Raw genomic sequence first — 122,537 nt, forward strand, 5'->3', positions numbered from 1 at the left:
TTCCCCTCACAAAGCTTCCTCGGCGGGAGACGGAGGGGGTCCCCGGGACAAGGGGACCCTGCTTCCCCTCACAAAGCTTCCTCGGCGGGGAGCAAAGGGGGTCCCGGGGACAAGGGGACCCTGCTTCCCCTCACAAAGCTTCCTCGGCGGGGGGCAAAGGGGGTCCCGGGGACAAGGGGACCCTGCTTCCTCTCACAAAGCTTCCTCGGCGGGAGATGGAGGGGGTCCCCGGGACAAGGGTAGCGCGCTTCCCCTCACAAAGCTCCCTGCCTTGAGTGAGCCCGCTCGGCCCGCGTGGTCGCCAGCAGGGGCCGCTTTCTCTCTGCCAAAGCAGCTTTTCTTGAGGGCGGGGATGGGTCGTTTCCTTACCCCATAGTTTCTGGGGTCATATCCACAAAGTTATGGGAGGGGGCGGGGGGAGGCAGAGGCCCTCACACTACTCTTTCCCCTCTGGCTGCTCCTGCATGCCAGCCAAGGTGCGGGGCCCCTTTGTCCCTCTCCTCCCACCGCTCTTGTACGGAGACTCAGTGGAACCCTGGGGGCCCAGGGTGGGAAGGAGGCTGCTCCCTGAAGCCCTCAGGGATTGGCTAGCCTGGGACGGCCCTCCTTCCCCCTCCCCCCTCCCTTCCACGCCTGCTTGGAGAGTTTGAGGAGCAGCCCCCAGCATGTGGAGGTGTGGGGACGGCTCATGACTCTCACACTGAAGCTGGGCCCCCACCAACGCGTTGGGCTTTACTAGCGAGAGCGCGGTGGGCCCGAGGCAGCCTTTACATTGAGTGCCAGGGAGGGGGGGGCCGCCCCGAGCCCCCGCTGCCCGGCGCCCCTCGCACCTTCCTTCCCTTCCTGGGCATCTGCTTGGCCCATCTCTGGGTCACGCCGTTTGTTGCCTCTGGCGGGGGGTGCAGCCCCCAAAGCCGGAGGAAACCTTCCCGAGCCCTCGGGGCTGGCCGCAGGCAGGGTCCGGAGCGGTTCCAGCCCTGGCCCCTCCGCCCAGTCACCATCCCAGCAGCTTGCCCGAGACTCCTCAGCCTGGGGAGGAGGGGCCGGAGCTCGCCTCCGGTTGGGAGCCGCCCAAGGCTTGGCCCTAGGCACTGGCACCCCTGCCAGGCCCGCAGCCTGCGAGGGAGGCTTGCTTCTTCAGCGTTTGTCGGGCAGTCGAAGTGTCCCCTTGTGCCTAGCAGTGTGCTAAGTACTGGGACGGGGAAGCAAATGTCCCCGCTCCTGTGGCTTCCAGGCCAGCAGTCATTTCCAGATGGGCAAAGGCTTCCGGGGAGGGGCCAGGAGTGGGAGGCCAGGCCCGAGGAGGCTGGGAAGAGGATGTGGGGCCCAGGATGGGAGACCCGGAGCAGGGGGACCGAGGGAGGAGAGTGCTGTCCATGACGTCAGGGAGGGGATGCGTGACATGAGAGTGAATTGCATTTCAGGGAGGGCTGGGTGAGGTCAGCTGCCTCAGTTTCTCCTCCAGAGGCATCTGGGTCCAATGGGCAGGAAGCCCATAATTAGAGGGCCCTGGCCTAGAGAAGGGTCCCCCAGAGAGCCAGAAAGGGTAACAGGGTCAGGGCCGGGAGGGGGGTTGGCCCAATGACAATTTTACAAACAGCTAGAACAAATCATGGGCACCCCCAGTGGCCCCTGTCATCACACCCCCGGCAGGAACCTTCCGGAAACAGGCCCAGAAAGGGAAGCGACTTGTCCGGTCTCACATGATGAAGCGCCCGGGCCAAGGCTACCAAATAGCTCTCGGGGTTGGGCAGAGGTCCCTGGGAGCCGTTGCTTCCTTCTGGGCCCCGTCCTAAGGCCGAGGGAGGCTCCTCTGTGTTCTGGGGTCAGCCAGGAATTGTGCAGGAAGGATAAACAGCAGCTAAATGAGGAGAGAAGGGAAAGAAGTGGGAGTGACGGGTCCCAGAGCCGGCTCTTGCTGGGCTCAGCTGCCCCACTCCGGACCCCGACCCCTTCTCGGCCATTCCCAGCATCCTCCAGCAGATCCCCAAAGGCCCCGAAGCCGGAGGCCACAGAAAGCACCCGAGTGATTGGCCCGGCCCCGTCGGCATCGCTGGGCCAAGGAGGAAGGGGTGGAGGCGGGGGCTTTGGGGCCGGACGGCAGGGAGGGTCCCCGGTGCTGAGCTCTGGCTAGGGAGCGGGGAGGTGAGCGGGAAGGCTGGGCCCTCTGCCCACCTCTTAGCCCACTTGGCCGGCCGAGCCAACGGCATGTCGGGAAGGGCTGGGGAAGATGGGGAGTCGTCACGGGAGAGTCGTGGGGATGGTCTGGATGGGGCGGGAGGCAGTGGCAGAGACGTGGAATGGCTAGGGGTCCTTTCTGCATTTGGTGGCCACCTATCCCCCCTGAAATGTTCTAACAACCCAACCTCCCCCTCCCCCCCAAAAAAAGGTCTAAAACTTCAGAATGAAGGTGGGCTTTGGTGAAAGGCAGTCCTTGTGTCAGTTAAACATTTAACAAACTATTAGTAAGTTCACACCAAGCCCTGTGCCAGGCCCTGGGGATGGGGTGGGGGAGGGGGGCAGGGAAGAGACAAAAACTGAAAAAACTTTTAAATGGCAAAAATGGAAGTTTATTGTTCGATAGGAAGCTAGTTTTGCTAAGAGATTGAGTTCTTTAGTGGCAAAGTCCTATTAGGGAAATGGAGGCTGGCACTGAGAGGAAAACATCTTCTCAGTGGGCAGGGTCCTGGTCACTATGCCAAAGAGGCAGAGCAAGCTGCTGTGGACCTTCTGCAAAGAATGACTTCAGAAATTACCCTTTAAAAAGCAATCTTGAGGCCCGGGTTTCAGGTTGAAAAGAAGGCCAAAATCCCCGGCCCAGATGCTTATCAATATCCGGCCCAGATCTCCGACTGGAATTTCCTGGAAGGCTCTGGCATCCCCAAAAGACCAATGGGGTGCTTTTTGACTAAGATTTCTAATTGAATAACAACACAACTTGTATGGGGAGATATGCTTTCCCAGGAGGGCCTGAGACCCCCAAGATCAAAAGGGAACATAGTTTCAGAGTGATTACAGTTCACTCATGTCAATTTCTCCACTGCAACATTTGTCATTTCACTTATTATCTCTGATCGATTTCACCACTGCAACATTTCCCATCATTTCACTTATTATCTCTGATCGATTTCACCACTGCAACATTTCCCATTATTTCACTTATTTTCTCTGATCGATTTCACCACTGCAACATTTGTCATTTCACTTATTTTCTCTGATCGATTTCACCACTGCAACATTTCCCATCATTTCACTTATTATCTCTGATCGATTTCACCACTGCAACATTTCCCATCATTTCACTTATTATCTCTGATCGATTTCACCACTGCAACATTTCCCATCATTTCACTTATTATCTCTGATCGATTTCACCACTGCAACATTTCCCATCATTTCACTTATTATCTCTGATCGATTTCACCACTGCAACATTTCCCATTATTTCACTTATTATCTCTGATCGATTTCACCACTGCAACATTTCCCATCATTTCACTTATTATCTCTGATCGATTTCACCACTGCAACATTTCCCATCATTTCACTTATTATCTCTGATCGATTTCACCACTGCAACATTTCCCATCATTTCACCTCTGCAGCGTCTCTGAAAAAGCCCTCTCTCCTCTGACACTGCCACCTCCTGAGGTCGACCCTCCCACACCCGGACAAGGGCAAAGCTGCTGAGGGCAGTGGGGTCAGGCTAACCCTCCATTCAGTGACCAAGTGATTTTCCTAAAGCGATCGTGTCATTCCCCTCTCAATAAGCTCCAGTGGCTCCCTATGGCCTCCTGCAGCAGATACAAAAGGCTCTGTCGTTCAGAGCCCTTCATCACCCGCCCTCCCCGCTTTCCTGCTTTCTTACACCCTGATTCCTTAGCCCATTCCCTTCCATCCAAAGACCCTGGCCTCCTGGCGGTTTCACCCTTCGTCTCACTGTGTGGAGCATTTTCCTGGCCCGGCTCCTGTCCAGAACACTGCTTTTTCCACTCCAGTTATGACCTCCCAGGCTTTTTCTAAATACTACCTAAAATCTCCCCTTCTGCAGGAAGCGTTTCCCAACCCCTCCTAATTCCAGGCCCTTCCCTTGTGCTACATTTGAAAATTCAACTGAGAGACACAGCCCAGTGCCCCAGCCCTAAAGGTCTTTGACTTGGGAAGGGCCCTAGGAAGCGCCTAGAACTTCTGTTCCTTGATTTATATAGGAGGGCTCAAAGCAGGGTGTGGGGAGGCTGTGATCCCTCCAAGAGCTAGGCCTGGGTCTCAAACCTGGGGTCTGCAGGGGATGCCCTGCGGAGCCTGGGCCTGAGGCCTCCCCAGCTGGGGACTGGCCCAGCAGCTGGCAGCTGTTAAGTCTCCTGTGGCACAGACCTCGCTTGCTGGGTGGCAGCCCGGGGCCCGCCTCTAGGCCCACAGACATGTGAGAACACTCGGTTCCCGGTAAAACTTGGGCGCTTTCCCTTTTTCGACATTCCTCTGGCTGTCTCAGGACGGCAAACAGCTGGGCCAGGGACTGGAAGGCAGCTGTCCTCAGTGCTGGGGCTGGGAGGGCACAGCCCTTGGAACCCCAAGGCCAGGGTCTCCTCCTGGGCTGTAGACACCCAAGCCTGGCCCACTGCAGCATCAGTTCTGTTAGGAAGGGAGGGGGCCTCAGGCTCAGTCCCCAGGAAGGCCTTAACTCCATAACTTCGGGGTCCACGGGGCCTTTGACCAGGGCACAGGGCAAGTCATTTTAGTCAACATCCTACTTTCTGGGGGCTGGGAGACAGGTGAGGAAGGAGCTGCCCAGATGGAAGAGGAGCCTGGGACCCTGGAGAGTCACCGTGATGAAAACCCCAATGAGGGTCAGGGGAATGAGGGCATAATGACAGCATCAGGAGCACCTGGTTTTTAGGAAGAGCGCTATTATCCGGAGGCTGGGGGACGGGAGACCTTAATAACCCTAATTATGAGGAGGAGAGGAAGGAGAGGACCTCCGGTGAAGATGAAATGGAGGCAGCGGCCGCTGGAGGAGGAGCTGAGCTGCCAGGGGTGACAGCAGGAGGCAGGAGAGGGGCCCGCCTAAGTAGGAGAGGGCCGTAAAAGAACTGGAGAACCGGCCCTCGGCACAACGACTAGTCAGGATTAAGACGGAGGAGGAGGATGTATTTAACGTGGATAGGACTGCCTGCCATCTGGGGGAGGGGGTGGAGGGAGGGAGGGGAAAGGTCGGAACAGAAGCGAGTGCAAGGGGATAATGTAAAAGAATTACCCAGGCATGGGCTCATATAAATAAGTCACTTAAATAAAATTTAAATAAAAAGTTATTTTAAAAAATGGAGGAGGTTGGGCATGGGGACGAGTAGAGGGAATGAGGACCGAATCATGGGCCAGGGATCAGATTGGGGATGAAGGGGGGAAGGGAACGGGGGATAAAGGAGGAAACGGGGGGAGGAGAAGGGGGGGGAGAGGTCAACGCCCCGCCCAGCCAATGTCCACAGAAATTCCGGTCATTAGTTTCGCCCTAGCTTGGCTCCGAGGCATGCGCACCAGGTGGGAGCCTAGGCGCTGGCGAGCAGAAGGAACGACTCCCTCGCGAAGGCCCTGAGGCGCGCATGCGCTGCGACTACACGTATACCAACGGGTCGGAGTTTGGGAGAAGCCGGGTTGCTGCGCAGTCGCAGCGGCGGCCCCTTGCGTCACGTCGCGCATGCGCCCCGACTACGCCCTCAGTGGCCGGCCGACGCTTGGGAGAAGCCGGGGCGGCGGCGCGACCGTGCGTCGGTGGCAGCCCCCGCACGTCAGTTTGCGCATGCGCGCTGGCCTATCAAACGAGGCGCGTCCCCGCGGGCCCCGCGCCTGCGCCCCGGCGTCCTCGCGGGCCCGGCGCGCGCCCCTCGCCTCGCGCCCTCGGTCACCGCGGGGTCCGGTCCGGTCCGGGTCCGAGGTGAGACCTCGGCCCAAGCCGCGCCCCGTGGCCGTCTCCGCGCCCTCGGCGACACTCTGGAGGAGGAGGAGGAGGAGCAGGAGGAGGCCCGAGGTGAGGGAGGGGGAGGGGCTGCCGCGCCTTTGCCCCCCGCGCCCTCCTCGCCAAACCTTCCAGCCGTGGAGGGGGAGGGGTACAGGAGGGAGCCCCTACCCCGTGCGCAGGCTCTTCTGGCTTTGGCGTTCAGTGCTCTCGGACCCCCTCCCCCCGCCCGAGGTGTGGCCCCGCCCCCCACCTCAGTTTCTCCATCTGTAGAGTGGGAGCGCCCCTGGGGAGGGCGGTCAGCTGGCGGTCCCCTGGGTCCTGGGGTTGGCCCAGGAAGGGAACAGTCCCAATGGGAGATGGCCCTTCGGGTCCCTCAGAAATGGTCACTTTCCCCCGAGGGCACGAGGGGTTAGCGGTGACATTGGCCCTGGCGGCCTTGGAGGACACCGTGACCTGCCTTGGCTGCTGTGGGTGGGGGAGGGGGCGTCCCCTTGGGCTCTTTTTGGGGGTGAGCCCCAGGGAGAGCAGAATTTCTTCTGTGCATGGGCGTGGGCTGCCCCCCTCCCACCAGCCCTGGGGCACTCCGGGGCTCAGCCCCCCAGGGCTTTTTGGCAGGGGGTTCTCTCCCAACTGGTCCCTGCTCTGAACTGCTTGGTGTGTGCTGGCCCAGCCCCCAGGGCCCGTGGTTTCTGCCTCTCTCCCCTTCTGCCCTGGCCCTGTGGTCAGTCAAGGGTCTGGGGTCAGTTCAGAGTCTGTGGTCAGTTCAGAGTCTGTGGTCAGTCGAGGATCGGTAATTAGTTGAGGGCCTGTGGTCAGTCGAGGGCCCCGTGGTCAGTCGAAGGTCTGTTGTCAGTCAAGGATTGGTAATTAGTTGAGGGTCTGTGGTCAGTTGAGGGTCTGTGGTCACTTGAGGGCCTGTGGTCAGTCAAAGGTCTGTGGTCAGTCAAAGATCAGTAATTAGTTGAGGGCCTGTGGTCAGTCAAGGATCGGTAATTAGTTGAGGGTCTGTGGTCAGTCGAGGGCCCCGTGGTCAGTCGAGGGCCCCGTGGTCAGTCGAAGGTCTGTGGTCAGTCAAGGATCGGTAATTAGTTGAGGGTCTGTGGTCAGTTGAAGGTCTGTGGTCAGTCGAGGGCCCTGTGGTCAGTCAAATGTCTGTGGTCAGTCAAGGATCAGTAATTAGTTGAGGGCCTGTGGTCAGTTGAAGGTCTGTGGTCAGTTGAGGGCCCCGTGGTCAGTCGAAGGTCTGTGGTCAGTCAAGGATCGGTAATTAGTTGAGGGCCTGTGGTCAGTTGAAGGTCTGTGGTCAGTCAAGGGCCCCGTGGTCAGTCATTGGGCTTCAGGTGTGGGAGAGGCGGCTGACCAGAAGGGGATTCTCGGTTCCCGCCAAGGGGCCTCCCCTCCGTTCCCTCGTTTTCTGTCCGAGGTCTCGGCGGCTTCCTACTTGTCCCTCCTTTTGGGCAGAGCGCCCCGGGAGCGGCTGAGGGGGGCTGGGGAGCCACAGACAGAGCATTGGCTCATTTGACCAGAAGGAGGGATGGGAACGACGTTTCACCCAGAAGACGGGGGACACTCCCACCCCGAGGCCTTGCTTTGGTGGTGGTCCTAGGGAGGGGGCAGGGCCTTGGTGCCTGTTTTGAGGCAGCGACTGCGGTCCGCCTGTGCTTAGGAAGAAAGGGCCTACTGTGTGCCCGCGTAGATGGTCTGGAGTCAGTCAGCTGGGCCGCGAGACGGCTCGGGTCCCGTCGGTTCTGCTCAGCCCCAGCCGGCCCCCTCAGCGGACCCTCCCCAGCCCGCGGAGCTCCCCGCGCCCGCTGCTCCTTCCTCGCCGGGCTCGGCCGGCCACGGGGCTGGCGATTCTTCGGCCGCCGGCCCATCTGGCTCTTTGGCAGGAAGAAGCAACGACCGGCGGCCGCTCGGCCTGGGGAACCTTGGCCCGGGGCCCTGGGAGATTTCTGTTGGCAGCCTCAGGTCTGAGAGCCGGGAGGGAGCCCGAGCTGAGTCTGCCCCCCAGGGTCTGCAGTGGGGCACCCGAGGGCCCGGGCGAGGAGGCCCAAGGGAGATGACCGACGGGCATCGGGAGAGGGAAGGCCCCGTGAGACCTCGGACTGGCCCTGGCAGGGTGCCAGCGCCTCATGCCCGGCCACAGGAGCACAGAGGGCCCCAAGGGGAGACCCAGGCCGTCTTCTCCAGGCGGTGTGGGCCGGGCCCCGGGGAAAGGGGAAAGATGGGCCCTGCTTTCCGCCGGAGGAGGTCAGGGGCCCCTCGCCCGGTGACCCCGCTTCTCCCCCCAGAGTCTCCCGTCCATGCATCACCGCGAGGCAGCCCAGGATGAAGAAGGCGAGCAGGACCGCCACCTTAGCGCCCAAGCCGCCGGGGACAGCTAAGAGCAAGCTGGACGGCCCCACGGGGGCCAAGCTCCCCAAGTCCGGCTCGAGCTCGCTGACCAAGGTGTGGGGGAGCAGGGGGGCGGAGGGGCGCTGACCAAAGTGGGGGGAGCGGGGGGCGCTGACCAGTTAGGCCTTGGACTCTCCTGGGGCGGCTGCCACTGTTTTCTTGGGGCTTGAGGCCGAGCAGCGGGCCGGTCATGGGCTCTGGGCCCCAGAGTCCAGCCCTCTCTGGCCCTCCGAACAGGCTGCCGGAGCTAAGCGCCTCCTCCCCCCAGAAAAGTAATGATCAAAGTAATTGCTGATCTCTGGGCGGGGCAGAGGGAAGGGACCAGAGAGGAAAGAGTGTGTGTGAGTGTGTTTGGGGGGTGTATGAGCCGCCACGTGACGGGAGTGGGTCGGGGGAGAGGCCAGTTGTAGAGTCCTAAAGAGGGTCATTAAATCATGGGGAGAGGCGGGGCTGGGAGGAGCAGCCTGAGGGAGGGAGACAGAGAGAGAGACAGCGAGAGAGAGACAGCGAGAGAGAGACAGCGAGAGAGAGACAGCGAGAGAGAGAGAGAGAGAGGAGAGAGAGAGAGAGAGAGAGAGAGAGAGAGAGAGAGAGAGAGAGAGAGAGAGACAGAGACAGCGAGAGACAGAGAGAGAGAGAGAGAGACAGAGAGAGAGAGACAGCGAGAGAGACAGAGAGAGAGAGACAGAGAGAGAGAGACAGAGACAGAGAGAGAGAGAGAGACAGAGAGAGAGAGACAGCGAGAGAGACAGAGAGAGAGAGACAGAGAGAGAGAGACAGAGACAGAGAGAGACAGAGAGAGAGAGAGAGACAGAGAGAGAGAGACAGCGAGAGAGACAGAGAGAGAGAGACAGAGAGAGAGAGACAGAGACAGAGAGAGAGAGAGAGAGAGAGAGAGAGACAGAGAGAGAGAGACAGCGAGAGAGACAGAGAGAGAGAGACAGAGAGAGAGAGACAGAGACAGAGAGAGACAGAGAGAGAGAGAGAGAGACAGAGAGAGAGAGACAGCGAGAGAGACAGAGAGAGAGAGACAGAGAGAGAGAGACAGAGAGAGAGAGAGGAGAGAGAGACAGAGAGAGAGAGAGACAGCGAGAGAGAGAGAGACAGCGAGAGAGAGAGAGAGGAGAGAGAGAGAGACAGAGACAGCGAGAGAGACAGAGAGAGAGAGAGACAGAGAGAGAGAGACAGCGAGAGAGACAGAGAGAGAGAGAGAGAGAGACAGAGAGAGAGAGAGAGAGAGGAGAGAGAGAGAGGAGAGAGAGAGAGACAGAGAGAGAGAGAGAGAGGAGAGAGACAGAGAGAGAGAGAGAGAGAGAGAGAGAGAGCGAGAGAGAGAGAGCGAGAGACAGCGAGAGAGAGAGAGAGAGAGAGAGAGAGGAGAGAGAGAGAGAGGAGAGAGAGAGAGAGAGAGACAGAGAGAGGGAGGGAGGGAGGGAGAGAGACAGAGAGAGACACAGAGAGCGAGAGAGACAGAGACAGAGAGAGAGACAGAGAGAGGGAGGGAGAAACACAGGGAAAAAGAGGCACAGAGACAGTGAGTGTTCGAGATAAGTCAGCCACAGAGAAGGAGTCTGAGAGGCAGAGGGTATCGGAGTTCCCGAGGCCGAGGAGTGTCGGGAGAAGAGGCTGCCGGGTCAGGGACCCCCGGGTCAGCCGCCGGGGTTAAGAGGAGGGGGGAGGAGGGAGCCCCTGGGCCGGCTGCTCTCCCTGCCCGACCCCCCTTTTCTGGGCCTTGGTCCCCGCTGTCTCTGGGGCCTCCTCCTCGCGCCCCGGGGCTGCCACGGTTTCCCTCTCCCGCAGGCCAAAAGCAACGATGACCTCCTGGCTGGCGTGGCTGGAGGAGCCCCAGGGACGAGCAGCATGAGAGGGAAGAAGCCCTGCCCGGCGGCGACCCCCGCCCCCAGCGTCCTCACCGCGAGCGCCGCCGAGGGCAAGCCCAAGCCCGGTGCAGGTCCTGGCGCCCCCCCCCCTCGCGGCCCGGCGGTTGGGGGGCTCACTTTGGCCTCGGTCTGGGGGGGCTGGTTTGGGGGCCGAGGGCGGCCGGCCCCGCCTCCCTCGGGCCTGAGGCTGGGGGGCTTCCTGGGCCTGCGGGGCAGACACAGCTCCCACTCCCAGGGTCCTTGGCCCCAGCCTCGGTCTTCCCCCTGAGGGAGCGTCTGGTCGGCAGGGAATTCCCTCCCCCGCTCCCCGGGGCCCAGTTTTGCGCCCCCTATTGGAGGCCTTGGCGCCCAGAGCCCTCGGGTCCCCCCTGGGAGCTCACCCCGACTTCTCAGAGGAGGAAGCTGAAGAAGCTGGGGGGGGGCGTCCGGCCTCCCCTGCCCAGCCTGGCCCAGAGCCTCGCCCTTGATCCCCCCGAAAGGCCCCCCGAGGGCCCGCTCTGGGAAGCTGGCGACCGCAGAGCCTCTTCGCCCTCTGGGGCTTCCTGAGTTTCCCCCGTTGTCCGGTCGGGGGCAGTCACCCCGAGGAGCCGCGGGCACTGGGGAGCCCGGGCCGTGGGGTGAGAGCCCGGTTTTCTCGTCCGCACAGGGCCCAGCTCCAAAAGAAACCCGTCCGCGGGGAGCAAAGAGCCCGGCTCGGCCCGGGAGCGGCTGCGGGAGCGCTCGCGTCTGAGCCTGAGCAAGCGGGCGCCCGGGCCGGGCCAGGGCCCCGGCGACCCCACGCTGGCCCCGACCAAGCGCTCCCGCAGCCGCGGCGGCGCCGAGACCGACGTGCGCATGAGCAAGTCCAAGTCGGACAACCAGATCAGCGACAAGGCGGCCCTGGAGGCCAAGGTGCAGGACCTGCTGGGGCTGGCCAAGGCCAAGGACCTGGAGATCGTCCACCTGCAGAACGAGCTGCGGGCCATGCGGGGGCAGCTGGGGCTGCGCGAGGAGCCCCCCGAGGGCGCCGCCCACGCCGAGGCCACCCTGCTGCAGCTGCAGGACCAGAACGCCAGCGTCCACCAGAAGCTCAACCAGCTGAAGAACGAGAACCGCATGCTGAAGGACCGGCTGAACGCCCTGGGCTTCTCGCTGGAGCAGGGGCTCGAGCAGCCCGAGAAGCTGTTCGACTGCCAGTCCCCGAGCCCCGAGGCGGCGGCGGCGGCGAGCGGCAGCCCCGGGGACGCGGGCATGCTGGCCTCCTCTGCCGAGGGCTCGGCCCGGGGCTCCCTGGAGGACCTGCTGACCTCGGACGAGCCGGCTCCCATGGGCCGCCCTCAGAGCGCGTCCCTGGACAACCTGGACAGCGAGTGCAGCGAGGTCTACCAGCCGCTGACCTCGAGCGACGACGCCTTGGACGCCCGGGGCTCCTCCCGCTCCCCCTCGGCGTCGTCCTCGTGCTCGGAGGCCGAGGGGCCGCGGGGCCGCGGGCGGCAGCGGCGGGGGGCGCGGGAGCAGGGCGAGGCGGCCTCGGTGGCCTGCCTGACGGAGCGCCTGCAGCAGATGGAGGAGAACCAGCACAGCACGTCGGAGGAGCTGCAGGCCACGCTGCAGGAGCTGGCCGACCTGCAGCAGATCTCGCAGGAGCTGGGGGGCGAGAACGAGCGCCTGGGCGAGGAGCGGCTGCTGCTGCTGCAGTCCCTGTGCCAGCAGAGCGAGCGCCTGGAGCTCCTGGGCCGCCAGCTCGAGTACCTGCGCTCGCTGCTCGACGAGCACCACGTGGCCTACGTGCTCGACGAGGACGTCAAGAGCGGTCGCTACCTGGAGCTGGAGCAGCGCTTCCTCGAGATGATGGAGAACGCGCGCTTCGAGCGCGAGCAGCTGCTGGGCGTGCAGCAGCACCTCAGCGCCGCCCTGCAGATGGCCGAGCAGGACAACAAAGATGCCCAGGAGCTCATCGGCGCCCTCAAGGAGCGCAACCTCCACATGGAGCGCGCCCTGGAGGCCGAGCAGAAGAACAGCGCCTCCCTGACCGCCGCTCTCGAGCAACACCAGGCCACCGTGGCCGGAGACCAGCTGGAGCTGGGCCGCCTGCGCGCCCAGCTGGAGAGCGAGAAGCAGCGCGTGGCCGAGCTCTACTCTCTGCACAGCTCGGGGGACAAGTCCGACATCCAGGACCTCTTAGACGGCGTGCGCCTGGAAAAGGACAAGGCCGAGGCCCTGGCCGGCGGCCTGCAAGAGGATCTGAACCACGCCCGGGCCGACGTCGCCCGTCTCCAGGACGCCGTCGCTAAGGTAGGGGCGACCCGAAGGGGGGGCGGGGGCGGGCCCCGAATGGAGAGGGAGCGGCGATCCCAGAAAGGGCGGCCACCTGCTGCGTGCCAGGCCCCGGGCTGGGCTCTGGGGACACGAAAAAAGTCACCGTCCGACGGGAGAGGCGACGCGCAGACGAGCAGATAGGGAGCAAGCTCTGGGGGGGTAGAGAAGAAACGAGGGAGGGAAGGCCGGCGTTACGAGCCCTCGGGGAAGCCTTGGAGAATGTGAGGTTTTAATTGGTGCTTGAAGCCAGGGTGGTCAGCCAGCAGTCAGAGCCGAGGAGGGGGGGTTTCGGGGAGGGAACAGCTGACGGCGGGTACGGTGGGGGGGGTGGAGCGCCCTGAGATCGGAAAAAGTAGGAGGTGCCAGGGCAGGAAGGACCTTAAACGTCAAATAGCATTTTCTCTTTGATGCTGGAGACAGAGAACTCCTGGCTGGCTGAGAGGCGACACGCTCAGAGCTGTGTTTTAGGAGGATTGCTTGGGAGGCCGAGCGGAGGAGGGGCTGGAGCGGGGAGAAGCGGGAGCCAGGAGCTGGTCTCGGAGTGAGAGAGGGGCTGAGTCAGAGGAGGGAAGGAGGGACTGAAGCGGCCCAGCCCAGGTGGCCTGGAAATGGACAAGACATAGTGTGGGGGTGAAATGGACAAGACATAGTGTGGGGGTGAAATGGACAAGAGGTGGTGAAATGGACGAGATGTAGCAGGGGTGAAATGGACAAGACATAGTGTGGGGGTGAAATGGACAAGAGGGGGTGAAATGGACAAGAGGGGGTGAAATGGACAAGAGGGGGTGCCAGTGTCCAGTGAGCAGCTCTCACAGCTGATTGGTTGTAGGGAGGGTGAGAGTGAAGACTAGAATGACTCCTGTGTTGAAGGATGGGGGAGGGGATGTTGCCCTTGACAGCCAGGGGGAAGGTGGGACGGAAGGGGTGGGGCCCCGGGCCCCTCCTCTGGCAGGGAGTCATTGGGGTGCAGTGACAGAAATGGCCCGTGTGGGTGTTAGACCCGCTCGGGCAGGTTGTCTGTGATAACGAAAGGCCTTCTCTCGGGCCCGGGCCCCGATTCCCCTCCCTTTTCTGCTCCTCTGGCACCTCTCTCCCATTAGCCCGTGGCCTCCGGCCCCCGGGGTGGCGCGGGACTTTTTCAAGAGCCGTAACCCAGAAAGAACCCCCCCCCCATTCCTCCAGCTCCCTCCACCTGTTCCATAGACGGGGGGAGGCTCAGGGGGCCGCCTCTTCCTCCCGGGTTCTTGGCTTTAGGTGCAGGAGGAGTATGGAGGCTTCCAAGAAGAGGCCCAGAAGAAGATGGCAGAGCTGAACCTGGAGCTAGAGAAGCTGCGCTCGGAGCTGGAGGAGAAGGAGACCGAGCGGGGGGACATGAAGGAGACCATCTTTGAGCTGGAGGACGAGGTGGAGCAGCATCGAGCCGTGAAGCTCCACGACAACCTTGTCATCTCCGACTTGGAGAGTGAGCGGCTGCGGGGCCGGGGAGAGGGACTTGCAGCTGCCGAGGCCCGCCTCCCCCGGGGCAGCTGTGCCTGGGCCCGAGGCTTCCGGCCTCTTCGCAGCTGGAGAAAGCCCTCGTTAGGCAGACCTCGGGAGGGGCGCCCGCAGCTCTGAGCAGCCCCCGCCCTCTGGGCTGTCCGGCACCCCCTTGTGGCCGTGGGAAGGAACTGCTCTCCCCTGGCTTGACCTGCTTCTGCCTGGGGAAGGTCCGAGGTCCCAGGGAGGCAGCCTGCGCCCGGGGGCTTCTGGGAGGACAGGCTTGGGAGCCCCCAGGGCCATGGCCCTGGCGCCCGATTCCCCCTTGACTCAAGCGGCCCCTCCTTGTTCTCACAGACACGGTCAAGAAGCTGCAGGACCAGAAGCACGACATGGACAGGGAGGTCAAGACGCTGCACCGGAGGCTGCGGGTAGGAGGGGCCGGGCGCTGGGGGCCCGGGCATTGGGGGGCCTGGATGTCGGGGGATCCGGGCGTTGGGGGGCCTGGATGTTGGGGACCCGGGCGCTGGGGGCCCGGGCGTTGGGGGGCCTGGATGTTGGGGGATCCGGGCGCTGGGGGGCCGGGCGTTGGGGGGCCTGGATGTCGGGGGATGCCCGCAGGGGTGGGGTCTCACGGGATCGCGCCCCTCCCCTCCAGGAGGAGTCGGCCGAGTGGCGGCAGTTCCAGGCCGACCTGCAGACGGCCGTGGTCATCGCCAACGACATCAAGTCGGAGGCCCAGGAGGAGGTGGGGGACCTGAAGCGGCGGCTCCAGGAGACCCAGGAGAAGAACGAGAAGCTCTCCAAGGAGCTGGAGGAGCTCAAGTCCAGAAAGTAGGGGGGGGCACGGCCGGGGACCCCCCCACGCTCCCCGGAGCCTCCTCGTGGCAGAGGGCGGGGGGCGGGAAAAGGCAGGAGAGGTTTGGAGAGGGGGACACTTCCTGTGGGGAACCCGGGGACCCAGGCCCAGTGCAACGGGGGAGGGGCTGGGCACGGCACCGGCCGGGGTCCACAGTCCAGAAAAATGAGACCGTGCCAAGGAGGGGCAGCCAGGAATCGGGGGGGGCCTGAGGAGGCGCCATGGAGGGGTGAGGGGCGTGGAAGCTGAGGCCTTTAGAGTCTCGCTCCGCCCAGACCGGGGGCCAGGGCCTGGGTGAGGGACGCCCCCCGGGAGCTCTCCCGGGGCCGGTGTGGACGCCCCTCGGTCGTTGGCAGGCAGGAGGAGGAGCGGGGCCGCGTGTACAATTACATGAACACGGTGGAGAGGGACCTGGCCGCCCTGCGCCAGGGCATGGGGCTGAGCAGGCGGTCGTCGGCGTCCTCTGAGCCCACGCCCACCGTGAAGACCCTCATCAAGTCGTTCGACAGCGCGTCCCAAGGTGACGGCTGCGTGCTGGGGGGCGTGGAGGGGGACTGGCTGGGAGAAGCGGGGGAGGGGGGGCCCGGAGGCCGGGGGGGCGGGGTCAGAGGCCGGGCTGGGGGCTTTGGCCCCTCCTGGGGGGGGGGGACGACCTGTGCTCGCGGGCCCTGCCACCTTCTTACTCCTGACAGGACCAAGCCCCACCCCCGCCACTGCCATGCCTCGAACCCCCCTGAGCCCGAGTCCCCTGAAGACGCCTCCGGCAGCCGCCGTGTCCCCCATGCAGGTGAGGGCGGGGCCTCTGGGTGGGGCGTCCTCGCGGACTCGGCCTGAGCGTGCCCCGGTGTTTGGGGGGCGCCTCGGGGGTGACGGGCCACATGCGTTGGTCATTTCAGAGACACTCGGTGGGCGGCTCCCTGCCCACCGCCAAGGCCCTGCCCGCCCTGTCGGACAAGAGGCCCAACTACGGAGATCTCCCCTGCCAAGGTGAGCTTCCTCGGGCCCTTGTGCTGGGGTCTGCACTCCGGGGGGCTGTGCCTGCCTCAGTTGCCTCATCTGTTGGGGGGTTCCCAGCCCCTCCCCCCACACTGAGTGAGGCTCTGAGCCCTCCGCCCCAGGCCGGACCTCCGCCCGGCTCTCTGGGGGCATTGGGGGGAGGGTGACGGGGATGGGGAACCCGAGTTCTGGGGGCGAGGGCTGAGCCACGCAGGGAGCAGGGGGCGGTGGGCCCCCTCCCCCGCAGCCCGCCCCCTCATCCCCGCCCCTCGTGCAGAGCGCCTGTTACGCACCGGCTCGGTCAGCAGGCCGGCCCCGTTGCTGAGGGTCCCCGCCATGGAGGGCGCCAAGTCCATCTCAGGTACGGGAGGGGCTGGACGTGGGCACGGTGCCCGCTGGCCGGGAGAAGCGGGGGGGGGGGGCGGGGGCAGGGCCCAACATCTTCCTCCCTCTCGGCCAGCGTCTTCCCGCCGAAGCAGTGAGGAGATCAAGCCGGACGGCCCGTCCGCGGCCTCCCTGATGGCCATGGGCCCCACGTCCCCCCAGCTGTCTCACCCCTCCCCCACGGCCTCCGTCACGCCCACGGCCCGCAGCCGCATCAGGTAGGGCCCCTCCCCCCAGGGCCGGGTCCCCCGCCCCCGGCTGCGCCCCCACAAGTGACCCGCCCTCCCCGTCCCACCAGGGAGGAGAGGAAGGACCCGCTGTCGGCCCTGGCCCGGGAGTATGGCGGCTCCAAGAGGAACGCGCTGCTGAAATGGTGCCAGAAGAAGACCGAAGGGTACCAGGTAAGCGTAGGGGCCTCTCCTGGCACTGCCCGGCTCGGTGCCAGCTCCTGACTGGGCACAGCCCCTCGAGGGCATCCCCAGCACGGACAAGGAAGGCGCTTTCGGCTGCTTTCTGGGGCCGTGCTGCCCCGTGGGTAGCGTGTGTTCGAATCCTCCACACTCCCCAGCCGGGGAGGCCTCGGGTCCCCAGGCCTCGGTCCGCCTCCGTTCCGCTTCCTCATCTGGGAAACGGGGGCCGTGAGAGCCCCTCCCTCCCGTGAGCGGGCCGTGGTCAGTCTGGTCCTCGGGGGTCCGGGCAGCCAGCGACGGTGTGGGCCGTGAGCGCCCCCGCCCCAAGAGGCACCGTTTGACAAATGAGGAAACAGAGGCAGACACAAGTGGGTCACGTGGCCGGGGAACATTCTGAGTCTGAGTCCTGCGCGGCCTCTTCTGTGGGACGGCCCCCTGGGGGAGAGTGGGGGGGAGCGACATCAAAACAAAAAGGAGCCAGAGCCAGGTCCCGAGGGTGAGCCCCGGGGGTGGGAGCGCCCCATGGAGCAGGGACGAGCGAGCCGGCCTACCGGGCTCGGCAAGCACGGGGCGGGCCGGAGCCTGCCACCCATGAGGAGCCACCAGGCTTGGAGTTGGGTCCGAGGTTCCCCTGTTGTTGGGGAGGAGCCTGGGAGGCTGGACCTTAGGAACAGGGAACTGCTGAGGGCCGGGGGCTTCTCTCGGGGGACCTCATGCTGCCCTCCTCAGTTTGGGTCAGAAGCTCTGTCCGTCCATCTGTTCGCCGGGTCCAGCCTGAGACGGGCAGTCTCAGACCTTCCCCCCTTTACCGCTGCCATGGTCCGAGGCTCTTGGCTGTGTCCCAGGGAGCTCTGATTGGACCAAGTGAGTGGATTTCTTGCTTTGCCGCGGGGAGGAAGGAGATTACTGTCTCCTGGATTAGATGAGGGCCAGCTTCCTCCCAATTAGGGCTGGTTGGCCTCCTGGGCGCTTCATTTGCTGTGAGGACAATGGGCTCCCAGCTGGGAATGGGCCGGGGAGCCCTGAGGGAGGGCCGGAGCAGCCACCCTTCTCGGGCAGGACGTCGGCCGGCCGCTGGGAGCCCCTGCTCGGGCTTCTCACGGGGGTCCTGGGCTTGGAGCAGTCGGGGCCTCCAGTGGAGGCCCCGAGCCGCTGCTCCCTTTCAGACCCTGCTAACGTCTTTTCTCCCATGCCCTGATTGCCTCATGCTGATAAGAATCCATTGATCTGTCTTCATCTTTTTTTTATCATTATAGTTACAAAGCTCTTTCCAGAACATAATTACAGATAATTTTCAGCGTTCATCATGGCAAAACTTGGTGTTCCAAGGGTTTCTCCCCCTCCCCCAGATAGGTTAAACAGGTGTAATTCTTCTATACTTATTTCCATAATTCAAAAAATCAGACCAAAAAAGAAAAAACAAGGGAAAAAAAGCAAACAGTAACAAGGAGTGGAAATGCTATGTTGTGGTCCACACTCAGTTCCCACAGTCCTCTCTGGGTGTGATGGCTCTTCATCACTGAACAACTGGAACTGGTCGTGAATCAGCTCATTGCTGAGGAGGGCCACGTCCGTCAGAATCGATCATCGTACAGTGTCGTTGTTCAAGTGTATAATGATCTCCTGGCCCTGCTCCCTTCCCTCAGCATCAGTTCATGTGAGTCTCGCCAGTCCTTTCTGTATTCATCCTGCTGGTCATTCCTTACAGAACAATAATATTCCATAACATTTATATACCACAATTTACCCAACCATTCTCCCATTGATGGGCATCCATTCATTTTCCAGTTTCTAGCCACTACAAACAGGGCTGCTACAAACATTTTGGAACATACAGGTCCCTTTCCCTTCTTTAGTATTTCTTTGGGGTATAAGCCCAGTAGAAACACTGCTGGATCAAAGGGTATGCACAGTTTGATAACTTTTTGGGCATAGTTCCCATTGCTCTCCAGAATGGTTGGATTCGTTCACAACTCCACCAACAATGCATCAGTGTCCCAGTTTTCCCACATCCCCTCCAACATTCATCATTATTTTTTCCTGTCATCTTAGCCAGTCTGACAGGTGTGTAGTGGTATCTCAGAGTTGTCTTAATTTGCTTTTCTCTGATTAATGGTGATTTGGAGCTAGAAATAGTTTCAATTTCTTCGCCTGAGAATTGTCTGTTCACGCCCTTTGACCATTTGCCAGTCGGAGAATAGAGATCGAAAATCTGAGTCAGTTTCCTGTCTGTGTCAGAACCGAGGCCTTTATCGGGACCCTTGGACCCTGTTTCACCTGCTCCGCTTCCCTTCTGTCTCCGCTTCGGTGCTTTTGTCTGCGCAAACACCGATGACCTCAGGGAGGAGAGGGGCCGCACCTTGGCCGCTGTCAGAACGGGGGTCGGGGGTCGGGGCTGTCCTTGTGTCGCCCCCTGGGCCCCAGAGAGTCCGGACACTCTGCATTCTCTCCCCGTTTGAGCAGCCACAGGGAGGGGCGGGTTTCTTCTATTCCCCCCCAGTGTCTCTTGCCTGATTGATCCAGAACCTGGTTCCTCCGATCCTGATCCTCCACGAATCACCCGGGAGTTGGCTTGTGTTTTCTTAAGAAAAACAAGAACGACAAACTTTCCTTTGTTAAATAACCCCCCTCCCCCCCATCACTGGGGAGAACTAGCGTCTGCCGGCCCATCCTGCGCTCGGCCCCTCCCTCTTCCCCGCCCCCTGAGAAGGTGAGGGGCAGGAGGGCGGCTCCCCCGGGCGGGCACCAAGACAGGATGCGAGAGGGAGAGCCCTCGGCCGGCGCCGCCTCCTCCCCCGCCGGCAGTTCTCGTCAAGGAGAGGGCGCCCCCTGGCGCCGACACCGGGAGGCGGCCTTGGGGTCCGCAGGGGCTGGGGGGGGGGGGGGAGACACGGCTCTCTTGGTCCGTCTCTGGAGCCCCCGTTCTCCAAGCCCCGGCTCAGCGCCCGCCTCTCCCCCCAGAACATCGACATCACCAACTTCAGCAGCAGCTGGAACGACGGCCTGGCCTTCTGCGCCCTCCTGCACACCTACCTGCCCGCCCACATCCCCTACCAGGAGCTCACGGGCCAGGACAAGGTAGGCACAGGGCAGGGGGTGGGGGGCGGGGGGCTCCGGGGGCGCCTGGCTCACAACGCTCGCTTCCCCACAGAGGAGGAACTTCTCCCTGGCCTTCCAGGCAGCGGAGAGCGTCGGCATCAAGTCCACGCTGGTGAGTGCGGGGGCCCGGCCCACCCCTCCCCCTTTCTGGGGGTCTCCAGGCCCATCCCCCACACGCATGCTCTCTGTGAAGTGGGAGCCCTTCTGGGAAGGAGCTGCCCCCACCAGCCTTGGCCATCCTGTGACCCCAGGACCCGCAGCCCCTGCCCTTGCCAGCCTGTGACCCCAGGACCCGCAGCCCCTGCCCTTGCCAGCCTTGACCCCCGAGCTCCATCCTGCAGCTCTGTCGGCCCTTTCCTTCCTGGGCTGGTCCTGGAGCAGCAGGAAGCCCCTTTCCCCCGTTCTTGGCTCCTGCTGCCCACGTGGGCGCGCTTCACGGGGCCATTGTGCACAGGAGTGGGGGGGAGCTCTTCTGTCCCTCCCTTCCTCCTCCCCCTTTTTTCCCCTCCCTCTCCCCGCTCTGGGTACCGCCCGTTGGTGGGGGGGCCGTGCCCGTGACCTGCCCGTCTCTCCCGGCAGAACATCTGCGAGATGGTGCGGACCGAGCGCCCGGACTGGCAGAGCGTCATGCAGTACGTGACGGCCATTTACAAGTACTTTGAGACCTGAGGCCCCGGCCTGGAGCCCTGGCGGGACGCCCGACCGCCCCCTCCCCCTCGCCGGACACCCGCGTGCCTTTGAGCCGATCCCGCCGCAGACCCGCCCCGAGGGAGGGGGTGCCGGCTCACGCCCCGCCCACCAAGCTCGGAGACGCCCAGAAGCCTCGCGCCCCACTCCCCCTTAGCTCGGAGATGAGCGCCCGCGGGGCCGAATGGGGAACATTTCCTGCTTCCTGCCGCGGGGTCTGAGCCTCGGGATGGCCCCTCTGGGGGCCCGGCTCGTCCTCCTCCCAAATTGCAGCAGCGCCGGGAGCCCCGGGTCAGGAGGATGCGAGGGGAGAAAAGGGAAAACCCTCCAGGAGCTCGGGGCCGTTTTCCCCGCCACCCGGCCTGAGCTCGAGAAAGTGCCTTTGCTCCCCCCCGGAGGCCGGGCCCCCGCTCGCTGCCGCCCCCCGAGGGCGCCCTCGTCCCCGAGTCGTGGCGAGCTTTGTGTCTTCCATCCTCCTCCAGCCCCTGGGAGTCCTTGGTCACGGCCACCGCGGCCCGCCCAGGCCCCCCCCCTTATGCTGTGGACTCCCTCGGAGCCCTGGCCGGCCCCGCGAACGACCCCCGGCCGCCGCGTCTGGCGTCCGGCAGGGGAAGGGAGGAGGGAGACTGTGCTTGTGTGACAGAGGCTGCGGGCTCCGGGCCCCGGGCCCAGGTCAGGCTTCCCCGCCTCCCCAGATGAGAAGCAGGAGGCCCGGCCCCGGCTCCGGCTCCAGCTCCAGCTTGTGCTCCAGCTCAGACTCTGCCACCAGTTTTAGCTCCAGCTTTAGCTCCTTCTCTGGCTCCGGCTCCGGCTCCATTCCAGCTTGAGCCCTAGCTCCGGTTCCTGCTCTGGTTCCGGCTCCAACCTGGCTCGGGCTCCAGCCCTGCTCACCTTGGACAAGTAGAGCCGTGATCCACCCAAAGGAGTGTTCGTCCCCTGGGGCCGGGCCACAAGAAACGGGATTTCCGCGTCGGAAATGACCAGACCCTTCCCTTGGGCCTCTGCAGTGGGCCGCCCCTCCCCCTCGCCCACGGGGACCACCGTTCCTGGACCACGGGAGAAGCTTCTCTCTTTTCCTTTGTTCTTTTCTCTCTGAATGTATTAAACGGTTAGACGCTGCCTTTTCCCTGCTGCGCTCCCTCCCTTTGGGCTGCCTGAGGAGGCGGGGGTGGGGGGCCTCCCTCCAGGCCAGCCTTTCCCTCCCTCCGTCCCTGCTCCCATTCCGGGACTTGCGCTTTTGGGTCATGCTCCCCCTTTCCCAGCATGCTCTTGCAGGTGAGCTCCTGTCACCCCTCCCCCCAGCAGCATCCCCGCATATGGAACAGGAGTCTGGCCCCCCACGACCACAGGGATAGGGTTCGGTTGGCTAGCGGCTGCCTCCCTGGAGGACCTGTGAGGAAACCGAGGCTCTCACGGGGATTAGGACCGGATTTGCCCCAGGGAGATGTCGTGAGAGACCCGGCGGGGAGGGGCTGTTGGGCGGGGGCTGCCCATGGGGACTGGGGAGGGGCCCCCACACCTGGGCCTGGTCCGCGGCTCCCTCCCCGGGGTCACCTCTCTGACTGAGTGGGCCCCCAGCCCCTCACTTTTTGCCTCCTGCCTGTGGTTGGTGTCCAGCGGGGCCCTTTGTCTCCCCAGCCCGGCTTCCCTGTCCGCATCTCCTCCCAGTCTCCAGCTGGGCGTCCCCCACCTCAGCCCAGATGCTTCCAAGGCTCCCGGGGTGCCTTCCTGCGGAAATCAGGGCAGGGGTCACGCCACTGAGGCGCTACTGCTCTGCAAACCCCCAGGGTTCCCCCCCATGGCCCTCTGGGGCACAGGCTCTGTCATGAAGGTCCTGCCCCCTCTCCCCTCCCCCCCACATCGGCTTCTCCTAGCTGTCCCCCCCCCCAAGCTGCTTCCTCCACTCGGATTGCTGCCCTCCCAGGCTTGTGCCCCCCAAGCCCCCTCCCCAGCACCGCCTGCTGGAGGGCAGGGTCTGCGCCTGGCGCACAGTAGGTCCCTAGCAGGTGGGGCTGACTTTTGGGGAGATCCGAAGGCTCACGTTCAGCCTCGGCCCAGCACCTTTCGGGCCGGGATTTGCGGTCGAGAATCAAACACAAGTTTTCACACAGAAGGCCTCGGGCAGGGACCCCGGAGCTCCCCGGGCGGGGGAGGAAGTGGCGCTGGCAGCTTGGCCAGGCCCGGATGAATTAGACCTCAGGGGGCGGGTCGCTGGAGGGGGGGGTTGGGTCTCCAGGCCAGGCAGCTTCCCGGGGCACTGGGAGCTGGCTGTAAAAACGTAAAGATGGGCGATGGCTCACCTTGCCCCCCCCCCATTAAGGTGGTTAGTGTAGGGGGCCCGGGGTGTAGGGCAGGGAGGCGCCCGAGGGGCCTTCCGGTGTGGCCTTGGACATCCGCTAGCTGGGAGACGGTGGGCCAGTCACTTTGCCCTGCTTGCCTCAACTTCTTCCTCTGTAAAATGGGCAGAAGGAAGAAAGGGCCAGGCCCTCCAGCATCTTTGCCTGGAAGATCCTATGGGGGATCAGGAGGCACACGTGACCGGGGTGGGGGGCGGGCAATCCCGGGGAGGCTGAGCTGCAGTCCCCGGCCCCGAGGATCCTTCCTGAGGTTCCCCAGCGCCCGTCGGGCAGCCGGGCCTCGGACGCTGGGGACCCCCACCGGTTCCCCGCCGAGTCCCACTTTCGGGGGCCACTTGCCCAGGGAAGGCCAGGCCCGGGGAGAGCCCCCTCCCTCCCCATGATCACGTGGGCCATTGGGGTCGGAGCAGCCCACCCACCCCACCCCGCGAGGGCCCCGGCGAGCAGAGCCGGGAACGGGGGAGGGGTGGCGCGGGAGTGGGGAGCTTTGCCGAGCTCCCCGTCCGGCTCCCGAGCTGAGCTGACTGTGAGAAGGGGTGAGCTCGGACCTCGGCGAGGGGGGGTCCCCGGGGCAGAGAGCACTTCGCGGCAGAACGATGGGAGCCCCCCCTCTCCCCGCACGTCGGAGTCCCAGGGGCGGCGCTGTTCTCGGAGGCGGGAGTGAGCGGAGCGGGGGAGGCAGAAGGCCATGCCCGGGGGAACGACGGGAAGCTCCCACATCCGGGAGCTGTGGGGATGGACCGGGGCCGTGGCAGCAGGGTCGCCGCTCATGGGTCCGCATAGAGAAGGCCGCGGGCCCCCGCAAGCACCCAGGGCAGTCTGTCCTCGGCCACGCGCACTGCGCGAGTCCGCTCACCGGGGCAGGGGGCGCTCCCGGCCCAGACACTGATGAGACGGAAGGGGGAGGCGCCGCCCGCCGGAGCGCTGCTTTGCCGGCTTGCCGGGGTGCGTTAACCCCGAAATCTGCCTCGATATGCCGGACTCTTCTCGGCTCGTCCCTCGGTCTGAGCTCGCCTGTCAGCCCCTCCCCAAAGGGGCCTGTGCCCCCTTCTCTCCTCCGGCACAAACACAGAAGGCTCTGTTTGGCCTTCAAAGCCTTTAACCCTGCTACCCCCCCCCCCCCCTCTGACCGAGTGACCCAGCCTCCAGGCCGCCCCAGGAGCCAGACCTCAGTCTCCGGGCTCTGGGCCCTTTCTCTGGCCGTCCCCATTTCTAGACCACGCTCCTTCCTCCACTGACCACTGAGCCCCCCGGCCCCTTCTGCAGGAAGCCTTCCCCGATGCCCCCTGACTCCAGGCCGCCCTCAGTCCCCGCCTCCTCCTCCTCCTCCGGTGCGGAGCTTGTTTGGTCCGCACTTATTGGCCTGTTTCCCCCCATCCACACCCCCCAGCCCGGGCTCCTCGAGGGCAGGGGGGGGGGGGCCCGACCGCAGAAACGGTCCGGGAGGGGGGGGGGGTAAAATCGGGGGATGGGTTACTGTGTGCAAGGAGATCAATCCATGAGAGCCGATGCGGGCCGAGGAGGATCATGGGGAAGGGAGAGCTCCCGGGGGATCCAGCGGGACATATGGGGGGAGGAGAAAGCGGGACAGCGCTGGGCGCCCCCTTCCGCCGACTACCAGGCAGGGAGGGCAGGTCCGGGCAGCGAGGCCCTCCCTCCCTTCCGAGCCTGCCTCCGCTCTCCGCCCGGCTCCCGCCGAGCTGCGGCCCACAATCCCTGCTGTGCTGCCCAGGGTCGCCGAATGACTTGCTCTCTGCCCCGCTCCTTCTCCAGGACTACACCGAGCTCCAGTTTGTCGCTCGTGCTCCCCCCGCACATGCGCGGGGAAGGGGGGGTTCTGGCCCTCCCACGCACTCAGTCCTCGTGCCGCGCGCCCCGGGGACGGCGCTCCCGCCCCGCTTTCTCTGGGGCTCGCCCTCCCGGCCTCCTCGGGGGCTTTCCCCGCTTGTTTTTCCCTCGGGTTTGGGGGGCGGCTTCGCCCTTCGGCCCCGCCCGCCACTTTCCCCGCTGAGCTCCGCGGCCCTCGGCGCACGTGCGTTCCCGCGGCCAGCGCTCAGGCGCCGTGCGTTGGGCGAAACGCCCTCCCCCCTCCTCTCATTGGGCAGCTCGGCTTCTGCTTCGCCCCTTAGTTATTTTTCCGCTGTTGTTACTTGTCACAGATCGCGGCCGAGGCCCTTCCAGCCCTTGCTGGCTCTCCGCCCCTCCCTCACACACACCGCTGTCCGGGCCGCTCCCACGTTCGGGGCAGGGGCGAGCTTCCCCCGCCCATACTCGCCGTCATTCCCGCCATTTCCCTCCTTCCATCTCTGCTTATCCTGCTTTCCTTCCTCCCCTTTTCTTCCCTCTGCTTCCCCCTCCCTCCGCCCCTTCCCCTCTTCCTTCCCCCACCTTGCTCAAAAAGCAACTCGATTCCGCCCCCACCCCCATCTCTCCCGCTGTAACCCTAACCCCCACCCCCATCTCCCCCTCTGTAACCCTAACCCCCACCCCCATTTCCCCCGCTGTAACCTAACCCCCACCCCCATCTCCCCGCTGTACCAGTTCTCCCTCTTGAGCCCCGTTCTCCCTCCCCCTCCTCCCCTCCTTTCGTTCTATCTTTTGCTGCTGTCCCAACAAAACCAGTCCCCCCCCCCCCCTCCGCCCCGGGCCCTGGGTCTAGCCAGACTCTAACACGGGGAGGTTGGCGGGAGTTCCGAGCAGCCCTTGGGCTGGGAGTGTGCGCCCCGGCCCTTCCTGGGCCTCCTACGGCCTCTCTCCCGACCACCTTTTCCTGCTTGGCGGAGCCTCTGGCGAGAGGCGGCTTCTCCGCCGGCTCTGAAAAAAAAAGGCCTTTCATTCACGGACCGTCCACTTTTTCTCCCGAAAGATCCCGTTCCGTTTGGGGGGAGGAGCTTCTTGGTGGGAATCCCTGCTCCTTTGCGCCCTGGAAGATCAGGTCCCCAGCCCTCTGGTCCCTGAATGCCGCGTCCTCGTGTCCCTTCTGTCCCGGCCGCCTCTTCCGACCTTTCGGGGTGTTGTTGGCAGGCGCGCTGGAGTCCTGTGCCAGATCCTTCTGCTGCTTGTTTTCCAGATGAGGAAACAGAGGCAAGCGGGAGACGTGCTAGAGCTGGGTCTGAGCGCAGTTTGCTCACCGGTGCCCCATGCGCCGCGCCCCCTTGTGGCCTGCTTTCATGCAGAAGGTGTTAAATCTTATCTTGACTGGTTCCAAAATATTTGATTTGGGGGACAGGGGTTGGCTGCTTGTAATATTTCCTTCTCGACCCGGCGGCCATTTGGCGATGACATTCCCGTTTTGGGATCTCTTTCAGGAGGTGATCAGTGGGTTCTTTCCATTTCTCTTTTCCCGTCTAGTTCTAAAATATCAGGGAGTTGGGAATTTCTTAAACGATGATGTCTAAGTCTTTTTAATCATGATTTTCACGTTGCCCAATGATTCTTAAGTTATTTGCCCTCTATTTTCCAGGTCGGTTGTTTTTCCAATGACCCATCTTGCATTTTCTTCTATTTTTCTCAGTCTTTCATTTTCGTTTTATGGTTTCTTAATATCTCCTGAAGTCATTAGATTCCATTTGCCCAATTTAAATTTTAATTGTTTTCTTCAAGGAGCTTTTATCCATCTTTCTTTTCATTTAACCAATTCTACCTTTTTATAATACTTTTATTTATCTATCTATTTATTTTTGCTGAGGCAATTGGGATAAATGACTTGCCCAAGGTCACACAGCCAGGAAGTGTTAAGTTAAGGTCAAATTTGAACTCAGGTCCTCCCGACTTCAGGGCTGGTACTCTATCCACTGCGCCACCTAGCTGCCCACCAATTCTAATTTATCTTCGGTAGATTTTTGTATCTCTTTTGCCATTTGGTTGATTTTATTTTTAAGATGTTATCTTTAGTGTTTCTGTCCCTCTTTCACCAAGCTGTTGACTTTCTTTTCCTGATTTTCTTGTATTACTTTCTAAGCCCAGTAGTGACACTGCTGGGTCAAAGGGGATGCACGAGTTGATGACTTTTTGAGGACAGTTCCAGATTGCTCTCCAGAATGATTGGATCCATTCACAACTCCACCAACAATGCATCGGTATCCCAGTTTCCCCCCATCCTCTCCAACATTTGTCATTATCTTTTCTTGTCACTTTAGCCCATCTGAGAGGTGTGAGGTGGTACCTCAGAGGTGAGACACATCTTTTTTGCTGACTTTCTAAGATGTCTCCCCCTGTCTTTTTCAGTTCTGCCATGATCAAATTCATTTTGAGACATTTGGAGAGGAATTTGGGAGACTTCAGATGAGCCCCTCCCTTTACTCCCCCATCTTGGCTCCCAGTGAAAGAACATACCAAAATTTATGGAATGCAGGCAAAGGAGTACTTATAGGAAATTTTGTAGCTCTAAATTATATTAACCAGATAGACAGCGAGAGACAGAGAAAAAACAGAGGAGAGACAAGAGAGAGACACAGAGAAAGAGATCTCAATGAAATGAGCCTGAAATTTAAAATGGTTGGTTAGCTGCTGTCCTTTATTCTTGAAGAGGACCAAAATGATCTCATTATATTGGGGTGAAGGTTCAGTGTGTGTGCCTGTGATGATCAGATCACCGAGAGCTCAGAAAGCTCTTTCACCGGTTGGGTAGAAATGCTAAACGAACTGTTGGAGTGGAGACATCTCTACATTTGTGCATCTCCCGTTTCTCTTGACTACTGCAATTCTGTTTTACTCATAGAACCCAACAACTTCTTTGATCCTGTGCCAGTGGATCCCGTTTCTCACAACTGAAACTGAACTATAAACATATCATAAATTAAACCTATGATATGTAAACTATAAATGTATAAGCAAAACTAATTCTTCTTCAGAGACTTTGAGAGTGTCCCTGTGTCATTTCTTGTGACCACCTTGTGTGTTCAATAGTCTTTTGGGCGAGCGTGCATTTGGCATTTGATCAACGTCACGGCCCATTGGAGTCGTTTTCTCTGGGTAGAGTTAGAACGCTGGGCAGTTTAATTCGAGAAAGGACCTCGGTGTCTGGAATCTCACCCCGCCAGGGGATCTTCGAAATCTTCCTAAGACAAATGAGAACAACTCAGTTTCTTGGCCTTGCGCTGGCAGATCTTCCAGGTTTCACGGGCACACAATAATAACATCAGCCAATGAGTCTGCAGACTTTCGGTTGGTAGTCAACCTTCGGAGCCTCCCAACACTCCCAGTCACTGAGCTAGCTCTGGCAATGTATATATCACCATTGATGTGGACATCCCCGAAAAGGGTCTGGCCACGGTCAGTAAATACACGGAGTCAGTAATTCTCAATTTTCTGTACAAGTGCTTCCCGTGTGGAGGGTTGGTGCTGGTGGAGAACCCGTGTTTTCTTGGTGTTAATTGTTTGGCAAAATGAGCACAAGCAGCAGAGTTGCCTTTCAGCTTCAGCAGCTGCACTGAGCACACAATCATCTGTAAGCAAAAAGTCCTGCACCAATTCTCCCCTCAGCTTTAGCTTGTAGCCTTTTCAAGAAATAATTTGTCATTAGGGTAATAGTTGACCTTGATGTCATTCTCTTCCAAATTAATCTATTAATAGATGCTCTTGACGTCTGGCCATCCAGATTGTACTAAAACCAGTAGGAGACGCTCTGTCAAAAGTCGTTCTAAAGGCTACATAAATTGTGTACACATGGCTCCTCCCCATCCGTGCTATCCCTCCCTAGTTGAGCAATTCTTCCAGTCTAAAAGGTACTCGAATTACATATAAATTTAAATATGGATATTTTTATAAATATATAAATATAAATTATAAATTTCCCAGATTAGCAGAGAAAATAGTATATTTAAATTCTCAATATATAATTTCTATAATTTTGTATCTTACATATTTTCTACTATGTAACATTCTAGAAGTAATACATAATTTTATTTTATAAATGAGTAATACTTCATTTTAGTTAATAATTTTAAAATATTTAATTTAGGGAGCCATAAATGAGTTCCCTGAGAAAAAAATTCCCAGATGGATTTATAGGAAAATTATCAAACAATTAAAAAAAAAAAGCTCAATTAATTCCAATACTATAGGAACTATTTGAAGAAAAAAAAGAGAGTAAGGGAGTCCTGCCAAATTACTTTAAGACACAATATGATATTCATACGTTCTCCATGAAGAGCCAAAACACAGAAAACTATAGCTCAATTTCTCTAATGAATAGTGATGCAAAAATTTAAATAAAATGCTAGCAAAGAGATAACAGCAATATATCACAAGGACCATACATTATGAGCAGGTGGGATTTATGCCAGAATTGCAAATCTGGTTCAATATGATCAGAATAGACTATATCAATAACAAAGTCAACAGAAATCATATGATAATCTCAATAGATGCAGAAAAAGCCTTGGACAGAATGCAACACCGAGAATAAAAGGAACATTCCTCAAAATGATAAACAATGTTATCTAAAACCATCAGCAAGCATTATCTGTAATGGGGAAAAACTAATAATCTTCCCAGTACCATCAGAGGTGAAGCAGGGATGCCCATTATCACCAATATTATTCAGTATTATCTTAGAAATATGAGCCACATGAATGTTTGTGGCAGCCCTCTTTGTAGTGGCCAGAAACTGGAAACTGAATAGATGCCCATCAATTGAAGAATGGCTGAATAAATTGTGGTATACGAATATTATGGAATATTATTGTTCGGTAAGAAATGACCCACAGGACGATTTCAGAAAGGCCTGGAGAGACTGACAGGAACTGATGCTGAATGAAACAAGCAGGGCCAGGAGATCCTTATATACTTCAACAACAATACTCTATGATGATCAATTCTGATGGACCTGGCCCTCTTCAGCAATGGGATGAACCAAATCAGTTCCAGTGGAGCAGTAATGAACTGAACCAGCTACACCCAGCGAAAGAACTCTGGGAGATGACTAGGAACCTCTACATAGAATTCCTATTTGCTATATTTTTGTCTGCCTGCATTTTGGATTTCCTTCACAGGCTAATTGTACAATATTTCAGAGTCCGATTCTTTTTTTTGTACAGCAAAATAACGGTTTGGTCATATATACTTATTGTGTATCTAATTTATACTTTAATATATTTAACATCTACTGCTCATCCTGCCATCTAGGGGAGGGGGTGGGGGGAAGGAGGGGAAAAATTGGAACAAAAGGTTTGGCAATTGTCAATGCTGTAAAATTATCCATCCATATAACTTGTAAATAAAAAGCTATTAAAATTTAAAAAAAAAAAGAAATATGAGCCACAGCAATAAGATAAGAGAAATTGAAGGAATTAAAATAGGGAACAAGGAAACAAAACTTTCGCTCTTTGCTGATTATATGATAGTTTGTTTGGAGAATCCTAAAGAGTCAACCAAAAACCTAATTAAAACAAAAGCTATGCACAGTTTGATGGCCCTTTGGCTCTCCAGAATGGTTTCCTTTCTTCCAGGAAAGAGGGAAGAAATTTTTTTACAGCAATTTTTTTCTCTGATAGATGCCTTATTTCTCAAATAAATACATAAGTTAGATTTATAAGAGCCATTCTCCAGTTGATAAATGGTCAAAAGATAGGAACAGGTTCCAGGCAGTTTTCAGAAGAGATCAAAGCTATTAATAATCATATTAAAAAATGCTCTGTGAGGCAACTCTGAGATATCACATTATACACATAGATTGGCTAAGATGACAGGAAAAGATAATGGTAAATATTTAAAGGGATGTGGAGAAACTGGGACATTAATATATTGTTAGTGGAATTGTAAACTGATTCAACCATTCTGGAGAGCCAAAGGGCCATCAAACGGTGCATACCCTTTGATCCAGTGGTGTCTCTACTGGCTCTGTATCCCAGAGCGAGCTTAAACAGGGAAGAAGTCCCACATGTTTGTGGCAGCCCTTTTTGTAGTGGTGAGGAACTGGAAGGGAAGAAACTGGGTGAGTGGATGCCCATCAGTTGGAGAATGGTTGAATAAGTTATAGTGTATGAATGTTATGGAATATTACTGTTCTGTAAGAAACGATTGGCAGGATGATTTCAGAGAGGATGGAGAGACTTATGTGAACTGATGCTGAGTGAAATGAGCAGAACCAGGAGGTCATTATACACTGCAACAAGATTATGTGATGATCCCCTTGATAGACTTGGATCTTTTCAACATGAGGTGACTCAAAATAGTTCCAATTGACTTGTGATAGAAAAAGCCATCTGCATCTAAAGAACTGTGGAGAATGAATGTGGACAAAAGCAGAGGATTTTCACTTTGTCGTCATTATTGTTTGAGTTTTTCTTTCTTGTGGTTTTTTTTTTCACCTTTTCATTTGATTTTTCTCACACAGTATGACAAAGGTGGAAATGTTTATCAGAATTGCACATGTTTAACCTATATTAACCTATATATATCACTTGCTGCCTAAAGGAGGAGAGAGAAATAAAAATTTGGGGCACAAAATTTTGCAAGGTCTGAATGTTGAAAGAGATGATTAATAATAGCCACATTGGGTCTGTATCCCAAAGATATTAAAGAGACTAGAGAAGGACCATTGTGCAAAAAAATATTTATAGCAGCTCTTTTTGTGATGACAAAGAATTGGAAACCAAGGGAGTAGCCACCAATTGGAAATGCCTGAATAACTTGTGGAATGTGATTGTGTTGGAATATTATTGTGAGGTAAGGAGTGGTGAGCAGGCTGTGCTCAGAAAAACCTGGGAATACTTACCTGAACTGATGCAAAGTGAAATGAGTAGAACCAGGAGATCATTATGTGCTAATTGACTGTGAATGACTTAGCTACTCTGATCAAGATAATGATCCAAGACAATCCTAAGGGACACATTGTGAAAAATTCTATCTACCTCTAGAGAGCAGTGGCAATCCAGAGAGAAAACTCTGAATGCAGATTGAAGCATTCTTTTAACTTTATTTTTCTTGATTTATTTTTTTGTCTTGAGTTTTTTTTTTCTGCAACATAGCTATATGGAAACGTGTTTTACATGATTTCACATGTATAAATGATATATTGCTTGCCTTCTCAAAAGAGTGAAGGAGGAGGTGGAGGGAAGGAAAGAATTTGGAACTCAGAATTTATTTTTAAAAAGAATGCTAAAAATAAATAAGTGATCTTTTTAAAAAAGAATTGAAAACTTCTAACAATCACATGAAAAATGCTCCCACTCACAATTTGACAAGGATGACAAAGGATGGGCTTAACCAATGTTGATGGGTTGCAGAAAAGCAGGCACATTAATACATTGTTGGTGGATCAACCCTTTTGAAAAGCAATTTGAAATGATGTAAATAAAGTAATTAAAATGTCCCTATTCTTTGAATTTGAAAATTTAAGGCTGAGCTTATAATCCAAGGAAGCCTTTGGTAAGAAGAATGTTCCCATATATATTCAAATATTTCCAGCAGCACCTTTTTATGACAGGAAAGAATTGGAAACAAAAGCAATACCTCTCAATGGGGGAATGGCGAAATAAATTATGGAGTATGAATTGAGTGGAACATGACCACACATAAGAATTGATGTGTGTGATTGACCCAGAGAAGCAAGGAAAGGTCTTTATGAATTGATGCAACATGAAATCGGCAGAGCCAGGAAACCAACACACATCAAGACCAAGCCAATGTCAATGGAACTTTCTATGCCCGCCCAACATCACAACTAACCGACCAATAGAAGTGAAGTTCGCAAAATTCACAGAAGACTTGTCGAGGCTATCTCCCCATACCTCCCTGCACAGGTAGGAGCTCCATGAGTGGGAAACATTGGAAATATTTCCTTTTATCTATTTGTTTGTTTTTTGCTGAGACAATTGGGCTTAAGCGACTTGCCCAGGGTCACACAGCTAGGAAGTGTTGAGTGTCTGAGGACAAATTTGAACTCAGATCCTCCTGACTTCAGGGCTGGTGCTCCATCCACTGCGCCACTTAGCTGCCCCCATTGGAAGTATTTTCAAACTTTGTGTATGCATTGATTGGTTTCATGGTCCTGCATGAGATTCTGAGTCTGTAGACAACAAGTCTAGGTAGGGCAGGGCAGAAAACAGGCAACGTGGAGCTGCACTAACCCGGCAAGACCCCCTTAATCTGCCTTGCAACCCCAAGGTCCCGCCAAGGGAAGGATCCACAAGGCAGTGCCTCCAGGATCCTGGGCTTTTCCAGGGCTCACTTCATCCATGGTTTAAAGCTTGCTCTAATTATGATGTGGTGCAAGACTCGACCTCCTCCTAATGTTCTAGGGCCACCCTTGAAGAGTAGTAGTAGAGAGTGAGTCCTCGCCAGGGAGCTCCTTCCCTCACCCCTAGAATTAGCGTTTGGGGACTATTTTAAGTAGCTTTCAGAAAGGGTATTTACTAAGGTGTTGCAATAAGAACACTTTGTACCAAATAATCCTCCCCTAAGTAGCTTGGGAGCACATGAGGAAAAGGGATAACTCCCAGCTCATGGTTCTCAGAAAACCATTTCTCCCCTTTGTGGGGGCTCGAGACATTTCCTTTCGACATGGAAAAACTTCCCGGCCGGAATACTCATCTCTGTCCAGTGTGTACTTGACCTCCAGTGCTAAGGACACCATCAGCTGCTCCAAGAATGCTCTTAGAATTCCTGTGGGGAGAGTCAGTCCCAGCAGGGTCCTCCCCTCCAATCTGTGCTCAGAGATTTTACAGGTACCACCCCAAGATCTGACATCGGCAAGACTCCAATCTAGCTTCATCCTCTAGAGGTGACCCCTGGGTCCCCGAGAACGTGGCCAGCTTTTCTTGTCTCTCCAAAAATCCCTCCAGTTCCAAAGATTTTTCCCCCTGAAAGCCTTTGAAAAATGGAGCTGGAACTGGAGATGTGGAGAGCATCTCCCCCCTTAATTTTCCGGGTTACGCCCTTCTTTACTATAAACAGGACGGTTGTGACCAGCACTGAACTATGGGCAGAATTCTGAGGCTTCATCCCTATCTTGGGTCTGTCTCGGCTCTGTAAGATTCTTCCTCAGTTTCTTTTCTGAAAGGAGAGAGAAATACCATCATACGTGGAGACCACTAGAGGGCGCCACAGTGGATGGAACACTGGGCCTGGAGCCCGAGGGCAGAATCTGTTTCGGACACTTTTTTTTGCCAGTTTTCTGTGAATCCACTTGATGTGTCTCTACCTCACTTTCCATATCTGTAAAATATGGGATAGTAACAGCGCCTCCCTCCCATATAAGGATATAAGGACCGAATGAGGTCATGAGAAAGCACTCTGCAAATGCCGGGAATTCTTGTCTCCATTTTATAAATGACTCCGAGACTCCCAATTTCTCTCCTAATAAATGCAGATTCATTGAAAATCTGACATGCAAAGTTTTAAGACCGGATACACATTTCCCAGCCTGCCTCTGGATTTCCAAGTGCAAAAAGCTGACCAGCTTCTGCCGAGCTGGAGGGGCCAGCCTGTCCCTTCAGACTCAGAGCTGTCCAGCTGGGGAATGGCTTGTTCCAGTCTGGTGAGGTAGTGAGTTCCCTGTTAGTGCCCAAGCAGAGACTGCCCTGAATAGGACTGGGTCATCTCTAAACCCTTTCTGGCAGCAAGTTTCCCCCGTTTTGGAAACCTGGTCCCCAAAGGAGGACTGACCCCTGTTCTCCAGTTTCTTTCTCCATGGGTCAAAGGGGAGCAGACTGAGGAAGATTTTTGTCCTCAGTAACGACCCCTTCTCCCATCCTTTTTGGTGATGCTCATGTCTACCCCAATGTAGAAGCTGGGGAAGCCAGATTCCAGTCAGGTTTGGGAGAGGGACCCCATCCCCAATATTGTTTCTAATGATTTTAAGTTATTATGGACCTCCCTGAGCCAAACAAAATAAGCATAATTTAAAATAAGATTTTTTTCTTTTCTTCCTCTTCCTTCCTTCCTTCCCCCCCCCCTCTCGTAAATGGGCATTCTTGTAGAAAAAACTGAACAGAAAACCCAAGGTGTTCCCTGAAACTCTCTGATGGACAGTTGCCTTTTCCTTTCTAGACCATCAGAAATTCCACAGATGCAGCAACCCCGCTCTGCTGGACTGGGCTTCCTTCTGGCTTTCCCTTAATTCTCATTTAAAAAAAGGCTGCAATGACCTTTTGTTTGTCTTTCTACTTTTTTCTTTTTCTCCTCCCTCCCTTCCTTCCTTCTTTCCTTCTCTCCTTCCTTCCTTCCTTCCTTCCTTCTCTCCTTCCTCCCTCCTTTTCTCCTTCCTTCTTTCCTTCTCTTCCTTCCTTATCTGAGTCTTAGCAGAAGCAGCCAGGAGTCTGAGGTGAGGAGGAGGAGCTCTCCAGAGATGGGGCTCCCACAGTACAAAGTCAATGGAGTGTCCAGGAGTGAGCCCGGTCCCCACCCACCAGAACTCAGAGACCTCGGGGTGAGGGACTCGGAGCTGACGGGGACCCCCTCATGCCGCAAGGAAGGGGACGAGCTGACAGAAGTCAGTGGTGGGGAGCTGAGAGGCCGGCTCCATGTTGGGTGTGACCCTCTAGGAAGCAGGCTGGGATCCTGAGGGTTCCCCTGTCTGATGCTTACTATTGTACCCACGTGACCGGGACCCAGGAAGTGCTTCCTCCCTTGCCAGTTGTCCCAGGAGGTGGGCCTCCCTTCCTTGGAGACCTGGGAGGGGAGCTGGAGGGAGTGGCCGGTCTTCCTCTGCCCTCTGGCCAGCTTTGGGGGTGAGAGAGAGAGATGGGCTCTCCCCACTGGGGGAGCATTTCCAGCCTTAGGGGAAGACTCGGCCCCTTGGTCCCGTGAGGTGGGCAGGAGATGGGGGGGAGACGGCTGCCAACAAGCATTTATGAAGTGCCTTCCTTATCTGTTCCAGGCACACTGCCAAGCCCGGGAATACAAAGAAAGGTAAAAGACAGTCCTTGGGCAGGAACTTTCAGTCTAATGAGGGAGACGCGTGCAGCCACTGTACAAACAAGGCAGAGCAGGATAAACTGGGGATGATTCATAGCGGGAAAGCGCTAGCGCTGAGGGAGATGGGACAAGGCTTCCTGGAGAAGGTGGGATTGAAGCTGGTCCTTGAAGGAACCAAGAGAGGGAGCAGAGCCTCCAGATCACAGAATACACGGGCAGTGGTATGCAAACATGGCAGCCCACGGAGGTCGGAGACCCGGAGACCAGGGATCCGGAGGCCAAGCAGGAGGCCAGCCTACTCATCCAGGCAGTGATACCGGTGGCTGTTTGCTCAGGGTGACCCTTTGGCTGGGATACAAGGGCAGTGAAGGAACCTGGACAGAAGTGGGGAGGTCGTTCTGGGGGGCTGGAGAGAGAAGGTACTCAGCCTAATGTTGGACACAAAGAACTTGAGCAGCTTGGGGGTGGACCCAGGGAGGGAGATGTCAGCAGGAGAGAGGTTAGGGCTGGATATGAGCCAGATTTGGAAGAAGAGCAGGAGGTGGCTGGAGAGAGGTAGCTGGTCACACGGAAGCTGAGTGGATCAGACTTGGTCTGGGGGACACCTTGTCAGTCAGGGTGTGACCAGGGTTTCTCCAAGGTGGGGAGACTTTCTGGCTGGTATTGGAGGGGCACCGTCAAAAAAGGTTCTGTTGTCCTGGCTTGGACTTTTGTCTCCTGTGGAAGAGAATTCAAAGGAAGTCTGGGGGTGGCCCTGACCTCTGCTGACTGCGGAAGGAGGCTTACCGGGGCTGGTCATTTCCCATCTCTGTCTTCAGTCTCTTCATCTTAAAAATGGGGTCAGTGCCCTGTCCTCCCCATCTCCAACTGCCTTCAGACATCGCCCCGGATGTCCAACATACATCTTAAACTCAAGGCATCCAATAATGAACTTATCTCCCCCTCCTACATTCCTATGACTTTTGAGGGCAGCCCATCCTCCTAATCCCTCAGGTTCTCAACCTAGGAATTATCCTGGACTCCTCACTATTTCTCACCCCCAAATTCAGTATGGTGATAAGGCCTGTCCATTTCACCTCTACAAATCTCTGGTTTATTTCACCTTAGCTGCATCTCTAATCTATTTCACCTGTGCAGCATCTCTGGCCCATGTCACCTTTGCACCATCTCTGGTCCATTTCATCTCTGCATCATACCTCTGGTCCACGTCACTTTTGCAGCACTCGGCTCCATCTCTGGTCCATTTCACCTGTGTCACACCTCTGCTCTGTTTCACTTCTGCTCCATCTCTGGCCCATGTCACTTCCGGTCCATGTCACCTCTGTTTCATCTCTGGTCCATTTCACCTCTGTGCAACCTCTGGTCCATTTCACCTCCACACCATCTGTGGTCCATTTTGCCTCTGCTGCATCTCTGGTCCATTTCACCTGTGGCCCATGTTACATTTGCAGCATCTCTGGCGTATGTCACCTCTGCAACATTTCTCTAATCTGTCCCTTTCTCTCCTCTATTCCTTTCCCAACCCTGGTGCAAACTCTTATCTCCTCATGCCTTGACTTTTGCAGTAGCTGCTCAAAGGTCTGTCTGCCCCAGGTCTCTCCCACCTCCTGTCCATCCTCCAAGCAGCCACCAAAGTAATTTTTCCAAATCACAGGATCAACCACATCATTCTCCTCCTCAAACTCCAGGACTAAATAGAAAACCAGCCAGTGTCTGAAAGGCTCTCCCTCCTCATTTTCACCTGAGAAGCCCTTGCTGCCTTCAAAGCTTGGCTGGAGAACGTGAAGCCAAGCGGCCCCGCCAGAATCCTTCTCCCCATCCCTGCAACCCTCCCCAGCCTCTCCTGACTCTCCAGCTGGTGGTGCCTCCCTCCCCAATCGGATTTATCTGAGTTCAGATCTGGCCTCAGATACTTCTTAGCCAGGTGATCCTGGGCACATTACTTTACCTTGCTTGTCAGTTTCCTCCTTTGTAAAATGAACTGGAGAAGTTAATGGTAAACCACCTCAGCACCTTTGCCAAGAAAGCCCAAAATGGGGCTATAGAGAGTCCCATGTGACTGAAGAGCAGCGCGAGGCACACGTGGTTTCCAGGGAGAGAATGGCAGCTACCTGGAGGTAGACCTGTTTCCTTTTGTCGTGGCATTCTCCAAATACTCGAGAACATATTTGGTGATTCATGGATGGAGGAAAAAATGCATGGACGGAGGTTGGGTATAAGGAGGGGAGATCCTCCAAAGGAAGGAAGGGGTGAATGTCTTTCTGCTTGGATGGATGGGTGGATAGAGACATGGATTCATGGACTGATGGACAGATGCTCTATGTATGGTTGGATGGCTATATGATGGATGAAGGGAGGGAGGAAATGATGAAAGCTTAGAGAGATGGAGAGAGGAATGGGAGGGCGCTGAGTGAGTGGCTGGATGGCTGGAAATATGCCTAGAGAGAGTGAGAGAGTGTTAGTTAATAGGCTGTTAATAGGAGCTTTTGTAAAGTAGACCCTGAGTCAGAAGAATTAGACACTTCCTAACTGCGGAAGTCACTCAATCTCTCCCTCATTTTTCTCATCTGTAAAATGGGAATAAAGAGCAGAGTTGTGAGAATGAATACGTGTGAATCGCTTTGCAAACTATAAAGCGCCAGTAAGGGTGAGTTACTGATATTGTTCCGATGCCTGGGCATCCCAGTACTGAGCGATCCTCCAGGACACGGTCCCAGCGCCGCCTCAGAGCTCCAGGACCCTTGTGGGTCTCGAGGCAATTACGTCAGTGCTTGAGAACAGCCCTCCCCCTAGCTCTCGCGCTTCCCCCCCACCCCTCCCGCCCCCCGGCCGCACACGCAGGATTCCCGTCGGTCACTCTGGTCCCTTCCAGTCCTGGCTGGGGGGGTGGAGAGGGGGGATCTAAGAAGGAAGGCACCGGCCGGGGCCGCCCCCTCTGCTCCGTCTCGGTTCGGGGTAGCCCTCCTCGCTCAGAGCCCAGGGAAGGGGAACAGCAGACCCTCGGTATGGCCGGTCCCTAATTCCAGGAAGCGCCCGCCAGGATCCGTCCCTGCGGCCTTCCCAGGCGCTCCCTAATGTTTGTCCCGTAGAGGAGGCGAGTGAACGAACGAGTGAACGAATGAATGAGCAAATGAGGCGGTTCGGCCCCTCCCTGGCGTGGCCCTGCTGTGGGGTGGGGAATCAAGCGCCCAGGATCCCCCGAAGTCCAGCGCATCTCCAGCCCTCTGTGCCTCAGTTTCCCTCTCGGTTCAGAGAGATGGCGAATCTCCTCTGGTCGGCTCGACTGTCAAGTTCCGGGTGCTGGGCAGGGGGAAGGGGCGCTAGGGGAGTCGGAGAGAGAGGGAGACCCAGCCCTGGAGGAAGATCCCCTAGCTGGCCCAGACTTCGCCGCCCCGCCCTCCGACACGCCCGGATGGGGAGCCGGGAGCCCGGAGCCGGGGCGGGATAAGGGCTGGGGGGTTCTGGGGCGGGGCCCTGGGCGGGGCGAGGTGTAGCTCGGACCGGGGTCTGCAGGGGGCGCCCGAGGGCAGCGCGGGCTCCGCTCCGGGCGCGGCAGCTGCGGCCAGGGCTGCCGGGGACTCCGAGGAGGAAGCGGGCACCGGCGGAGGCGGCTGCGGGGGCGGAGGAGGACGCCTCCGGCTCAGGAGGCCCCCGGCTCAGGTCAGTGCACGCAGGAGCCGCGGCCGGGGACGGGCCGCCCGGTCAGAGCGTCCCGGTCCCGTCCCCCATGTCCCGCCCGGTCCAGCAGCGTTGGGAACGGCTGACGGCCAGACGGGGCGGACTGTTGGACGGGGCGGGAGATGGGATCGGGGTAGGGAAGGGGAGGGGGCAGGGGTGGGCGCCCCGTCCTATTTCGCGCCCCCCGCCCTGCCCCTCGTTCTGGAGTGGGGAGCCAGCCGCAGGCGGGCCGTCGGGGGTGGGGGGACACAGTGGGGGCGCTCCGGGCTGTGGAGACGGCGGCCGCCCTGGGACGCGCTCCGTGACCCGGGGCTGGAGGACGTCCCCGACGTCTTAGGGGCAGGGTCCGGCCCCGGCTGCCGCGGCCCCGATCTCCCCCGCCTTGCCGGGGATGGGAGGCGGGGGCAGGTGCGCCGCGGAGGGTGCGGGCGTCAGCCGGGAGCCAGCCGACGGGGGCTCCTGGAACCGGGCAGCGCCGTTCCTGCCGGGGCATCTCTGGGCTCCTGCGCCCTCCTCCTCCCCCCATGCTTCCCTTCTTACTCCTCCTGGGGGGTGCGCCCGGAGGAGGCTTTCTTCCCGCTCCCACAGCTGGGCTCCAAGCTGCAGGGGCGGCTGGGGGGGGGCACGCAGTGGGAATGTGGAGGCTTGGAGCCTCTGGAGAGAGGAGGGGCTCATCCTGAGCCCCGATACTGGCGGCCCAGAGATGGAGAAGGGCAGGCGGGCGTCCTGACCTTTCCAACACCCTCCGCTCCAAATCTCATGGGATCTGATTGGTCCACCTCATCCCCTTCTTCCTAAGAAGGAAACTGAGTCCACTATGGATATGAGGGGATCACGGGGGAGGTAAACCCACCCCTAGGAGCTCTGGGTGTTCATGTGCAGAGAGGGAAGGTTTTAGGGTCTCTGGGAAATCCTGGCACTCACTGGGCCCCAGGACTCTTGCCTCTGGGTCCCAAGGCAGTCTGGGACCAGCTGGGAGACGCAAGGGTCAGGAAGGAGGGAGACCGAGCCACGACCCTCTTCCTTGGATCCTCTCCGAGCCCTTCCCAGTTCCCCAGCCCCTCTGGACCCCGTGCAATTCTGCCCAGCAAAAGCGGCAGGTATTTTAGGAGGGAGGGAGAAGGGAAGGAGCAGAGGTTGGAGCTGATCTCCTTCCCTTATCCCCTCCCCCACTTGGACTTCATGTTTGGGAGGCTCACTCCCATCTCCAGCCTGAGCCTCAGTTTCCTGCCTCTTTAGGCTGGCCCCCAAGTCTCTTCTGACTGGGCAGCCCAGACCTTGGGGGGCCCTTTCCTCATTAACTCGCTCAATGCAAACGTGGGGGCAGCCGAGCTTCCCCCCTCCCAGCTGGGCTGGGAGTGATCAAGGGGGCTTAGCTTAGCCACTCAGGCTTTCTCCCCCCTCCCCCTCCCGCTTCCCTAATTCATTCCCAGATGATAGCCTGGAATAAGCTGGCCTGGACCTGGGCCTCTGGCCCCCCCCTCCCCCACCCCTTCCGTCCCGGTCAGCCCCTTCCAAATGCTCCCTGGGGCCCAGAGCCCTTCTGTGCAGCGTCTAAAAGGGAAGTTAGGCTCCGGAGGTGGACAGATAGATGAATGAGCAGGACAGACAGACTGAGCCAGTCAGTGCCCTTGGGAAAATGGGACCTTTTCTCCCAGCTTCGGGAGCAGGAAATTGGCTTCTAAGGGAGCCAGGATAGGAATCCGACAGAAGAGGGAGGTGGGTGGTCAGTATCCAGCGAGTTTTCCTTCATCAGAGTCCAGCCCCAGCCCCTGATAGCAATCCGTGAGCAACCAGTGAAGCCCTGGGAAGGATTCAGGACCACTTGGTCCAGGGGAAGCTCAGGGTGAAGTGGCAAGAACGCAGCAAGTGAGAAGAGTGAGGGGGAATTATAGGAAGCAGCGGGAACAAAGGCTGGAAAAGAGGAAGAGGCCATGTCGGAATCAGCCAACCCAGGAGGAGCGCGCAGAAGATGGAGAGTCTGGGGAGGGAGCTCAGAGGAGAAGGGGAAGGCAAGCGGCTTCAGCCGGACCGGTATCCATCCATGCAGCAGGGCACGGGCTGGCAAGGGCTTCAGCCGGCAGTTAGTAGTCTGGGCCTGGAGCTCAGGAGAAGGAGGCTTGTTGGGAGTGAGGGAAGAGGAGGGGCTGAGGACAGAAGCTCAGGAGATGACAGCACCAGGGATAAGGAAGAGGATGTGGGGCCCGTTAAGGAGATGGGAAAGCCGGCAGACAGAAAGGAGGGGAGGGAGCACCGAAGCAGAGAGAGGGGAGTATCAAGTAAACGGGTGGCCAGTGGTGATCCGGACACGGGGGAAGAGGCCAGCAGACCTCCGGAGAGCTGTGGAGGGCTTCTCCTAGGGGCGAGCAGAGTGAAGCTAAGCCTGCCTCCTCAGCACAGTCCTTCGGTACCCAGCAAAGCCGTTATGATTCTCCCCCACCCACACACTCTTCCCTTCAGTTCTCTCCATCTAAACATCCTTTAAATGCATTCTCACATGTCACAGACTCCAGACCCTTCACTACTCTAATTGCCAGACCTTCTGACCCCTTCGTGAGCCTGTAAACTGTTCCTCCCCATTTTGCTTGAGACTGCATTGAGTTTCTGGTAGCCATATCACATTATACTATCTCCTAGTGAGCTTGTGATCCCTTCAAATCCCCGAGTCTTGTGCAGGGAAGCTGCTGTCTGACTAGACCTCTCCCATCCTAGACATGGGAAGTGGGTTTTCTCAAATCCAAATGTAAGCCTTTCCACTGCGCCTTATGGCATTTTATCTTACTAAACTTGGTCTAATGCTTGAGCCCGCTGACATCTTTTGGGATCCTGAGTCTATCACCCAATATTTTAGCAGTCCCTCTCAGTTTCATGACATCTATGCACTGGTGAGCCTGTCATTCATGCCTTGCTCCATAGATCCCCAGGCCTTGCACACTAACATGGAAGCAAGAAAAATTCTAAGTCTTGACTGCTCAGACACTTTCAAGTGCATTCATCCAGCTGTGCTACCTGTGGGAAGTGTGGGGGATTGGAGAGATCCATACCTTTCCTCCACTTTCCCAAAGGCTGTCAATCCCTGCTAGTTAGTCCCTGTTGCCAAATCAGGCTGTGCCTTTGTTAAACTCAGACTGTTTTCTGGGGCCTCCTCTGAGTCTGGGGGCACAAAGAAAAATAAGAAACACATGGCTCCTGACCTTGAGGAGCTCACGAGTCCACAGAAAGCCATATCCACGGTATACACAAGGTAGCCAGCAGGGATCCTTTGAGGAAAGGGAGAACCATATTGTGAAAGGTTTGATTATGGAAGTAAAAGAATAGAGGCATATCTATTTGGTCCTGGAGGCCATTGGGGAGCGTGGAAGTGTTAAGCAGGGGAGTGACATGATCAGACCTGTGTTTTAGGGAGATCACTTTGGAGGCTGAATGATGTTCTGAAGTAGGGAGAAACTAAAGGAGGCAGCCCAAGTAGCTATTGATGGGAGGTGATGAGGAGCTACATCAAGGTGAGGAGAGAATTAGAGGAGCCTATTTCAGAGAGATACTGCAAACAAGAGATGTTGCAGAAGTGAAATGGACAAGAAATGTTGCAGAGGTGAAATGGACAAGAAATGTTGCAGAGGTGAAATGGACAAGAAATGTTGCAGAGGTGAAATGGACAAGCCTTGGCACTTTATTGGATCTAAGGGGTGAGAGGGAAAGAAGGTGAAAGTGGGTGAGTTAGGAGTCTGGGATAACTCCTCAGAAGCTCCATTTTTGGAGTCTCCCATAGTTCCCTGAAGGCTCACCCAGTCCCTTCTTTCCTATTGAGATTATTTGCTTTTGCTCAAAGAGATAACATTTTAAAAGCACTTAGCACTGTGCCTGGCACATAGTAAGTCCTCTCGCTCAATCTTCTCAGTGTATTTCCTGCCTTTCTATAGATGTTAGGAACTTTTCAAATGTTGTGTGGAGAAAGGGAGGGATTGTTTTGTAGTGGAATTGTATTGTAGTAGAGCTGGGGGCGGGGCGGGGGAAGATGGCTGAGGATGAGGGCAGCTCAGGAAAGTTATTTTAGGACTGAAAATAGGTATGTTTTGAAGAGGAGGTCGTGGCAGGGACCAAAGAGATGGATGCGTGAGTATGAAAGTAGGGTGGTTTGCTGGGCAGAGAGGGAAGGGGAAGGGTTAGGGGGCTTAATCCCCTAGAATCTGAAACTTTGATCCTTTGCAGTCAGGTGAAAGGGACAATGTGAAAGGGTGACTGATGTCTAGGGAAGGGAACTGAAAACAGTTCTGCCATGGTCTCAGTCAGGGAAAAGCAGCAGTGCACATTTAGGGCAGGGGCCTCCCATTCTATGATGACCTCCCAATCACCTGGGACTGTGCCCAGGAGATCCTCCAGTTCATCCCCTTAGCTTCTCATCCATCATGTGGGAGGGGGCTGTCTGCCATGGCTCCATTATTATGCTCCTTTAAGAGGACCACTATATTTATGGTCCCCCTTTGAGAGTTAAGGAAATTGAGGTTCAGAGACAGCAGGTTTGTGTCCTAGAGTCACAGAGCTTATGAATGTCAAAAGTGGACTGGGATCCTGGGCCCTTTAGCATCCTTCACTAGGACACGGTTGCTTCTTTGGTGAAATGGAGATTTTCATGACTCCTGAGGATCCTCCTGGGATTACTGGAAGGTGTGGAAAGGGCCCCAGCCAAGGCCTTGGGCAGACCAAGTTCCAGGATGAGAACCAGCTTTGAGGCTAAATTGGGGGACAGAGGCTGGGAGGGATAATTAAGCTGGAAGATATTTTCCCTCCTCACCTGTGGGGAAACCCCCCAGGAGAAGTACAGAACTCCATCCCTGGGCCCCCAGGAGGACAGCCTGTCAGTGAGACCTTGATGGGGGGCTCAGGCTTCCATAGTCCCAGCTCCTGCCTAGAGAGCATTTACAAGCCTTTGGACTTGTGGGCCGCAACCTGACCCACCTTTCCAGAACAGGCCGGAAGTCTCCAGGGCCAGACAGGCCTGCTGTTGTCCCCTGTGTCTGTTTCCCACCCTCCTCCTACATCCTGCCCCTGGGTCAGGGCCCCCACCATTTGGCTTCCCATCGCATCCTTTGTGTCCTCAGCTAGATTGAGGGCCATCCCAGGAACAGTGGGAGAAACACAGCAGAGCCTTAGTTCCCTCCTTTGCCGGCCCCACACCATCCCAGACTGGGAAGGAAGCAGGGGCATTCAGTGGCCAGGCTGGCCTTCCAAAGGGCACCAAGAGCCCAGATTTAGGCAGGGCCCAAGCCTGGCTAATGCTGACCTTCGGGGTGCCTTTTCAGGCTCAGACCCAAGGTCACCATGGCATCTGGAAGGAGGCATTGAGTCTCAGGTTCCTTTTCTTGAGCCATTGGGGAGATCCCGCGGGATCCCAGAGGCTGCTGTTTTCTCCCGGGATGCTGAGAGGTGTCAAGCTGCCGGAAAGGGGCAGGAGAGAGTGCTGTCCCAGAGCATCGCCATTACAGGCTCTGGAACCACTTCCTTTGACTCGGGCTACATGTTTATAGGCCTGTGACTGTTCCCCCTCCTCAAGCCCTTCCCTAGCATCAGCCAGGGCTGCTCACCTGGGAAATGGCCCCTTGTTCAGACTCAACTTCCTTTCCTAAGCAGCTGCACGTGATTCAGGGATTCATTCCTCAGGGAAAACTGAGCAAGGACTGCCCTCCACCCCAGACTTCCCTCCCTAGGTCACGGGCAAAAAGCACTGGGGGCATGATAGGCTTGTCTGGTGCTCCTTCCCACATTCTACTCTCACTTCCAGAGGCCAGGGCGGGTAACTCCATAAATCTGGACCAAGGTCAAGGCTTTGGCCCGGGCCAGGGGCTGAGGTTCCTGCTGGGGCTTCTAAGAAGCAAGAGTTCATAGGTCTGATTTTCCCCCTGTTGCAGCCCCTCTTGCCATGGGCACCATGGCCAACTCCCAGGAGTGCTCAGGACAGACAGGCTGGCAGCTGGTGGCTGAGAACTTGTCTTGGGCTGGACTCCTCGGGGTGCTGGGAAGGAGTGCTCCCAATGGGCTTTGGGCCCAGATACGAAGCATTAGGATATGAGATACCCAAGGCAGGAGGCTGCAGAAAAGTGAAGGAGAGCGAAGTGCCCCCAGAATATAGCTCCTGCAGGAGATCCCGGCTTCCTTTCAGAAGGGGAAGGGGAGCCAGGAGTCTCCCTGGGGAGGCAGCATCCCTGCTCCCCAAAGATGTCGGGCAGAAGAGGGGGCACATGAGAGCAGAAGCAGGAGCAGAAATCATCTTGTCCAACTCCTACCCATTTGACAGGAGAAGAAACTAGGCCCAGAAAGTGATATGCCAATCAGAAGCAATTGGTGGCCGCTGCCAAGGCTGATTTAGGTTAGATGTCCCAGCGTGGGACAGCCTTCCCCGGGAAGCAGTAGACTGTCCCACTGGAGGGTCTTCAAGCAGAAGATGGCAAAGGAACAGAGAGGTACCAGACTCCCCTTAGAAGGCAGGAAATCCGGCTGAGGTGCAAATGCAGGGCCCTCTTCAGCAGAGTGGAGAGGTTCCTAGGAGTAGAAGTGGGCTCCGAGCACAGGCCCAGGAAGAGACAGACAGATTCTTCTGAAGGTAATGCTCTGGGCTTGTGGTCAGGAATCTGGCTCTGTTCTGTTGGCCAACCCTCTGCTCTTTTCTGAGCAACCTCAGTTTCTCCTTTTAAAAGAGAAAGGGCAGGGCTAGTGGATCACTGTGAAGACCGAATTAGCTCCCTGTTGACCTCAGGATCAGCCAGAGTCAGGATCAGCAAAAGTCCTTGGTCTTTAGGGGGAGAAGTAAAGGAGATGGACAAAACTCCACGAGGCTCGCCACCAACCTCTTCTCTCCTCCTGGTCCTCCTCCAAAGTGACTCTGGCTTGTCTTACTCCACCCCCTAATCCCTCCTACAATTATCTGTGTACACCAAAAGATTGAGCCAGCACAAATAATGAGAAGGGCCATTTTCCAAGCATATGCTAATAGAGTAATTAGCCTTAAGTGCTCCGTTATCGGTTATCCGATTCTGATGCACCTATTCAGAGTTTCAGCCCCTTACAGGTCACCAAGGTCTCTCCCAGCTGGGGGAGTTTCTATGTTGTGTTCTGTGTACCCGGACCTGGGCTTCACACTTGAGGAAGGCCATTGAAAGAATCAGAAGTTGTCTGGAGAAGGGTAGCCAGGCTACAAGGACAAAAATGGCTATGTCTTCTGCCCTCCAGGAGCTGATTCTTCTGAGGATCAAAGGTCAGGTGACATGGCCACAGGAAATCCAGTACTATATGGTTCCTAAATAGATATGAGGAAGGGGTCAGGAAAGGGTTTCAGAGAGGAGGAAACCTTTGAGCTGAATCTTAAAAGAATCTAGGGACCCCAAGAAGAGTGAGTGAAGAAGGAAGGCATGCCAGACACGAAGCACAGTCAATGCAAAGGCAAGGAGACGAGAGATGGAGGGAAAATAGGCCAATTTGGCTGAAACGTGGCATATGGGAGCAGGGTGCAAGGAAGGTTGGGTCCTGATTATCAAGGGTTCTTAAAGGAAGTAGGCAACCACTTGAGTTTATTCAATGAAAGGTGGGAAAGGTTACAGGGTTGAACCAACTCTAAAAGTCATTTAGTGACTGAGTTTCCATTAGTGGCCTGGAGAGAGGAGAGACTGAGGCAAGCAGGCCCACCATCAGCTAATGCAGTAGTCCATGTTTGAGGAGATGAGGGTCTGCACCAGAGGGGGCGGAGTCAGAGGAGAGAAAGGAGTGAATTGGAGAGATGTCACACAGATGAAATGGACCAGAGGTGTAGCAGAGGTGAAATAGACAAGAGATGCCACAGAGGTGAAATAGACAAGGGGCACTGCAGAGGTGAAATAGACAAGAGGCACTGCAGAGGTGAAATAGACAAGGGGCACTGCAGAGGTGAAATAGACAAGAGACACTGCAGAGGTGAAATAGACAAGGGGCACTGCAGAGGTGAAATAGACAAGAGGCACTGCAGAGGTGAAATAGACAAGGGGCACTGCAGAGGTGAAATAGACAAGAGACACTGCAGAGGTGAAATAGACAAGAGACACTGCAGGGGTGAAATAGACAAGGGGCACTGCAGAGGTGAAATAGACAAGAGACACTGCAGAGGTGAAATAGACAAGGGGCACTGCAGAGGTGAAATAGACAAGAGACACTGCAGAGGTGAAATAGACAAGGGGCACTGCAGAGGTGAAATAGACAAGGGGCACTGCAGAGATGAAACCAGTTGCAAAAGTGAAATGCACCAGAGATGCAGAAGTGAAGTGGACCAGAGATGCTACAGAGGTGAATTAGACAAGAGAGATCTGAGAAGAAATAAAGTGCGGGCACCTATTGTAGATGATCTTCTCAAAGTTTAATCACAAAATGGAGGGGAGATAGATGCCTGCTGGTGACGATGGAAGGATCAAGGAAGGGGGGAGACTTGGGAAAGCAGCTTCAAGATGGAGAGAGGGAAAAGACAGAGGAGGTGATCTGTTGAAGTCAATAAATATATAGCCTTACTCTTAGCACAATGCCTATCATAGAAGTGCTGGGTATATAGATAAAAAGAGTTCTTGTCCTTAAGGAATTGACAATTGAATAAGGGAAGACAGTACGTAAAAGGGTGAAAGTGGGAGGGTTCCAGAGTCTCCCCGGCACTTATGCTTGTGGAATTGGACCAAGCCAAGGAACTGGTGGGAAATGAAGAATTCTCTGAAAGAGCCTTCTTGAAGGGGCCTTTGGGGAGGAGACAGGATGGAAGAGGATCCCTCCAGCAGGTGGAGGGTGCTGCCCTTTCATGTGAAATGGGGCACAAAAAATTGAGGGGCAGGGACAGAGGGAGCTCTTGGCCAATGATCCAGAAGAGTCCAGAAAAGTCCTCTGCCTTCATTCAGCAGCAGAGACAGAGGGACTGGGCAAGGGGGTGACCCAGTTTGAGGCCCAGTGGGAGAGGACAGTCTTAGGGACTAGCAGTGTCCCGGCTCCCTGGGGCCAGCGTGGCTCTCCCAGGATCCAGGAGCAATGCTGAAGGAAAGCACCGGCGTGCCCGGCTCTGCTGCTCCACAGGGAGCTTCCCGTGGGTGACAAAGCATTGCAAGGAAACACCTGCAGCCGAGGGGTGGGGGTGGGGGGAAGGAGGCAGAGTTCCTGGACAATTGCTGGAGGGGGAGGGGGGAAGAAGGGGAAGGAAATGAAGGAGAGGCGAAGGAGAAAGAGGAAGGGAAAGGGGTGGGGAGGAGGGGAGAAGGAAAGGAAAAAGAGAGAAGGGGGAGGGGGAGTGATCGAGGAGAAGGGAAGAGGGAAGGAAAAGCTGGAGAGAGAAGGGAGAAGTGTGATCAGGGTTCCAAGTCCCTTGGGTAGGGGATAGTGAGTGGGCTCCCACTCTCCCAAGAGCCCCGGATGTGCAGACCCTCAGCGGAGGGCAGTTACCCCCTCCTCCTCCCTCCCGGTGGCTGTTTCTGCCCCTTCCCACCCGCCCCCCTGCCGTCCCAGCACGGGCTCCTTCCCCCACTCCCCCCTGCACCGGCAGGTAGGGCCCATAAAAGGGCCGCCGCGGCCCTGGTTTCCAAGGGCAACCCTGTGGGCGACCGTTGCAGTGTACGGAGCACCCCCCGGGGGCCTCCCTCGGCGAGCCTGAGCATTCAATTAGCTTTTTTGGGGAAAAAAAAACACACTATTCAAACGCGGAGCAGGAACGGTGACTCCGAAGCATTTCCCCGGGAGCCTGGGGCGCAAGCTCCCGCCCGCCGAGCTAGCCTAGGGAAGAGTGGGCGTGGACACGGGGGCGATGGCGGAGCCCCGCCCACTCGGAGACACGTGGCCAAGGGCCTCGCGGCTTCCTTCCCGGGAGGGAGCATGTGCTGGGGGCGGGTGAGCCCTGAGGCTCCCTCTGGGGAGGTGGGCAGGATAGCCCGGCGCAGGGCATGATGGGAATGCTAGATGGACCCATCGGCGGGTGGGGGGAACGAGCAGGTCACAGCTGCTGAGCTGGGCTAGGAATGTCCTGGTACCGCTGCTGGGCTGGCTGGGGAGGACTCCTTGCCTCCAGTCACAGCTGCTGCAGCTGGGGAGGACTCCCGCCTCTAGTCACAGCTGCTGCAGCTGGGGAGAACTCCCTGCCTCCAGGAGCTGCTGCAGCTGGGGAGGACTCCGGCCTCCAGTCACAGCTGCTGCAGCTGGGGAGGACTCCCGCCTCTAGTCACAGCTGCTGCAGCTGGGGAGAACTCCCTGCCTCCAGGAGCTGCTGCAGCTGGGGAGGACTCCCGTCTCCAGTCACAGCTGCTGCAGCTAGGGAGGACTCCCTCCTCCAGTCACAGCTGCTGCAGCTGGGGAGGACTCCCTGCCTCCAGTCACAGTTGCTGCTGATGGCTGCTCTTCCCCGGTGCTGGCTCATCACCAGGCTCTGCTGCACGGAGCTCTCTCTTGCTGGGTAGCCTTCGTCCCCACAAACCCCCGTGGCTCTCCTGGGGATTTGTGCTCTTCCTCGGAGCGACCCTTATGGGGGGGGGAGAGCCTCTGCTCTGCAGTTGCCCCCCCAGAGGTCTTGACTCTGGGGTCTGCCAGTGCTTCCTGACCCCCAGCAGTCCCATTGGGAGAGACCCTGCCCCCCACTTAGGGCCATCAGGGAGAGCTGAAGCAGCATTTTTAAGCACCCACTTTGGGCCAGGCCCTGTGCTGACCCTCACACACAGGACCCTTTCCAATAGCCCCCCGGGGAGACACTCATTATCCCTACTCTGAAGTGGAGGAGTCAGGCCGGGCCCAGGATGCCAGCTAGGAGAGGAGGAGCCAGTGGGGGGCTGTGCCCTGGGACAAAGTGCTCTTTGATGACCTTTTCCAGTGGAGGGTCACAAAGAGCCAGGCCCTTCTTTCCCCTTGACATCTCAGCATGCCCCTCCCTTCCCGGGGCTCCCAGCATATCAGGGCACGCAGCTCTGGCCTAAGGAAGCCCCCAGGCCCAGACCTGAGGTGCCCCCCTCCCCAGGGAAATGACCATGGCCCAAAGATTCCATTAGTGATGACCACTTTCTTTTCTTTTTTTTTTTTTTTAATAGCTTTTTATTTACAAGACGTCACATGGGTAATTTTTCAGCATTGACAATTGCCCAAGCTTTTGTTCCAATTTTTCCCCTCCTTCCCCCCACCCCCTCCCCCAGATGGCAGGATGACCAGTAGATGTTAAATATATTAAAGTATAAATTAGATACACAATAAGTATACATGACCAAACCGTTATTTTGCTGCACAAAAAGAATCGGACTCTGAGATATTGTACAATTAGCCTGTGAAGGAAATAAAAATGCAGGCAGGTGAAAATATAGGGAATGGGAATTCTATGTAATGATTCTTAGTCATCTCCCAGAGTTCTTTTGCTGGGCGTAGCTGGTTCAGTGATGACCACTTTCTAGGCCCGGCCCAGCTCCCGGGCACCGGAGCAGCACCTGAGTGGGTCCAGAATGAGGGAGCCCTGGCTGGGTGACAGGGGCCAGGGGAGACCAATAAGGGCCCATTTCTAGTCCCTTCTGCTCCCCCCTCCCCTCCCCCTCCCCGGGACCTGGCCGGCTCTGAGACGGGAACAGGATCTGATGCTCTCTGAGCTTGGTGCAGCCGGGCCAGGAAGGGGCTCGGGAAAGACCCCCAGGCCCTGGAGGCCGAAGGAGCCTCTTGGTGTGAGGAATCGAGCTTGGAGACTTCCTAGGCCCTTGGGGCTCCGGGTCCCTGGCCAATGGGTGTGATCCCCGCTTTCCGTCTTCTCCAGAGGGAGCCGGCTTGCTGCTGTTGGAGGCCCCTGAGCAAAGGGCCTTTGGCCACTGGGAGGGTGCAGGAAAGGCGGGGAGGAGCTCCCCTCGGCCTCCCCCCGTGGTTCCACTTTTCTTGGGATGTTTTGTTTCCTAGGTTCCGAGGTCACTCGCAGGTAGAGGAGGTGGGAGACCATGTGACTGGAGGAGAATCTGCTGTGCCGCTGTGTGGGGTGCACAGCCCCGGGGCCCTCCCCCGCTCCTGAATGCCGGCCCGCTGGGCCCCCTTCCCCAGGCGCTGGGGAGCGGTTCAGGGGGGCCGAGGCCTCAGGGCAGGTCGGAGCCCCCCCGGCCCGTGACAGCCCCTGCGCTGGGGCTGCCGCTATGGACCCTGAGCCGGCCCGACCCGCGGTCACTCTGAGCCGGCCCCCCCGCCCCTCCCGGCGCCATGGCCCTGGCCATCTCCTGGGACGTGGTCTACATCGTGGTGGAGGTCGCCATTGCCGTGCTGGCGGTCCTGGGCAACGTGCTGGTGTGCTGGGCCGTCTCCATGAACACCAACCTGCAGAACGTCACCAACTACTTCGTGGTGTCCCTGGCGGCGGCCGACATCGCCGTGGGGGTGCTCGCCATCCCCTTCGCCATCACCATCAGCACCGGCTTCTGCGCCGCCTTCCACGGCTGCCTCTTCATCGCCTGCTTCGTCCTGGTGCTCACCCAGAGCTCCATCTTTAGCCTCCTGGCCATCGCCATCGACCGCTACATCGCCATCCGCATCCCGCTCAGGTGAGTGCTCCCCACTTCCGATCCCCGCGGTGGGGGCGGGGGCCGGGGCCGCGGCTGCCTTTGCGAGCCGGCCGTTTCCTGGCCCGAGCCAAGAGGCGCCGAGCTTCCTCCAGCCGCGCTGTCCCCTGCTCGCCCCTGGGAGGCCAGCTGGTCAGAGCCGTGCTCCCCAGGAGGGACCGTGGGCAGCCGGCCTTAACCAGGGGCCAGCCAGAGAATTGCACTCATAGAACTTCAGGAGCAGGGGTGTCCAGAAGTGCCCAGGGGTGTCCAGAGGTGTCCAAAGGTGTCCAGAGGTGCCCGGGGGTCTCCAGAGGTGCCCTGGGCGTGTCCAGGGGTGTCCAGAGGCCTCCAGGGATGTCCAGGGGTGTCCAGAGCTCTCGGGACCACTCGTGCACAGCAGGGCTGCCGTGGGAGGAGTCTGACTCCCTCTTAGGCATCTGACACACTCGGTGCCAGCCTTGGCCTGAAGCCCTCCCGGGAAGGGCACTTCCCATTTCCTGGGGGCAGACTGTTCCACACAGGGATGTTAATAGGAGGGGCCTGGCTAGACCGGTCTCTCTGTAACTTGTCCCAAGTGCTCTGGGATCGGCCCCAGGGCCAGTCAGAACCAGGGGAATCCCTCCCCGCAATGGACCTTCAGACACTTGAACAGCTCTCCTGGCCCTAGACAAAATGTTTTGACCTCCCACGATGTCCTCATAAGGCCCTCTCCGGGCCTGGCGCCGGGCTGCCCTCCCCGGGACCCTGCTGCTGCCCTTCCTCGTCGTGGGGCCCCGGGGAGAAGGCTGCCGGGACAGAGGGGGCCGGTGGGGCGGATGCTCCCAACGGAGCCCGGGGTCGGCAGCTTTTGGGGCCGCCACGTCCGGTAGTGGAGCCGCTTCCCGTCCCCCGCCCCGATTTTTGGGCGCTGTCTGCGACCCGTCCTCCCTCCCCTCCCGCCCCTCTCCCCTCCCCTCCCACCCCGGAGCTGCTTTCCCGGACCCCGTGTAAGTTGTCCGCATTTCATTTCCTCTGTCTCGGGCTCCAGCTCTCCCGGTCCCGGTGTTTTACGGGCCTCCGGGTCAGTGTCATCTGCAAGCTGGCAAACGCCTCTGACTTTCCCGAGCCTGATAAAAATGCTCCTCGGCCGAGCGGACGCAGATCCCCAGGGCGCCAGAGCCCGCCTGCCCCGCCCACACTGGCCCCTGGCCCGTCAGAATCTGAATCCCGCCTCCATCTTCTGCCCAAGAGCGGGAGGAGCTTGATCCAAAGGTTGCTGAAATGGAGGCAAACTCGAAGCCCAGGCCCGCCCCACGTGCGGGCTTAATGGCTCCCGTCACCGGGAAACGGTTCGGTCCGGCAGAGCCTGTGCTTGCTGAGCCGGCCAGGCCGGCTCCTTGGCAAGCCCCCCTCCTTCCCGAGATGTTCCCGTCTTTTTAATGAGCTTCGCTACAATTTTCCCAGGACTAAAAGCCAGGGCAGATGGCCTGGAGTTCAAAGTCTGTTCTTTTCCCCTGAAAAAAAAAATCAGGCCAGTCTCCCGGCTTCAGCCAGAACTCCCCAATTTGGCAGGGTCCAGCGGCCTCCATCCCACTTGCCCCACACCAGATCGCCCCCAACAACCCGCCCCCGTGGTGTGGTGCTCTCCCGTGTGCCTCGAACTTTCCAGTGTCCTGGGGGGGCCTGGCGACCCTCCGCCGTCCCTGCCATCCCCTGGAGGATAACGGGCGACCCTCCACCATCCCCCCATCCCCTGGAGTGGTGCAGTGATCCTCCACCGTCCCCTGTCCCCTGGGGGGGGGGCACAGTGACCCTCCGCCATCCCTGCCATCCCCTGGAGGATAACGGGCGACCCTCCACCATCCCCCCATCCCCTGGAGTGGTGCAGTGACCCTCCACCATCCCCCCATCCCCTGGAGTGGTGCAGTGACCCTCTCTGTCAGTTTTTCCTGAGCCTAAAGTTGCAATTTAGTCTGCTGTAAGTATTGAGTTTTAGCCAAGGCCCCCAGAGCATGTGTTCCTGCCCAGCCGCCCTCTGAGAGCAGAAGCAGCTGGAGTGCTCCTCGGACACTCAGTTTTCTGATCTCCCTGCCAGCCCCGCAGTCAGCATCATAAGTCCATTTTACAGAGCACAAAGCTGAGGGCAGTGTTGCATTCCGGATGGCCCAGCTAGCCAGTGCAGGAGTCCCATTACAGCTTGGGTCTCTGGCTTCTTGATGCCCTCGGTGAACTCAGTCCTCTGCCCAGACCCGGGTCTGGAACACCTGATAGATGGGGTCACTGGCTCCCCCCCCCCTCACCTTTGCCCAGGCTGTGCCTCCCGCTCGGCCTGCTCTCCTTCTTCATGTCTGGCTTATAGGATCCCTACTCAGGCGCTTCTCTAGTCACTGCCCCTACTCCTGACCCGTGCCAGACGTCGTGATTTCTTTCTGGGATCCGTGTTCCCTTGGGTCCCTCCTCGAGGGCAGGGCCTGTTCCACGTGTGTGTCCCCCCCCCCCCCCCAGCACCAGACAGGGCGAGACTGAGTCGATGCCGGTGATGGAGGCAGACAGGAAGCTGGGGAGGGACAAGCAGAGCCACTCTGTGTCCTCGAGAGGGAATCGGACTGGCTGGGCAGAGAGCTGGGCCCTGGGGCTGGCCGAAGCCACGTGGGGGAGCCCGCGGAGCCAGGTGTCCCGAGGGGCGGGGTCCTCCCCTCCCTCCCGGTGTCCCTTGGGGCGGGGTCCTCCCCTCCCGGTGTCCCGAGGGGCGGGGTCCTCCCCCTCCCTCCCCTGGGGCGGGGTCCTCCCCCTCCCTCCCCTGGGGCGGGACGGTGACCCCGGCTCCCTCCCGCAGGTACAACGGCTTGGTGACGGGCACGCGGGCCAAGGGCGTGATCGCCGTGTGCTGGGTGCTGTCGTTCGTGATCGGGCTGACGCCCATGCTGGGCTGGAGCCGCTGCGGGGAGGCGGCGGGCGCGCGCAACGGCTCGGAGGCGCGCGCGTGCGGCGCGGGCCAGGTGCCCTGCCTGTTCGAGGCGGTGGTCCCCATGGACTACATGGTCTACTACAACTTCCTGGCGTGCGTGCTGCTGCCGCTGCTGCTCATGCTGGCCATCTACCTGCGCATCTTCATGGCGGCGCGGCGGCAGCTGAAGCAGATGGAGGGCAAGGCGGCGGCGGGCGAGCGCTCGCGCTCCACGCTGCAGAAGGAGGTGCACGCGGCCAAGTCTCTGGCCATCATCGTGGGGCTGTTCGCCGTGTGCTGGCTGCCGCTGCACATCATCAACTGCTTCACGCTCTTCTGCGCCGAGTGCCCGCACGCGCCGGCCTGGCTCATGTACCTGGCCATCGTGCTGTCGCACACCAACTCCGTGGTCAACCCCCTCATCTACGCCTACCGCATCCGCGAGTTCCGCCACACCTTCCGCAAGATCCTGCGCAGCCGCGGGGCCGCCGCCTCCCCGCCCGCCGCCCGGGACTGCGGCCGCGGCCAGGAGCGCGTTAGCCTGCGGCTCGACGGCCACGGCGGGGGTCCGGGGGGCGCGGAGCTCCCGGAGGCCCCGCCCCCTCCCGCCGCCTCCTGACGCCGGCCGCGCTCTGCCGAACGGGAGCCCGGAGGGCGGTGCCGCGGACGTGGGGGGCGCGGGAGCCCGGCGCGGGGCGGCCTCCCGAGTCTGACTGTCTGCGGCCCGCCCCAGGGACTCGGAGCTGGACCGGAGAGCAGGGGGGGCTGGGAGGCCTTGGGGGGAGGGGGCGGAGGGGAGAACCCGCGGAGGGGAGAACCCCGCGGAGGGGGCCGGCAGGGCGGATGCGGGGCGGGAGTGGGCACGGGCGGGCAGGGGGAGTGCATGGGGAGGCCAGGCTGGCCCTGGGTCTGCGCAGTGGGGGACCGACGGCTGCTCTTAATAGCCGCGGCTAATGTTTATTCTAGAGACGGAATTAAATGGGACTGTGTGACCCTGCTTGTGTGTGTCTGCGCAGGGTGGCTCCCCCCAGCCCTAACCGCCCGCCCCCTCCTAGCTGGCTAACTACACGGTTCCCTGAGAGGCGCCAGGGCCGGGCACCAGAGGAAACAGAGCCAGCCTTTGGCGGGACCGGTCTGGGCTTCAGGAGGGCACGGGGCAGGGCCCTCAGGGAAGTGGGCCTTGGGGGTCTTGGCTCAGCCTTCCGTCACCCTCCTGAGCCCCCCCCCCCACGCCCTTGGTCTCATGCCTGACTCCTTCCCTAGAGGCAGCAAGGAGCTGGTGAGGGGCTCTCCGAGGGGCAGCTCTCCCTCCCCCAGAAGTCCCCGGGGGCTTTAAGGCCTTTTGAGCTCATAAGGCCAATAGCAGAGGGGCCTCAGGGTTCCAGGTAGTGCCCCTGTGCCAGCGGGTCCGGGCTTCAGCCCTGGGCTCTCCCTGGGGTCACAACCAGTCCAAGGAGGAAGGCCACAGTCCGGGGGAGCCCTGGCATCCTGTGCTACTTGGTCGCCACACAAGCTTTGGGGAAGCTCTGGGAAACCTTGGTAGTTTCCTAGGAGGCGGGAGCCAGGCCCCTCCTCGCCCGCGGCCTGCACCAGAGGGCGGCCCCGGTTCTGCTGGCAGGAGGTTCTCTGCCATGCCGGCGGGGACCCTCTCAGTGTAACCCACCGGTGCCCAGACTGGGCTGGGATGTGAGGGGCTTTCCCCGAGCCCCAGCTTTGACCCCGGGCCCCTCCCCAACCTGGCGTCTGCCGGGTGTGGGGCCCTTCAGGGCCGGCCGGAACACAGTTATTAAGCCCCTACTGTGTGCAGTGCACCATGTGGGGACTGAGAGAGTTCAGGGGGGCCTGAATGTAAGGAGGGAGGGGGAAGATGAATTGTGCAGGGGGGGAGGGAGGAATCCGGGAGGACCCTGGAGTGGAAGGCGGAGGCCTGGGGGGTGCCCGGACAGTACTGAGGAAGGAAGGGGGGGGAGTTCTGTTCTGAGTTTCAGCCGGCCGCTGCCCGGCCGGGTGGCGATGTCCGAGGCGGAGGCAGATCCGAGCGGTGCCGGCCGGAGGAGGCCCCCGTGGGGCTGATTAGGTCACCGGGAGCAGCGGGCCAGAGCCCCGGGGCCACAGAGGGGGAGCAGTCCCGGGGTGGGGGGGAGGAGAATGGGAGGCCCCCAAACCCAGAGGCAGCCAAGAGTCTGGGAGAGGCTGCAAGAGCTCAGGGGAGCTTGGGAGTGGGCGGCAGAGGCTGCACAGAGAAAGGGAAGGCCAGGCCTGGGGCTCAGGCGGGCACCTGCCCTGGGGGTGGGCACCTGCCAAGGAGGGAAGGAGGCGATTGAGGCTCTGGGCCCAGGACCCTGCCTGCAGCGCCTCCCTCCCCTCCCCCGGCTCTGCCTGGGGCTGGCACGAGGTGCCATCCGCCCACAAGCCCAGCCCCCCCATCGGAGGCAATTTTCCAGTTAAAATGTTGTCAGTGACTGTCACGCTTTGATCTTGCTTTGTGAGCCTCGGCCGCCCACTCCCAGGTGGGGGAAAGAGGAGGGGGGAGGGGCCGGAACCACCTCCAGCTGGGGGCTGCTGGCACATCCCCAGCCCCCCCAGCTGTGCCCCCCAGCCGCGGGGACTCGCCAGCTTCGGACTCAGCTCCTGCCTCCCGCCCCCTGCCAGCCTGGCCCCTTCTCTCGGCTCCTAATTATGCCCCAGATGGGGGTGAGGGGCAAGCAAACTGACCCAGGAGGCCGCCGGGGCCATTTCCGTCCCCCCCAGCTTTGGGACAGATGTGGGCATCCTGTGGTAAGGCTGGCAGGACCTGGCAAAGCACCTGCAGCCCCAGGACAGGCCTGAGGCCAGAAGGACCCAGTAATGTGCCCCTTGGCCAGATGAGGAAAGTGCAGGTAGAGAAGCCTAATGATGACTTCCCCGGGGGCACCTGGTGTGAGGGAGAGCAAAGAACTAATGTGCCTGCTCTGTCGGGCTGGCCCAGGGCCTCTCAGCCAGGGACCAGCAGGAGGGGTCCGGTGGGTGCGGGGTCCCCCGGGAGGGGTCTGGTGGGTGCGGGGTCCCCTCGGGAGGGGTCCGGTGGGTGCGGGGTCCCCAGGGAGGGGTCCGGTGGGTGCGGGGTCCCCAGGGAGGGGTCTGGTGGGTGTGGGGTCCCCAGGGAAGGGTCCGGTGGGTGCGGGATCCCCAGGGAGGGGTCCGGTGGGTGCGGGGTCCCCTCAGGAGGGGTCTGCACCTGAGGAAGGGCCCCAGGAGGCCAAGTTCTCCCTGTCTCCAGCCCTGAGACTTCCCTGCCCCTCCCCCCAGCTCCCCCGGCCCCCTCCCTTCCTGTCCGGCCTGTGTTTTCTCAGGCTATTTGCGGCCAGGCCCCAGCTGCGGCCCTGCCCGGCTTATTCAATTAGCCCATTAGGCGGCCTGCCCTTCCTGGGCCGTGTGGCTCTCGGGGCTGCCAGGCCTGGGGGAGGGGCTGCCCGACTCTGCCGCCCCTCCCCCGCCCGAGCTCGGGGCCTAACCCAGGGCTGGGAACTGAGGGGGGGGGGGGAACTCCTGCAGTCTGGGACACAGGCAAGGCTGGGAAAATCGGGCCGGACCCGCCACAGCCACGGCCTGGGATCCGGAGGAGCAGCGGCGGAGGAAAGCCTCCCCGGCTCAAAAGGGCCTGAGGGACCGCAGAGTCTAGGGAAACTGAGGCACAGTGAATGAAGGGCTCCAGGTGGGACCAGTCGACCACTGGCCTGGAGCTCAATTGTGGCCCATGAGGCAGTGGGGGGGGGGGGAAGAGAGGGAGCTGGAGGCTAGAAACAGGGGAGAGAAGGAAGAGAGGAGGGGAAGGGGAAGGGGGAAGGAAAAGGGAAGAGGGAAGGAAGAGAAGAAGGGAGAGGAAAGGGGGCTGGATCAGAACCCTTGCCCTCACCTCTGCCCTTTGCCCACTAGCCCAAGCTCAGGTGGGAGGGAAACAAGCTGGTCCCTTCTCCGCCCCCCAGAGGAACAGAGCAGGGAGGGAAGGAGGGAGAGGAAGGAGTGGGGATGAGGAAGGGGAAGGACAGAAGACAGGCAAGGGCTGCAGAGATGGAGGATGAGGAGGAAGGGCCGCCTTTGGCCAAGGGGGTGGGGGGAGGGTGCCCGGAGAGTCAGTTGGTCAGAAACCCCTCTGCCGAAGCCCCCGGTGTAGACGCCTTTCCTGGTAGCTCAGCCACCAAGGGCCAGGCTGAGGTAGGGTCAGGATGGTGCTTTGGGGAGCTGGGGGCCAGGACGCTCTCCAAGCCCCTCATTGTTCCGCAGAGAAAGCGAGAGCCAGAGCTGGCAGGGACCGGATCAAGGTCACCCAGGGAGGAAGCAGTGGAGCTGAGATCTTCGGGGGGGGGGCAGCTGAGGGCCAGAGAGGGCTGGCCACTGGCCCGAGCTCCCCCAGCAGCTCTCTGCTACTCTAGGCCTCTTGGGCAGCAGCACTTTGCCTCGGCAGGCTTGGCTGAGAAAAGGGGCACGGGGCCAGAATGGCCCCTCGGGCAAACGCCAGCATGCAGGGCTCTGCCTCCCAGTCAATGCTGCTCCTGCCCGGGTTCGAAGCCCACCTGCGGCCCCGGGTGTGATGTGTCCTGTTCTGGCTCCTCCTGAGCAGTTTTTTATCTGGTAATGGGGACAATAGTCTGGGCGGCGGCCGCCCCTCTGGGAGCTCAGTAATCGCCCGCCTGGATGGCTCCCGGGTGCTCGTGGAGGTGTGCCCGACTGCTCAGGGTACAGGTGGCACCCCGTGCCAGCCTTGAGGGCTTTGTCAACATTGGCAGATGGGTGCTGTCCGGCCCCCTCCCTGGGGGGCCTCTCCCCGAGCACAGGAAGGAAAGGCAGGGGGCGGGGAGGCCAGGCCCGGGGCTGTGCGGGCAGCCAGCACGGCTCTTACCCAGCCTTGTTTCCTGACTCGGAAGGAGGCCGGGGCCCTCCGAAGGGCTGGGGGACCCGTGGGTCAGGAGAGGGGCGGCGTGGGCTCAAGGGGCAGCCGGGGCCATCGCCCGCTGGGCACTCTGCCTGCCCCCAGCCCCTGGCAGACTTTGACCTTTCCACTCAGCTGCTCTGCTCTGTGGCGGGGCGGGACGGCTTGGCTCCCTCCCACCCTGAGCTTGGGCAAAGGGCAAAGGGCGAAAGGCAGAGGCCGAGGGCTCCGATCCTCCCCACTCTGACCCGGCTCTCTCTTAGTGAAGAAGGCTTTCCTGGCAGCCGCCTGAATGAGCCTCTAACTCGGTCCTGTTCTCTGGCCAAAGTGAACAAAGCCGGTCCCTTGGCCTCGAACCCAGACCCCTCCTCTCCAGTCTTCTCTCCCCCATTCCGTCCCCAAGCATTCACACACTCCCTCCTTCTGGGTCTGCTCTGGGCCAGCAGGGAAGTCTCTCCTGCACCCCTCCTCCACCCCCAGTCAGTTTACCAGAGGAGAGAGTGGGCAGCCGGGGTAAGAGATACAAAGTGTCTGCCCCGAGATACAAAGTGTCTGCCCCAGATACAAAGTGTCTGCCCCGAGATACAAAGTGTCTGCCCCGAGATACAAAGTGTCTGCTGGAGATACTTGTAATCCCGAGGGGCTGGGAGAAGGAAACAGTCACCTCCCAGGGAGGCCAGGGCTGCCTTGGAGCTGGAGGGAGGGGAGAACCAGGAGGAGAAGGGAGGAAGGGGAAATCAGCCTGGGAATATCATCCCAGCTGGTCAGGAAGGGCTTTGAATGCCAAACAGCACGGCCTTAGGTGCCTAATAAGTGCTTGCCCCAGCCCTCCTCTTCCTCCTGTATGACTGGATGCCCCAAGCCCGGAAGGGGCTGCGGGATCATTGAGCCTCCAGAGCGGACAGATCTGAACCCCGGCCCAGCTGGAGGGAAGGCTTGGGCCTGGCCCGCTGACTGCTGTGTGTCCTGAGGCCGGTCCTTAGGGTCTCTGTCGGGGAGGGCCAGGGAGGCTCTGGGATGGGCTAAGCAAGGTCGGGGCTGGCCCGGCGTGGATGCCTTCCCCGCTCCCGAGGCTCTGTGCCCCGGCAGCCGCCCAGGGCCTGTCTGTCCTGCCCCCGAGGTACCTGCCCCGCCCAGGGCTCTCCCCGGCCCAGGGAGACTCGCCAGCGCAGCTGCCTCCGGCCGCCAGTCAGGAGAGCCACGGCCGCGTCCTGGGCGCCGAGCAAAGGCGTGCCCAAGGCCAGCTGGCAGGGAGGCCCTCCTGGCTCCCCGGCTCCTGGGCCGGGCTTTCTGGCTCTCTCCCACACGTGAGGAGATGTACACACACAGGACAAGGCACACGCGTGGACGCGCGCCCGCCCTCATCCTCACAGTGCACGCGCGAGCTCACCACGCCTGCACGGGCACGCGGAGCCGCCCCAGCCCCTCCCCTGCCTCGGGAGGCGGGTCCCGGGGCTGCTTCCGGTCAGCTCTGGGCAGCCCGACCGGCTGGGGCCGCTTCCCACGGGCCTCTGCCCACCTATTGTGACCAGGAGCCCGGGTCTGGCCCGGAAGAGACCGAGGTGGCGTTGCGGGCTAAGAATAGCAGTGAATAGACCGGAGAGGGCGGGCTCCGGCCCCGGGGAGGCCGCGCCCCTCCCCCAGCCCCCGCGGGAGGCGGCATCCCTCCCCAAGCCCCCGGAGCCCCAGTGTGCTCCGGGAGGGGCAGGACTCTCAGCAGGAGCGAAGCCCTTCACAGGTTCCATCCCTGCCCTCTAGAGGTGGGCTCTAGGGGAGGGCACACGCAGGCCCATGAAGCCATGAAGGCTGGGTCCAGCAGGCCTAGAGAACCCTGGGGGCCTAAGGAGGACCTTGCTCTGCCTCCAGGATGAGTTGGAGGAGCCAGGGCGGTCCCGAGAGGAAGATGCCCAGGGAAGGCTGGGATTTCCGACTTCCAGGGCCCTGACAGACGGGCTCCACAGGCAGGCGGTCTCAGAAGCTACAGTGAGGGAGAAGCTGGAGAACTTGGGGGACCTCCCCAGAGCTCCCATGAGCCTCAGGGGTGGGGCACTCCCCATCCCAGAGGCCTCCAGGGGAGGCTGGCCGAAGGCTCCCGTCCCCTCCAGGTCCTCATCTTTGGTGGAGGTGAGGGGAGCTTTGGGAGCACTCTTCAGGGCCCAGGGTCTGCAGGGACTCCTTGCTCCCCCTCAGGCCGGGCCTTCCCTCCGTTCTGTCCCCTGGGCCGTCCTCCCTCTGCTGCGTGTGCCTCAGCCCCGGTGAGGAGCCTGCAGGGCCCTTCTCTTCTCCCTTTTCTCCCTGCCCCCAGGTGGTCACTGGGTGGCTGCCGGGCCGCTTTGTCGGCAGGATGCCCCTCCCCGGGCCAGGGACTGTCTCCCAGCCCTCAGCTCCGTGGGGCCTCCCCCCACCCCAGGTCTCCCTCCCCGGGGATACAACTACCCGCCTTCCTCTTAAGAGACTGATTCTGGCCTCTGTGCTGGTGACCCAAGGGGCTGATTCTCCCTTTTACAAATGAGAAAACTGAGGCACCCTAGAGCATGGCGGGGCCCCAGGCTCTGGACGGCCCCCTAAGGACAGGGGCTGGCCTGGAGGCAGCTCAAAGTCAGCCAGTCCCCACTCTTTCCCAGCTCCGCCCCCCACCCCTCCCGGCACCCTGGAGATGAGGTGGCCTCCGGCCTCGGAGCTGGAGCCGAGACTTCAGACAGCCCCCTGCTGGCCTCCCGGCCAAAGGCAACACGGTTCTGGCCGCTGCCCCAGCCGGCCCTGATGGGACTCGCGCAGAGCCTGGGCTCCCACCAGCTCCCTTCCAAGGAGGCTCCGAGAGAGCGCGCTGCTGGGAAGTCACAGGGGCCTGGGGAGGAATGCGGATGAGAAGGGGGCCAGGAAGTGCAGCTGGTCTCTCTCCCGCCCCTCCCTGCTCAGTGCCCTCCCCTCCCCCTCCGTCCTGGCCTCCCCCCAGGCCCAGGGCAGCTGTGCCGCTCTCCCTCTGAGACAGCCCGAGCCCATTCCCTCTCGAGGCTCCCAGGCGCTCGGGGGCGTTTTGGGGGCTGCTTCTTCCCTGTGGTCAGCAGCTGCTGCTCTCCTGCCCTGGTTCTCCCTGCGCTGAGGGGGTTTCTGCAGGTGCCCCCTGGCGGGTGGGGCTGGGGAGTCTCCCTGAGCTGAGGCTGCTGGGCCATCTCCCAGTCTCCTCCTCACATTGCAAGGCCATGCCTGGGGGTTTGGGGCCGCGTGACCCCCTCCCAAGATGACCTGGGGGCTCCTGCTCTCATCCTGCAGGACCCCGTGCCCCCTCTCTCCCCTCCCCGTCTCCGGGCCGGAACCTCTCCTTCAGTGGTCCAGCGGCCATCGGGAGCCGGATCCCACTTCTGGGGCACAGCAGGGTGGGCACAAGGACCCCCAGCCGCAGGGGGCGGCCTCCTGGGAAGGCTAACTCGGGCTGACTCGGAGCCCGGCGGCCCCCTCTGAGCCTTCTCGAGGCAGCGTCACCCGGGCCTCTGTGGCCCTGAGGCCGACGCGGGGAGTCTGGCCGGCTCAGAGTCCGCTCCCGGGAGCATCTTTATTAGGCCCCGGGGGCCAGGCCGCTTCTGTCTCTGGGGTCCCGAGGCCGGGCGTGCCTCGGAGGCATGGCCCCGGTTCTGGCAGCCCCGCCCCCCTCCCCGCTAGGGGAAGCCCCCAGCAAGCCCGCAGCTTTTGTGCACTGGTTCTCCCCAAAGGCCCCACGTGGGCTCTGGCCCCCTGTGCCTGGGGGTCGATGATGGAGGCCGGACCTCCAGCGCCCGGTTCTGAAAATGGCCCCGCTCCCCGCCACTGGCTCGGCGCCCGCTCCCTCCCTGGTCAGGCGCCTGTCGAGCGGGGCGAAGGTGGCGGGCTCTGGCGGGAGGCCCGAGGAAGGCCGGGGCGCCTCCTGTCTGGGCTACGCCCGCCCTCGGGGAGACGCTCTGGCCAGGGGGAGCGAGCTCATCTTCATGGGCCCAGGAGGAGGGAGGCCCGGGCAATGGGCCTTCCGAGAAGGTGGGGTCGCCACCCTCTGCCCTCCGCCCTCCAATCAGGGGGAGTCCGGGGCTCATTCTGGGCACCTGGTGTTCTCTGCACCCTCCAGGGCGTTCCTCCCCCCGCCTGCACTATCCCCTGTGGGGGCCCCTGCCTCCGGGCTCCCGGCTCCTCTCCAGGATAATCCGTCCTTTGCCCATCTGCCGCAGAGACTTTCCAAAGGTCTGGACCTCGGTTTACCAGCATTTATTAAGCACCAGTGTGTGTTGGGCCCTGAGTTCGACAGGGCTCCTTTGCCCCAGGGCACTCGCTCCCTCCCTTCCAGAGGCTCTAGGGACTTTTGTTAAGTGAATGGAGGGGCTGCTGCCCATTGACCTGGTGCCTCCCGCAGCTGGCATGGGGCCTGGCACACAGCAGGTGCCCAAGAAGTGCTGCCGCTCTCGACTCGAGGGGAAGTCCGTGGCCACATTTTCCAGTGCTGGCCCGTCTGGCTCTGGACTGCCCCCCCCCCCCACCGGCGGCCCACCTGAGCCCCCTCCCCTCCCCTCCAGCCTGCCGAGCCCCCTCCTCAGGGCCTGCCCAATGACCAGGTTGCTAGCTCCTGCCGGGATCCTGCATCTCCCACCTCCGCGCCTGCTCAGGCTGTGCCCCTGCGGGCAGTGTTCCTTGTGCCCCAGGCCCCCAGAAACCTCGGCCGGGGCTGCTCCCACAGGAGTTCTCGCTTCCTGTGTGTGGGGCGGCCCTCAGATCGGGCCCTGGCACGGGACTGCTACTGGCTCCATGCTTGTGGGAGCGAATGCCCTGTGGTTCTGTGACCCCGGCCTGGGGCCCTGAAGGTCCGGATCAGAGTGGGGGTCATCAGGGCTGCGGCCCCCCAGCAGCGCCCCTCCCCTCCCCCCCACCTTAGTTTCCTGAGGGCTCCCCTGCCTGCCGGGAGCATTTGGGGGTGGGGCTGCCCGGGGGTGGTCACTGGGCCTGGGAGGCCCCAATGGGTCAGGCAGTGGGAGGGGCCGAGCTCAGGCCAAGGTCCAGAGAGCCCCAGCACGGCCAGCCAGGCCCCAGCCCGCCCGCCACCCCTCAGTGCCACGTCTGCCGCTGCCATGGCCAGCCCCGAGTTTTCCTCGCTAGAGCGGAGCCTGGAGGAGAACCTGCCCCCGGGCGACCTCAGCAACGTCCGGAGAATCCTGTTTGGGAACGAGACCAGGTGCGTGATCGGTGCGAGTGTCTGTGGGGGGGAATGTGAGTGTGAGCGGGTATTGTGTGATTGTGTGTGAGTGTGAGACAGTCTGTGTGCTGAGGCACATGAACACTTAGACACACAAATGAGTGAACACATGCTTGCCCACACGGCCGGACACCTGGGTCCCCAGGCTCTCTCCGAAGCAGGCTCGGCCCGGCCTCCGTTGCCCTCCTGCCCTGTCAGTCTCCTGAAACCAATAGTGAGCCAGGCCCTCTCTGGGCCAGATGGGCGTCTGGGAGGGGATGCCCATGGAGGACCTGCCAGCTGCGCCCTTGGCACCCCCTGGCCCCTGTAGTCTGGAAGGACTTCTGACCTCCCCGGCAAGCCCTGCCCTCCAGAGCCAAGCCGGTGTGATAGGATCTCTCCTGCCCCAGCAGCCCCCCAGTCTCCAGTACCGCCCCCCAGGTCCCTGAGCTTCGGGGCCTCCTAGCCCTTCCCTCTCTCTCCAGCTCTTCTGTGGCTTTCCCAGATGGAGGGGCCGGGGCTGGAGAGCGAGGCCGGGGCTGGAGAGCGGGGCTCCGGACAGGCCTGCACTGCTGGCAGAGGCAGAAACACTGGACCCGCTGAGCCGGCCTGAAACCGAGGGCCACGGCACCTGCCGGGGCAGATCGCACGCTGGCCCCTCGGCCCCCTTCGGCCCAACCCGGGTGCTCCTCTTGGGTCCCGAGCCGGCCCGAGCAAGTCCTGAGCCAGTCCTGAACCGGCCCCTCCAGGCAGTGGAGAAACAGACCCTGCCCTTTGAACTTGAAGAGGGCGGGAGAGCGGAGGCCCTCGGGTTCACAGAGCAGGAAAAATGGAAAAATACAAAGTAATGGGGGGGGTGAGGAAAGGGAAAGGACGGGCAAGGTGCCAGTGGCCCTGCGTGTGGGCACTGGGGGCAAGAAAGGCTCTCTGTGGGCGGGGCATTTGGGCTGAGCTTCCCAGGGAGCCAGGGATTCCGAGAGGCCCAGGGGCAAGCCCCAGCATTTTAGGAGTCCACCCAAAGGGGTGGGGGGGGGCGGGAAGGCCTGTGCAGAACAGCCAGTAACACAGATAGGGCGGACCACAGAGCCTGCCCTTCGCAGAGATGGGGACCCCACCGGGAGCCGGAGCTGGCCCTTCGGGGGCGCCCCAAGGAAAGGTCCTCCACCACCGTGGCAGACAATCCCAGTAATAATTTGCTACCATTTGTATGTCTACCAGACACTTTTCAAACATTGTCACTTGCTCCTCGAGACCCCTGACAGGTGCGGGCTGTTGTTGCCCCCCTTTTACAGATGAGGTAACTGAGGCATTCAGAAGCCAATGACTTGCCAAGGGTCACCTACCGGTTAAATATGCCGGGCCCAATTTGAAGTTTGGCCCCCAGGCCAGGAAACGCTTCCATTCAAAGACCCTGGGCTCAGGCACTAGCGGGGGCTCCAGCTGCAGCCCGGCCCTCCCCGCAATTTTGTATCTGGTTGTCCTTGTTCCTTGTGGAAATGAAGGGATGCTTGCATTGTTGGGAGGAGGGCAGAAGATGGATGGGTGCCCATTGGAGCAGGGCAGCTTCAGCAGGAAGACTGAGGTGGGGGGGGGGATCAGGATTCACTTGCTGGTGGAAGGCCCCGCTGAGCTCCAAACAGGGGCTGAAGGAAGCCCTCCCGGCCCTCCCTCTGCCCCTCAGGAAGCTCAGCCTGCCCCCTGGTGCCCTGGCCGCGGCCTCCCAGAAGGACTTTGAGCTTTTGGCCTTTGCCTTCGAGGCCTCGGAAGAGCAGCTGAGGCCCCCGAGGCTGGTCCGCGTGGGGCTCGTGCAGAATCAGATCCCTCTTCCTCCCGATGCCCCCGTGGCCGAGCAGGTAGGCAGCCCTGTGCCCCGGGGCTCCCCCTGCACCCCCGGGCTCCCCCTGCGCCCCCAGGGCTCCCCCTGCGCCCCCTGGCTCCCCCTTGCCTCCCGGGCTCCCCCTGCACCACCTGGCTCCCCCTTGCCTCCCGGGCTCCCGGTGCCTTCCTGCCTCCCAGGCCCGTGCTCTCCTCCGGGGGTGGAGCTGGCCCTGGTCCTGACGGGCAGGGAGCCCAGAAGTTCACCTGCGGGAGCAGCTGGCTCAGCACGTGCCCCGGCCTTCTGTTCCGTGTTGCCCCAGAGAAAGCCCGTGGGCCCCGCTGGAGGCGCCCTGCCCGGGGGCCAGGCTGTGGTTGGCGGCTGCCCCGCCCCGCGCCCGAGGCCCCACAGTTCCCACTACAAGCCGAGTCTCCCAGGCCCGTCACCTCCCCGCCCAGCCCCCGCCGGCCTCCCACCCGGACCATCTGCGCCATTTCTGGCGTCTTCCTCCCTGGGGCCCAAACCTTATGCGCTTCGGTTTGAGGGCGCAGTGGCGCGGGGGTACGGGCTCCGAGGGGGCGGGGGCGCGGGGGTACGGGCTCCGAGGGGGCGGGGGCGCGGGGGTGCGGGCTCCGAGGGGGCGGAGCTGGGGTTGCAGGGGCGCGGGGGTGTGGGCTCGAAGGGGGCAGGGGCGCGAGGGTACGGGCTCCGAGGGGGCGGGGTGGGGTTGTAGAGGTGGGGCTCCGAGGGGGCGGGGTGGGGTTGCAGGGGCGCGGGGGCGGGGGCTCCGAGGGGGCAGGGGTACAGGGCAGGAGGGGGACGCCAGACCCTGAGCATCCCTGATTTAGCTGCCCTTCCCCTTCCAGGCTCTACCCTAGCACTTGCCAGTGGCTCTTAGGGGAAAGGCGCCTGGGTAGTGCAGTGGTTAAAACCCTGAACCGGAGATTCAAATCTTTCCTTGGTTGTGCCCTAGCTGTGTGATTATGGGCAAGTCCCTCCAACCCTGTGTGCCTCAGTTTCTTCATCTGTAAGATGGGAATATGCTGGCCCCTCCCAGGGCCGCTGTCAGGGCGGGGCTTTCGGGACTTTCTCGGGGTTCGAGGAGCCCCAGACTGAGGGGGAAGGGACTTCCGAAACCGGCGCCCAGCACTGCCATTCCCCAAAAAGGAGGCAGGAAGAGGAGGCTGGCTCAGAGGCGCCCCTCCTGGTGAGTGAAGGGAAGTAAGGCAGCCCCTACCTCGGCAGCTCCGGAGAAGTTCTTGGGCCCCAGGTGTGACCCAGGACAGCCAGGGAGCTGATCCCAGCTTTCTGAGGAGTTGAGTGAGCCCCGAGGCGGAGCGCCCCCTGCTTGCCCAGTGACAACAGTGAGGCCCCCAGGCGCCCCCAATGCTGACCATCCCGCCCCTCTCCCTGCGCCTGCTCTTGCCGAGGGTGGGGGTGGCCAGAGAGGGGGAGAGTGTGGGGAAGGTCTGGCTGTGGAGGAGGAGCGGGAAGCTGAGGGGGGGTACCAGGGGCAGAGCGGGAGCGAGCCCCTCGAGAGTCGGCTCCCGGGGCTGGGGCGGGGCTGGCGAGAGCCTGGAAAGGTCTCGGGGAGCCCAGTCTGGGGGGAAGGCCGGGCTACCCTGGGGGCAATGGGGGGCTTCGGAGCTGGGAAGGGGCCTGTGCCTTCTGGGCCCGGTCGCCGTGCCCCTTGACCCTTTGGTCCCAGGTCGAGGCCGGGGGCTGCTGGGCGGGGGAGGGGGAGCCCCCGGATCCAGAGCTTGGAGATCTCCATGCAGTGACTCCCTGCCCCAGGTGGGTGCCCTGCACAGACGCATCGAGGAGATCCTGGAGGTGGCCGCCCAGTGCGGGGTGAACATAATCTGCTTCCAGGAAGCATGGAGTGAGTGGCAGCCGGCGTCTCCCTGGGGCCGGGCTTGCGTGACCCCACCCCCCCATGGCCCTCAGCACTAAGCCCCGGCTTGGGCTTCAGGTTTGAAGGGGAGTGTAGGCAAGAGCCCATTAATTCCCCAGATGAGAAAACCGAGGCTCATAACGGTCGTCCAGGCAGCCAGGCTCCGCCCCCCCATCCGGACTCCAAGGCTGCGCCCCTCTCTCCCTCCCAGCTTCAGGGGTTCGCAGTGACCCCGCACACAGGGTTCTCCCGGACCGGGCATTCTGCCTCCGCTCCTCGAGTCCTGGGGTCCGCGGGGAACAGGCCCTGAGCAATGGGCCCAGAGGGGCCTGGAGGGCGCCAGAGGGCCGGGAAGGGCTGCTGGATTTAGAAAGGGCTGATCCCTTGGGCTCACCAGGGGGCACTTCAGGACAGACTGATCTCTTGTGGGGACACCAGGGGGCGCTGTAGTGCACAGTGCTGGCCCTGTAGTCAGAAAGGGCTGATCCCTTGTGGGGACACCAGGGGGCGCTTCGGGACAGACTGATCCCTTGTGGGGACACCAGGGGGTATTGTAGCTGGTCCCTTGTGGGGACACCAGGGGGCGCTGTAGTGCACAGTGCTGGCCCTGTAGTCAGAAAGGGCTGATCCCTTGCGGGGACACCAGGGGGCGCTGTAGTGCACAGTGCTGGCCCTGTAGTCAGAAAGGGCTGATCCCTTGTGGGGACACCAGGGGGCGCTGTAGTGCACAGTGCTGGCCCTGTAGTCAGAAAGGGCTGATCCCTTGCGGGGACACCAGAGGGCGCTGTAGTACACAGTGCTGGTCCTGTAGTCAGAAAGGGCTGATCCCTTGCGGGGACACCAGGGGGCGCTGTAGTACACAGTGCTGGTCCTGTAGTCAGAAAGGGCTGATCCCTTGTGGGCTCACCACAAGGAGTCAGGAAGACCTGAATTCACATAGAACTTGAGGTAAGGGCCTTTCTCGGCTTCCTGTGCCTCCCTCTGTCCGTGGATGGTTGTGAATTCAAATGCCTCCTCTTTGTTAGCCGTTGTTAGGCCCTTTTCATCCCCAAGGGCCACAGAGGAGGGCAGGAGAAGGGCCGGGAGGAGGGAGCGCGCACTGGGAACTCTTGCCGTGGGACTCCCGGCAGGCCTCTCCCTTGGCGCGGGGTTGGACAAGCCAGCCCAGCTTATTTACGGAAGGAAACCCACGGGAAGTAGGGACCTGGATTCTAATCCTGTCTGCTGTTTATCAGGCAAAAGGCAAATCCCCTCTGAGCCTCCATGACAACAGCCATCCTCAGCGCTCCCAGGCCTCCGCCCACCAGGTGGCGCGGCCCCCCTTGGCCCTGACCCCTTCTTGGCCCTCAACCCCCCTTCTGCTTCTAGCCATGCCCTTTGCTTTCTGCACGAGAGAGAAGCTTCCCTGGACGGAGTTTGCCGAGCCCGTGCCGGGCGGTCCCACCACCAGGCTCTGCCAGAAGGTAGGACGGGGGCCTCACGCCAAGCGCTCAGCCCTTCGCCGTGACCCGTATACCCTGACCGCTAACAATGGGCTTCGAAGGAGCAGGGCTCCCAGCCCAGGGACCTGCAGTGGCCTCTGGGGCGGCAGCAGCTGAGAAAGGAAGTGGAGGCTGGGAAAGCCTCCAGTGCTGCCTTCCAAAGTGGATGCTGATCGGCGACTCCCCTGGCGTGCCAGAGGGTCCTGCAGCGCCCCCTAGCAGCTCCCAGTGGCACATTCCTCTCCAGGCCCTGCAGCGCCTTCTAGCTGCCCATCCCTCTCCATGCCCTGCAGCGCCCCCTAGCTGCCCATCCCTCTCCCGGCTCTGCAGCGCCCCCTAGCTGCCCATCCCTCTCCAGGCCCTGCAGCACCCCTAGCTGCCCATCCCTCTCCAGGCCCTGCAGCACCCCTAGCTGCCCATCCCTCTCCAGGCCCTGCAGCGCCCCCTAGCTGCCCATCCCTTTCCATGCCCTGCAGCACCCCTAGCTACACATCCATCTCCCGGCTCTGCAGCGCCCCCTAGCAGCTCCCAGTGGCACATCCCCCTCCAGGCTCTGCAGCGCCTCCTAGCGGCAGGTCCCTCTCAGGTCAAGCCTATTTGGCAGGATCCTTGACAAGTCCGTCCCGCTTTCCAGCTGGCCAAGGCTCACAACATGGTGGTGGTGTCCCCCATCCTGGAGCGCGACGAGGCCCACGGGGACGTGCTGTGGAACACCGCGGTGGTCATTTCCAACTCCGGGGCCGTGTTGGGCAAGACCCGGAAGAATCACATCCCCCGGGTGGGAGACTTCAACGAGGTGAGTCCCTCTCTGGCTTTGGGGCTGGTCTCCAGGACCGCTCCGCCATCGGGGAGGGGGTCGCGGGGCGGGGTGTTCGTGGGGGCCGCATTCTCAGCGGCCCTTTCCCGCGAGCGCCAGGGCACTCGTCCATCGCGTGGAGACGGAGGGAAGGCCACATGTGGGAAGTCGCTGCTCCTGGGCGGGAGCCCGGCTCGCTCTCGTCATTGCCCTGGTCGTGTGCAGACGGGCCACCTGGGGGGCTCTGAGCCCCCCATTCCCTGGGTCTGCCTGATACAAGTCGACTTTGGCGTCCCCTGGGCAGGCTCTGAATCTTGCCCCTGCCTGCAGCCACTGCTGCCATCGCGCAGGAAGTTGGGTTTGCCTTAGGCCAGGATCCCCGCCCCGTCCTCAGGCTCCTTCCGTAAGGGACCCCCGCTCCTCCCGGAGAGAGGATGGGGGGATGCGAAGCGGCCGATGACTCGGCGGGATACGTTCACAGCTGGTTTCCGGGTGGGCTCGAAGGGGCTCCGGGGTGTTCCACTGGCCTGGAAGCAGACAGAGTAGCTTTCAAACCCAGCCTCAGCTATCTCCTGACTTGCTGTCCCCGAGCAAAGCATTTTCCTGCTGCTTGCCTCGGTTTCCTCATATATAAAATGGGGATCATCCTAACAACTCCCTCGCCAGGCTCTGTAAGGATCAAGTAAGGTCTTGCTTGCAAAGGGCCGGGTGGAGCCTCCCAGCCCCTGGGAACAGTAGCTCTTCAGGGCCGTCGGGGCAGGTCTGCGGTGAGTGTGGCGGGGCTCGGACCCGGGCTTTGGGCTGCTGAACTCTCGGGCGTCGGGCTGGGAGGCAGGAAGAACTTCCTGGTGACCAAGGGCGCTTCCCGGAAGCCCTCAGCAGGCTCAGCTTCAGGTCGGACCGGACGGGAACCTCCGGAAAGCCTCCTGAGGAGAAGCTCGCGGGCCGGTCCCGGGCAGACGACGTCCCAGAATGCAAAGCTGATTCTGTCGGCAGGCGGGAAGAAACATCCCTCCCCGACCGCCCGGGAGCCCCCCTTGGGCAAGTGCGGCACGGGGGGCACCTCTGCTCCCCCGGGGACCGGTCAATAAACTGGGACGGAAACCAAGAAGCAGGGAGGGGAGGGCGGGACGTTGTGGAGAGTCCGTTTCTTGTGATTCAGCCGGATGCGGCACCACGAGCCATGCAACGTGGACAGGGGACTCCACGCGCCCCGCATGCGGGCGGCACTGATTTTATCTCCACTAGGAGGCAGAGGCCACGGATGGCCCCCTCGGGAGGCCCCCGGCATCGGTCCCTCGGCAGATGGAGAGAGGAAGCCGGAGGCAAGGCCGGGGGGAGCAGGCGCTCGCTCGTAACCGCGGGAGAAGGGAGAAGGGCCGTGGGAGGGGAGGGGGCCGTCGTCCCATCAATCAGGAGAGCGGCTTCCAGACAGCTCGGCGAGGAGCTTCACGTCGCGCACGTGCCAGGGGCATCCGAGGACGAAAGTGGAAGGGGGCGAGCCGGGGCGATGGACGAGAGCTGCGCCACCCCCCGTTCTCGCCCCCCCAGCCGGGGAGCCCCCCCCAGGCCCCATCACCACGTCAGGGGAACGCCACGGAGCCCCCTCTGCCCTGGAGTGGAAAGGGTTGGGGGTTGGGGAGGACGAAGCATTCCCTTTACGAAAGCTCGGCCCCCGGGTCTCCCAGCGGCGCGCCGTGGGGGGGCAGATTCCCGCACTGCCGGAAGCCGAACAACAGAGATGCCCCCGGGCCCGACCACGGGGCCACGGCCAGGGTCGGTGCTGCAGGGGAGCGGGCGGGGTCCGCCAGGGTTCTCCCGCCACACATGAGAACTGCCCCCCTTCCTGTGGCCGCTCGAGGCTGCGGAGCAGGAGCCCGCCAGCCCAGGGCAGCGCAGAGCCTCCCGGGAGAGGTCTGGGAAGAAGCTGGATCTGACCACCCTGGAAGGACCAAGGGGGGGGGGCTCTGCAGCGCAGTCACTGACCAGCAGAAGCGTGTGGGGATCTGGATGGCGGCGGCTCCGTGCTGACCTGGCGTGGGGAGTTGGGGGGGGGGGCTGGGGGTCTCTGGAGGAGCCCAGGCCGGTGCAAGCTACGCCCAGCATCCCAGAATGCCCAGGAAAAGCCCGCCCTCCCTCCCCCTCTGGGGACAGGCCGGGGAGCCCCCGAGCAGGGCCCACGCTCTCCCCGGTGTCGGGGTGACGCCGTTTCAGCCGCAGACCGGGTGAGGAGCTCTGGCTTTGGGGGCCGGCCGGTGCCGAGGGCCACGGACTCCCCGCAGGCACCGGGGCTGAACTGGGAGCTCCGGGGGCACCGATCGGTGCCTTTAGTACAAGCCGAAGCAAGGCCCAGTGAGGAAGAGGGGCCCAGAGGGGAGCAGCGAGGGACCCCGGGGATCCTCCCCAGCAAGGACTGGGATTAGGGCCGGGATCAGGGGCACACAGGCCGGGATGCCCTGGAAGGAGGGGCAGCGTGGCCCAGAAGTCTGCTCAATCTGCTCCCTGATCTGGGGTGCAGGGGACAGGAGGGAAGGGTCCTCGGGAGGGGAAGGGCGGCCCAGAGGATGAATCAGCCCAAGGCACAGAGACCCGGAACTCAGGCTGAGAACCCCGGGGGGGGGGCTGCCCCCCCAGCTGAGCCGGGCCCCTGGAGGCTGAGAACCCCAGCGCTGTCCGGGCCCCCAGCTCAGAACAGGCTTTCCAGTCGCTTCCTGCCTGACTCCAGAGCCCCCGCTCGGAGCGGCATAGCCCACGCCGAGGACCGGGCCTCCCTGTGAGCGGAGGCCGAGACAGGCTGGCCGCGGAGGGCGCTCGGATCTCACGGGGAGTTTGGGCTTCCAGAGAGCCCCGGGGCCCCTTCCCTAGGGACACCCTGCCCTCGGGGACACCGGACCCCCGGGGCTTCGGGCTCATGGGGGCCTCGGGCTCAGGGGGGCCTTGGGATCTGGGGGGCCTCGGGCTCAGGGGGACCTCGGGTTCAGGGGGGCCTCGGGCTCAGGGGGGCCTTGGGATCGGGGGGGCCTCGGGCTCAGGGGGACCTCGGGTTCAGGGGGGCTTCGGGCTCAGGGGGGCCTCGAGCTCGGGAGGCCTCGGGGCCAGGCTGGGAGGGCAGCATTGGCTGGGTTGGAAGAGGTGCGTCCCAGTCACGGCAGGAAGCCCCGGATGGTCTGGGAAGCCCCTGGGGGCCGGAGGCCGGGGTGCTCTCAGTCTGCCCTTCTGGAGGGGGGGAGACACACCCAGAAGGGGAAGCACCGGGTCAGTCAGTCAGCGAGCCATCTGGAGGTAGTGGCAGCCACGGCGGATTGAGGGAGACTCCAGCCTCGCCTCTGAGCCCACTCCCAGAGATACAGCGTTTAACTGCTGGGCTGGGGGGGAGCCAGAGCGCTCGTGGTGGGGCGGGGGGGCAGCTGGATCCGAGGCCCTGGGTGGGGGAGAAGGGGAGAGGGCCAAAGAGCACTCGTGCTCCATCCTGGAGGGAGGAGGGTCAGGGGCAGCTGGTGCTTGGGAAGACCCCCTTGGTACCGAATGAGCGATGGGTTGGAGCAGGGAGAGACTGAGGCAGGCAGCCCCCCAGCAGCTGTGGCCTAGTCCTGGGGCCGGGGAGGGGAGCCTGTAGGGGGCAGGGTCAGAAGAGAGAAGGGGGGGGTTGGGGAGATGCCCCCAAAGTGAAATTGCCAGGCCCCGGCACCATATTGGATCTGGGGGTGAGAGGGAGGGGGGCCCTGGGGCGCTGGAGAGACGGGGGCGCCCTTGGCGGGAGCAGGGAGGGGGAGGGGGCCTCGGGGCAGTGGGGGCCGCGTCCAGAGGAGGCCCATGGGAGAAGGGAGGCAGAGGGGTAGTAGCCCAGGGGGTCTGGGGGAGGGGAGTGAAGGCCCTTGCCACCGCCTTCCCTGAGGGCGCCCCCTTTCCTCAGGCCACGTACTACATGGAAGGCACCTTGGGGCACCCCGTGTTCCAGACCCCCTTTGGGCGGATTGCTGTGAACATCTGCTATGGCCGCCACCACCCTCTCAACTGGCTCATGTACAGTCTGAACGGGGCCGAAATCATCTTTAACCCTTCGGCCACCATCGGGAAACTCAGGTGGGGAGGGGCCCGGGGCAGGGGGGCGGGGAGGGTGGCCGAGCCCCCGTGAGAGCCGGGCTCCCCTGGGGAGAGGGACGTCCGCCGGGCTCTCCGGGCAGCAGAACACAGAGGGATGCAGGGAGAGACAGGTGGCCCCCGTGGGGACAGGGAGAGGTCACATGGAGACACGGAGACGCGGAGACACGGAGACACGGACGGGTCACATGGAGACACAGACAGGTCACACACGGAGACACGGACGGGTCACACACAGAGACACGGAGACACGGACGGGTCACACAGAGACACAGAGACACGGACGGGTCACACAGAGACACAGAGACACGGACGGGTCACATGGAGACACGGAGATACGGACGGGTCACACGGAGACACGGACGGGTCACACAGAGACACGGAGATACAGACGGGTCACACGGAGACACAGATGGGTCACACACAGAGACATGGACCGGTCATGGATGGGTCACATGGAGACACAGAGACTCGGACGGGTCACACGGAGACACGGAGACGCGGACGGGTCACACGGAGACACGGACGGGTCACACACAGAGACATGGACCGGTCATGGACGGGTCACATGGAGACACAGAGACTCGGACGGGTCACACGGAGACACAGATGGGTCACACACAGAGACATGGACCGGTCATGGATGGGTCACATGGAGACACAGAGACTCGGACGGGTCACACGGAGACACGGAGACGCGGACGGGTCACACGGAGACACGGACGGGTCACACACAGAGACATGGACCGGTCATGGACGGGTCACATGGAGACACAGAGACTCGGACGGGTCACACGGAGACACAGATGGGTCACACACGGAGACATGGAGACGCGGATGGGTCACACACAGAGACACGGACCGGTCATGGATGGGTCACATGGAGACACGGAGACACGGACGGGTCACACGGAGACACGGAGACACAGACGGGTCACACGGAGACACGGACGGGTCACCGATGGTCACTCGTGGTCAGTCAGTTGACCAGTCAGTCAGCACTTTCTCCCCGGAAGCTGGAAGGACCTGAGCTACAGCTGACTCCCGGCCTAGAGGGGAGGGGGGAGGGATAAGCGTGTGCCGGGCAGACTTCTGGGGGCCTCCCTGGTCTGGGCGCTCTCCCGCGGGGCTCCGAGGCCCCACATCCCTGGCGCTCCCCTCCTGAACTCCCCAGGAAGTCGTGTGGGAAGGGCTTCCATCAAACTCTGGAAAGTTTTGTCAGCCTGGCAGGTGGGCGGGGGCGGGAGGGCGCAGAGGAGCCGCGTGAACTCGGGGCTGCGGGGAGGCTGCGCCTGTTCCCGCCGCCCACCGGCCTCCTCCGCGCAGGGGGCGGGAGCCGGCCCTGCCAGCCCCTGTCTGTCACCGCAGGGAGGAAGATGGCAGCCCTGCCCCCACCTGTCACTCAGCCTGCCTGCGGGGGCGGCTCAGCTGCCACCGAGATACCTGGGAAGACGAGCCGGCAGCTCGGGGCTGTCCTCAGAGCTGGGGGAGGGGGGAGACAGGCCCCGCCCCCGGGCCCCCGGAATCCGCCTCCTCCCCCCCGCCTCTTGGGGGCAGCGTTGAGCAGGGGCCTCGAGGGGGTGAGGCTGGGCTGTCATAGCCACGGGGGCAGGAGCTGCCGGGGCCAAGGAGGGAAGGGACAGAGAGGCCCCGGGGCCGTGTCTCCCCACCGAGAGCTGCCCTGGGTGGCCGCCTCCTGCTGCAGAGTCCCCAGAACCGGGGGCCCCCTGGGGTGGGGGCGGGGAAGGTCAGTCCTGGCTGCCCCGCCCCCATCCTCCCCAGGCTGCCAGAGGCCACAAGCCCCCGCTGCCCGCGGCTCCAGAAGCTCCGTGGCTCCCCCCTGCCCCTGCCTCGGGCCCCGGCTTGGGTCCCCAGTAGAGTTTCGGCTCCTTGACAGAGGGAAGGCCTTTATTTGCCTTTATTTAGCCCGGGGGCCGCCACACGCCTGGTCCACTGTGGCCCCCCAGGGAGCGAAAGGGAAATGGGAATGAGGGAGAGAGCAAAAGGCATCTGGGGGGGGCAGGAGCCGGGAGAGGTGGACGCTTCCCCCCCCCCACTCCCCCCTCCCCCCCGCAGAGCTGGCGGGGGCGGGAGGCGAGGGCGGGGGGGGGGGGGGTTGAGGAGGCCGGCAGAGCTGATGGGGGCGAGGGCGGGGTGGGGGTGGGGGGGGGCCGGCAGAGCTGATGGGGGCGAGGGCGGAGGGGAGGGGCCGGCAGAGCTAAGCGGGTGGGGGAGCGAGGGCGGGGACGGGCGCCGGCCTTCCAGGACCCTGGACAGCGGACCCAGCCCCGGCCAGGCTGAAAAACCCACTGCCTCGGTCCCCCATGTGCGCACAGCGAGTCCCTGTGGCCCATCGAGGCGAGGAACGCCGCCATCGCCAACCACTGCTTCACCTGCGCCATCAATCGAGTGGGCGTGGTAAGGGGCAGCTGGCACTGGCTGTGTGAGTGCGTGTGAGTGCGCGCGGGATCCGCGGCTGAACTGTCCGTGTGCAGGACACAAGGAAGAGAATTTTGCTTCCTTTGGAGTCTCGGAGGGGCCCCGCCCCCCTCCCCGCTGGCGCCCCTGGCCGCCGGGTCTTTGCCGCCCCCGATTTGCACCCACGAGAGCAGCCGCGGCCCTGCGTGGAGGTGCTGAGCTCCCTGTCACCTGAGGGCTCCCGGATGATGCCCTTTTCAGTGGCGCTGCCGGGCCAGGGGCTGGTGGGGGCTCCCCCCTTCAGCCTCTTCTTCTCCCTAGGAGCACTTTCCGCGAGAGTTCACGTCTGGGGATGGAAAACCAGGTAGGTTCCGGTGTGTGTGCACGTGTCCTCAGGGGGACTGGGGAAGGAGCCGGCCCTGCAGGAGGGGTAGGGCGTGTGTGTGAACACGCAGTGTGTGCACGTGTGTGCATGGGGAACTGCAATGTGTGTGTGCATGGGGCATGTGCATGGGGTGTGTACATTGTGTGCACGAGCGTGTGTGCATTGTGTGCACGGGTGTATGTGTGTGCGTTGTGTGCATGGGCGTGTGTGCATGGGTGTGTGTGTGCATTGTGTGCACGTGTGTGTGTGCATTGTGTGCACGCGTGTGTGTGTGTGCATTGTGTGCACGAGCGTGTGTGCATTGGGTGCACGGGCGTGTGTGCATGGGTGTGTGTGTGCATTGTGTGCACGTGTGTGTGTGCATTGTGTGCACGCGTGTGTGTGCATTGTGTGCACTTGTGTGTGTGTGCATTGTGTGCACACGTGTGTGTGCACGGGTGTGTGTGTGCATTGTGTGCACGCGTGTGTGTGCACGGGTGTGTGTGTGCATTGTGTGCACGAGCGTGTGTGCATTGTGTGCACGGGCGTGTGTGCATGGGTGTGTGTGTGCATTGTGTGCACGTGTGTGTATGCATTGTGTGCACGTGTGTGTGTGCATTGTGTGCACGCGTGTGTGTGCATTGTGTGCACTTGTGTGTGTGTGCATTGTGTGCACGCGCGCGTGTGTGTACACCGGTGTGTGCACGTGGGGGGGAAGCTCCCCGCAGCCTCCTCTCGCCCCCAACCACGCCTCTCACCCCCCCCCCCCCCCCAGCGCACCGTGACTTTGGCTACTTCTATGGCTCGAGCTACGTGAGCGCCCCAGACGGCAGCAGGAGCCCGGGCCTGTCCCGCACCAGAGACGGCCTCCTGGTGGCCCAGCTGGACCTCAACCTCTGCCGGCAGATGAGTGACATCTGGAACTTTAAGGTCTGCGCCCCCCTCCCTGTCCCTGCCCTCGGGGTGGGCCCCAGGAGGAGGGCTGGGGAGGACTGAGGTGAAGGAAGAGAGGGATCCTGGGAAGCTGGGGGAGAAGAGGGCAGCCAGGACAAAAGCCCGGAGGCTGGACTGAAGGCTGCCTCAGGGTGGGGAGAAATCAGTCCCGAGCTTCCTGGAGGATAGGAGGCAGGGGGCAAGCAGTGAGGGGGAGGAGCAGGGGAGCCGGGAGGGGGAGGGGAAGGACTGTGGGGGTGGGAGTGGGGTGGAAAAGCAGGGCTGCAGACTGGAAGGGAGACTAGCTGCAGGGCCTGGGCATGATCCTGCTGCTCCCTTTGACCCCGGAGGCGGGCAAGCAGTGCACTGATTAGGCACTTAGTGTGTGCCTGGCCCTGTGCTAAACACAAAAACACAATCCTGGGAGTACAAACACTTGGAAAAATGGGGACGGTCCGACCTTGAGGAGGGCCTCCAGTGGGGTCCCGGAGAGGCCGGGAGGCCGGCCTCCCCATCCCCGGAGGTTCCAGCAGCCTGCTGCACACAGTAGGTGCCCCGGAGTTCTGCAGGCCAGGACCACGTGGCTGGGAATGTTTGGGATAAAACCTTGGCAGCCCCAAACACACCAGTGACCCGGGGAGGGGGGGTTGTGGGGCTTACTAAGCACCTACTGTGTGCCACCCACGGGGCTGAGCACCTTCCAAATTTTGTCTCCCTGATCGTCAGCCAGGGATGGAAGTGTTCTTATTCTGCCCTTGTTAAGGGTGAGGAAACCGAGATAGGAGGACTTGCCCACGGTCCTGTAGCTAGTAAGTGTATGAGGCTGGATTTGATCTCAGATCCCTCTGAGTCTAGACCTGACCCTCTGCACACTGTGGTGCAATGCCGGAGAAACTGAGGCAAGACAGAGATTAGAGAGTATTTAAGGATTTATTTGAAAGGGACCCAGTGGATCCATGTTTGGTCCCAGGGCTGAAGGAGACTACGGTCTCCAAGAATCCAGCAAACAAGGAGAGTTCTCAAGGGCACCCACATGGCTCAGACGCAGGGCACAGACCGAGGCAGGGGCAGAGTCAGGTGCTGAGAGTGGGAACGGGGCTCTGTCTCCTTCCCCCCCCTCCCCAACCTTCCCCAGTGACCCCCAGAGCCTGCCTCCAGGACGGAGGCCGCAGAGGGTGCAGAAGCCCCCGGGAGCCTCTCCGCTGCAGCCTCCTTCTGGACACAGGGCCGGCTCCGGCCCCTCTAGGAGCCCTCATTATGCCTCAGCTGGACAAGGGTTCCCCTCCCCTGGTAGCGCACAGCTGGCCGGGGGCAGAGCAGCCCATCTCGTTCCCTCAGATGACCGGGCGCTACGGGATGTACGCAGAGGAGCTGGCCAGGGCGTCCCAGCCGGACTACGAGCCCCACATCATCAAGGAGTAGAAGGCCGGGCCGGGCAGGGCCCAGAAGAGTCAGTCCCTGTCTGCTGGCACCTGTGCCTTCCCACAGAGCTCTTCCTGGGAGCACTTCCCACGTGGCCCTTCCCTCAGAGCACTTCCCGCGTGACCCTTCCCTCGGAGCACTTCCCACGTGGCCCTTCCCTCAGAGCACTTCCCGCGTGACCCTTCCCTCGGGGCACTTCCCGCGTGGCCCTTCCCTCGGAGCACTTCCCGCGTGGCCCTTCCCTCGGAGCACTTCCCGCGTGGCCCTTCCCTCGGAGCACTTCCCGCGTGGCCCTTCCCTCGGAGCACTTCCCGCGTGGCCCTTCCCTCGGAGCACTTCCCGCGTGGCCCTTCCCTCGGAGCACTTCCCGCATGACCCTTCCCTCGGAGCACTTCCCGCGTGGCCCTTCCCTCAGAGCACTTCCCGCGTGGCCCTTCCCTCAGAGCATTTCCCGCGTGACCCTTCCCTCGGAGCACTTCCCGCATGACCCTTCCCTCAGAGCATTTCCCACATGGCCCTTCCCTCAGAGCACTTCCCACGTGACCCTTCCCTCGGGGAGCACTTCCCACATGGCCCTTCCCTCAGAGCACTTCCCGCGTGACCCTTCCCTCGGGGCACTTCCCGCGTGACCCTTCCCTCAGAGCATTTCCCGCGTGACCCTTCCCTCAGAGCACTTCCCGCGTGGCCCTTCCCTCAGAGCACTTCCCGCGTGGCCCTTCCCTCAGAGCATTTCCCGCGTGACCCTTCCCTCGGAGCACTTCCCACGTGGCCCTTCCCTCGGGGAGCACTTCCCATGTGGCCCTTCCCTGGGAGCACTTCCCTGCATAGCCGGGCTCAGACTGGCCGCCACAACAGGATCCCCTTCAGGCTGCCTGAAGCCCTGGGGGCCTGATCCTTCTTGCTGGGGGCCCCAAAGCAGCCCAGTGTCCCCTGACCCCACCCCGCCCTATCCTACACCCTGGTCTCATGTATGCAGAAGGTGCTTAATAAACATCTGAAGGAACAAAGGCTCTGAGGCAAATGCAAGGCCGCTCTTCCCCACGTCCCGCCTCAGGGACCTCCTGGCTGGGAAGCTGGGGCTTCAGCCTGTCTCCTGGCTGGCCCACATGGGCCACTTGGGGTCTCTGGGAGCCGCTGGGCAGAGCGCCGGCGGGAGGCCCTTCCCAGCACCAAGGCGGGTCTGTGTGAGCTGCAGTTCCACTAGGGGTGGGAATGAGGGGGGGGTGGCTCGGGAAACTCCCACAAGCTTCCGGACCCCCAAGCCCGCCTCCTTCGGACAAGGTCAGAAGGCCTGGAACTTTTCTGGGAGCTTCTGCTTCTGCTGTCCCTCAAACCCTCTAATCTATTGGGGTAAATGAGGGACCCCCAGTCACCAAGAAAGGCGGCCTGCAAGTCCGGAGGAGGCCTGGAGGGAGCAGCATTGTTCCAAGAGGATCAGGGGTGGGCCGAGCTCAGATCTGGCTGGGACCCCGAACCACAGAGCTGCAAGTCAGACGTCCCCGCCGACTGGCAGGAAGCCCCGCTTGGGGACTGGGGAGCTCCCTTCTTGAGGAAAGCCCATTCCCCACCGGGATGGCTAGTGCTCAGAGCAGGAAGTTCCCCCTCTCCCCCCTCAGAGCTTCGTTCAGAGCCCCCCTGAGCCTGCCTCTCTCTCACCCACACGGCAGTTGGAGTGGGACTTGCCCAGGGTCCTCACCTGAGCCTTCTCTGCAGCCACATAACCCTGTTCGTCCTCCTGGGTGGGGCCCCAAGTCCCTGCTGCCTCCTTGGGTGCCCCCTCCCGTCCCTGTGACCCCAGTCTCCCAGACTTAGGGGGGGAGGGCTCCGTGGGAGGGGAGAGGCTTCTGCCCTGGGCAGGTCTCTGGGCGGGCAGCATTAGGCTCACCTCTTCAGGTAGGATCTCGGGGCTTGGCCCTTAAAGTCTGGTAAACAGTAAGGGCATACTCTATGCTTGTGGGCTGAAGGAGTCTGGAGAATATGGGGGGCCCGAATGTCTGAGAGGTCCTCACAGCCCCAGGGAGGAGCTACCCCAGGTAGCCTTGGAGGGGTCCCTGGAGGGACAGGCGGAGCTGGCTGCCCTCCCCCGCAGGCCCCCACAGTGGGCTTCCCTAAGATCCCTGGAGAATAAGCCATTTCGGCCAGATTTGAGAAGGGGATTTGCCAAGGCCCCCCTCCAAGTCCCCGCCCCCATTCCTGGGTGAGCTTAGTGAGTCAGGGGCTTCTGGGCAGCTACTAGAAGTCCCAAATCCTCCAGGAAAAGGCATAGGGTCATGGGGGGGTCCCCCCCGCCCCCCGCAACGTTTATTAAGCGCCAGCTGTGTGCCTGCATGTGCTAAGTGTTTCACAGGGTCTCGGTCCGGCCGGGGGAGTGCTTCCCACAGTGGCCCCGGGGAGAGCTCCCCACCGGCTAGACTGAGGCAGACACATGCGAAGTTCCTTACGGGAATCCCACAGGGAAGTGGGCGGGGGCAAGTCTGAGGTCTTCCTGCGGGGGAGGGGGCTCCGGCGCTTGGCTCGGGCCATTTTAGGCCCTTCGAGGGGCCCGGCTCCGACCCAGGTGAGCCCGATTCCACCCGGCCTGGGAAGTGCGGGGGAGCTGCGGCTGGTGCTCGGGGCTGAAGATGGCGGGGAGGGGGTGGCAGGGGAGCAGGCGCCCCCTCCTGACTGGGGGCGGGGCTTCCCGTCAGATAGGAGGCGAAGTCTCTGCGGGGGGCGCCGGGCAGCAGCCACGCCGGACTGGTGAGCGCGCTCTCCCGGCCGGGGCCTGAGGGGCCCGAGGGGGAGGGAGGAGAGCGCCCCAGCGCGGGAGGCAGCCGCGGGCGCCGGAGGGGGAGCCGTTCCCGGGTGGTGGGAGGGGCGAGGAGGCAGCGCTTCCCCGTGGGGCGGAGCTCCTCGGCCGGGGGCGGGGTTTGGATGGCGGGAAAGGGCCGGAGCGTGGGTGGCAGGATTCGGAGGGGCCCAGCCCCCCGGGGCAGCCCGGACTCAGGACGTGTCGCTGCTGGAGGCCTCCCGGGAAAGGGGCGGCGGCCCGAGCCCTCGCTGGGACCCGGCTCAGTCCGGGAGAGGTGGCGACGGGGCCGCCGGGGCGTCTGGCGGGGCAGGCTTGGGGACGGGGCCGCCGGGGCGTCCGGGGGGGCAGGCTTGGGGACGGGGCCGCCGGGGCGTCCGGGGGGGCAGGCTTGGGGACGGGGCCGCCGGGGCGTCCGGCGGGGCAGGCTTGGGGACGGGGCCGCCGGGGCGTCTGGCGGGGCAGGCTTGGGGACGCCCCCCGAAGAGCTCCAGGCAGGAGAAGCCTTTGTCCAAGCCCGTTTCTGTCCCTTCCGTGGGGCCCCTCCTGGGCGACGGCTTCCGGTCCGTCTCTCCCCGGCCTGAGGAGCCTGCTCCCGTTGTGGCACGGGGGCCCTTGGCCCGGAAGCCCCTCCTCCTCGCCTGCTCGGGCCTGCTCCGGGAGGGCCCACGAGCTCTGGAACTCTGGGGGCTCCAGTGGGGCCCCCTTGTGGGCTGCCCCGCAGCACCTGCCGCTTTCCTCCCCACCTGGAAATTTGTCACGGCAAAGAACCCAAGCTTGGGCCTCCCTGCCCCCAAGGGTTCATGGCCCTTTCTCTAGAAAGGGGCCCATTTTCTGCTACTGCCCCTCCTGTTCTCCCCCTCCGAACCCTCTTTCCCTGTGGCCATCACTTCTCAGAAGCACCAGGGGGCGTTTGCTTTAATAGAGATCAGTGGTTTTTATTGAGTGGCTCATTACAAACAAAATATATTTATGTATAAAATTTCTCTGCATGTAAAATATCCCTTTCCTGTGGTCGGAGGAAGCAAAACCGGGGCGAGCAGCAAACGGCCGGGGCAGAGGCAGCTCCAACAAGGCCCGAGGGCTCCAGGGTCGCCCACCCGCAGGCTTCCAGATCTCTCCAGGCCCCCAGCTCTGGAGGGCAGGACAAAGGCACCCCCGTGGGCAGCTTGCTCCAGGCCCCGGCCACCATTTCCCTGGCAGGACTCCCAGCCTCCACCTGGCCGGCTCCGAGCTCGTCTCCCTCAGCCCACCTCGATCAGCTGTCTCCTGTTCTGTCCCCGTACCCACGAGGGGGGTGCCCTGCCCAGCCTGAGGAACCCTCCTGCGGCCCACCGCCCTGCTCGCGGCTGGGGAGAGGCTCCCCCTTTGTCCCACTGACCAGCATTGAGACCTCCAACAGGGAGATCGCCGCTCGGCTGGCCCGGGACCAGGAAGAGCGAACCCGTGGGCCCAGTGGTGTCTGGGGGCCGAGAAGCGACCGCCTGGATGCTCTGGAGCTTCAGCCTTGCCTGGCCCCCCATGCCCACATTCCCTGATGGGCAGCTGCTGCCCGCAGCCCAGGCTGTGGTGGTGGAGGCCCAGCACCCCCCGAGCTGTGCCCCTGGTCCCCGGGAGCTACCATGTTGGGATGCCATGGCGGGGGACAGCAGCCTCACTGGCTTCTTGGCCACATCCTGGCAACAAAGGCCTCTGCAGCTCGGCAAGGACCCAGGCGAGGAAAAAGGCAGATGCCCTGGGGGCGCGACTGAGGGGGGCCGGGGGCACAACTCCCTGAAGGGGCCCGTCAGAGCTCGGCTTTCCCGTCTGCATCAGCAACCCGAGTCCCCTCTGGGCAAGGAGGCCCCGAAGCCGCCAGCGGGAGGGAAAGGCTGCCCGTCTCTATCTCCTACAGAGGTTTGTCAGGCCCTCCAAGGGGCCCTAGCCGGGGACACCGGAGGAGCGGGGGCCACTGCAGCAGTGGGGAAACCTGGGGCAGCGGTCTCCCCTCTCCCTTCTCCATTTGCTGGTTTGGGCGGCCGGGTGGCCTCTGTCTCAAGACTTCCAGTGTGTGTACTGGGGAGGGGGAAGGGCAGCCTCTCCTGGAGGCGGCCCCAAGACCAGGCACGGTGGAGCGGGGGTCCCGAGGACCTCCTCCCTGATGGAAACAAGGCAAAGACGGCAGAACGTGGCCGTCCCCACCAAAGGCTGGGGGCCGGGCCCTCCTCTCCTGACAGAACCCGCCCACGTGCCGCGCCAGGTGGCCAGGATGATGCCCCGCCTGCTTGGGCTTCTCCCCCAGTACCCAACGGACTGGGGGAGAGGAGGGCGGAGGGCCGGGCTGGCCACTGAGGTCGGCTGGGGGTGCAGGCGCGAAGCTCCCCGTCCACCTGGCGTCTGAGGGCGCAGCAGCAGCCGGGAGGGGGCGGCCGGGCCCGAGGTCAGCTGTCGGAGTACACAAAGAGGATGTCCTCGTCCGTACCGTAACTGGTCCTGGCTTCCTCAAAGTTGGTCACGCTGGTGCTGCACATGCCTGCGGGAGAAAGCCCGGGGCTCTGCCGGCTGTCCAGCCCCCCCCCCCCCCGCCCGCCCCCCTCCTCGGAGGTACCGGCCCCCCCCCCCACCCACCCCCCTCCTCGGAGGCACCGGCCACCCCCCCCCCCCGCCTGCCCCCCCCCTCGGAGGCACCGGCCACCCCCCCCCCCCCCCCCCCCGCCTGCCCCCCCCCTCGGAGGCACCGGCCACCCCCCCCCCCCGCCCGCCCCCCTCCCTCCGCCCATCACCCCGCGGGAACCACTCACGGTCTGCGTAGGCCGGGTTGTTGTAGAAGATGCTCTCGGAGGCCCGGTTGTAGCCGCACAGCACGATGAAGTGGCCCTGGTAGTCGGGGCCCCTGCAGAAGCACTTCTGGCCGATGGGGAGGAAGCAGCAGTACTTGACGGGGCTGGAGCACAGGTCACACAGGAGCAGGACCGCGTTGACCAGGACGATGGCCACGTGTCCCTGGGCCAGGTGCTCCTGGATGTCCCGGACGGTCACCGTGCTGGGGGAGGGGAAGGGAGCCTGAGCCCTGGGATCCCGGCTTCTCACCTCCCTCCCCGACCCAGTGTCTGGGAAGGAGGCAGCAGGAGCGGGGGGTCGCGGGCCCTCTCGGGCTGGGACTGTCCCGGGCCTGTGCGTCCGCTCGGTTTGCCTGACTGCCCTTTTCTGTCGGATGAGGGTAACTGGGCTGTGGGGGGCTGAAAGGGGAAGCTGATCCATCCTGCCAGCCCCCTGCTCCACGCTGGGACAGCTCTCGGGTTCTGATCTCTGGGGCCAAGCCTTTCCACTTGACAGCTGGCAGCACTTACGCCCTTGCTCTTCCAAGCTAAATATCAAGTTTCCACAAATGCCCCACGATGCCCAGGGTTCCCAAGTGCAGGGATTCCTCCCCAGTTAATGTTCTCTGACCTTTGGACTGAACACATGCCCACGACCTCCCTCTGAGTCACAATCTAAGCTTGTGGCCCGATCTCAGACTCTAAATGGGGCGATGCCCTTGGATGAGCCACTGCCACTTCCTTCAAAAACCTTTCCTGGGACTGCTCCCTTTCCTCTCCTGGGAGTCACCCTGGACTCGCTCTGTCTCTTACCCCCAGATTCACCTCCTGCCCACGGCCTGTCCGTCTCTCCTCTGCTCCGACCTCTGACCCGTCTCACCTCTGGTCCATCTCACGAGCCACATCTCTCCAATATGGTCCCTCGTGGCACAGAACCATACCACTTCATGCCTTCACTACTGCAGTAATTGCTGCGGGAACCAGGTGTCTGTCCGCCCACCTGTCTCTCCACTCCGAGTTAACCTCTATTCAGCCACGAAAATGATATTCTTCAAGTGCAGGACTGATCCCATAACCTCCTTATTCCCCAAACTCTAATGGTTCTCTCTGGTCCCAGAATCAAAGACAATCACTGGCTTTCTGATCCATTTCACCTCTCCTCCACCTTTGCCCCCTCTGCCCCTTTATCCTCTCCCCCCTTCCCTTCTCCAGTCTTCTTACATCTTATTCCCTTCCCTCAGCCCATGTACCCTGCGATCGAGACCCTGGCCACCTTGGGTCTCCTCATACAAGCCCTCCAGTCCAGCTTGGGGCATTTTCTATGGAGATGCCCCATTCTTGTGATCCTTTCTTTTCATTGTGGTTTCCCGGCTTCCTTCGAATCTGAGCTAAAATTTCATCTTTTAAAAGATGTCCGCCCTCATCCCTCCTAAGGACAGGGCCTTTCCTTACTACGGGTGACCCCAACCTGTCCAGCCTGTTCCTTGTATATACACAATTATTTGCACGTCATCTCCCCCGATGCACAGCGACGTCCTCGAGGGTATCCCCAGTCCTTAGCCCTTAGCTGACACTTAGCACTCAGTGCCCGGCACGGTGGGTGCCCTTTGGCCGATGCCCCCTCCTTGCCAAGGCCAACTTTTCTTTGTGATGGCCTATAGACCATCTCCTAGCTTCTCCGTTTCATCTTCAATCTCTCTGAATCTAATGGCTCCTAGCCCTGCTGCCTACAAACATGGCCACGTCCAGCCTCCATCCTTACAAAGTCTTCCTTGTGTCCTACCGTGCATCTCCTTATTAAAGCTGTACTTTTCCTCCCCCTGCAGCCAAGATCCTAGAAAAGTCTTGCCACTCTCACTGCTCCCTCCACGGTGGCCTCCGGGTCTTTTCTCCACAATCATTCTCCTGGCCCTCTGAACGTGCCCATCAACATCTCCTGGATCCTCTCTAGGTCTTCCTCACTCAGCTTTCTCCCGGTTTTCTTTCCTGTCTGGCAGTTCCTCAGTTCTTTTAATGGATCTTCATCTAGATTTCACCCAACCATGGGTATCACCACGAGAGCATCACCCTTCTGTCCCCTAAGGTTTCCTCCAGGATCCCTTTCTCTCCGCCTACACCAGCAGTTCCCAAAGTATGGACCCTTTCAGAGGGCTACAAGGTCAAATGAGTTTTTATAATACTATTAAAGCCATTTGTTTCTAATGATAAATATCAAAATGTATAATCAAGAGAAACAAAAGTTCTTTGAAAGGGGGATCCTCAATAAGGTTTACATACATATATGTGTAGTTTTTTCCTACGTAACGTAATAACAAACATAAACACACCCCGAGACCCAAACATTTAAGCCGCACTGCCCTAAGACTCACTTGCTGAGCTCTTGAGCTCCCATCTTTCCACAAATGGGCTACGAGTCTTTTTCCTGGCTGGCTTTCCCATGGCGTTACAAGATCTGCATGTCTATGATGGAATCTGTGACCTTCCTCTCCACACCATCTATGCTATTATCTGCCCCAAGCCCGCCCTCACTAACAGCCACCCAGCCCTCACCCCTCTCAACCAACTCCCGAGGCTCCCGTGGTCTCTTTCCTCTGTTCAGCCCGGCCCTGAGAGAGCTTTCCAGTCTCCCTGGACATCACAATTACCCCTTCCACATCATGGGGTTAGGGGCGTGGTGCCCCTGTGAGCTGGCACTTTTTTGGCCATCCCTTCAAACCGGGGACATCTCGATGATCATAGTTCCAAGAAACATAAGGTATTGACATCATAGAATAACGTGTATGTTTTATGCATCGCTGAGTTCTAAACTTTTTCTGTATTTGGTGGCTTCTGCAAAACTCCCCCAAACTCTTATTTCATTTCTCATTCTGACCCGTGACATATCAAAACTCCCAACAGGGAGCCGAGACACGCAAGAGCTAAGCGCACTGCCTGTTCCACGCTCCCTCTCACAATCTGTTGTCTGCTTGCCCAGCTCTTGAACAGCCTCCCTAGGCAGCGTGAAGGTCACTGGGTTCTTGCGGGGAGGCAGGCCCCATAACGACCTCTCCGACTCCCTTGGGTTACCTCGCTGTCTCCCTGGCTAGCGTGGAGGAAAAGGGGGGCCCTCGCAAGGAGGGCTGGGTGTACTTGCAGCCCCAGCTCCTGGAACAGTGCCTGGGATACGGTAAATGGCTAATAAAAGCTCATCACGAGGCAAAGGAAGATGCAGAAGCTCCAGAAGAGAAAGAGATGCGTGCAGGGCACGGAGCAGGCTCTTTCCCGGGAACAATCCCGGCCGGCAATCTGCACACATATAACCACTGGGTGCCGGGGAAGGTGACGGCCATACGTGACTCCCGGCCCATGACCTACGTGCTGCCCTCCCGGGCTTCAAACAGAATTGTGCGGGAGACCGGAGACTAGATTTGGGGAGGGGGCATCGGAGAGGCCTCTATTCCGGAGCACTGAGGGTCATCTCTAACCGATAAATGGACAGTGAAAGAATCTGGCCCATCGAACCACATAAAGAAATGCTCTAAATCGCCACTAATTAGGGAGATGCAAACTAGCCAGCTCCGAGCTTCCTCTCCCCGCCCCCTTGGATCCGAGGGAGGGGCTCTGGGAGACCAGCCCTTTCCCCAAAGGAGAAAGCAATCCGAACGACGCCCTAGAGTCTCCCCGGAGACCACAGGCCCAGAAACAGCCGCTCTTCCCGTGGTAGCAAAGACCTGGGCACTGAGGGGAGGCCCATCCGCTGGGGACGGCCTGGAAGCGGACCCCTCTCGAAGCCCCGGCCGCACCCGGACAGGGAAAAAGGGGGGCGGGCTCACCACTTCTCCACCAGCACCTTGCAGGACGCGGCCCGTGCGAACAGCTGGTTCACCCGGCTCTCCTCGGCGTCAAAGTGTCTCCTGTAGAAGGACTGCACGACAGGGCGCCTCCTTAGGAGCCCCCGGGAGGGGCGGACTGCAGCCCCCCTTCCCCAGACCCCCGGGAGGAAGGGGCTGCAGCGCCCTCAGGCCCCGGCCGCCCCATCCCCCCGCCCAGGCTGCAGTGCTCCAGGCTCCGCCCACCTGGTTCCGGTAGCCCTTGTCCACGCCCAGTGTCCGCGTGCAGAAGCGGTGGCGGGCCCCGAAGTGGCGCATCAGGTAGGCCAGGTCGATAGTCCAGATGCTCCGGGTGAGCTGCAGCTCCTGCAGCGCCTGCTCAAACGCCGCATCGTCCTCCAGGAGCTTCAAGTACCTGGGACGGGGGGAGGGCGCGGATGAATCATCCGCCAATCACCGAGCTTGGGAGATGGGGCGGCCGGGGGGGAACCGGCCCCGCGGGCCACCGGCCAATCACCGAACTCAGAGGGAGGGCCCGAGTGGGGCACCGGCCAATCATCGAGTTCGGGGGCGTCGCAGCAAAAAAATCAATTCCAGCGCCGGGGATGGGTGGGGGGCAGCCGTCAGCGGCCAATCCCGGCGCTCAGGGTGGGGCGTCAGCGGCCAATCCCTGCGCCCGGGGGGTCGTCACTGGCCCGGGCCCCTCCTCACCTGAGCACCATCCGGGAGCAGGCCAGCCCGCAGTCCCAGTGGTACAGCTGCTGCACGATGGGTACCTTCAGTTGCACGAAGTCGCCTGGGACGAGAACTAGCATCGGAAGAGGTCGGGGAGGGGGAGCGCCCACCCGGAGGGCCCTGGAGGTCCCGCCCCTCCCATTCAAAAGGGTTGGCTCCACCCTGGGATCCCGAGCCGGAGGCCCCGAGTTCAAATTCCACTCCCCGCCCTGGCCCAGTCCTGGGGCTCCTCCCGGTCTCCTTAAGAGTTCCGGGCTGGGCATCCAGGAGAGCTAGCCTCGGTCAGAGCTGGCTAGAGCCCCACAAATGGGCTTCCATGGCTGGGTCTTGGCTCCCCGGCTGCTCACTCCATACCATCCCCCTGCCCGTGCCTCAGTCTCCCCGGCTGCCCTCACCGGGCTCGGCCCCGGCTCCCTCGGCCTCTTCCCTCATGCCGCCTGCGGGCGGACGGGCCGGACTCGGGCTGTGGAGACGCCTCGGCCATGGCCCCGGCCCGATCCGCTCCTGCCCGGGCCTCGGCCCCGCTTGGGCTCCTGAGCCCCCTCTCCGGCTTCTCCGCCGCTACTGCCGCTCCCGGGAGGACGCGATATCGCACACGGCGCATGCGCGAGCGCAGGCGTAGCGCGCCGCCGCCGCCGCGTACGCACGACTCAGCGGCACGCCCAGGTCCCGCCTCTCCTCCGTTCCTCCCTCCCCTTTCTCGCGCACGCGCCTCAGGCCCCGGCCGCCCCATCCCCCCGCCCAGGCTGCAGTGCTCCAGGCTCCGCCCACCTGGTTCCGGTAGCCCTTGTCCACGCCCAGTGTCCGCGTGCAGAAGCGGTGGCGGGCCCCGAAGTGGCGCATCAGGTAGGCCAGGTCGATAGTCCAGATGCTCCGGGTGAGCTGCAGCTCCTGCAGCGCCTGCTCAAACGCCGCATCGTCCTCCAGGAGCTTCAAGTACCTGGGACGGGGGGAGGGCGCGGATGAATCATCCGCCAATCACCGAGCTTGGGAGATGGGGCGGCCGGGGGGGAACCGGCCCCGCGGGCCACCGGCCAATCACCGAACTCAGAGGGAGGGCCCGAGTGGGGCACCGGCCAATCATCGAGTTCGGGGGCGTCGCAGCAAAAAAATCAATTCCAGCGCCGGGGATGGGTGGGGGGCAGCCGTCAGCGGCCAATCCCGGCGCTCAGGGTGGGGCGTCAGCGGCCAATCCCTGCGCCCGGGGGGTCGTCACTGGCCCGGGCCCCTCCTCACCTGAGCACCATCCGGGAGCAGGCCAGCCCGCAGTCCCAGTGGTACAGCTGCTGCACGATGGGTACCTTCAGTTGCACGAAGTCGCCTGGGACGAGAACTAGCATCGGAAGAGGTCGGGGAGGGGGAGCGCCCACCCGGAGGGCCCTGGAGGTCCCGCCCCTCCCATTCAAAAGGGTTGGCTCCACCCTGGGATCCCGAGCCGGAGGCCCCGAGTTCAAATTCCACTCCCCGCCCTGGCCCAGTCCTGGGGCTCCTCCCGGTCTCCTTAAGAGTTCCGGGCTGGGCATCCAGGAGAGCTAGCCTCGGTCAGAGCTGGCTAGAGCCCCACAAATGGGCTTCCATGGCTGGGTCTTGGCTCCCCGGCTGCTCACTCCATACCATCCCCCTGCCCGTGCCTCAGTCTCCCCGGCTGCCCTCACCGGGCTCGGCCCCGGCTCCCTCGGCCTCTTCCCTCATGCCGCCTGCGGGCGGACGGGCCGGGGCTCGGGCTGTGGAGACGCCTCGGCCATGGCCCCGGCCCGATCCGCTCCTGCCCGGGCCTCGGCCCCGCTTGGGCTCCTGAGCCCCTCTCCGGCTTCTCCGCCGCTACTGCCGCTCCCGGGAGGACGCGATATCGCATACGGCGCATGCGCGAGCGCAGGCGTAGCGCGCCGCCGCCGCCGCGTACGCACGACTCAGCGGCACGCCCAGGTCCCGCCTCTCCTCCGTTCCTCCCTCCCCTTTCTCGCGCACGCGCCTCAGGCCCCGCCCCTGAAATCCCGTTGTTTCTTCCTCCGTCCCCACTGGGCTGCTTTGGGGCGGAGAGCTTCCCGGAAGTATCTGCCTCTCTTCCGGGCCCGGTGCATACTGGGAGCGCGAGGCCCGCCATTCAGTTGCCGCTACTCGTCGCACGTTCGCGCCGCCGGAACCGGAGCCGGGGCCGGGACTGCAGGTGAGGCCGGGGCCGAGGGGGCCGCGCGGCCCGCGGGGAGGATGGGCACCGGGGGGGGGCGGGGAGGGGAGGCGGAGGAGAACAGCGCGAGGATGAGAGGGCCTGGCTCGGCGTTCAAGGCCATGCTTCCCGCCCCGCGCTGGGGCCGGGCCGGGCCTCCCTTGACCCGTGCGCGCCCCTTAGGAGAACCCCGGAGTCGGGGTCGGGGGGCGGGTCTGCCTGCTTGGGAGTCCCCTCCGGGCCTGGTCTGCGCCCTGCATCCCCCGCTCTCCGCGCAGTGCTCGCCGCGCAGCAGGCGCTTCATCCCGACCCGCGCCCGTGTCTGTGCCCGGGCTCCCCGGCAGGGGGCGGGCCTCCTCTCCGCCCTGCGGGGGCTGCTGGGACCGCCTCCCTTCCCCGGGGGGTCCCCCCGGCTGGGGTCGCTAACGGGCCTTGGGCCCTTGCGTCCGCAGCTTTTTTCTCCCAGAATGTCGATCGGGGTCCCCATCAAGGTCCTGCATGAGGCGGAGGGACACATCGTCACATGCGAGACCAACACCGGCGAGGTGTACCGGGGCAAGCTGATCGAGGCCGAGGACAACATGAACTGCCAGGTACGGGCTTCGGGCACGGGGGCTGTGCCCCGCGGGGGGTCCTTCCCTGGCGGGGGGTCCTCCATAACCCTGGGGGGCTTCGGGCACGGGGGGGGGGGGCTGTGCCCTGCAGGGGGTCCTCCATAACCCGGGGGGCTTCGGGCACGGGGGCTGTGCCCCTCAGGGGGTCCTCCATAACCTGGGGGGCTTCGGGCATGGGGGCTGTGCCCCTCAGGGGGTCCTCCATAATCCTGGGGGGCTTCGGGCATGGGGGCTGTGCCCCGCAGGGGGTCCTCCATAACCCTGGGGGGCTTCGGGCACGGGGGGGGGGCTGTGCCCCGCAGGGGGTCCTCCATAACCCTGGGGGGCTTCGGGCACGGGGGCTGTGCCCCGCGGGGGGTCCTCCATAACCTGGGGGGCTTCGGGCATGGAGGCTGTGCCCCTCAGGGGGTCCTCCATAACCCTGGGGGGCTTCGGGCACGGGGGCTGTGCCCCACAGGGGGTCCTCCATAATCCTGGGGGGCTTCGGGCATGGAGGCTGTGTCCCGCAGGGGGTCCTCCATAACCCTGGGGGGCTTCGGGCACGGGGGCTGTGCCCCGCGGGGGGTCCTCCATAATCCTGGGGGGCTTAGGGCACGGGGGCTGTGCCCCGCAGGGGGTCCTCATAACCCTGGGGGGCTTCGGGCACGGGGGGGGGGCTGTGCCCCGCAGGGGGTCCTCCATAACCCTGGGGGGCTTCGGGCACGGGGGCTGTGCCCCGCGGGGGTCCTCCATAACCCTGGGGGGCTTCGGGCATGGAGGCTGTGCCCCTCAGGGGGTCCTCCATAACCCTGGGGGGCTTCGGGCACGGGGGCTGTGCCCCACAGGGGGTCCTCCATAATTCTGGGGGGCTTCGGGCATGGAGGCTGTGTCCCGCAGGGGGTCCTCCATAACCCTGGGGGGCTTCGGGCACGGGGGCTGTGCCCCGCGGGGGGTCCTCCATAATCCTGGGGGGCTTCAGGCATGGGGGCTGTGCCCCGCGGGGGGTCCTCCATAACCCTGGGGGGCTTCGGGCACGGGGGAGGGGCTGTGCCCCGCAGGGGGTCCTCCATAACCTGGGGGGCTTAGGGCACGGGGGCTGTGCCCCGCAGGGGGTCCTCCATAATCCTGGGGGGCTTCGGGCACGGGGGAGGGGCTGTGCCCCGCAAGGGGTCCTCCATAATCCTGGGGGGCTTCGGGCACGGGGGAGGGGCTGTGCCCCGCAGGGGGTCCTCCATAACCCTGGGGGGCTTCGGGCACGGGGGCTGTGCCCCTCAGGGGGTCCTCCATAATCCTGGGGGGCTTCGGGCACGGGGGCTGTGCCCCTCAGGGGGTCCTCCATAATTCTGGGGGGCTTCGGGCACGGGGGCTGTGCCCCGCAGGGGGTCCTCCATAATTCTGGGGGGCTTCGGGCACGGGGGCTGTGCCCCGCGGGGGGTCTCCCATAACCCTGGGGGGCTTCGGGCACGGGGGCTGTGCCCCGCGGGGGGTCCTCCATAACCCTGGGGGGCTTCGGGCACGGGGGCTGTGCCCCGCAGGGGGTCCTCCCCTGGCTGGGCTTCTCTTCCTGCCCTTGGCCCAGGGACTCTTGCTTTCTCTGCAAATGACCGGGTTGGGGGATGAGGTTGAACCCCCCCCCCAAACCTATAGGGGGCCAGGGCCCCAGGCAGCCGAGTTGCAGAGGAGCTCCGGCCTGGGGTCGGCAGGGGACGGTGCCTCCCTCTGTACCAGGGAGGAACAGTAGGACCTGGGGGGCGGCAAGGCCTTGGTGACCCTCGGGGACCACGGGCCGTCCCACGTCCAGGTTGTGAAGCCCCCGAGGGCAGGAGCTCTTTGGAGTCTCGCCCGGAGCGGGTGCCCTCCCTGCCCGATGCCCGCGCTCTGAGGCCAGGTCCGGCAGGAAGGTGGGGAGGAGGGAGGGAAGGGAGAGGGAAGAGCAGGGGAGCCAGGGACCTTGGGGCCAGGCCCGGGAGGAGCGGGTCAGGAAGATCTCGGGGCCAGGCTCTGTGTAGAAGGGCAGCTGCTGCCCTGCCCCGGGGGCGCCCACGGTCTCGGGCACCAGGTAAGTGGCTCTGTGCCGAGGGGCCCGGAAGGGAAGGCGCTGGCGGCGGGGGGCGGAGGCTTTCTGCTGGGGTTCGGACCTCGGGCTTTGACTCCAGGAGGTGGGGAGGAGGGAGCGGGCGGAAGCCCTGGAGAAAGCCGGCGAGTTCGGAGCTGTGGACTTGGGAAATGGAGGGTGGCCCTCGAGGGGCGGAGAGCCAAGGGGAAAGGGCTTCCAGGGCAGCCGGCGCTCGTATTTGAATCTGGAGGCCGCGGGAGCCACTGGAGCTTGTTGAGGGTCAGACCTTGATGGCTGGGAGCACAGACTGGGGGAGGGCGAGGAGCCTGCAGCCGGGCAGACCACTCACCTCCCTTCTCCCCGGGGTGGGGGCGAGGAGACGGCCGTGTCAGGGGGGCGGGGGTGGGGAGCACCCTCCTTAGCCATGGGGGGGTCGGCTGGCCCCACGGCATTCGTTCAGTGGGGGTGTGGCAGGGGTGGGGGGGCACCTGGCAGCTCCAGGATTCCTGGGGCTTTCTGGGGGGGCCCCTCTGGTCTGCAGCCGATCCCGCTCGGTGACTGCTCAGCATCCGCGTTAGCTCCACGCGGGTGATTCTCTGATGCGCTGCTTCTTCCCTAAGTCTCTGGGACTCGAGGCCCACGTCCCAGCCACCTTTTGTTCATTTCCAGTTAGATCTCGTGCCTCGAGCGTGCCCCGAATCGGGCCCGACGTCCTTCCGTCCCCAAATCCTCCCCCATCACTCTCCTCGCAGGCTCCCGGCCTGGGGCTCTTCGGCTCCTCCGTCCCCTTCGCTGTTGGGGCAGGTCGGTTTTTATCTTTGTCCCCTCTCTCCAATGTGCTCCCCCCCTCCCGCGGCTTGGACACGTGCGCCAAAGTCATCTCCACAAAGCACAGGTGACTCGTCGCCCCTGCGCTCGGACGGATGTCGTTGGGACTTGGTGACCTTTCTGTTCTGGCCTTTCTCTCGCCCCATTTAACCTGACTCCCTCTTGCACCCCGTGGTCCGGCCAAACTCTTCTTGCCGCCGTCACAGAGGACGCTCCGGCTCCCGTCACTGTGCCTTTGACCTTGCCGCGCTTTGCGTCTGTCTCGCCGAGTCCGCGGTCGGCCCGTTTCCCGTGACCGTAGCCCCGATCGGGGAGAGGTCCCGGGGCCGGCACCCTGACTGCCAACGGTTCCCCTTGCAGATGTCCAACATCACAGTCACATACAGAGATGGACGAGTCGCCCAGCTGGAGCAGGTTTACATCCGGGGGAGCAAGATCCGCTTCCTGATCTTGCCGGACATGCTGAAGAACGCCCCGATGCTGAAGAGCATGAAAAACAAAAACCAGGGCTCTGGAGCCGGCCGGGGGAAAGCCGCCATTCTGAAGGCCCAGGGTGCGTAGCCGGCAGCCTGCCCGGGGGTGGCCCCCCCGGGGGAAGCTTCTGGGCCCCAGAGGGGAGGGAGGGGTGTGCATGTACACATATACACAAATACATGTCATGTGTATTTACATTTGCACAGACATGCACACACGGGGACATGCACACCTGTGCATTACACATGTATGTGCATGCACACATGTATGCATAGATATGTCACACGTGTTTATATATACAGCTACACATATATACCGAGACATGCACTTGTGTGTATTCGTACGCAGATAGGCATGTACATGTATGCCCAGATATACATATGCACGTGTGTTTACACGTGCAGCTATGCAGGTGTATACAGGTGTGTGTATGTGCATGCATGTAAACACACACATACTTATACGCAGACATGCACTTATACGTATGTGCATGTAGGTGTACACACATACATCAGTGTGCTTACATGCAATACGCAAACCCATGAATGTATGTGTATGCACACAGATACACATACATGCACTACATACACAGATGTGTATTTATGCATAGCAACAGTATATGTATGTGCATGTATAGCTACAGATGCACATACTTACGCACATAGATATAGACACACATATGTGCATTACGTATACACATACATATACTTGTGTGCAGATATGCACGTATGTGTGCAGACAGATGTACACATGTACAGAGATACACACATGCATATATACACAGACATGCACATGCATTCCTACGCACAGATACAGACACACACAGATATACGCGCACTGACATACGTAGATACAGATGTATAGTGACAGGTATGCACATGCCTGTGCATACAAACACGTAGATGTGTACACACAGGTGCTTACACGTATGCGTGCACGGAACACATATATGCGCGCACATATTCACATAATAGACACGCACAGATATGCATGTGCGTATATGCACCTAGGCAGATGCACACATACACGCACACAGATACACGTGCATGTATACAAAGACACAAGACATACCTGCACACGTTTGTGTGATTATGCACACATACACAGGAACAGTTATACATACATGTATATGTGCACAGATACGCACCTGTGTGTGCAGACACCTGTTGACGTACATGCACACGTATGTATACACGGACACACATTGGCACACACGGACACAGACACGTGCGTGCTTACGTTCACTTGCACATACACTCACACACGCGCTCTCACGCAGCGCCCCCCACCCCCGCGCTCGCCCTCGCAGCCGGCCGGCTCACTCGGGTCTCTCTCCCCCTTCTAGTGGCTGCCAGAGGAAGAGGACGCGGAATGGGCCGGGGCAATATTTTCCAGAAACGAAGATAATCTCATCTGAGCAACAGAACTCTGTACTTGTCGGATTTTAGGGCTTGGAGCTTAGTCGTCTGGTGTGTCGGCTCCTCTTTTAGGTGAGGAAGGGGCAGGAGCTCACCAGCCAAATAAAGGTGTTTTGGAGTACTTGGGCCTGTGTGGCCGCTGTCCGCGGCCGGGGCTGCCCTTTCCTTGGGGGGCTGCTGGGAGGCCCCACGGGGCTGGCTGCCACGGGCCCCCTCGGCCGCCGGGGATCCGGGCGCGCTCCGCAGCTGGGCCTCGGAGGAAGCTGGACGTGGAGAAAAGCCTCTGGGGGGTGGAGGTGGGCCGCGGGCTGAGGGGCTTGTATCGGGTGCCAGTGGAGGTTCCGTGGGGCACCTTCCGGGCAGAGGCTTCGGGAAAATCATTTAGGCAACTGTTGAAATGGATAAACGGGGGAGGAGAGGGGAGGCTGGAAGCGCGGAGGCCGGATCTGAGGCTGGGCCGGGGAGAGCGGAGGAGGGTCTGACCTTGGGGGCAGGAGGTGTGACGAGGCCGCCTGTAGGGTCAAAGGGCAGAAACGTCCTCCCAGCACTTGCTACTTCTGAGCTTCCCCAGGCGGTTCCTCCACCGTTCCCGGCTCCCAGAAGGCGCCCAGGCTTCTAGCCGGTTCTGACTTGGACCCCTTGAGAGGCTCCCCAACGGACCCCAAAAGAAGGGTGGGAGTTCTGGCTTTGGTCATCCCAGCAGGGACTGCAGTCTAGTCGGCAGGGGCCCGCCTCCAGGTGTGGGGGTGCAGCTGATGAACGAATGGGATGTTCCTGCTCGTGAGGAGCCGAGATTCTAGAGGGGGGACCACCCGGACGTCACTGCCCCCAGTCAGGAGTGGGGAGCGGGGTGGGGGTCGGCAGGGAGAGCTTCCTGCGGAAGCAGTGCTGGGGGGTGAAGGGCGGTCCCAGGAGGTGGGTGGGGGACGGCGGGAGCTTGGTGGCCCGTAGCCGGCCGGGGGAGGACGTCCTGCTGCACTGTCCCCGAGCGTGGGTCCGCACGCACAGTGGCGGGTCAGGGCTGGGCTCCGAAGGGCCGTACAGCTCAGACGGCGCGGCTGGCCGGCCCTGCCATCAGGAGGACCCCAACTCTCCCAAGGAGCCTCAAACCCAGCCCTAGACACGAGAGCGCCCGCCGAGGCGGCAGGAGACAGACTCTGGTCAGAGCTGCCCCGACGGAGAGGACTTGGGGGTGGGGGCCTGAGCTAAGGGCTCCGAGATGCCTGGAAGGGGTGGCCCTGAGGCTCGGTGGCACCATGGGGAGCAGGGGGCTCGATGGAGGGTGGGCTGGAGAGGCTGGCGGGCAGGATCTCCGCCTCCCCCCACCCCCAGCGCTATTCATTAGTCCAGGCCTGGGGGGCCACCGGGGAGGTGCTGCCGGGGCAAGATGGGGGTGGCAGCAGGTGCCAGGCTCTGTGCCAAGGGCTGGGGGAATGCCAGCCAGAACAAATCCAGCAGGAGTCCAGTCTCGGGGAAGAGTCCGGATGAACCGGGGAGGGGGATCAGCAGGAAATTCGGCCCAGGCAGATCCGGGAGTCTGGCCCAGGCCGCAGGCTCCGCTGTCCCCTCCACTTCTCACCCTGGGCGAGTCTTCTCCCCCAGAGACTGCGACGGGAGAGGCCCCGGGGCCCACAGAGCGGGGTCTCGGGTCCGGCCTTTCTGTGCCCCAGCCCAGTCTGCCGGACTTGCCGAGCCGTCCAGAACATCTCCCCAGAAATGGGCCACCCGGGACAGGCTCTGGCCGGTCAGCCTGGCGCTGCCGGGCCCTGGAGAAGCAGGCCGGGGGCCGGCGGGAGGCGGTGAGCTCCCTGGCCTTGGAGGCTGGCTGACCGCCGGCCGCTGTGAAGACCAAGCAGGTGGGCGATGGTGAGCCTGGGAGCTTTCCTCCAGCCCTTCCCCCCCTCGCCCCCTCCAGCCCCTGGTTACAGGGCTTGCTCTTCCCCTTCCAGGGGCCCCCATCTGGCCAGACCTGCGCGCCTGTGCCGGCCCCCACCCAAGGAGAGGGGAAGCTCCCCAGAGGTTTCACGAGGCCTTCGGGGCTCCGGCGCCCGGGCCAGCCGGCTGCCCAGCAGGGGGCTCTGCGTGCCACGGGCCCGGCCAGCCACCCCCGGCAGTCTGGGCCTCCAGGCCCCTTCCTCAGCATCCTGGGCCCCAAACCGACCCTCCTAGAAGGCCGGCCAGCTGGGACCAATCACGCCAAGGCCGCGGGGGCTGCCCAGCTCAGGCGGCACCTCCAGTCTGGCTTGGCCCCTGGGGGGCTGGGACGCGGTCTGACAGCCCCCGGGCCTCGGGAACCCTCGCTCCCAGCCCGGCTGGTGGGGGCCCCCGGGGCTGCTGTTCATCCGAGGGCGGCTCTGGCTCGGGCCTGCCCGGCTTCGAGCACGAAGCCCCGTCCCTGCCGCCCCCCGGGTCCTCTCGGGGCCCTGTGAATGCCCAGGGTCGGAGAACGTAGCCTTCCCCACTCCAGGTTTCTGTTGGAGTTGCCGGCCAGCCAGGCGGGGGCGGGACTCCGTGGGGCCACCTCCCCAGCGGGGGGTCAGTGGGCACGGGAGGTACCAGACAGACCTGAAACGGGCTTGCCTTCCCCCGGACCTGGTGCCTTCCCCCCGGAGCCCGGTAAGTGGCCCCAGCCGCGCTCGCAGGCCCAGCGGAGGAGGCCCGGCCGGGTCCTGGACCCCGGGGGCCCCGCAGGACCCGGCTGCCTCCGGGGAGGGATGGAGGACCAGAGGCGGGGCCCTGCGCCGGCGGGCTGAGGTGCCAGCCGCCGCCTCCCCAGTCCCCCCGGTTGGGAAGAAAGCCTCTGTGTCCCAGACCGAGCCCCTCCTCCCTGCCCCCTCCTCCGGCCTGGCTCAGGACCGCTCCTTTGTTCCCATGTGTCCTCGCTGAATTCCCTCCTCCTCCGCGGCTGCTGCCACGTCCCTGATACCCGCTTGGCTGGGCTGGGCGCTGAGCCGCACAGGGAGGCCGGGCACCGGGAGGCCCAGATGGGGTCCGGCCTGCGCCGCTGCTGCCAGTGTGCGTTCACCCGGGGGCACACAGGCTCCCACTTGCATACCCAGCACTCACACTTGCACATCCCCCCACTCACACTTGCACACACCCCCACTCACACTTGCACACACCCCCCACACTCACTTGCACACACCCCCACTCACACTTGCACACCCCCACACTCACACTTGCACACACCCCACATTCACACTTGCACACCCCCCCACTCACACTTGCACACACCCCGCACTCACACACACACCCCCCACTCACACTTGCACACACCCCCACTCACACTTGCACACCCCCACACTCACACTTGCACACACCCCCACTCACACTTGCACACCCCCACACTCACACTTGCACACCCCGCACTCACACTTGCACACACCCCGCACTCACACACACACCCCGCACTCACACTTGCACACCGCCCCCACTCACACTTGCACACACCCCCACTCACACTTGCACACCCCCCCACTCACACTTGCACATCCCCCACACTCACATTTGCACACACCCCCACTCACACTTGCACACACCCCCACTCCCATTTGCATACACATGCTCACACGTGGGCACACACACACACAGCCCTGTCCCTGCATCTCCACTCCTGTGTCCTGGGGCTGTGTCAGGATCTGGCACTGGCTCCCACCTCTCCAAAGCTTTCCTCTAAATGTGGGGGCTTCTCACGGTGGTCCCCCCATTACCACACCCCGGACCGCCCTGACTGGGGCCAAAGCCGGGGAGCCTCAGTCCCCCTCTGGAGGAGCCCTGGTTCGGTTGGGAAGGTAGCCCGTGGGGGGAAGGGGGGGTGCTGGGACACGAGGCCCAGTCTGAGCCCCCTGGAGAGCGAGGAAATCCTGTGCTTGCAATGCCAAGGAGGGAAGCGATTCCCAGGTGGCCCTGAGGGGAGCGGTGGGACGCCGAGGCCTGGCGCCTGCCCCCAGCAAGTGAACGCCCACCTAAAGAGCGGGGCCACGATGCCCGAGCGCCCACGGGCAGAGGAAGGGAGCCCACGAGGGGAAGGGGAGAGGGTTCCTAGAACGGGGGTGTCAGGGCGGGGAGGGGCCTCCGCACGGGTGGGGGTGGCGAGGGTGGGCGGGGCCTCGGGTGGGGGTGGCGAGGGTGGGCGGGGCCTCGGGTGGGGGTGGCGATGGTGGGCGGGGCCTCGGGTGGGGGAGGAGGCTGGGGGGGGGCACGGCACGGAGGTGTCCGGACTGGAAGAAGCTTAGAGCAGAGAAGGCTGGGGGGCGGCTGTGACGTCGCGGGGAGGCGCGCATCTCGTCCCATCCCCTTCCCTGGCAGACGAGTGGGCAGGAGTTTACTGAGCTCATGGGGACCTGCGGGGCCCTTCGAGGTCAGGGAAGCCAAGCTTCCCATAATGCAGTGGGCAGGCGAGGGCTCCGCGGGGGAGCGGGGATGCGCGGGAAACAGCGCGGCCGGACCCCACACCCAGCACTTTAATAGGCGTTAGCTATTAAATCTGAGCCAGTGGCTCGGAACTCGCAGCAGACATCTAACACCCAGCTGGGTCTCGGGCGGCTCTGGGGGAAGAGGCTCTCGGGGGCACGGACCGCCTGCCCGGGAAGTGCTCGGTGCCGGTTAGGACGGACGGGCGAGTCACTGTGGGCCAGGCCCGGAGCGCCCCGCCCCCGGGGGCAAATGCTGCCTTCCCTTTCCCACGCTAGCGCGCCGCTGACGCTCCCTGCGCCTCCTTTTCCTCCTTGTAAAGGGAGCGGGCGGCCTCAGTGGCCCCTTCGGAGTCCGGGACCCCTCCTTAGTCGCTGGACAGCATCCGCCTTTCCGCCGGGGTGGGAGGAGAGCGGGACCGGGGGGCCGCAAGCAGGTCTCTAGTGGGGGCCTCGGGCATCGGGATGTTTCCCAGGAGGAAGGCACGGAGGACCGCTCCTCGCCTGGCCCCGCCTCCTCACCTGCCCTCCCTCCCCGGCCCCGCCTCCTCACCTGGCCCCGCCTCCTCACCTGGCCCCGCCTCCTCACCCGGCCCCGCCTCTTCCCGGCCCCGCCTCCTCGCCTGGCCCCGCCTCCTAGCTGGCCCAGGCGCTGTCCATGGTGCCCGCGGCCCTTCCCGAGCGGGGCTATGGAGGGCCCTGGCCCAGGATTGTCCACCCTGCCCCTGACGTCCCTGGCTTCCTAGATGGACTCGTGGAGGGAGGAGGCCGGGGGGGGGGCCCAGGCTGCTGCTGGGGGCCAAGAGGAGGGCAGGCTGGAGAAGGCTCCTTTGCCCCCCCCACGCTCCCAGTTCCGCACCTGCCTCGGCTCCGCCATTCCCGCTGTTCTTGGTCTGACTCATCTTCAGAACCCTAGGGCCCTTTTTCTGGGCATTCGGGGCCCCGACTCTGACTGCTAGCCAGTGTTTGCCCTGACCTGTTCTGGCTGAGGCCCACGGGACACGTGCAGGAAGAGGGCAGCCCGAGCACTATGGGATCGGGCTGCCTGAGGGGGGGGACTCGGGGTAAGCCAGGAAGGCTGCTGGAGGCAGCGGCAGGGGAGCTGGCCTTGGAAAGGCGGCTCAAGGGCTCGGCAAACAGAGGGAGGGGGGTCAGGGAGGGCAGCTTCCCTGCCCTGGGCACCTTGGCTCCGGCCCCTCCCTGCCCCACCAAGAGCTTCTCTCCACCCCCTTCCCAGGGCCAGATGTGTGTGCAGAGCTCCCTCGGAGGAGGCTGCGGGAGCCTCCCCTCCCCCAGTCGTGGGCTTGGCCCGAGCTTAGGAAACGCTTCTCCCTCCCTGGCCAGTGCCCGGCCCGTCTGCCAGGAAGGAAGCCCGCGCCCCCCTGCTGCTGTCTGCACTTTCCAGGGCCCTTGCCCAGGAGTTACCTCATGGAAGAACAGGCGGGAGGAGGCAAGAGGGGCGCCTGGCCATCCCTGAGACCCTGCCTAAGTGGGGGGACAGTGTGTGTGTGAGGGGGGAGAGAGACAGAGACAAAGAGGCAGAGAGGGGAAGGAGAGAGGCAGAGAAAGAGAGAGAGAGAGAAAGAGACGGGGGGAAGAGAGGCAGAGAAAGTGAGAGGGGGGGAGCGAGACAGAGACAAAGACAAAGAGGGGAAGAGAGATAGAGGGGAAGAGAGACAGAGAGAGAGGGGAGGGAAAGAGACAGACAGAGACAAAGAAACAGAGAGGGGAAGGAGAGAGGCAGAGAAAAAGGGGGGAGAGAGACAGACAAAGACAGAGAGAGAGGGAAAGAGAGACAGAGAGACAGAAAGACAGAGACAGAGACAAAGAAACAGAGAGGGGAAGGAGAGAGGCAGAGAAAGAGGGGAAGAGAGACAGATGACGAGATAGACAAGAGACAGAGAGGAAGAGAAACACAGAGAGAGGGGAGGGAGAGAGAAAGAGAGACAGGAAAAGAGACAAGAGACAAAGAAACAGATGAAGAGACAGACAGAGAAAGAGGGGAAGAGAGATAGAGAGGGGAAGAGAGACAGAGACAAAGAAACAGAGAGGAAGAGAGGGGAGGGGAAGAGAGAGACAAAGAAACATAGAGGAAGAGAGAGAGAGAGGGGGGAAGAGAGACAAAGAAACAGAGGAAGAGAGAGAGAGGGGGAAGAGAGAGACGAAACAGAGAGGGGGGAAGAGAGACAGAGACAAAGAAACAGAAAGGAAGAGAGAGAAACAGAGAAAAAGAGAGATAGGGAAAGAGAGAGACAAAGAAACAGAGAGGAAGAGAGAGAGGGGGGAAGAGAGACAAAGAAACAGAGAAGAAGAGAGAGAGAGGGGAAGAGAGAGATGAAACAGAGACAGAGAGGGGCAAGAGAGGGAGACAGACAGAGACAGAGACAGGGAGAAAGGAGACAGGGAGAGACAGAGTACCAGGGCTTCCCGCTCTGGCCAGACCTCTGTGTGTGAAGGTCCTGGAATAAGGGGGTGCCCCGCTGGCATAAACAGAAGCGTAAAAGGGAGTGTTATGGTTCACTGAACAGGAGGGACAGTCTTCAGGAAGGTGGGCGATGGGAGGCAGGAGACCCGAGAGCCGGCTCTGGAACAGTAGAGGAGGCCTAGAAGGAGGCACTGTAGGGCCTTGAGAAGGGGGGGCGGGGCAGGACTAGAGCAAGCAAACCTGGCTCCGAACAAGGCAGAGAATGGAGCTGGCGCCGTGGGCCCGGGAGCCCGGACCTCTAGAATGGGGCTCAGGGGAAGAGGGGGGGCGTCCCAAGGAGCCGGGCCGGCTCACGCCAGGAGGGCAAGGCAGGCTCTGGCCACTGGGCAGGTGGATGGCTCAGGACAAAGCCTTGGGGGACAGGGAAGCTGAGGGTCGGCTGAGGGGGGTGGGATCCACAGTCCGGGCACTCGAGCCAGAGGATGTGGGCGAGCCAGGTGGTCCGGGCAGAAGGTGGACGGGACTCCACGTTGGCAGACGTGGCCAAGCCACCAAGCCGGCAGAGGCCGGACGCCGGACTTTGGCCCAGTGTCCGAGGATGCAGCTGGCGGGTCGGCCGTGATTCCCAGTTCAGAACAAACATGGGATGGAGGCCCTGTGGCCCTTGTCTTGTCTTCGGCAAAAGGTGGATTTGCTTAGGGGAAGAAGTCCCGGACAAATGGGGGGACGTGAAAGACGCCGGAGGGGGAGATGTGAACCAGGGCGGGAGAGCAAGGGAGACGGACCGAGTCAGCTGGCGTTGGGAGAAGGGGCCCGTGGAGAGAAAGTGGAAGTGGGGAGAACCTCACGGGGGCTCAGTCCCAAAGAGAGCTCAGCAAAGGGCTCTGTCACGCAGATTTCTTCCAGGGGAAATAGGGCCTTGGGCTTCCTGGGCAGAGAGGTGCAAAGTGGGGTCCGAGAGCCGGTGGAAGGCCCCAGCGACCCGGGGCCCAGACCCAAAGAGGCGCCCATTGGCATCCCAAAGGTGGGCTAAGGATGCCCAGAGACTGGAGGACCCAAGGAACAAACTGCCTACTGTCATTGGACTGACTGTAGCTGATAACCTAAGGCCCAGGCTCAGGTCCAGGCCCTCTCCTTCTCCTCCATCTCTGCCTCCTGCCCCAAGGCTCTCCCCTCCCTCCTCCCCTCCCTGTTCCTCCTCTTCTCCCTTACTCTCTCCCCATCCCTCTGTCTCTCTTTCCCCCCTCTCCCCCTCCCTCTGTCTCTCTTTCCCCCCTCTCCCCCTCTCCTTCTCTGTCCCTCTTCCTGTCCCCTGCCCTCCATCCCTCTGTCCCATCCGTCTCTGGGCCCCAAGCCTTCCCACTCACTAATCTCTCCCCACTCACTGCCTTTGTTTGCTCAGATGCTGACCCTGCCGCCCACGACCATCCCTCCCCTGCTCACAAAGCTTCGGTGGTCCCCCAGAACCTTGAGGTCCCACCACCCCTCCCGTCTTTGGCCTGGGCAGCCCTTCCCAGCCTGCGCCTCGCTCCGTTTCTGGCCGGTCCCACATCTGTGCTCCCCGTCTCCTCTGCAGCCTCTCCAGACCTTGCTCCGGCATCTCCACGAAGGAGTTGTGCTCCTTCTTCCCTCCTCCCTCCTCCAGGCCCCCCATTTCCCAGCTCGTCGCGCTGTTCCCATGAGGCACAGCGTTGTCTCCGTGTGCCCAGTGCCTGGCACGGCCCGTGGGAGTCTGGTCGAACTGAATGGAGAGCCAAGTCCGGTGTCCCACGGGCCCTGGGCACTGCTGGGCTCAGTCTGGTGGCAAATGGGGCAAGGACTGCGGAAAAGCAGGCTCTTTCCCCTTCTCCGACAGTTACTCGGCTTCCCGCTCCTGATGTGGGTCCCCGACCCGGAGGGGACCGAGCTCTCCGTGTGCACATCCCGGGTGCCCTGATGCCCGCAGCGGAGGGCAGAGGGGACACCCTCCACGTTGGCTCCGACCTTGGCTGGGGCACTGGTGCAGGGGAGGACGGAGAGGGATCAGCTGCGGGCACGTGGAGGAGCCGGAGGCTGCTGGGTCACTGCCAGGGTTCCCGCCTCGGATCGGGGGTCTGGAGACTTGGAGTTGGCCCAGTTCCCGGAGGGACCTTGAGCAGGGGGACGGGCCTATGGGAGGAGGCGGCCCCGGCGCCCCTGGAGTGCAAGTGTGCACCAAGCCCAGCCTCCTAGACCCAGAGCGCAGTGGCCACGCCTCCACTCCGCCCCCTGTGAGGAGCCTCTCATCCCCAAATCCGTGCTCCCTCCACAAGTCTCTAGTCCTCAGGCGGCTGTAGAAAGGCTCCCCTTGTCCCCGCCACTTCCCTACTGAACGGTCGGGTCCTTGGAGGATGGCTGACTACTGCCACCCTTGGGCTCTCACCCTGAAAGGCTGAGGTTCTCAGAATCTCTCGAGCCCCCACGGGCGCTTCCCGCTGATTATCAGCCGGACTCAGAAAGCTTTGAGAATGAATGTTTACTGAGTAGGAATTCCCCGAACTGGAGCAGCCCTGTCCCCTCGTCCACACCGGGCTCACTCTGTAATAGGAGGAGTGAGGTCCACGCGTGGGGGACGCCCGAGGGCCAAGGGCAGGCTCAGTGCTTGGTTAGGGAAGCTGTCCCTTCATGGAGCCCTCAGGGCTCCCCTTTAGACGTGGCTCTGTGGGGCTCCAGGGACTCCCCAGGAGCTGTCGGTCCTCGTGTTTAGGACATTTCCGCGAGCTCTCGGCTCCCGGTGCGGAAACCACCATCGGCTGCTCCCGGTCGCTCTCCCAGCTCCATGACGGGACCTCCGGGGCCAGTCCCAAGGCCACAGCCTGGTGAATGAGGACTCTGACGGGTCCTTGCCCCGGCTTCTCTGAAGTCCCAGGCGGACTCTAACTAATCGTGGTCAGGAGGATGGGGAAGGGACGGAGCAGCTCCCTCCCGGAGCCTGGCTCCTCCGCTCCCGAAGTTCTCTCCTGCACGATTGGCTCTGAAAGAGCTTGTTGTCCTGCCACGGCCCCAACGGATCCCAGGGCACCCCCTGCACCCGGGCCAGCCCCCCACAACCCTCTCAGGCTGACTGAGGAGGTCTTTCATCCAGTTTTCTTTCGTTTGAACTGAACGCCTTCCGTGCTCTCCGCAGCCGCTCTACAAACAAGACCCCTCATCTCTCGGCTCTGGCCCCGGACCGCTCCCCCTCCTCCCTCTGACCCCCCGGCTTCCTCCAAGCTGCCAGCTGAGGGATCCTGGACAAGATCCTCTGTCTGCCTTGGTTTCTTCATCTGTAAAATGGGGACAGTAATAGCACTTCTCAGTCACTGTGAGGATCATATCTGTAAAGCTTAGGCCCCGACCCGGCACACAGCGGGCCCTCAGTAAATCCCTGCCCCCCCCCCCCCCCGCCCCAGTATAAGTGATGGTTGCTTGATCCCTGCCCCCAACTTAGCACAGTGTTTGGCACAGAGTAGATATTTAATAAACACTCGTCGACTGACCGGCCATCGGCCTCCCTCACAGGGAGGGCGTCTACCCCGGCCGCTTCAGTGGGTGCTCCTTAGCCTGGAGAGTAAGCGGGCGGGGAGCCTCGAGGTTAGTGCAGGTGAGCGTTGGTCGGGGGAGCTGGACGTGTTTCTCCGGGGGCTCTGAAGGGCTGCCCTGGGCCCCGAGGGGCAGAGAGACAGCCCTGTGGCACATGGAGGCTGGAGGGACTGCTCAGAGCTGGACTCAGCCCCTCCCGCCCCCTAGAGCGCCTCGGGCCGAGGGGGGAGACCGGCCTCCCCTTCCTGGCAGGCCTCCAGGCACCCGTTCAGGGCTGGACTGGATTAGGTGGCCCGGGAGCCCAGCCCCAGCTCTCTGTGGGGCAGAGGTCCAAGGTCCAGAGCCCTGCGATGTGGGGGGTGACGCATCGGGGAAGAAGGCTGCTGGGGGCGGGGGGAGGTCAGTGCCCCCGGGGGAGAAGGGAAGCTCTCCCAGGCCCTCTTCTCCAATGAGTAACCGCGAATGCTGACACATTAACTCCTGGTGACCCATTAACGCTCGGGCTGGGCCGGAGGAACGCTCAGAACCTCCAGCCATGGGTCCGGGCCGAGGTCCAGGCGGCCACCCCTGATGGGCCCCCCGCAGCCTCAGGAGACAGACGCTTATCAGAAGGACCTGGATGCCCGGTCATAGGTCCGCTCAGCCAGGGCCGGGGCTGCTCCTGTGCCAGAGGGGCCGGGTTCTGCCCGCTGGGCCCGGGCAGCCTAGGGCTATCCCTGAGGGCTCTGCCCAGGCCCACCTTGCGATCACCTTCACTGCAGTGGCCAGAATAGGGGCTCCCAGGTCAGGAGGACCTGAGGTCGAATGTGGCCCCCCCTTCTTCCCAGCCGTGGGACCTGGGCCAGCCTTTGAATCCTGCAAAATGGGGATGATGGCAGCCCCTGCCTCCCAGGGCTCTGTGTTTAGCCTGGCATGGAGGAGGAGCTTAATTAATGCTTCTCCTTGCCCCCTCTCCCTGGGCCCCACTCATGTAGTTACTTTGCATAGAATCTGCATTTCCCCGAGAATGCAAATTCCTGGGGGGTCAGATCCTTTCATCCCTGCCTTTGAATTGGCAGGGTGGCACAGAGGGCAGGTCCTGTTTTCTGCTGCCCGCGGGCACTGCCCTTCCTGCCCTCGCAGCTGTCTCTGCCGGGCTCCCAACTCCCACTTCTGCCAGCAGGTGGCAGGCTGGTCCCCAGAAAGAAGTTACTACCCACTCAGGGTGCCCTGGGAGGATGGCGACTGGGGGGGGGGTGTCCCGTTACAATAGCTCAGAGGCCCCCGCTGGTGTGCTTCCCCCACGATTATCCGTTCACGATAATTAATCAGCTGGTCTTGATAAGTTTTTAGAAAAGGGTCTTTACTGAGATTGTACAGTAAGACTTCTGGTACCAAAGCGTGCCCTCTCCCCCAGTCTGTGAGGTCCTCTTCCCCAAACTACCTTTAGTACCCAGGGGGGTGAGTTCAGGGGGAAGGGAGCCCAGAGTGCCTCGTTCACGTTCATAGACTGACTGACTCAGTCTAATCAAACCCCTATCCCTAATTGAGGTGGGGGATAAAGCCCCCATCTTAGATTCAGATTCTGTGGCTAGTGGTCTCAGCCACTTGCTTATGGTGGGGTCAGTGACTCACTGCCCTCCTCCAACTCTGGTATTTCTGCTTCCCGCTTGCCACTGTTTCCACTCTGGGGGCAGGCCCTTTCTCCTTATAGAAGGGCAGAGGGAAGATGGGGACAAGAGGCAGGTGACAAATAGGAGCTCTTGTAGTGGTCCCCGTGAGTCAGGATGAGGGTCTGAAGGAGTGTCCCGAGAGAAAGGGTCCTATCCATGAGGTGTCAAGAGGATAGCAATGGTGAGAGCTGACAAATGATCGATCTGTGGGTTTGGGGACCCCGGGTGGGGGGGATGACAGAGCCCTCAACACTGACAAAGAAGGTAGGGCTGCAAGGAAGGGTTTGGGGGCTCCGTGTTCCCTGATTACTTCATTCTTCCCCCCTTTCATATCCGCCTGTTGGCGGATTGACCCTTTATGATGACAGTGTACCCGCCTATCAGAGTCTGGTTCCCATGAATACTGAGATGTGAATGAACAGCCAAGGCAGGAGAAGATAATCTTTGTGATCTGGGCGCTAGCACTTCTGTACTCTTTAGTATTATGGTAACGCCAGCTGCCTCCAGGTGCTCTGTACCTTCCAGGATTAATGCATAGACCCTACTTTGACCTTTTGATTCACCTTAATTGGTAATAACATGATATCTGTGGAACAGGGTCATCGTAACAGAAACGACCAACAACAATAACACAATGTTGTCAGTAACAGAAACGACCAACAACAATAACACGATATTGTCAATAACAGAAATGACCAACAACAATAACACGATATTGTCAGTAACAGGGTCATCGTAACAGAAATGACCGACAACAATAACACGATGTCGTCAATAACAGAAACGACCAACAACAATAACACGATATTGTCAGTAACAGGATCATCAGTAACAGAAACGACCAACAACAATAACACGATATTGTCAGTAACAGGATCATCAGTAACAGAAACGACCAACAACAATAACACGATATTGTCAGTAACAGAAATGACCAACAACAATAACACGATATTGTCAGTAACAGAAACGACCAACAACAATAACACGATATTGTCAATAACAGAAACGACCAACAACAATAACACGATATTGTCAGTAACAGGGTCATCGTAACAGAAATGACCAACAACAATAACACGATGTCGTCAGTAACAGAAACGACCAACAATAATACCACAATATTGTCAGTAACAGAAATGATCAATAGCAAGGTATTTGTCAAAACAGAGTTGTAAATCACATAGCTGCGATGCTTTGGTCCTGTCATATGCTTTCTCCATCAAGATTATCCTTAAGAGAGATGGGGAGCCAATAGTTTGAATAGTTCATCCTAAAAGGAGCCGGTCTCAGATAAGACCTACACTGGACTCCTGCTGTTCTTGTTCTTATTCAATACTGAACCTTTGCAGCTCTCACTTTTTATTTGAAAGATGAAGTCTATGCAAGTTGTTTTGAAAAGAAAATGTAATTTCAGAGTACTGTCATCTCAGTTTTGATTAAAAGTATGTGGTACAGTGGATGAAGAATCAACCCTGAAGTCAGAAGGACCTGAGTTCAGATCTGGTCTCAGACACTTAACACTTTGTGGCTGTGTGACCCTGGGCAAGTCACTTAACTTCCATTGCCTCACCCCACCAAAAAAAGTATGGAATAGCAGCAAACACAATCCTCCCAGGAAAAAGAAGGGAATGATTCTCTGTCCTCCACCCTCCTTGGTCTGCCTTTGGTTTGGGAGACCATGCTACGTCCAGAAGAGGGCATGGAAAATAAGAATCAAAATTGGTATTTGGGGGTGTCTGGCAGGCTATCATGAGGAGGAGGGTTGCTCCTGAAGCGGAGGCCAATCCAGGCTGGCATCGGGAAAATCTTCCTCAGAGTGAGAGGCTGCAGCCTCCTGGGAGGTCTTCAATACAGGTGAGAGGATCGATGGTCAGGCGGGTCATGGTGGGAATTCCTCTGGTGAATGGTTGCATCGGAGGCCGAGGAGGTCGATTCCTTTCAATTCTCAAGTTCATGACTTAGGAGACCCGGAGGAAGAGCCCTAATGCTTCGCATGGACCCTTGATGATGACTTCATCTGAGGCTGTGAATCTGGGCAGTATGGCCCACTCCTCCCTCCCCTATCCTTTCGCCTCTTTGGATCTGGGAGAGCCGTCCTGCCCGCCTCAGGTTCCCCATGCCCAGTTCTCAGAGGGCGTGCTCCTGCCAGGGCCAGAGCCCACAAGCTGCACCGTGGCGGTCAGGCTGCCCTCCCGCGGTGTTGCCCAGTCCATCTCAGTCGCCAGCCATGGTGGCTGCTGTCCTTCGGCTGCATCCCACTCCACGTGACCCCAGAAACGTGGGCTATGGGGTTTTCTGGCAGAGATACTGGAGTCGTTTGCCATCTCCTTCTGCAGCTTATTTACAGATGAGGCAACCGAGCCAAATAGGGTTGCATGATTTGCTGAGGGTCACTCATGTGCTAAGTGCTTGAGACTGGATTTGAACTCAGAAATTCCTGCCTCCGGCCGTGCTCCATCTGCACATTTGTGTGGAAAAGGTGAAGGGAACAAATGTTTTAAAATTGAGCACTTTCCCAACATTCCACTGGGGTGCAGAACTTGCACAAACCCTGATGATGATGTCACTGAGCACTTCTGAGGTCTCCCCCTCTTCCTTAGCCTAGTCGTCTCTGAGGGAGCCGGGAGGTGTTCCCTCCCTCCTTCAAGGTGAGCAGGGACAGCCTTTGGTGCTGAGGCCGGCAGAGGCAGGAGTCCTTCCCCCTCCCCCCTCCCTTGGGGAGAGTGGGTGGAAGGGGACATACCTGATTCCACCCCCAGATGCTGGCCTTGACCCTGACCTTCCCTCGAGGTCCCCCGCAGAGGAAGACTGAAAAGCTCTTGGTACACCGTGATCTATGTGTTTGGAGATAATTTTATTAGCTCTCCAGGGTTTCGGGCAAAAGTCCAACGTCTACCTGGCTTTCGTTCTCCACAAAGCTTTTTTTTTTTTTTTTAAGTATAAAATACAGATCAAAAGATTCAGAAATCTTCTGAGCCCCTAAGCAATCTCTTGATTGACAGGCAAGCCAGGAGGGCGATCTCTCCCCAGCTAGTCAGTTATGCACAGATTTCCACCTCCTCTCATCCCACTCCTTAAAACAGTTATGTTCCCTCAGGATACCAATTAAAATGACTTTATCTTTATTGAGCAAGTCTTGATTTCAAGATGTCTACAGTTAGCAAAATTTAAACTAGCAATGAAACTGGAGGAGCTCTCCTCGCCATTCAGATCCTTGTCATGTGGTTTCCAGGCAAAGGCAAAGGCAAAGCTGCTCCAAGCCGAGCTGCTCTCCGGGAAAGCATCCTCCGTCTGCTGCCATTATTCTCTCTCTCTCCCAATCACAGCCCCTTTCTCCTCTCCCATCCCTCTCCAGAGAGGTTCCATTCGGTACAACACTCTTAATGTCCTTATCCCTATATCATCACCTCCAAGTCAATTTATGCCCACAATCTCTGAATAGGTATAACCCTAATAACTGTACTAATAAAGATTCACTTCTTGAAAGTTACAAGTATCATCTTCCCATGTAAGGATGTAAACAATTGAACCTTTAAATAACATTTTTTCCTGTTTATCTTTTTATGTTTCTCTTCAGTCTTGTATTTGAAGACCAAATGTTCTGTTCAACTCTGATCTTTTCATCAGAAGTGATTGAAAGTCCCCTATTTTATTCAAGATCCATCTCTTCCTGTGAAAGATTCTGCTCAATTTTGCTGGGCAGTTCTTGGTCGTAATCCAAGCTCCTTTGCCCACTGAAATATTGTATTCCAGTTCCTCCTCTCTATAGAAAGCTCTAAATCCTGAGTAATCCTGACTGTGGCTCCTCAATCCTTAAATTGTTTCTTTCTGGCAGCTTACAGTATTTTCTCTTTGACCCCATAATTCTGGAATTTAGCTATAATATTTCTTGGAGTTTTCCCTGGGAGAGCTCCTTCAGGAGGGAGTCTTTCAATGACTCTTTTGCATCCTGATTCTAGGACATCAAGGTACTTTTCTTTTTTCTTTTAAAAAATAACGACAGCTTTTTATTTTTCCAAATTCATGCAAAAAGTTTTCAACATTCATTCTTGCAATACCTTGTTTCCAAAATTTTCTTCTTCCCTCTTCCTCTCCCTTCCCCCTCCCCTAGAGAGCAAGTAATTCTATATAGATTAAACATGAGTAATTCCTCTATGTGTATTTCCACATTTATCCAGCTGCCCAAGAAAAATCAGATCAAAAAAGGGAAAAAAGTGAGAAAAAATAAGCAAACAACAATAAAGGGGAAAATCCTATGTTGTGATACACATTCAATCGCCCTAGTTCTCTCTCTGGATGTGGATGGCTCTCTCTCCATCATTACTGTTCTATTGGAATTGGCCTGAATCACCTCAATGTGCAAAAGAGCCACGTCCGTCAGAGTTGGTCATCACATAATCTTGTTGCCATGTACAACGTTCTCATATTTCTGCTTACTTCACTCAGCATCAGTTCATGTGAATCTCTCCAGGCCTTTCTGGAAATCCTTTCTTGAACTCAACTGCCGAGCGTCCAAGCTCTACTGCGGAGAGCACGACTCCATTGGGCTCGAGTGCCAGATGCTTGCCAAAAAGATTATCTTATGGAAAACTTACACTTGGCAAGCACGCAAAAGGTGCTCAGAAAAAACATACAAGGACACTCTCAGTGTCTCCCTTAAGGACTTTAGGACTGATTATATGATTATAAGGGAGACACTGGCACAAGACTGCACAGTATGGCGTGCCCTTATCAGAGAAGGGGTTGGGCGCTATGAGCAAAGTAGAATTGAAGAATCAGAAGAAACGTGAGATGTGCAAAGTTAGAGAAGCGCCCAAAATGTTCCTAGGGACTGTTGGCGCCCAACCCGTGGCAGAGCATCACAAGCTCTTATTGGTCTGATCGGCCACAGCTGGACACACTCACTCAACTCTGACAAAGCGGTGTCATTTTGGTTCTCTTGGAGAATCAAGGACAACAACGAATCAATAGGAGGATAGTCCTGGAGAGGGAGGATTGAGGGAAGGAAGCCCATCAGGCCCTATCCAGTTCTGGGAATCTGTTCTTCTGCGACATTGGTAAGCTGCAGCACAGGGTAGCATTTCTCGAATCTTTTGGAGATCTTTCTCCAGAGGAGAAGAACTTGTGTAGCAGGGGCAAGAATAGGGTAGGGACCCATTGGTCTCCACACTCCTGGGGAAGAAAGACCCTCAGTTTCCTTGCAGAACTAAAGAAACAAACATTTTAAGGATAGAGACCTATTAGTTTTTGAGGTACAAAGCAAAAGTGTGTGGCCCGAGGGAGGGCCGGGTGGATCTCTAGATCTTTATCTGGGACTCCTGGTCTGGATTATAACTGAAGAGAGTGGTAATGGAGGAGGGGGAAATCATCCCCAGAAGGTGTGAGTATCAGAGGGGAGAGGATAAGGCAAGAACGAGTAGGAAGGGAGTGTTGGAGCCAGAACCCTGAATGCCAAGGTCAGCTGTTGATCCTTTGTTCCATAGGAAATGGTGCTGAGCAAAGGAGCTATGTGACTTGAGCAAGGTCTCTAGGAAGGGATGGGGCCTTTGTGTGAAGGATGGACGGGAGAGAGGGTGACATGGAACAGGTAACGGGAGGATGGCTTCCCACAGTGATGAGTAGTGCCCAGCTCCTTACTCTGAGGGTGTGGGGAGAGGGAGGGTAGAGATCACAGTCTCCCTGGGGAAGGGGGCGGGACAGGCACAGATGACTTATAGACACAGGGCAGGGTCCATATGGAGGCAACAGAAGATATGACTAAAGAGATGATCATCAATGACCACAGTCGTCCCTGGCCAGCCCTGCCCTTCAGTGACCTTCGTACCCAAGACGGCACAGCCTGGCACAAACCTTTCCTAGGAATACACCCAAGAGAGCAGAGCAGGGAAGAGCTGCCAAGGCTCTTCCTTCCCAGCTGGCTGGGCCCTGGCCTTGACCTCCCCTCTACAGGAAGCCTCCTGGGGGCAGAGAGACAAACACAGCCTTTGACAGGCCTTGGCTGGAAGCAACTCCCATCGCTTCCTGGTGTGGCGGCCTACCTGAGGATGAGAGGGAGAGGCTTTTTAGGGAAGCCAGCCAAAGACCCGGGGCTTGAGCTGAGCTTGAGCTCTACGCCAGAGATGGGATGGCGTAATCCTAGCACGGAAAATGTACTTGCAAAGGCTGATGGGAGTGCCCAGGTTGCTTGCTCACAGGCTGGGATGGCAGGAGTCTGGGGAGAGTCAGGTGGTAATAAGTTTGTGAATGGCCTTGAGCACCAGGCGTAAATGAAGAATCGGGAGATAACCAACGCCAAAACTCCAGGCGTGCCCTCGCCTTACGGGATTGCTGCGCTCCTTTTCTTGGAAAGGGACAAGTCTTTCCGCTGTGGTTTCCGGTTTTTCTCTGCGATTTCAGTGTAGCTCAGCCCACCAGTTAGAACTCGTAGCTGGTCACTCTAAAGTTGAGCTGTTCCTTGCTGAGAGAGATGTCTAAAGGGGCCGATGCCCTCTGCGCTATGGGTGGCCTCAAGAGGGCAGTGCCAGGCACTGTGCTGGGACCAGGGGTACAAAGAGGCAAAATACAGTCCTTGCCCTCGAGGAGCTTCCTCGAACTGGAGACACGGCGTACAAGCAACTCTGTACAGAATAAATGGGAATTAAGGGATGGGGGAGGTGCTGGGGATTTTGGTCAGGCTGAGAAGGGAGGGCTTTGCAGGCACGGGACACAGGAGAAATGAGGGTCTGTTCCTGAACGGCCACGAGGCCGGGCCACTGGCTGACGGCGGAGCCGAGGGCAGAAGGCTCCTTAGGGCAGGCCGAGAAGGACTCTGTGGCAGTGAGCAGCTGGGGGTCCCTCGGATACCAACTGGCTGTGGGGTCCCGGGCGAGGGGCGTGGCTGTGGCTCACCTGTGAAATGGAGATGATAGCCACACTCTCAGGACTGTCGTGAGAGTCAAGAGAGATAATAATTGTAAAGCATTTGGCACAGTGCCTGGCACACGAGGGGCACAGTGTCTGGCACCTGGGGGCACCGTGTTAACAAGAGAGTTAATAGGGATTCTCTGGCTAACTGAGTAGGGAAGCGCCATGGTCTGGAGATCATTCTGCTGGCTGAATGGAGGCTAGGCTGGAGGGGGAGAGATGGAGGCCATCGCCATCAGCAGCATGAGGAGATAAGGGTTTCTCCAGGGTGGGGGCAGGGCCAGAATGGAGGTGTCAGGCATTTTGAGAGTGACCGCCATATTGGATCTGGCGGGGGGGGGGAGCCTGGGGCAACTGGGACCATGGGGATGCCCCCCACAGTTATAAAGAATGGAGAGGGGGGGAGAAGCCTGGGGGACCTGGGACCATGGGGATGCCCCCCACAGTGATAAGGAATGGAGGGGGGGAGCCTGGGGTGACTGGGACCATGGGGATGCCCCCCACAGTGATAAGGAATGGAGGGGGGGAGCCTGGAGCGACTGGGACCATGGGGATGCCCCCCACAGTGATAAGGAATGGAGGGGGGGAGCCTGGGGCGACTGGGACCATGGGGATGCCCCCCACAGTGATAAGGAATGGAGGGGGGGAGCCTGGAGCGACTGGGACCATGGGGATGCCCCCCACAGTGATAAGGAATGGAGAGGGGGGAGAAGCCTGGGGGACCTGGGACCATGGGGATGCCCCCCACAGTGATAAGGAATGGAGAGGGGGGGAGAAGTCTGGGGGACCTGGGACCATGGGGATGCCCCCCACATTGATAAAGAATGGAGAGGGGGGGAGAAGTCTGGGGGACCTGGGACCATGGGGATGTCCCCCACAGTGATAAGGAATGGAGGGGGGGAGCTTGGGGCAACTGGGACCATGGGGATGCCCCCCACAGTGATAAGGAATGGGGGGGAGAAGCCTGGGGGACCTGGGACCATGGGGATGCCCCCGACAGTTGAGCTGAAGATGGACGTGTAGTTGGAGTTTCTGAGAGACGGCTGGAGCTTGGAGACGAAGTCAGCGGAGAGGTCGGGGCAAGAGAGGCAGATTTGGGGTCCCCGGCCTGGTGATGGTCATGAATCCCCGGGAGTGGGTGAGGGTGGGGGACTGATGAGGCAGCAGGACAGTGCCAAGGACCTCCCGTGGTGGGAGGCTTAGGGCCCAACGCAGAAGGCAGAGGGGAGGGCGGGGAGAGAGGCCAGGGCAGAGGACACTTCCAAAGTGACATCCCTGCCACGCTTCCCAGCCTCTTGGGTGAGGAAGAGATCCCCGTTGGCGTTCACCTGCTCCGAGTTCTTCCAGTTCTTACCCGGCCCGAAGCCCTCCCATGGTGGGGGGCGACGCCCTTTCCGCGGGGGAACAGGTGGGAGACTCCCTGTCTCACTTCAAAGGGAGCCTCACACTTTCTTTCCTCGTTCTGCCGGAGGAAGTCTGGGAGGCTTTCAGGCTAGATCCAGAGAATTTCTTAATATTTTTAGAAAAACTAAATGAGGGGCTGGGTTTTTATTGGTAACAGGCAGCCATGCAAGGGCCAGGACAGCAGACAAGGGCAGGAAGGCATCTCAGAGGCCACCACACCCTCGTGAGGAAACTGATATTAAGTGGCTTCCCTGGGGACACGCGGGCCAGAGGCAGAAGGTGAACTCTGCTCCTCCAGACCCCCAGCCCTGCCCACTGAGCACTTCCCCACTCTGGGCCCCCTCCCCAGCTACCGCAGATGAGGTCCGGGCTCCTTCCGAGTCCTGGCGGCAGCGCGGAGGCTGAGGGGCCCTTAGGTGCCGAGGGTCAGACTTCCGTCTGGCAGCTGAGCCGGTGATTGGCTCAGTCCCCTCGTGTCTGCTCTGCTCCAGCTTCCAGGCCCAGGCGGGGGGGACATGTCCCTGGGCAGCGCACCCCCATAGCCACAGGACACACCGGGCAGCCTTTTCTGGAGAGCAGGTTGTGTCTAACCCGGAAGGAAAGCCCGCACCTCCAGGGCCTTCTGGACCCCGAGCTCCTCACCCCCACTGCTTTGGCAACAGCACCGAGCTGTCTGGCAATACCCACAGCAGCAAAGCTGGCCGAACCCCAACATCTGGGAACCGCTGCCCAACCCCTCAGGGCCTTCCGCCGCCTGGGGTAGAAGCTTGGCTCCTAGGGGAAGGGAGGAGGAGGAGGAAGGGGAGGAGGGGGAGGAGAAAGGGAAGGAGGGGGAGGAGGAAGGGGAGGAAGAGGAGAGAAGGAGAGGAGGGGAGGAGGAGAGAAGGAGAGGAGGGGGAGAAGGAAGAGTAGGAGAGGGAGGAGGAAAGAGAGGAGGGGAGGAGGGGAGGAGGAGGAAGAGGTGGAAGAGGAGGAGGGGCAAGAGGAAGGGAAGGGGAGGAAGAGGAGAGAAGGAGAGGAGGGGGAGAAGGAAGAGTAGGAGAGGGAGGAGGAAAGAGAGAGGGGAGGAGGAGGAGGAGGGGGAAGACGAAGGAGAGGGGGGGAGGAGGGGAGGAGGAAGAGGAAGGGGAGGAAGAGGAGAGAAGGAGAGGAGGGGGAGGAGGAAGGAGGAGGGAGAGGAGGAAGAGGAGGAGGGGGAGGAAGGGGACATGACCTGCTGGGCTCAGCTCTGGTCCAGAACCCACAGAAGCTTGCTCAGTTCCAGCCTCCAAGATTCTGATAAGCCAGCAAAGGTCCAACAGAGGGTGGATCCCTGCAGAAGAGAGGGCTGGCCGGGATAGCATGTGACGACTCTCTCAAAGAATCTGAAGGGCCATCTTGTGACTCAATTGTGTGGAAGGGGCAGTCCCACACCCAGGTAGTGAGTTCCCCATCCAGGGAGGGCTTAGAGCAGAACACATGAGAATTGTTGTTCAGGGCCCTTCCCGTGCGGGGGTTCTGGGATGCCTTTATCCATGATCAGAATTTCCAGGGTTTCCCCCCAAACCAAAATATATGGAAACTGACATTGGGAGCAGAAGGCTTCCCCCAAACTCTCTTGTGCACCTGGTGCGTGTCTATGAAGCAGACTGAGGCCTGGATTCAGGGGGATTCTACACTTAGAAGGGTAGTTGTGAGGTGGATTGTGCTTGTGTCCCCGGGTTAGGAAGAAAAACTGGCTGAGAACAGGCTGGGACTTGGGCTCCCTCTCGGCCCTGAGCTAGGAAAGGCTCCCCTGGGACCCTCATTGCACTCTCCTGCCACAAACAAAGGGACACCTGGCAACCTGGGGACAAGGTGGGCCGCAGGTGACTTGGAGATAACGCAGAATCTGGGAAATGTATCTCTAGATTTTAGATTTTCTTTTGGAAAAAAGAATAACTTTTATTTTTCAAAACATACGCAAACCTAGTTTTCGACCCCTGGCAAAACTTTGCATTCCAATTTTTTTCTGCCTCCTCCTTCCCTCTCCCCGCCTCTGGACAGCGAGTAATCGAATATAGGTTAAGCATGTAATTCTTCTAAACATATTTCCACATTTATGACGCTGTGCAAGAAAAATCGGATCAAAAGGGGAAAAAACGAGAAAGAAAAAAAGCAAGCAAACAACAACAACCACCACAAAGGTAAAAATACCATCTTGTGATTCCCATTCAGCCTCCACAGTCCTCTCTGGATGGGAATGACTCTTTCCTTCGCAAGCTAATTGGGATTGTCTTGCGTCACCTTGTTGTAAAGAGTCATCATAGCCGATGGTCACATAATCTTGTTGCTGTGTACAACATTCTCTTGGCTCTCCTGATTTCCCTCAGCATCAGTTCCTGTAGGTCTCTCCAGGCTTTTCTGAAATCAGCCCGTTCATCATTTCTTATAGAATAATACGTCCCATACTGTTCGTATCCCACAACTTCCTCAGCCATTCCCCAGCTGATGGGCATCCTCAGTTTCCAGTTTCTTGCCACTACGAAAAGGGCTGCCCCAAACATTTTTGCACATGTGGGTCCTTTCCCCTTTTTTATGCTCTCTTTGGGGTACAGGCCCAATAGAGATACTGCTGGATCAAAGGGTATGCACAGTCTGATAGTCCTTTGGGCACAGTTCCAAAAGGCTCACCAGAATGGGTGGAGCACTTTACAATTTCACCATTAATGTATTAGTGTCCTAGTTTCCCCACATCTCCTCCAACAATTATTGTTATTTTTTCCTGTCATTTTACCTAATCTGAGAGGTATGAAGTGATATCTCAGAGTAGTGTTAATTTGCATTTCTCTAAACAATCGTGATTTAGAATATTTTTACATATGACTAGAAATGGCTTTAATTTTTTCATCTGAAAATTATCTGTTCATATCCTTTAACCATTTATCACTTAGGAAATGGCAAAAGTTTTTTCTCCAGTTTTCTGCTTCCCTTCTAATCTGGCTGCATTGGTTTTGTTTGTACAAAACCTTTTAAATTTAATATAATCAAAATTATCCACTTTGGAGTGGATTTCATAATGCTCTCTAGTCCTTCTTTGGCCATAAATTCTTTCCTTCTCCACAGATCTGAGATAGACTATCCCTTGTTCTCCTAATTTGCTTATAGTATCACCTTTTATGTCTAAATCATGAACCCATTTCAACTGTATCTTGGTATAGAGTGTTGGGTGTTTCTGCCTAGTTTCTGCCATATTATTTTCCAGTTTTCCCATCACTTTTTGTCAAATAGTGAGTTCTTATCTCAGAAGTGGAGTCTTTGAGTTTATTAAATACTAGATTACTGTGGTCATTGACTATAGTGTTTTATGAAGCTAACCTATTCCAGGCTCCACTACTCTGTTTCTTAGTGGGGACATCAGGTTTTGATGACTGCCACTTTGTAAAACAGTTTTAGGTCTGGCACAGCTAGGCCACATTCCTTTGTATTTTTCAATTAACTCTCTTGAAATTCTTGACCTTTTGTTCTTCCAGACGAATTTTTTATTATTTTTTTTTCTAGAAATGTATTCTCTAGCAGAATAAATTTAAGAAAAGCACAAATGGAAGTAAGGTTGGGGCCTTAGGAAAGGCTTGCCTTCCCTTGTTCCTTTCTCTGAGGGCTTCTCTCCTGCTCCTGCTCTTTAACGAGGAGTGCTCCAAATCAAACATCTACCCAGTCTCATCTTGAGTTAGGTCTTTCTCTTGCCGACTGAGAAGAGCTACAACACCAGAGAACTTTATGGCCCTTATGTAGGAAGGTGCGCCCAGACTCAGCAGCCCGGGCAGAAAGCCTGCGGTAGACTTCTTGGAAGAATGGTACCCGAAGCCACACGCCGGCTCCACCGCCATCTTTGTTCCAGTCACTGGTCGGGAGTCCCCTTCAGGACGGTGGAGTGAGACACCTCTCTGAATGTTGTATTTCCCAGGTCTCTCCCTGAGTCTGATTGGATCCTGGCAGGAAGTCCATACACTGAGCAAAACCTCCCACAACACTGGAGACTTTCCAAGTCCTCGCAGTGTATGTTTGAGGGGAGCTGAGTCAAGTGCTCATTACCACCAATCTCAGGTTGCCTTAGGGCTTATTCTTAGTCTGTCCAGAGACGGGAAGTCAGGCAGACAATATGCAAAGGTTTGCTCTTCCTTGTATTCTCCAAGGACACGCAGACATTTGTAGCCCTTTGTACACCAGGAGCCCGAGTCTCACCCTTCTGAGTGACAACATCTGAAGTCATCTTGAGCCTGTAAAATCTGGGCCCACCTCACTTCCCACTTCTATGGAGAAGCAGGGACCTGAAGAGGAATCCAGCCAAGCTGTGAGGAGTTTAGACACTTTTAGAGCCGTAAAAAACAGCCCCAGAAATGTCTGGAGGGAAGGAGACCTCCTGGAAAGCCACGGCCAACTCCCGGGATCCAAGTCAAA

At 60.5% G+C, this 122,537-nt stretch overlaps 5 protein-coding genes across 12 annotated transcripts; 4 read left to right on the plus strand and 1 right to left on the minus strand.

The window, feature by feature from the left end:
- The first annotated feature begins 5,861 nt into the window (after nucleotides 1-5,861).
- SPECC1L (sperm antigen with calponin homology and coiled-coil domains 1 like) lies at nucleotides 5,862-21,555 on the plus strand. Of its 2 annotated transcripts, XM_051973400.1 has the most exons (16): nucleotides 5,862-6,022; nucleotides 8,245-8,401; nucleotides 10,148-10,298; nucleotides 10,874-12,501; nucleotides 13,780-13,987; nucleotides 14,359-14,432; nucleotides 14,660-14,835; nucleotides 15,217-15,380; nucleotides 15,553-15,647; nucleotides 15,757-15,847; nucleotides 16,134-16,217; nucleotides 16,317-16,458; nucleotides 16,539-16,641; nucleotides 19,612-19,728; nucleotides 19,802-19,861; nucleotides 20,329-21,555. In XM_051973400.1, exons 2-16 carry the CDS (start codon nucleotides 8,282-8,284, stop codon nucleotides 20,416-20,418), a joined length of 3,303 nt encoding a protein of 1,100 aa, XP_051829360.1. In that variant the 5' UTR covers nucleotides 5,862-6,022; nucleotides 8,245-8,281; the 3' UTR covers nucleotides 20,419-21,555. The 2 variants fall into 2 exon arrangements, with proteins under 2 accessions (XP_051829360.1, XP_051829361.1); XM_051973401.1 differs by lacking the exon at nucleotides 5,862-6,022 and having other exon boundaries at nucleotides 8,192-8,401.
- A 17,637-nt stretch (nucleotides 21,556-39,192) lies between these two features.
- On the plus strand, nucleotides 39,193-55,780 carry ADORA2A (adenosine A2a receptor). Of its 2 annotated transcripts, XM_051973402.1 has the most exons (3): nucleotides 39,193-39,314; nucleotides 51,234-51,862; nucleotides 54,678-55,780. In XM_051973402.1, the coding sequence occupies exons 2-3, from the start codon at nucleotides 51,525-51,527 to the stop codon at nucleotides 55,405-55,407; spliced, it is 1,068 nt and encodes a 355-aa protein (XP_051829362.1). In that variant the 5' UTR covers nucleotides 39,193-39,314; nucleotides 51,234-51,524; the 3' UTR covers nucleotides 55,408-55,780. The 2 variants fall into 2 exon arrangements, with proteins under 2 accessions (XP_051829362.1, XP_051829363.1); XM_051973403.1 differs by lacking the exon at nucleotides 39,193-39,314 and having other exon boundaries at nucleotides 50,394-51,862.
- An 8,481-nt stretch (nucleotides 55,781-64,261) lies between these two features.
- UPB1 (beta-ureidopropionase 1) lies at nucleotides 64,262-81,120 on the plus strand. 3 transcript variants are annotated; one of them, XM_051973404.1, is made up of 10 exons: nucleotides 64,723-64,888; nucleotides 66,570-66,741; nucleotides 68,499-68,586; nucleotides 69,967-70,061; nucleotides 70,714-70,875; nucleotides 74,789-74,958; nucleotides 77,313-77,394; nucleotides 77,716-77,758; nucleotides 78,534-78,688; nucleotides 80,030-81,120. In XM_051973404.1, the coding sequence occupies exons 1-10, from the start codon at nucleotides 64,785-64,787 to the stop codon at nucleotides 80,111-80,113; spliced, it is 1,155 nt and encodes a 384-aa protein (XP_051829364.1). In that variant the 5' UTR covers nucleotides 64,723-64,784; the 3' UTR covers nucleotides 80,114-81,120. The 3 variants fall into 3 exon arrangements, with proteins under 3 accessions (XP_051829366.1, XP_051829365.1, XP_051829364.1); XM_051973406.1 differs by lacking the exons at nucleotides 77,313-77,394; nucleotides 77,716-77,758; nucleotides 78,534-78,688; nucleotides 80,030-81,120 and adding an exon at nucleotides 75,829-76,435 and having other exon boundaries at nucleotides 64,262-64,888; XM_051973405.1 differs by lacking the exons at nucleotides 77,313-77,394; nucleotides 77,716-77,758; nucleotides 78,534-78,688; nucleotides 80,030-81,120 and adding an exon at nucleotides 76,345-77,086 and having other exon boundaries at nucleotides 64,595-64,888.
- A 2,693-nt stretch (nucleotides 81,121-83,813) lies between these two features.
- GUCD1 (guanylyl cyclase domain containing 1) lies at nucleotides 83,814-92,188 on the minus strand. 4 transcript variants are annotated; one of them, XM_051973407.1, is made up of 6 exons: nucleotides 91,899-92,188; nucleotides 90,220-90,304; nucleotides 89,755-89,923; nucleotides 89,512-89,603; nucleotides 85,682-85,923; nucleotides 83,814-85,413 (listed from the first exon to the last, which is right to left on the minus strand). In XM_051973407.1, exons 1-6 carry the CDS (start codon nucleotides 91,933-91,935, stop codon nucleotides 85,322-85,324), a joined length of 717 nt encoding a protein of 238 aa, XP_051829367.1. In that variant the 5' UTR covers nucleotides 91,936-92,188; the 3' UTR covers nucleotides 83,814-85,321. The 4 variants fall into 4 exon arrangements, with proteins under 4 accessions (XP_051829367.1, XP_051829370.1, XP_051829369.1 ...); XM_051973410.1 differs by lacking the exon at nucleotides 90,220-90,304 and adding an exon at nucleotides 91,480-91,564; XM_051973409.1 differs by lacking the exons at nucleotides 89,755-89,923; nucleotides 90,220-90,304 and adding exons at nucleotides 91,015-91,183; nucleotides 91,480-91,564.
- A 120-nt stretch (nucleotides 92,189-92,308) lies between these two features.
- SNRPD3 (small nuclear ribonucleoprotein D3 polypeptide) lies at nucleotides 92,309-97,900 on the plus strand. Its single transcript, XM_051973411.1, has 4 exons — nucleotides 92,309-92,410; nucleotides 92,863-93,003; nucleotides 96,248-96,440; nucleotides 97,707-97,900. The coding sequence occupies exons 2-4, from the start codon at nucleotides 92,878-92,880 to the stop codon at nucleotides 97,766-97,768; spliced, it is 381 nt and encodes a 126-aa protein (XP_051829371.1). The 5' UTR covers nucleotides 92,309-92,410; nucleotides 92,863-92,877; the 3' UTR covers nucleotides 97,769-97,900.
- Nucleotides 97,901-122,537: the final 24,637 nt, after the last annotated feature.

Source organism: Antechinus flavipes, chromosome 1 (assembly GCF_016432865.1).
Source record: "Antechinus flavipes isolate AdamAnt ecotype Samford, QLD, Australia chromosome 1, AdamAnt_v2, whole genome shotgun sequence".
NCBI classification, from domain to species: Eukaryota; Metazoa; Chordata; class Mammalia; order Dasyuromorphia; family Dasyuridae; genus Antechinus; species Antechinus flavipes.

Excerpts from the sequence above, each read along its gene's own strand:
- SPECC1L (XM_051973400.1), top strand. The coding sequence starts at position 8,282 with ATGAAGAAGGCGAGCAGGACCGCCACCTTAGCGCCCAAGCCGCCGGGG. Across the intron at positions 15,648-15,756 it reads CCGCCGTGTCCCCCATGCAG|AGACACTCGGTGGGCGGCTC; the intron begins GTGAGGGCGGGG and ends TGGTCATTTCAG. Across the intron at positions 19,729-19,801 it reads AGCTCACGGGCCAGGACAAG|AGGAGGAACTTCTCCCTGGC; the intron begins GTAGGCACAGGG and ends GCTTCCCCACAG.
- ADORA2A (XM_051973402.1), top strand. The coding sequence starts at position 51,525 with ATGGCCCTGGCCATCTCCTGGGACGTGGTCTACATCGTGGTGGAGGTC. Across the intron at positions 51,863-54,677 it reads GCCATCCGCATCCCGCTCAG|GTACAACGGCTTGGTGACGG; the intron begins GTGAGTGCTCCC and ends TCCCTCCCGCAG.
- UPB1 (XM_051973404.1), top strand. The coding sequence starts at position 64,785 with ATGGCCAGCCCCGAGTTTTCCTCGCTAGAGCGGAGCCTGGAGGAGAAC. Across the intron at positions 77,395-77,715 it reads CCATCAATCGAGTGGGCGTG|GAGCACTTTCCGCGAGAGTT; the intron begins GTAAGGGGCAGC and ends TCTTCTCCCTAG. Across the intron at positions 77,759-78,533 it reads GTCTGGGGATGGAAAACCAG|CGCACCGTGACTTTGGCTAC; the intron begins GTAGGTTCCGGT and ends CCCCCCCCCCAG.
- GUCD1 (XM_051973407.1), bottom strand. The coding sequence starts at position 91,935 with ATGAGGGAAGAGGCCGAGGGAGCCGGGGCCGAGCCCG. Across the intron at positions 90,305-91,898 it reads GGGAGCCGGGGCCGAGCCCG|GCGACTTCGTGCAACTGAAG; the intron begins GTGAGGGCAGCC and ends TTCTCGTCCCAG. Across the intron at positions 85,414-85,681 it reads CAACCCGGCCTACGCAGACC|GCATGTGCAGCACCAGCGTG; the intron begins GTGAGTGGTTCC and ends TTTCTCCCGCAG.
- SNRPD3 (XM_051973411.1), top strand. The coding sequence starts at position 92,878 with ATGTCGATCGGGGTCCCCATCAAGGTCCTGCATGAGGCGGAGGGACAC. Across the intron at positions 93,004-96,247 it reads AGGACAACATGAACTGCCAG|ATGTCCAACATCACAGTCAC; the intron begins GTACGGGCTTCG and ends TTCCCCTTGCAG. Across the intron at positions 96,441-97,706 it reads CGCCATTCTGAAGGCCCAGG|TGGCTGCCAGAGGAAGAGGA; the intron begins GTGCGTAGCCGG and ends TCCCCCTTCTAG.